At 33.5% G+C, this 144,179-nt stretch overlaps 3 protein-coding genes, 3 non-coding genes and 1 pseudogene across 10 annotated transcripts; 5 read left to right on the forward strand and 2 right to left on the reverse strand.

Annotated features, from left to right (window-relative positions):
• The first annotated feature begins 6,910 nt into the window (after nt 1–6,910).
• RABGGTB (Rab geranylgeranyltransferase subunit beta) lies at nt 6,911–14,726 on the forward strand. Of its 5 annotated transcripts, none has more exons than XM_039838609.1 (9): nt 6,911–6,992; nt 8,059–8,166; nt 9,324–9,521; nt 10,057–10,162; nt 10,983–11,035; nt 11,119–11,229; nt 11,734–11,859; nt 13,722–13,871; nt 14,195–14,473. In XM_039838609.1, exons 1-9 carry the CDS (start codon nt 6,990–6,992, stop codon nt 14,333–14,335), a joined length of 996 nt encoding a protein of 331 aa, XP_039694543.1. In that variant the 5' UTR covers nt 6,911–6,989; the 3' UTR covers nt 14,336–14,473. The 5 variants fall into 5 exon arrangements, with proteins under 5 accessions (XP_039694543.1, XP_039694546.1, XP_039694547.1 ...); XM_039838613.1 differs by lacking the exon at nt 6,911–6,992 and adding an exon at nt 7,021–7,045; XM_039838612.1 differs by lacking the exon at nt 9,324–9,521 and having other exon boundaries at nt 14,195–14,726.
• Nucleotides 7,793–7,871, forward strand: LOC120583576 (small nucleolar RNA SNORD45). The gene has a single exon (XR_005647815.1). It is a non-coding gene; the product is annotated as a small nucleolar RNA SNORD45 (small nucleolar RNA).
• On the forward strand, nt 8,483–8,564 carry LOC120583574 (small nucleolar RNA SNORD45). Its single transcript, XR_005647813.1, has one exon. It is a non-coding gene; the product is annotated as a small nucleolar RNA SNORD45 (small nucleolar RNA).
• On the forward strand, nt 9,659–9,729 carry LOC120583575 (small nucleolar RNA SNORD45). The gene has a single exon (XR_005647814.1). It is a non-coding gene; the product is annotated as a small nucleolar RNA SNORD45 (small nucleolar RNA).
• A 776-nt stretch (nt 14,727–15,502) lies between the features above and the next one.
• Nucleotides 15,503–85,942, forward strand: MSH4 (mutS homolog 4). The gene is made up of 20 exons (XM_039838614.1): nt 15,503–16,447; nt 22,586–22,768; nt 29,754–29,917; nt 31,195–31,305; nt 34,049–34,164; nt 35,026–35,199; nt 42,495–42,667; nt 45,393–45,460; nt 58,862–58,936; nt 61,373–61,437; nt 62,527–62,696; nt 64,432–64,568; nt 65,819–65,922; nt 67,020–67,144; nt 68,796–68,996; nt 71,989–72,107; nt 73,582–73,710; nt 77,097–77,271; nt 78,693–78,781; nt 83,173–85,942. The coding sequence occupies exons 1-20, from the start codon at nt 16,216–16,218 to the stop codon at nt 83,362–83,364; spliced, it is 2,802 nt and encodes a 933-aa protein (XP_039694548.1). The 5' UTR covers nt 15,503–16,215; the 3' UTR covers nt 83,365–85,942.
• LOC120583591 (uncharacterized) lies at nt 82,472–82,590 on the reverse strand (annotated as a pseudogene).
• Nucleotides 85,943–90,694: 4,752 nt separating the features above from the next.
• On the reverse strand, nt 90,695–102,669 carry ASB17 (ankyrin repeat and SOCS box containing 17). Its single transcript, XM_039838472.1, has 3 exons — nt 102,137–102,669; nt 93,097–93,376; nt 90,695–90,978 (listed from the first exon to the last, which is right to left on the reverse strand). The coding sequence occupies exons 1-3, from the start codon at nt 102,535–102,537 to the stop codon at nt 90,772–90,774; spliced, it is 888 nt and encodes a 295-aa protein (XP_039694406.1). The 5' UTR covers nt 102,538–102,669; the 3' UTR covers nt 90,695–90,771.
• Between the last annotated feature and the right edge of the window lie 41,510 nt (nt 102,670–144,179).

Below are 144,179 nucleotides of genomic sequence, written 5' to 3' on the forward strand. Positions count from 1 at the left end.
TCCTATAGTTCAGTCCTTTTCTGACACTAACGCAGAACAGTTAGCATCAGATTCCAGAGGTTTAACGGGCTCAGTCCCACAAGACTACCCTCACTTCAGACACCAGTCACAGGTCCTGGGTCCTCAGGCTACCAACATATTTGTCCAATTTTACTGCAAATTCAGGTATTCCCAAGACCCCACTGTCAGGTTTGATCATCTGAATGGCTCACAGAACTTGTGAAAAATACTAATATTTACTGGTTTATTATAAAGAATATAACTAAGAAACAGCCAAATGGAAGAGATGCATAGAGAAAGGTATGAGGGGTAGATACACAGCTTTCATACCTTCTCCCAATGCACCGTCCTCACAGCAAGTCATTGTATTCACAACCTGGAAGCCCCTGAATCTCATGATTCAAGAGTTTTTCTAGGGAATCTTCAGCCCCAGAGGTAAAGGGGGTGGGGCTAAAAGTTCTACCTGGGTTAGTCAGCTAGGGCTGCCAGACTGTGTGGCTTAAACTACAGAAATTTATTTTCTCACAGTTTTAGAGGCTAGAATTCCAAGATCAAGGTGCCATCTGGATTGGTTTCTGGAGAGGCCTTTCCTCCTGGCTTGTAGACTACCACCTTCTCACCATGTTTGCACATGGCCTCTTGTCTGTGCACATGCACGGAAAGAGAGAGCTCTGGTGTCTGTTTTCTCATAAGGATATCAGTCCTGTTAGATTAGGGTCCTACTTTTATGACCTCTCTTTTCACCTTAATTACTTCTCTCAGGGCCTTATATCTCCAAATATAGTCACACAGGGAAAGGTTAGGGCTTCAACATACAAATTTGGGGTGGGACACAATGCAGTCATAACATTACCCTCTAATTACTTAGTCTTTCTAGTGACTAGGTCCTTCTGAGGAACCCCACCCTAAGTCACCTCATTAGCATAAACCCAAGTGTGATTTTTTTTTTGAAAGGAGCTCATTATGAATAACTCCTATCATGAAATTCCAAGGGTTTTAGGAACTCAGAGCCAGGGATTTGGGGACAAAGACCAAATACATATTCTATACCACACTACATTATGAAAATAAAAATAATGTTTTACAAAAATATTTAAATGACTTCATGTTCAATTATGAGACTGTATATTAATGACACAGCCAGAGATTGGTAAGAAGATTTAGAGATTACCTAATTAAACTGAGTATTAAATAGAAATTACAAATTAAATAGAAAATATTTGTTCCAAATGCAGATTTGAAGTTATATAATAAGTGCAAAAATTTACCTACCAATTCTAAATAAACAGCTTCTAGAAAAATATGTATTCCAGAGCCATATGAGCATATTTATTAAAGTACCTTGATAATAACTATTGAACAGTTATATAAATGCACCAATTAAGACTTTAGTCACAAGTAACACAAATGAACTTAAGCTACTTTAAAAATGTGAACACCCCTCCACCCCCATGCAGTCAAAAGTCACATATAATTTTGACTCCCCCAAAACTTTACTAACAGCCTACTGTTGATTGGAAGGAAGCCTTACTGAGAACATACACAGTTGATTAACACCTATTTTGTAAATCATATGGATTATATACTGTATTCTTAAAGTAAGCTATGGAAAAGAAAATGTTATTAAAATCATAAGGAAGAAAATGTGCATTTGTAGTACTGTATTATTGAAAAAAATCCACGTGTAAGTGGATCTGTGCTGTTCAAACCCGGGTCGTTCACATGTCATCTGTATATTGAAGTGCTTCATGGATTTGAAGGGCAGGCATGGAGTTAGTTTTAGGAAGGGACTGGAACCCAAATAGTCTTTAGCAATCCATGAAATAGTATTTTCTGCCTCTCTACTTCTCCCTGTCATGTTTCATTCTCTTGTTCTGCAGTCTAGCTTTCTCTGCTGCTTTGATTCTATGATAGAATAAGAGCTAATATTTATATATTAGATTTTCCACCACTTATATAAGCTGGCTGTGTAAGGCTATTACAGCCCAGAAAGTAGGTAGTCATAGACTACGAACATGATTTAGTTGCATGCATCTGTGAATTGATGGTTCCTAGAAAAGACATTGTTTTATAAAAGATTTGATGTTTGGCAATTCTAATGAATGTTTAGAGTCTATCAGAGTCATCAATTTGCATGAAGGGAGAAGAGATTATTCCAAGACTATCCCGATTTTTTTTAAATGGCTGTTTATCTGGCTTCCAGAATGACATCTATTAATTTGAATACATTACTTATGATCAATTAAGACAAAAGGTCTTTGGAGATAAAAGACTGAATTCTGCAGAGAACAGTGTTGTTTTTGTTGTTTTAAACATGTTAAACATTGCATTTAACTCACTGAATAAGGGAACTATTAAGATATTAAAGCTGATATAATGGAGAATTTAAGAACAGATATATAGTCAGAAATGCTGAAAAGAATTTGCTAATGGATATAATACTAGTTAATAACCTAAAGGGCAATAAAATCTAAAGGGGTCATCTTTTCTACAGAGCAGAAATCAGTTGTAGTTTACGGTTCATTTTTATTACTCTCTATTTTTTACAATTTAACTTCTAACTTTGTAAAACAGCCTAGCTAATAGAAAGATAATAACAGGTACATACCACTTTAGAAAATACCCGAGGATCCATTAGATAATACCTAGCATTCCACTATAGGGATACACGGTAACTTCTTTTATCTATTTCCAAGTATTTGACAATGTTTCTTGGCAGTCTCTTCCTTGTGATCATAAATAATCTGCCAGGGTTATTCTTAAGTACAAAAAGGCAGGCTGTTTCAGGTTTAGTGTATTTAGTAATTAACCATGTAGGCTTTGAATTTACTTTGCAAGTACATGAACAGGATTAACTTCTGTCTGAAAGTTTTCATAAAGACACTCAAATTGGATTTTTAAAAGCCTCCATAATTTGCTATCTAAAGGCTAGGGAATGAAGCCCAAGAAATTCTCTGCCAGAATTCTCCAGCAGGATGAAGAATTTGGGTAAATTTTTCTCCTCAGCTTTTCCAAAATTTACTAAGGTTTCTGGATGTCCAAAAAGAGCCCTGAAAAACTAGAACCCTATAAACCAGGTACCATTCCTGGGCCCCCAAGAAGGCTCTGCACAACTGGAAACCTATAAACCAGGACAGCTTTGTAGGCTTTGATGACATATAAAGTCAAATTGTTTATTAATAGTGGGCTTGTCATACTTGATTAAATGAAAATTATTCTCAAATATGACATGCCAGGTATGGCCTTAGTTATACAATCAATTCATTCAATTACATCGTGGTAAACGAGTACAGATTTCTTTTGAATGTTGCCATGAACTATAAGGAGATCGAGTAAATGTTTCTGAATTTTGGAGACTCGGTAAGAATCAGATGCCATTTTAAAATTCCGGTTTACAAAAATAGACTCCACTAAATTGAAGGCTAGAGATAGCCTAAGAATTAAAAAGTGTTTCCTCGTATATCCATTAAAATAGAACATTACAACTGTGTAAACAATATTCCAAACAACTGTAGTTAAATTTTCCTCATCAGTTCATACAGTTCTTTTTAACTGTTATGCTGGATCTTGGGTCAGTGAACCGCTTTCAAGAAGCTATTCTGCTTCCAGATCAAAGAGTCTTAGAAATCATGATTCAGTCCACTGGTATAGTGTGAAATTTGTCTAAGCTATGTCAGCCTGGAAGTCTCTACCTAAGAGACCTGATTGAAGTATCAGTAGTTTAAAACATCTGATTCTTTCTGAGTCTCTGAGACTCTCTTCCTGAATGCACTAATTTTGGCCTGTAGCTTACAGCAGAGCCTTTTAGCTAGGACCAGAGTAAAAGAGACTGTCTGTAGATAAATGCCTTAGTTCAGGCTGCTGTAACAACACCACAGATTGGCTTGAACAACAAACATTTCTCACAGTTGTGGAGGCTAGGAAGTGCAAGATCAATGTACTTGCCCTCTTCTGTGTGGCAGACTGCTAACTTCCCTTTGTATCCTCATATGGCAGAAATAAGGTAAGAGCTCTCTGGGGTCACTTTAATAAGGGCACTAATCTCATTAATGAGGACTTCACCCTCATGACTTCATTATCTCTCAAAGGCCCCTCTTCCTAATACCACTACACTGGGGTATTAGGATATCAACATACAGATTTCGGGGGGACATAAACATTCAATCTATTGCAATGATCAACACTAAAGGTTGTAGTTAATCACTATATCCAATAATATCAGAATGGAATTGAGTAAAAATCTCTTTGCAGCATGGTGCATAATGACTTCACAAGAATTTAACCATTATTTGCCATAAGGGAAATAAGAACATTGACAAATCTCCAGGGTCTTCTAACAAAGTACATAATTTTAGACATATTTATATTAATAACATTTTACCTATACAAATTTAAAGAAGGCTGAGTTGATCTGATTTATTTACCAACTTTTCCTATGAAGCTCCCACAATAGTGTTGATAATTAAAAAATATGGAGGACCACATGAAATAAACTTCATTATTTCTATTATCTTTCTTTTTATAAAGTGAAAGAATAGTTTTTCTGATTTTTCAGGGGCCCCCAGGAGATTTCAAAATACATTTATTTAAATGTAGAATATATCCTGAAATTTTATTTTTCTAAATTCAAGATTTGACCTTGGGATGGCAAAATCAAAAGATATATCAAAGATCTGATATCTTGATTAAGTAGGATTATAGGTACCTAAGAAAGTAATTTGGTTACTTATTTTATTAAAGAGACAAACACAGAAGAATGTAACATGATTATAAGAAATTTTAGACGTTTCTCAAATGAGGAAACTGTCCCTTTTTAAAAAAAATGATACCAAATTGTCAACATTGAGAGCTCAGAAAATTTATTCTGGTAAACCAAAATTTCTGTTACCTAGGCAGAAGGTAAAGATTAACCTTTTACATTGTTGGTGGAAGGGGTTAATCTGTAAACCAAAGAAGTAAGCCCCTTGAAACAGTAAGCATTGCCAAAATTGTAGCACATTCCAGTGTCTCTTCAGATTCAGGTATCAGACACCCAGGCAAACAAAATTCACTCTCTTAAAGTTTTGGATTTCACTATACTTTTTCATTTTCTAGAAGAAAATGATATTTGAAAACAAAACTCTTAAAAAATAAAAACCCGTACATACCTGTATTTCTGTCACTATTGCTCCTATTAATAGTTATACTTAAAACACATCTCAATCCAGATTGGCCATATTTCGAGTGCCCCATGTGGCTATTGGTCAGCACAGGTCTAGAGGCAGAGATGAACCTGTTTTTAAATCAATATTGTTTTCTTTTGTAGCTACTTTTCTTTAGAGGAGGAGATTTTTATTTTTTGAAGGGGCAAAATATATCAGATTTCAAAAGTACCAGAGTATTTTGTGAAAAGTAAGCCTTTCTTAAATCCTGTCCTGAGCCACCCATTTCTTTTCCTGCAGGCAACTACTTATAGTAAATCTGTGCATTCTCAAGCATATCCATATATTTTTTTCCTTTGTTTCCCAAATAGTAGCATACTATACATAGTTTGTTTTTACTTAATATATTTTGGAGGTCTTTGCATAGCAATGTATGCAGAGCTTTCTCATTCTTTTTAATGGCCACATAAATAATATACCACAGTTTATTTAACCCTTTGCTGGCTAATTAAAGTATTTGTAATCTTTTGCTATTACAAAGACTGCAGCTATGAACATTCTTGCACATAAGTCATTTCATACCCAAAGGAGTATATTCGTAGAAGAAATATCTAGAAATAGATTTGCTGAATTTAATTACAAGAATTGCTAGAACATGTGCTCCCTATACATATTTCCATTTTGCTCACCACTGTAACCCCAGAACCTAGATTAATATTCAGCACATTCTAGGCATTTATTCAATACATATTTGTTGAATACCTTTATAAAGTAGGAAGTGAGGCTTATTTTTCATTCCTTCAGCAGTTATAGACTCAATGTTACTTTTTGGATCTGATGCTTGTATTATTCTTATTTTGAGCACTGCCCCACCTGTCTATTGGTTTCCCTCACTGTACCACACACTCCTCCCCCATCTGATTTAGAGGCAAAAGAAAGCTGGGGAAATTACGGTAATATTTAACAAGGCAGACTTTTTCAGATAAAAAGTATGAGGGTTAGAGGTGGTCATTACTGAATGATAAAAGGCTCAGCTCACCAGAAATGGATAACTCCAAACTTACATGTATTTAACAATGAAGCCTCAAACTAGAAATGGGAATATCAACAAAATTACAGGAAAAGATAATGAAATCTATCATCATTCTCAATTATTGATAATCCACGTGTCACTGTCAAGAACGCTTCTCCAAATGGTTATTGAATACATTGTAAGGGAATAGGTTCCTAATTTTTTCTAATAGACTCCCCAAAATGCTTAAGTATTAAAGACGTAAGAAAGCACAAATGCAAATAGCTGTAATAATACACCTAGCAAATATGAATCCTGTAGAAAGGTCGTAAAAGGCACATGGTATTTCTTGTTCGAAAGTTAATTTCCAAATACTTCAGCTATGAGCACTTCCTGAAGTGGGGAGCCAGACCCAGAAAGGACAATGCAACTGGAGAATGCAAACATTTCATTAACATTCGCTTTAAAAAGAATTTATTGAACACTTACTACGTGCAAGAACTTTACTAATTACCAGCCATTTCAGATCTTCTGAGTTCAAAGAGCCTCAAGAACAAAGTATTTCTTAAAATTAATTGAGATATTTAAATATTACTTAAAACTGTTTCATACAAATTAATGTGCTTAAGAGACGAGAAAATGGTCGCCAGAGACTTTGGGTACAGGCAGCGACGACAGCTATAAGCCGTCGGTGGGGTCCTAGGGCAGCCATGGAGCAGGCAGGAATTTGGTCAACTATGTCGGGCCGCAAAGGGGACCTGAGAGGCGCTTCTGCGCAGGCGCGTGCCGCCTAACTATACCCAGGAACGAGCGCAGTTTCCTTTTCGTCTTTAGACATGGTGAGTGTTGCTGTGTTTCTCGCTGCAGTCCAGCTGGGTCGAGAGGTGGCCGGGTATGGTAACATTGAGCAGCTCAGTGACTATAGATAGGATTGTTGACTAAATATTGGAGAATGGTTGGGTTAAAACACAAGCCTTGTAAAATTTCTGACGGGCTCAGTGGACGAAGTATTACTCAGCGTTTTCTGCAGACCTCGAGGGCGCGATTGCCGCTTGTAATTTTGTCCAGGATTCCTTTTGTCGGGCAGGCCTCAGGATTCAAAGGCCTGATTTTTTAATCCATCAAAACCAGGCGGGTCAGCGGTACTTATTTTCATCCATATATACATGTATATTATCTATGGCTCAAGACGTAGTAAATTTTAAATGGGACCTAAATGAAATTTATTAATTTTTTGGTAACCTTGACCTACTTATAATAAATACAATGTGATCTCAGGAAGATAAAAAATGGGGAGAACTAAAGTAGCGTCCTTATAACCGGGAGGCTTGTTTGCAATTAACGAATCTAAGAATAAAACTCGTGGAGAAGGAGCTAAAGGGACTTATTGAGAAATGGAATAATTTTGGGGGTGCGTAGAAAGTGCTTTGAAACTTGAATTTCTGGGATTAATAAGATTTTATTAACGAACAACTGCAAATTATGGGCAGGCTAGATTTTTATTTTAATGCTTCAGCTTGCTTTCTGCTACGTGCAAATCTTTTAAGCTGTCCTGATAAGCTTTTAATATTCTGTGGTGGTTATTTTACTCAACTCTTTAAGGGAAAGATAAGCAACAACAGATGAAGGCAGTTTTTTGGGTCTATGATGAGCTGGCATGTATTCTGAATCTAAAATTGATTACGACTACTTTAGCTCTAGAATTACTCTGAGACCTGAAAAATACCTGAATGTTTATCAGGGTTTTAGTACTTAATTTTTTTTGGTCAGATAACTTGGCACTTTTCATCTTGCCAAAAACTTTTAGTTTAAAATTAGAGGGAAAGGTTAAGCTTTATAACGAATATGCTCTGGGATCAAACATCAAAAAATAAACATGTGAAATCATTACTTTTACTTTGAAAGGGCACACCACAGAAGGATGTTATCATCAAGTCAGATGCACCCGACACCCTATTATTGGAGAAGCATGCAGATTATATCGCATCCTATGGCTCAAAGAAAGATGATTATGTATGTATGGTTTTATGTTAAAAGCTTATTTTAAAGAAGTCAGACCATTCGGCATCATCAGTAGGTCAGTATTTATGGCCCGTGTTTTTTAATAATATCCAACTCAGTGCATGCCAAGGACTGATGATAGGTCCTTGAAATGCTGTGAAGTACACCTTTGGATATGTGAGGTTGCAGGAACATAAATATTTTAACACCGGTTCTTCCCAGTACTCTCTTAGAGGCCTTGGCAGACAGATTCCTTTCCTGTCTAGATTTGTAAGAGGTTTAAGGTGCAGAATAAGTTTCTCCTTTTGGAGTTGAGGTAAACTTTCAAGGTCAATGATGTGTTGGCATGTATTACCTGAATTAATAGCTGATGTGTAATAACACGAGCTCTAGAATTACGCTGAGACCTTGAAAAACTTACTTGGTTTCCTTTCTGGGACAATCTTAGAAAATTAGTGAATGAGTCAACTGAAAAGTATTTTTCCCTGGAGTATCCAAACAACTGGATTATATATACCATCTTGGAAAACATCGTTGATAAGTTCTTAAGTGTTTGGTTCCCATAACTTTGTAGTTACGGAGTTGTTAGGGCAATGTTTATTTTTTATCTACTGCTCACTTGATTTCTTTAAAACTGGGTTTTGGGTTCACAGCAAACCACTAAGACCACTCACTGATTCAAAACCTTAAAATATAAAGCATTGGTGACCATAGCAAAAATTTGTTTCTGGAATCTTCGTGCCAGTTTTTTTTTTGATTTGTTTTAATGGCTCCATTATTAGCCACTCTTACTCATTTTATCTTTTGTATGTATTGGCCATTTTGGTTTGCAAGTAGTTAAATCATTTACTGATAAAAAGGTTTCATAAAGAGTATATGTTAAAAGAATGTCTAATAAGTACATTTCTTAAATGTTTTCCTCGAACTTGTGAAAGGTCTTTTTCTGACTTACGTTTGGCTTTTGGAAGAGATTAAAGCTGTATTTGTATTGTCAGTAAATTGAGTTTATCATGCTTTTCAAGATAGTCCCCTCATGCCCCAAATTTGAAAGCCACAAGTTTAAACTTATTGGTGATGGATTAAGTGAAGTAAAAAGTAACTGGCTAGCTTTCTGTGTTCAATCTCTACCCCTGCATCAATTCAAACGGCACATTAATTGTGTATTTTAGGAATACTGTATGTCTGAGTATTTGAGAATGAGTGGCATCTATTGGGGTCTGACTGTAATGGATCTTATGGGACAACTGCATCGCATGAATAGAGAAGAAATTCTCACATTTATTAAGTCATGTCAACATGAGTGTGGTGGAATAAGTGCTAGTATTGGACATGATCCTCATCTTCTGTACACTCTGAGTGCTGTCCAGGTAAATACTAATTAAAATTCAAGTCTTGGTAGTATATACTCTTACCTGAGTGGGGAAATTGAAATGAGGTTGAGGAAGGTAACCATAAGTATGTCAAAAAGTTACTCTCATCTTTGCAAATGAAGTCTATTCTACAAGGTCAGTGATGTGATGGCATGTATTAGCTGAATCCAAAGTAGATGTAATTCTAAAATTACACTGAGACCTTGGATGGTACAATGTTTAGTGTATGAATATTTGAAAATCACTAGGTGGAGTTAAATGTTTTAATTTTGATATTAGTGAAAATTCACAAATACAGGTTTTAAAGTCTAAATTAGATTAAGTCTTGAAATGCTGTTACAATTTGTACATAGAACACATGCATTTAAAAGTTTTGGATTTGTTGGTAATACTTAAAATTTTATTGCATATAAGAAAGCATGTTTGAAAAAAGTTTATGCATAGACAAGGATACTTGATTGACAACTTAAAAGGTAGTTGAACATTAGAACAGTTACTGAAGATTATTTGACATGGTTTGTTTTTATTACAGATTCTTACTCTGTATGATAGTATTAATGTTATCGACGTAAATAAAGTTGTAGAATATGTTCAGAGTCTACAGAAAGAAGATGGTTCTTTTGCTGGAGATATTTGGGGTAATGTCAGTTTCATCCATGTTACCAAAAATATCAATATTGAAATGTTTGGGTGTTTATTACAGTAATAAGCTTTGTTGCAAAAACTTTAAGTACAGTGAATTGGCTTTGCTAATAATTTATAAAGGAGATTTTCAAGTTTTTAATCTTTTCAGGTCCCACTAAGCAGCTGGTCTAACAGGAATTAATGGTTTGCTGGGAGTTCCAGCATGCACTGTGCTAGTTATGTCAGCATACAGGAGCACTGGAACAGAGGGGGCCAGTCTAAAAAAGATAAGGTAGGTGAACTTTTTCCCCAATATTTGGTGGCTTTGTAAAGTTTTTTGAAAACTACTTATTGGCAAGGGGAAAATGTTCAAGAAACTTTACAACTTTACTGAATATTTGAGTGGAGGGAGGGAATAGTATTTTACTTGATAAATGTAGATAATCTCTACTGTAGGGCTGAATACAGTGCATGCCGGAGAGACCAGCTGCTTCATGGGATGTGAAAATCTACTTTTATATAATAGGGTAAGTTGTAATTAGAAATTTTCTAGTCCTTTCAGCTTTGTTATCTTCCTTTTATGGGCTCTATGAGCAACTTATAATTTGCTATATTTTCAACAAAGCAGTTTTCTAGTTCTTAGTTTCCTTAGAAGTAAAGTGATTTCACTTCAGGTTTATTTAGCTTTCCTTCTGGTGACCTAAAAGTAAATTTTAAGCTTGAACTGTTGGATATTTAACCAGGTAGTTCAGTTTTTAAGTTAAATTAGACTATATATTATAATCAGAAACCTCTAGAACATTTATGTTTCATTTTGATCCCTTTTGTTTTTAGGAGAAATTGATACAAGATTCTCTTTTTGTGCGGTGGCAACTTTGGCTCTATTGGTAAGTTTTGACTATTGTATTAGAATGAAATATCATCCATGATTCCTCTGGAATTTAATAGGCATTTTTTTTTCTGTTTATAGGGAAAGCTGGATGCTATTAATGTGGAAAAGGCAATTGAATTTGTTTTATCATGTATGAACTTTGATGGAGGATTTGGTTGTAGGCCAGGTTCTGAATCTCATGCTGGGCAGGTAATTTATTAATACAGATTAAAATATATTAATAGCAATTTTAGTGTCTTGAATATGGATGAAGTTATTGACTAAATGTAATATATGAGGTGTTACGTAAAGGTTGTTTAATTGCTGATTAAGGAAAGCATTTTTACAGTGGTTTGCTTTATAGATAATTCCCTTGCTGGTGAAACCCTCTGACACAGGCAAATGAACTAAGCAATTGGAAATATTCTGTTTTGATCTGTCCTGAACACACCTGTTTGCCAGAGAACATTGTATATGTCGGTGATTGTCAAAATATGCTTTTAGCTATGAAGAAATTTTGACAATGGTATTTCATTGCAGAATCGGATCTTAGTAATAGCATGCTTGGATTTGTTTAAATTACGTTTGTAATTCGAACTATTTGATTGTCAGGAAATTTTAGAAATAAAGTGGAGTTTGAATAATTTGAGAAGTTTTTAGCACTGTATTACTATTAAAAAATTATACACATGTACTTTATGTCTGTAATTTTAGATCTATTGTTGCACAGGATTCCTGGCTATTACTAATCAGTTGCATCAAGTAAATTCTGATCTACTTGGTTGGTGGCTTTGTGAACGACAGTTACCTTCAGGTGGACTCAATGGAAGGCCAGAGAAGGTATTGTTTCTTAAGATAAACTGTTCTATTAGCTTTATAACCTTGAGTGAGTACCACTTTATCTTTTTTCAATATTGGTTTTCTAAATTAGTGATGAGCTTTTTATCTTCCTTGTATTTTTTAGCTGTGCCTCTGAAACAAAAAATGCCCTTTGAAAAACAGCTAGGGTTGAAGTGCTTAATTAACCCTGGTGTCTATTTAAAAGACACTTAAAGAAAAGATGTGCATGATGCCTTCTGTTGCCCTTTTTACAAATCTTTTTTTGGTCTCCCTTACCCTGAAATAGATTCTCGAGTTATCTAAAGGAAAATGCCAAAGGGGCAAATAAACTTAGCTTTAAAATGTATTTCTATGCACACATCGTGTGAATTCTTAAGGGTCCAGGGTCTCCTCTTCTCCCTCCTCCACCCCCCTTCTGAAGGCCTTGTAGTCAGGCATTGAAATGAAGTTCTTCAAACCTTTTAGTTCTGGACCTGCCTGTACCAAGGGGAATCAGCCATACATTAAAAGGTTTATGTTTGGGAGCCAGACTACTGTTAACACATAAATCTTGTATAAAAATCTCCATGTTGACTTACTGGTATTAAAGAAAAATGGAGTTGTCAAAGATTTTTTTAAAAGTTAGAAAATTTTCATTAAAATCATTAATTAAAAAAAAAACTAATTTTTGACTTGAATTTGAAAGACAATAATTAAATTTTCTTTGACAAGTCCAGTTTTCATTAATCTCTCACACATTATGTTCTAAATTGGGTCTGTAAGGACCAGACAGTATTTTCAGCTTTGTAGGACATAGGGTTTTGTTGCCCTAAGGGGCAAATGTTGCTATAGACAATAAGAAATGAATGGGCATGGCTGTGTTTCAATAAAATTACGGACACACTGATATTTTATATGATTTTCCTGTCAAAAGAAACTTTAAAAATTACACAAACTTTTTTCTTGTAGTCAAGATTTGACTCAATCTGTAGCTTGCTTGAGCCCTGACCTAAAAAATACGATAGGGAGTGGTGGTTTTCATTTTTGTTTAGTTTTGCTTGCTTGATATTTATATAAGTTAAAGGGTAGGGAAATAACCACAGGTAGGTTCTAGTTAAGGTTTGATGGAAAACCTGGGCAACTTTCAACAATTAGAAAATGAGTAGGGATTTCCAGGAACCTGCACTTAACATCTAGGACAGCTTTTAATGCGCTTATGAATCAACTGAGGACTGTTTTGAATTGAAGATTCTTAATTCTAAGATAGGATCATTTGCATTTCTTAAATTCAAGTTGACCGTGTTTAAAAAAATCCAGGCTATAGGTGATTTTTAATCAAGAATACTGCCTACCTGGATAGTATTTGTTGGAAATGCTCTACCTGGGGAAATGGAATATACATCACCATGAATTTCATGGGCCTTAACTCCAGCTTCTTGGGTAAGGGGCTAAGTTAGGCATTCATTGCAGGTAGAAATACAGGTAGATGGATGTTTGTCATAAAGTACTGAAACAAGCATAAAGCATGTGTTTCTGCAGATTGGAGTGTTTGGTCTTTTCTAGTGATTATCTTTTCATTCTAAGCAGTTGTATTTATGGGTTTCAGCATTTCAAACACTGCAAGTCAGTATATCCTTTGATTCTTCGCCACCTGCTGTGTGCACTAGAGCAGGGATCCCCAGCCCCTGGGCCCACAGCAGGAGGTGAGCAAAGCTTCATTTGTATTTGCTGCCACTCCCCAGTGCTAGCATTACTGCCTCAGCTCTCCCTCAGATCATCAGGCATTAGATTCTCATGAGAGCACCAGTCCCCGGTGCCAAAAAGGTTGGAGACCGCTGGACTAGAGAATAAAATTATCAACTTTGCCTTTTTTCCCCCCTTAGTTACCAGATGTCTGCTATTCATGGTGGGTGTTGGCTTCCCTAAAGATAATTGGAAGGCTTCATTGGATTGATAGAGAGAAACTACGTAGTTTCATCTTAGCGTGTCAAGATGAAGAAACAGGAGGATTTGCAGACAGGCCAGGAGATATGGCAAGTATTTCTGACACTCACATAATAGTTTCAGTGTTGCTTTGCATTACTTCTATGGTTCAAAGCTATTCCAGACATAGAAATGGATGATATTTCCAAGTGTTGCTTTGAAATAGGATGCTTTTTTGTTAATCACTGTTGCCAAAAAGTTAAGTGTATGGTAGAGATCCTGTGTTTAAAAACCATAATTTGAAGCCATTTTTATTCAGAAAATTTGAAACATACATTCAAGTAAAGGAGATAATGGGCTCCAATATAATTATTCAGAAGCAGGGATTTAGAAGTTTTGGTTTTGTAACAGTAAATTCTTATTTTCTTAATAGGTTGATCCTTTTCATACTTTATTTGGAATTGCTGGATTGTCACTTTTGGGAGAAGAACAGATTAAACCCGTTAGTCCTGTTTTTTGCATGCCTGAGGAAGTACTTCGGAGAGTGAATGTTCAGCCTGAACTAGTGAGCTAGGTTCACTGATGCATAAGTTGCTCAATATAGTTTTGCCATCTTAACATTTCTGTATTTGAAGTGCTTACCAAACAATATGTTAATATTTTGTATATGTATTGATTTTTAATAAATTGTATAATTATACATATTGTAAAATAAAGGCCTAGTGTGTCTTCAGCTTTTCTGAGTACAATATTTGGTTTATACTTTAATGTATTTATATTCTTTGTAGCAGTAATCTTTAAGAACTATTTAGTTGAAGTCAAGTGTTATACTTGATTTTATCCTGTGCTTCCTTCATATTTTTATGTATGATAGTTCATGTAAATTGGTCTGTGTCAGTGATAATGTTAACTGATAAAAAAATTGATAAGCCTCATTCTAAATATGAATTAAAAGATTTACAAAACCAAATGGCTGTTGAAATTTGGGAGTATTTCATAGGTTTATGGTTAACTCTGAGTTGGTCACAGTGATTTAGGTAAATGACAGTTCGTCTTAGAATATGATTACAATCGGGACTACACTTTATTCTCATTTTTAACATGTCAAAATGCCAGCTTCTTAAGCGATGGTTGGTCTTTTCCCCTTAATAAGGAGACAAGTAATAGTTGCCACAATATTTTGTGTACCCGTGTTTTCAGAAAGACTAAAATGAGCACAACTATTCTCTAAAAGTTTTTACATTCTTGGTGAAATAAAGTATTTTAATGAACATTTTTTGCGAGGTGAAAGTTGAAATTTTTCTCAAGTGTGTTTGCAATAACCTGTGTCATTTTAAGAGTAGTGTTACACAAGTAGTGGTTCACTCAACATTGTTGACCAATAATACATGGTTAAACACCTTGAATGTAGGTGCTTGCATGAAATTCACTAGAGTTTTGACTAAATTGCAGTTTATGAATTTGGAAGTCTTTGGATGAAACTTAAAATGGTGTCAGAAGTATTTGAAGTTTTGCAAAATGCAGTCATTGCTTGTGGGTGAACTATGTTGTTAAATACCTGCTTTATTGTGATAAATGCATAAATTCAATAATGTTTTAAATGAGTGTCTTCTAATAGTGTCCAGAGTGCTTTATTCTGTTTCTAAATCCTATCTATGAAGTTAGTGCTAATTCCATATTTAAGAAGAGTAAACAGGTAAATATTTCCCAAAGGTCATTTGTTGTGAAGCTAGAGTTTGAATTTGTGTAGTTTGCTCCTAAGTACCTGTGTGAAACCACAGTCCAAGACAGTGAGAGACTGGAAACTTGTTAAAGCTGTCCCCCCGCAAAACCCATTCTTTCCCTTGTTCCACTATGTATACAGCCAACCATATCTTTACTGGCTGAAAGGCAATTCTGCAGTAATGAAAGCCTCGTGGGTGTTTATGCTGTAAGAGTTAATGGCATATTTAGCCTCACGACCAAAGTTTGAAGAGTTGTAGAGAAGTGTGTTAAATTTGTTTCTGCTCATAAGCTCTAGGTGCACAGTGATAGACAAGTTTCTATGTTTAAAAAGAAGCTAGTGTATTTGGGGCTGTGTGGGGAATGATATGCACCAGACGCCTTGGGGTAAGGGAAAACGTTATACGAAAAATGGGGCTACCAAATTGGTCATTGATTGGCCATGAGGAGTTCCGTTCAGATGGTAGCCGCGGTTGAGGAGGGCCGAACCTCATTAATCTCATAACCAAATCATGTGGGAGGTATTGGCATTGAGAACTAAGTGTGGACGGGGAAGGATGTACTGGTGCGGCAAGTTGGGTCCCTGTGCGCCTGCGTGCTGCAGCTCTGCGCCTGCGCACTGCAGCTCCGTGCGTCACGTCCTGCCTCTTTTTCCCCCGCGTCTAGTCTGTCTCTGGGCTCCGTGAGGGTGCTCTCAGAAATTTCATTCCTGTGTCTGAAGAGACTGCGAAGATGCTGAGGCCTGAGATAGCTGCACCTTCAGTTCCCGGGGGTGCCCCCTCATCGGTAGAGGCTCGGTCACAAGGTCCCCGCTACAATATCGGACTCAAGGAGACTCCTCAGAGCCACCCTTCAGCTAAGGCCTCGGCCTTCACTCCTACGGGCACGTCTGGAGCCGCCGGCGACCGGAGCAGCAGCAGCAGCAGTCTCCCATGCCATATGCCAAGCTCCCAGCCAGCTCAAGGCAAGGACTTAATGTGAGAATTTTTCATGGGGTAGGGTCCTGCAGCTTGTGGAAGTTCAGGTAGTGTTGGTTGGTTGGCACAGAGAACTTTCAGTTGGAGTTTGTTTGGAGGACGAGAACGGAGTGCTCTGGGAATTCCATGGCCAGAGTTATTAAAAGACTGGACTATCGAAATGGGTTTTATTACAAAGCTACGATGGTGGATGGCTCAGTTTTGAGGAAGGCTGAACTGCCTGGTATGATGTCCTTTCTTACCCTAACCGCCTCCATCCCCCCCCCCCCCCAAATACAGTTGACTCTTGAACAATGGGGTGGGGAGTGTTAGGGTCACCAACCCTACCCAATGGAAAATCCCTGTATAACTTTTGACTTTCCCAAAACTTAATAGCCTTACCGATAAGAGAGTCTATTAACACGTAGTTTGTATGATACATGCATTATATACTGTATTACAATCAAGCTAGAGAAAAGGAAATGTCATTAAGAAGGAAGTCATCATAAGGAAGAGAAAATACAGTCTATGGCCATGCTACCCTGAACAAGCTGGATCCCTTGTGATCTCGGAAGCTAAGCAGAGTCGGCCTGGTTAGTACTTGAATGAGAGACCACCTAGGAAGACCAGGTGGTGTAGGCGTAAAAAATAAAAAAATAAGGGCTTGTAAGCTGACAAGGTCCTTGCAATCTGTGAGGTCAACTAAGGGTTGCCTCGCCTAAAAAAAATAAAAATAAAGAGAAAATACATTTATAGTATTTGGAAAAAATCTGCATGTAAGTGGATCCTCATAGTCCATTTTCAAGGGTCAACTGCGTATGACAGATGACGGAATTTGTCTACAAGTTTGGTGATGAGTGGCGGACCTCTTGGCTGCTAGACTTAAGTCTTCAAGCCTTCTAGGATGTGATGAAAATAGATTAAATTTAACCTTTTTTTCGAGTTAATAGCATGTTTAATATTTAAAAACGTATGCCCTTCAAAATTTGTTCAACTCGTTTATATTTGGTCACTCCACTTGTGAGAAAACCAATGCCATTTTTTTCACATGCCGTTGCAATTTAATGGTAGGGTAACATGTTATATACAATGGTCATCTCATGTGACCTTTCCGCTGTATTTAATATTCTTGACCAGTCTTATCTTGAATTCTCTTAATTTGGTTTCCTTGATTTCACTCTTCCAATTTTCTCCTACGTTCCAGAGAACTGCTGTGCTCACCTTGTTAATTTTCAAATCATTGCTTTGTCCCTAGAGTTTTTTTTCTAGGCCACTTCATCCTGGATGTGATAATCACCACAGCTCCGATTCATCTATGGTCTAGATTCCTATTTCAGACTGTCTTGTGAAGTTTCTAGTGAGAGACCAATGGATACCTGAGACTCACTATATGATTAATTTAATTCATCTCTCTGCAGCTCTTCAACCTGTTTCTCATACTTATCTCAATCATTGGGCTGCCTAAATCTTAAACTTAGAAGACTTCAACAATTCAAGTATTCCCTCACTCGCAACATCTAAATATAGTCTTATGTATCTTTACTTTTTAAATAATTCTGTCCCTTTCTATCTCTGTGCCATTACAGGCCCTCATTTTTTCTGAATTATTGTCTCAAACTCCTAAATATTCCTTCCAAGCTTAGTGTTACCAGAGTCATAGGGAAAATGAAAATCTTATATCCCTTACCACTTATATCAGTGGGTTTGTATTTGCAGGTAAAAGAACTCTAGCAGGCTATTCAAGGCTATTTGGGATCTGTTTCAATTTTTATGCCCTTATTTCCATCACTTCTTAATATCTATCCTACTTTCTAATGTAACCGGGCTACTTCGAGTTTTCCAAGGCAAAATATATGTTCACATTGTCAATATAATCCCCTTCACGAAATCCTTTTTCACCCGCTATTTTCAGCAGTAATAAGAACATCCCCTAATTAAGGAGCACCTATTCTGTTCTGTCTTCTTACTAGTCATGTGGTATCTCTGATCCCCACAGTAATTCTGCAAATTAATTTTTTTGTTCCCATTTTACGGAGGAATAGTGAAATAGTTATTTTAAGAGCTAAGGGTGATAATCTGTGCTCTCAAGGAACTTATTGTTCAGTTGGGAAGATAGACTTAAACATCAATAAATACACTTTTAAAAGATAACTATATTTGAGCTATTGGCAGATTTTTGAGGTCTTTACTACTAAATTAGGGATACAAAAATGAGAAAATATACAGAGGAAATGCAATTTGAGCTAGTATTGAAGCATAAATAGGACAGAATGTCAGCTAAAGGGAAGGAAAAGAAGAGAAACTGAACATTCTTTAAAGTAAACCACATGTAAAGGCACAGAAGTGTGACATGTCATGCTGGTAGAACTGCAAATAATTTTGTTTGGTTAGAGCAGGAGGGTCTTCTGATAACAGATAAACTTGAATTACTTGTAGGAATTTGGTCTGGGAGGCAAGTAGCTTTTGTCTGCCATGCCAACAACTGAGTCTCTGGCTTTGGTGACTGGAGAAATGGTAGTACTGCTTCCTGAAAAAAAAGGAATTTTGTTGGAGAAGCAACTTTTAGAGAGAAAATTGAGTTCTGTATGGACATGTTGAATGTGAAGCATCTCTGGGACATCTGTATTAAGGCAATTGAATATATGGATCTAGGATTAAGAAGAGAAACTTAGGAGAGATACAGATTTGAAAATTACTGGTATATTTGAGACCAGAGGGGAGAAGATTAAGAAGGTACAAGCAAAATAGGGGGCAAGGAAATTGGAGAACCAAGACAAGGAAGTTTCAAGAATGGGCTTGGAGTACAAAAGTAACTTGAGAATAAGACACAGCCTTTTCTGTTTCTAGTTTCTGATAACCACTCCTTTCCTTAGCCCCTTTAAGCCTAGGAATGGTAATGGAGCATACTTTGTCCTGGTTCTAGACACTTCCTTTTGGTGATATCCTTATATCCTGTCCATACTTTTGTAAATATTCCCTTTATCAAGCTCACCTCAAATTATTCTAGTGACAGTATGGATTGACCTAGGTATTATGCTAAGTGAAATAAGTCAGGCAGAAAGACAAATACCATATGATCTCACTTACGTGGAATCTAAAGAACAAAATAAATGAACAAACAAAACAAATAGACTCATAGATACAGAGAACATTTTGTTATAAATGGGAGGAGGCGTGGGGAGCTGGGTGAAAAAGGTGAAAGGATTAAGAAGTATAAATTGGTAGTTATGAAATAGTCATGGGCATGTAAAGTACAGCAGAGGGAATATAGCTGATAATATTGTAGTAACTATAGTGCCAGGTGGATACTAGATGAATCTGGGGGATCACCTTGTAAATTATACAAATGTCTAACCACTATGCTGTACACTTGAAACTAATATATTATTGAATGTCAACTGTAATTAAAAAATAAAAATAATAACAAAGTGAGATTTGGTGTGAAAGGTGTTTTAAAGAAACTTGATGTTATTAAAACAGTAATTTTCTATGTTGTATAAAACCAGGAATGAGCAGCCATTTCAACCACCACTTACTGAAATAATTCAAGAAATACTTATATTCCAAAGGTCTCGTTTTGCACTAGGTAGAATATTAACAGGCCCTAGCCTCTTTACAGCACCACTTCTTTCTTCTCAGAACCAGTCACAGTTCTAAAATCTACACATTTCTTCAGCCTCACCAAGATCCATCCCCCATTGATTTACTACCTTTTTAACTGCCTGTTACCACTGCCTGCCTGTGCTCACTTCCCTCGTTAGGAAGCCTAAATTTCATGGTCCATCATCATAATTGCATTTTTCCATATACCTTTGAATCCCTTATGCCTCTTTTCCTATATCATTCCCACCTAGGAGAACCCAACACTGGTTAAATCCCACCCCTCTGCTAATGTGCATCTGTATCCACATGGCTGAGCAAGGCTAGAGAAAACCTCATAATGTTGATAACTGGTGTTATTTTAAGTCCGTGACCACTAACCTCAGGTGGGCCAGTGGAGTTTTCTTGCAGTCCTACCATATTTTCTTAGTTCTCCTTCCTGAAATTCCTTGAGTTGAGATCATCACATTGCCAAATCAATTGATATGTTCTCATGTCTCATCTTAATTGACTTAGTTGACTTAATTAGCAGTTTATCACTCTTTCTTCCTTGAAATACTTTTCTTCGCTTGCCTTCCAGGCCTCTTCTCTATGTTGGTTCTCTCCCTACCACACTGGCTATTCCTTCTCTGATACCTGCTCTTGTTATCTTAACATTGAAGTGCCTCAGTGCTCAGTTCTAGGATGTCTTCTCTCCTCTTTATCTATATCCGCTCCCTTGGTTATTTCTTTCATCTCGTTTTGTAGGTTTATATACATACTAGTAATGGCAGAGATGGTTCTCGGGAAAAAAAAAAAAAATCTAAGATCTCATTTGAATATATCATCTGATTCTTTCTGGGACCCATGTAAAGGAGTTAGATTTTATCATGGTGGGTATGGGGAGACACTGAGGTGTTGTAAGAAAGGGAGACAGTGAAATTTCTTTTTCAGAAAGATCACTGGTTATATGAATACTGTATTAGACATGATACTGGAGGCAAGGAGAACAATTTCGAGACTTTTGCAAAAGATCTGAGAAGATATAGGTTTAAATGGGCTAATAGGAATGGAGGTAGAGAGAAACTTTAGTAATATTTAAGAAAAAAGAATTCCAAGACTTGATCACAAATTGGTTGTTAGGATTGTTGAAAGAGGAGTTAAGAATGACTCCTAAGTTTATGACTTGAGTGAAAGGGTACAAGATAGTACAGTTGACTACAATTGGTAATAAAGAATAAATTTTGAGGGAAAGATAATGAGTTCACTTTTGGACATTAAAAAATTTATGGACGATATCTAAAGGTTTACTTCTAAAAGGTAGTTAGATATGGGGACCTAGAGCTACACTGATAGAACTTTCTGTGATAGAAATATTCCATACCTATGCTGTCTAATATGGTAGCTACTAGTCAAATGTGGCTTTTGAGCATTTGAAATGTGGCTAGTGTGACTAAGGAACTGATTTTTTAATTTTATTTCTGATTTAATGTAAATAGGCACATGTGGCTTGTAGCTACTATATCGAATAATGCAGGTATAGACCTAAGGTAAGGATTTTTTTTTTTTTTTGCTTTTTTAAAGGGCTGAAAAGGTAAAAGAGGAATATTTTGTGACATGTGAAAATTACATGAAATTCAGATTTCAGTATCTATAAAGTTTTATTGAAATAGAGCCATGCTCATTGATTTATGTATGGTCTATGGCTGCTTTCCCGTTAAAGTGTCAGAGTTGAGTAATTGTGACAAACCCTATATCCCACAAAGCCTAAAATATTTACCATCTGGCCCTTTATTAAAAAGTTCGCCAACCTTTGGTTTACAGTGCAAGAGAGGAGTTAGGACTGTATATGAAGGCTTGAGAATTGCCAGGAAATAAAAATTAATAGGAACCAAGATAGTAGACAAAATGCCTATAAAACTGTATAATGTTGATTTGTAAGCAATGGTGAAAAAGTATGGAACCCTGGGAAGCCAATAGTTAAGAGACAAACAGAAGAAAAAATATCTGGCAAAAGAAACTAAAAGCCAGTGGTTTGAAAATCAAAATAGAAAGTTGCATGGAAATCAAGGGGAATCAGAGAAAAGAGCCCCATTATTTTTTTTAAAGAACTTGTATGTGCCAAGATGCTATGCTAAGCTGTTTTTGTACATTCTTTCAAGTTTTATGACAACCTGTTAAAATAGGTAATATATCAATAGGTAAGTACATAAATAAGGAACTGAATTCAGGTGAGTTTAAAACTATTTGTACCATTTACTTGAGGAGAGAATTTCAATGAAGTCAATAAAGGAAAAGTGGGCTTATAATTACAAAGTAATTGTATCTGGTATATTTTAAGATTAGGAGGTCTTAGTGAATTTGTAAAAGCAAAAGCCATATTTGCAAGCACTTTTCCTTATATTTTAGTACAAGATTATCAATAATGTAATTTGTCATGATTTGTTATATTTAAAAATCAGCAGATGAAATTTTATAGCAAATGAAGATGGTATAAATTGTAGAGATTAATATGTTGTTATATAATTCTTAATTTTAATAACTGATATTTAATTTTTCTAATTTAGGTTCATGCTTTAGCAACAACAGATCTTATGCAGAAAAAACATTTGCATCAAAATTTACTTTTAGTACAAGCTCATCTTCTGCACGAGGTAGTAATTATCTTCAGACACTAAAAACTCCATTGTCTGCTGGAAATCCCCAGAGATCAGGTCATAAAAGTTGGACACCGCAAATGGGATATTCAGGTAAAATGATTAGAATATTGACGTAGATGACTTTTTGAAACTTTAAATGTTTTGTAAATTCTAAATTAGGGTGGTTAGGTTCATTTGAAGTGATTTGTAACTGATATGAATGACTGAAAGATAAATACATTAATTTATCTATATCCATAATTTGAGACATGGTTAATAAGGCTTCATAGTTTCTGATAGTTTGTTAATAAATGCAGGTCTACATTATCTTAACCGTTCTGTCAAAAAAGCTCAAAAAGTTGTCTCCCTTTATATGTGATGTTTATTTAAATCTAGAAGCTTATCCTGATAATACTATTGAGTGGTTTTTTAAAAAATACTTAAATTTTGATTTTATCTAAATCTACTAGTTTTTCTCAAAGGAAAAATGAATGAAATAAGTCTTCATGGGTAAGCATTATCCAAAGTACATCTAGTTGAATTTCTTGGTTATAGGGTATGTCAGTGTATTTACAAGATAATGATAAATTGTTTTTCTGAGTGGGTCTGTCAGCTACATTCTTACTAGCAATGTATGAGATATTTTGTTGATATACATAAGGTTTACAACATTATGATTAAACATTTATATAAGTTACAAAGTGATCACCCTGATAAATTTAGTACCCATTTGATATCATTCATAGTTATTACAAAATTATTGACCACATTCTTTGTTATACTTCACATTCCTATGACTATTTTGTAACTATCAATTTGTACCTCTTAATCTTTTCCCCTTTTTCACTCACCACCCTGCTCCCTCAACTCTCATCCCATCTGGAACCATCAAAATGTTTTCTGTATTTATAAGTTTGTTTCTGTTTTATTTATTTTGTTCTTTAGATTCCACATATAAGTGAAATCATATGGTATTTTTCTTTCTCTGTCTGACTCACTTCACTCAGCACAATACCTTCTAGGTCCATCCATGTTGCAGAAGGCAAGATTTCATTCTTTTTTTTTTTATGGCTGAGTAATATTCCATTGTATACATGTACCACCTCTTCTGGCTGGCACATGGATATACAATGAAAGTAGACTCATATGGACAGGAGGCCTGTAGCACTCAGTCTACCTGTTGGGAAGGCAGTAGCATCAAGAGGACTATGGGAGACAAACTTGAGGAGAGGGTGAAGAAACAGGAAGAGTGGGCTACAGGAAGAGTGTAGTTGTCTGTATCAAGAGGGCTATAGGAAGGTTATTATATTAACATGCCAGGATTGTGAGATTGCCAAGGGACAGCACATTCTGGGTATGTGAGTTGAGTATATGTTTTCATACCTACACGCTGGCCCACTGTGCTGCAGTGAAAACTGCAGGAGAGCCCTTCATCCTACAGAGTCCCTCTAGTATCCTGTACTGAAAATGCTTAATATTATGCATACTTTAAAAGAGAAGTACTCATAGGAATTCTGTTCATTATTGCAGAGCTTATATTGAAGGCTGAATTGGGAGCTGAGTGATAATAAATTGATAACTGGCATATCTCTTTTGACCACTTGACTTCCATGTGTATCCTACTACACACATTTGGACTCCTTTAGAACAGAATGACTCTGTATCTCTACCTAATAAGATACATCTATTCTTAACAAGTGAGAACGTTCTCACTTCCCCAAAATGAGAAGACTCATGGTACCAACAGCCATTGTGTATTAATTATCCCAAATTCGGTCATGGTCCCACTGAATATTCAGTTACCTAAACACTAAATTGTAAAGTTAACCTGTAGTAACTTGTGTACCAAATTTTTTAAAATTGAAGAGAAGAAAATGATTATACAAATTAGCACATGCATGTAACAAAGTATAGAGAATATATTCATAACTACTAAAGTTCTTGTTTCTGTAATCGTTCATGAGTTGTAGTTGATATCTATGGCTTCTTTCTTATACTGCTCGTTTCATAATTCCCTTACCTCCAGCAATAAGGGTGGAATGATCTAAAAACATTCATTCCTGAAAGGTCTGAATCTTTAGTCATCCTAACTTTTTTTGGTTGCTGCAGTTTTCCATTAATCTTTGTTATTGGAAATACTAAGTGGTGCCTCAGAGAATCTCCTGGGTTCCATACATAGTCCACTTTGCCTCCATTGTATATAGCAATGTGATTTCCCCTTGGTAATCAGAGTCAACCGCCACCCTCCTTTTTTTTTAACCTGTTGGTTTGGTAGCATAAATAAAGAGCTCAAAATGGCCAGGTGGTAGTTTTGTCTTCCATATTAGTAGAACCATTGTTGTATCACCTGGTGGAACCAATAACCTTGTGGAGACTATCATCTCCAGCAGAGCTCAAAGTTGCCAAGATGCGAAACAAAAATTCTTAAGGTGGGTTAGTAGGTATGCTAGTGAGACTAGCCACTCCCACTTCCACCCATTGATTCCTGGACCTGTGTATTCTCGCTATGAGGAATACGGCATCATATAATGGTCTCTGATTCAAAATATACGCTGCATTCTCTAAGGCAGAACCCATTCTTTCAGGATGTTGTTTCCCAGTTGGTACTATAACTGAGTCTTCAATAAGCCATTCTGCCTTTCTGTTAAGCCAGACAATTCTGGATGATGGTGTATACAGTAAGACCAGTTGATTTAATGGGCATGAGCCCATTGATGTATTTCCTTTGCTGTGAAATGAGTTCTTTGATCAGAGACAGTACTATGTGGAGTGTCATGATGGTGGATAAGTCATTCTGTGAGTTCACAGAATGTGATGATGGTGGAAGCATTGTGGGCAAAGAAGGCAAATCCATATTTAGAATATTGTTTGTTCCAATGAGGGCAAATATCTTCTCCCTCCATGACGGAAGAAATCCAGTGTAATGAACCTAAGGTGGTGGGCTGTCTCCCTGGGGAGTATTGCTTTTGGGGGCATTTAATGTTGATCTCTGCTATTGGCAGATTAGGCACTAAGCTGTGTCGTTAACCAGATCATCTTTGGTAAGAGGAAGTTTGTATTTTTGAGCCCATGCATAGGCTCCATCCTTGTAACCATGGCCACTTTGTTCATGGGTCTTTTGTGGAAGCAATGGGATGGCTAGGAAAAGAGGCTACTTGACAGAGCATATCATTTTGTCCACATGATTATTAAGCGTCTCCTCTACAGTGAATGTCCTTTGATGGGTATTCACATGAAATACAAACATTTTAAAAGTTTATGCCCATTCTAAGAGAGTCACCATCTTCCAATTCTGTTCTTTTCAAGTCCCTGACCATCCAGCTAGACCATTAAAAACTGTTTATGAATGAGTCTAAATCTGTACTTCTGATCATCACTCATTTCATACATGTGGACGACAAATGTACTGCTCAGAATTCTGCCCAGGTTAAAAATCAAAGTGAACAAAACAACTCAAAAAATTAGAAGAGGGGAGGAAAAAAAATGGCGTAGATGATAGAAGCTCTGTTCATCCCTCTACAACGGCAAAAGGTAGAACAACGGGGCAAGGACGCGGGGCTGCCAGGTCTTGAGCCGCTGAGTGACACAAAGGCTGCAGCAGAGGCAGTTGCCTCTTAAAGGGGCCACGTCTGCGAGTGGATTTTCACGGTGACAGACCTGCTCGCTCTGAGCACCAGTGCCGATTCGGCTGCGCAGGGGTCACCAGGGACTTACAAGGAGACATTTTCCGAGTGAGGGCTGAGGTGAGACTCGCTCTGTACAGAAGTGCTGACAGTATCCATTGTTCCCTTTTGAGCCCTCCCTCCTCCCAATGCGTAGACACAGCGCTGCCATAGCTGTGATGTCATCAAACTGGATAACAGAGGTCGCTCCGCCCAAAGGATTCCCTGAAACCTCACCTCCCCCAACTCGCCGTCCCACCCAGGTTTAGCCTCATCCAGGTATAGCCTCAGTCAGTCAGATGTTCCTTGCTGAGCAGCATCTAGACTCACACTGGAGCCAGGTGGCCTCGGTTTCTGGTGTGGCCTTTTGAGGCAGCTCTAAGCATGACATCTGTGGTTCGCTTGCTGAATTTTAATAGGTGGCCCTGAAGGGGCAGAGTCTTGGGCTAAGTTTGGCCTGCAGCTGAACCCCTCTCAGGACTGTGCCACTAGACCCCTACTTCACAAATCCACACTAATAAGACCGGGAGACTTAGGAGCTTTGCTTTGTACATAGAAACAGACATGGAAGGGCAGCCAAAATGGGAAGACAAAGAAACAGAAACCATATGACAGAACAGAACAGAGATCCAGATATAATGGAGTCAAGTAATCTAACAGATGCAGAGTTCAAAACACTGGCTATAAAGATGCTCAATGGACTTTTGGGAAGTGTAGATAAATTCAGTGAGAACTTCAACAAAGAGATAAAAAACATAAAAATGGAAATGGAAATTATAAAAGGGAACCAGTCTGAAATGAAGAACACATTATCTGAGATGAGAAGTATATTAAATGGAATAAGCAAAGGAATAAACAAAGTGAATAAAGAAAAAGATCAAATGTCCTACCTAGAGGACAGGAAAGCCAAGGACATGCAATCAGAATGGCAAGAGATAAGATGTCAAAACTATAAAAATAATTTAAGGAACATATGGGACACTATTAAGGGTCCAAATATCAGGCTGATCAGTATAACTGAAGAAAATCAAGATGTTGAACAGCTGTTTGAAGAAATAATGATGGAAAACTTCCCTAACCTGGTGAAGGAAATAGACATAAAACCCCAGGAAGCTCAAAGAATTCCAAAAACCAGGGATCCAGAGAGGCCCACACCAAGATACATCATATTTAAAATGCCAAAGATTAAATAGAAAGAATATTAAAAGCAGCAAGAGAAAAACAAATAATTACATATTAGAGAACACCCATAAGACTGGCAGCTGATTTCTCAAAAGAAACTATGCAGGGCTTGGCAAAAAAATATTAGACCCAGGACCTACAGCCAAGAATAATTTATCTAGCAAAGCTATCATTTAGAGTTGAAGGACAGATAAAGAGCTTCCCAGGCAAAAATTAGCTAAAGGAATTTATCACCATCAAGCCAATATTACAGGAAATGTTGGAGGGACTTCTTTAAGAAGAAAAAACATGTATCAAAAACAGGAATAAAGAATGGTAACAACTAGATTCCTATCAATAAGTACCTTTAATGGAAAAGAATTAAGTGCGCCAACTAAAAGATAGAGTGGATGAATGGAAAGAAAAGACCCTTACATGTTTCCTATAAGAGACTCACTTCAGATTAAAAGACACACACAGACTAAAAGGATGGGAAAAGATATTGCTTTGACAGACCTAAAAGTTATTTAAGTCAGATAGAGAAAGATAAACACTATATGATTTCACTTATATGCGAATCTAAGGAACAAAAAGAACAAACTAATCAAAAACAGACTCACAAATATAATGGACAATTTGGCGTCAGTGGAGGGGGCTTTGGGGACCTGGGAGAATGGGATGAAGGGCTAAAGAAGTACAAATTAGAACCTGATGGATGGTCACAGGGATGGGGAACACAGCATAAAGAAAGCAGTTATCATTAATATGTTGGCTAGATGGAGGGTCAGGGGAGGGAGTGTGCAATTGAGGGGATCGTTTTATGAACTATATAGATGTCTAACCAATGTACTGTATACTTGAAACTAAAAAAAATAAGAAAGAAGTAGTAATGCATACCAAATATTTCAGTGGAGGAGTTTCTTAGAAAAGCAATAAAGGAAGATATAAAGGAAGATATTATCTATACAAAGGAGACATCTTTGAGATATAAAAAAAGGGTAGTAACTATTAATTTTTGTTATTGACTTACAAAGTTCTCATAAAAACATTGAAATCATTAAGACTTAGTAAAAATTGTATTAGAAAGGTATAAACATCTCAAAAGAAAATACAGAAAACAGATGTTAAAATTATGTTCCATTTTTATAGTAATTTTTAAAAATGTAAATTTAAGCACCTGTCTAATAGCCGATTATACTAATACATTTCAGAAGTCAGTTTTGGTAAGAATACTGTAACATTGTTTTTTCTCATATATTGCTGATGGAATTAAAAATTATTACAATTCTGAAAAGAAATTTGGCAATATATATGAGATCTTTTAAAATTGGTGGTTTTTCTTTATTTGACTTTAAGGGTCCACTTTAAGAAAATAATAATAGACCCAGAAAAAAGCTTTATGTATAAGGATACTCATTATAGTATTAATTTATAACAGAGATAACTAAATTTTCTTTTAGAAGTTTAAAGGAAATGTCTTTTGAGTATACTGAATTTCCACTGGAATTTGGTATTTATTTTACAATTAAAAATAGGAAGTTCATATTCTTTTGCAGAACTTAAGCCGACTTCTGTAGATCTAATATAAACTCAGTCTCTATGTATAACATTTGTAGTGGGTAAGAGCACTGGCTCAGGAGCGAGGCTGCCTGGGTACAAATTCTGACTCTACCAGTTCCATCTATGCCTCAGTGTCCTTATAAGTAAATGGAGAAAATATTGATGTCTATTTGATAGAATTGTTATGATAATTAAATGAGTAAATCTGAGTTAATAACTTAGAACATTCTTGGCACATTAATAAAATATCCATTACACAGATGTCTCATCATTGGAGTTTATAGTTGTATAGTGTTTTATACTTTATAAAATGCGTTTGTATATATAATCCTATTTGATCCTTTCAGCCAGCTCTTGAGTTAGGCAGGGCAGTTATTACATTTTATTTTGTGATAATTTATTATGAAATGATTTGCTCAAATCATACAGCTTTTATGACAGAGTAAGATAATCTAGGTTTCTAATCCCAAATTCAGTGTTTCTTTAATGATTTCATTTCAATAAAATTCAAAGTAGGACAATGTATAAATTTATTGATTCTTAAGTAAAGTTAAGTTTTAGCAAAATGCTTTAAGAATTAACATTTTTATTTGGTCTGGATTATTTTCTTGGACATTAATAGCCATGTCCTAGTCTTGATGCCGTGAAATCTTCAGGGAAAAACAAGAAATTATTATTAATGTTTCTACATTTCTTTAAAAAAATTTTTTTAGCGGCTACATCCTCATCTGCAGTTTCTGTACACTCCTCATCAGTTATTGTAGCTGTCGTAGAAGGGAGAGGGCTTGCCAGAGGTGAAATAGGAATGGCAAGTATTGATTTAAAAAGCCCACAAATTGTATTATCTCAGTTTGCAGACAACACAACATATGCAAAGGTAAGAATTTATAATCCTAGATAATGGTTGATCTAGTGGGCACTATGCAGATTTTCAAGTCAGTACTTCACTAATTAGTTTACTTTTTGGTAGAATACAGGTTATTCAGTATGTTACTATGTTAATCTGAATTAAGATAAAATTATTTTACAAATGATATTAATTTTTTTAGTATATATAGTTGTAAAAATTGTGCTTTGCTGTTACTTAAACATTCCAAATTACTGTTAATATTATTTTCTATAATTAATATCTTTAATAATTATTGGACTCATCCAAAGATAATATATGTAATAATGCTATCTTCAAAATGTTATTTCTACCAAACCGTATTTGAATTTGATTTTTGAGAGTTAAAGGAAACTGATCTCTTAGATCAGTCAGAAATTTAGTCTCTTCTTGCCTTTACTTCCTATTACTCAATAATTTGGGCCACTGGTCTCATGTCATGGGAATTTGTGTGACTTAACAAGTAGAGGTAGTCTACTCCTACTTTCTATATTCTAAAAAGTTATTTGACCCAATTATTATTATTAAAAAAAGATAGTATCTTATTTTATTTCTAGTGTTTTTTTATTCCTTTCTCTAAATCTCCTTTATAGTTCCCCAGTACATAGGCTTCCTTTTTCTACCTAATAATTAAAATTTTAATATACCTAACCACCTAAATGCACCTAAATACCTTTATCTCTTGAGTACTTTACATTTTTATGCAATTTAAAAAGAATAAGAAAAAATTTTTATGAAACAGAAATGTTAGTCAAACTGACTAAGAATTTTTGTGTCTAGAGTAGTTCCAAGAAATACATTGTGAAAAGCATTGTCATAAAGCAGATGTTTTTCATCTTTAATTTTTTTACTTTTGAACTAAGCTGTACCGGTATGGTCATATCGATTGTATCACCATAGTTAGACTATTGAATGTGTTTCATGGAGATGGAAAAAATACTGAATAGAAGAATTTATTTAAAAAAATATTTCAAGAATACATATTTGATAAATTCAAATTAATTTTTGTGGCTTAGAGATGTTACAAACTATTATGAGTAAAATATAGCCTATGTTTATGATAATATTTTATACTTACATATGCTATATGTTTAATATACAATCATTAGAAATACATTTTCATTGAAATATATGATTAGGACAGTTGTATTTTGCATCTCTATTAATTAATTTTAAATACTTCCCTCTCAGAAAAAATATGAAACATTTTTTTGTTTTAGAGAATCCTAAGCTTACATTTGAGCAATTGATTATTCAAATGATTTTAGGTGATCACTAAACTCCAAATTTTATCACCTTTGGAAATAATAATGTCAAATACTGCTTGTGTTGTGGGGAATTCAACCAAGTTGTTTACTCTGATCACAGAAAATTTCAAGGTAAGTGATTTTATTCTCATTAGTAACATTTGAGATCTTTTTAATTTATTTAAAATCCATTTTGTAATATTATTCTAAAGAACAATATTTTGAGTAACTTCATATTTAGTACTCTGTAGTACACACTAAATACAAGTTCTTATCTAAAGGACTATTAATATTTATACTGAAAATGACAGGGAATCCACTTATTTGATTTGGCACCCTTTATCTACTTTAAGAGGAAAAATGTTTTAGGTAATAAGGTTTCTTAAGTATATAGGAGGCACACCCTTAAGAGAAAGCATGGATTTCCTTAAGTATAGTTTCCTGGAAACTATACTTATTGTGCTGGCAGACTAATTGAAATTGAAGTTCTTGTTCTTCTAGAGGATAGCAGCTATCAGCAAGTACTTTTCCTTTAGAAATTTGATGTATATTACAGAATTGTTTCAGCCTCCCCTAGTATGTACTACCTCACTTTACCTTACTACTTTAGCCTCCATCTGTGGGACTGTGACACATAAGTGCTCTGGAACATTATGCAACCAGTGCACTTCCCCTCAGAAAGGGCCTTTCCACCATGTAGTTTATCTCTTACCTCTAGCAAATCTCCCTGCATTGTGAGATGGGGGCTGTTGTTTCTGAAAGAAGTAGGCAGCATCACAGTTGGAATAATTCCTGATAAGTTCAAATTATTTTCACAATATACCATATTTTGTGTGTTTTTAGACTTTAACACTTTTGGAACCAAACTAGATTTCGGGTCCGATGAGTTCTTTTTTGTTCTTAATATACAGTATCTGCATTCATGTAAGATTTGTAGTGGTGCTCTTAGAGATCTTATGTAGCTCAGCTCTCTTTGACTCATTGCCAGAAATGGTCCCTCTTGTAAATCTGTTGTCTATTAGACAAGATTCTTGATCTGTTGTTTCTTTCATTCATTATTTCTAACTTGTTTTCGTCACCCTTATTAATGTATAGTTCTCCAACTTCTGTTATTTTGTTCTGATTAAGCATTCTAAGTTTTTGGTTGTAAATAATAGAAATTCATCTTAAACTAGCTTAAGTAAAAAAGGAAATTTATTGGCTTATGTAAATGGAAAGTCAAATGGTTGGATAGATGCTATTCCTTCTCTCATCTCCACCTTCATCTTCGTTTCTACTGCCAGTGGATTATCTCGATGAGGCTTAAAGAAGGCAATTGCTGATTGTTCCAGGCTAAAGTCATGTCAGCTAACCCAACTCTGAGAAAAAAGAACTTCTTTCTTCTAATGTCCATATATAAATTCCAGGGAAGGATCCTAACTGGTTCTTTTTTGTTCATGTTCCCAGATGTTAGGCTAATCACTCTTTCTAGGGATAGAGACACTATAATTGATTAACTCCAGGACATGTGCTTTTCACTGTGGGTCACAGAATACTATAAATGACAGTCCTACCAGAACCATGTAGAATGTGGGATAGATGAATCCTCCAGAGGTAAAAACAATATATATTTACTACACTTGAGATGTAAGGCAATATAGGATAGGGCTTAAGAATAGAAGAGTTGGACTGTTTTTTTTGCAAATTCTGATTTTCAGTGACCTTATGCAAGTTAACTTCTTTGAGCTTCAATTTTTTTCATCAGTACAATAGGGACAATAATAGTATTTATCTCTTAGAGGACTGATATTTATAGAGGGCAATCATAAATAACCTCACCAATAAGGTTACATTTGGCCAAGCTCCTGAATAGAGTGAGATAGCAAGCCATGGAAGTATTTGGGGTAAAAGTATGACAAGCAGAAGGAAAAATCAATATTGCTGTTATTATTACCATACAATAAAATGACCTTCATTAAATTAGAAGCAGCATGAAATGGCAGGAACATGGAATTTGTAAGTCAAAACTTCTAAATTCAAGTTTCAACTTTGTCACATACTAACCGTGTGATATCAAAAGTGACTTGACTTTTCAGAATTATGCCATAGGATTATTGTGAAGATTAAATGACATAACGGTTAAAACAGTCTTAGCATATGACAAATTATGTTTATGATTTTTCTCAGTCTTACAGCTTTTTCAGTTTAGTGTTATTATATTACCTTACCTATTTTATTCAAAGTAGTTATACCTTTTACTCTACAACTTCATGTTTTTTTCTCTTTTTAAAAAATTTCATTATTTTTTCTTTATTTTAAGTCACCTCAGGTTTATATCACTTCATAGATTCGATAGGTGGAATTGATGTTTTCATCTTCCTCAGCTAGCACATTGTAAGGATCTACTCATTCTCAATTATGATACAGTATATCAGGCTGATTATAAAACCTGTGTGATATTGTTGGCTGTAGAATAAAATTACTAGAAGGCAGAGACTCTTATGTTTATTTTTTATTATCATTCCTAATATAGTCAGTTAAATTTCATGTGAGCATGTTCTAATAAGAGCTCCAGACTGTACTATATAGTTCACTTAACAAGACAGATAATTATTCTTTTTCTTGTAAATAACTTAGAAATGTTTTTATTAAATTCTGGAGAACATTAAAAAGTAAACTTTGTATAATATTTAAGGCACATGCTCATGTTCAGTTATGTGTTTAAGAAAGCAGTTTTGGTCCCTCTCACTCTCTGCCTCCGAGAGGAGATCACACTGTCTGTTGAGTGTTATTCCTTTTCTAATAAACTTCCTTTTTAACTCAAAAAAAAAAAAAAAAAGTTTTGGGCAAGTGCATTAAACTTAAAATTTATTTGGAAATTAAAATTTCTTTTCAGTATGTTAATTTCACTACTGTCCAAAGGAAATACTTCAATGAAACAAAAGGATTAGAATACATTGAACAGTTATGCGTAGCAGAATTCAGCACTGTCCTAATGGAGATTCAGTCCAAGTAAGTTATAACTTAAGGGAAGTAATATTTAGTGTGAGTTCCACAAGGACAAGATCTTTTGTCTGTTTTGTTCTCTGCTATATTCCTACCACCTAGAAAAGTGCCTGGCTCATAATACAAGTGAATAATTATTGAAATAGTAAAATAGTTAAAACTTATACACAGGGCATATCTAGCTAACTTAATTTATATAGAATTTCTCCAAATTAATCATAAATTATTTCTCTAATGATTGTTGCTTACTTTGGAGTGAAAAGCTCAAGTAGCTACAGTAAACTAGGAGTGTGAGGGCACAGAAGTGAAACAGTTAAAGCTTGTGTTCCTATTGCTTCATACCATTATTTCTAAAAGATTCAACATGAGACAGGGAATGATATTTTTGAAACAGATATCTCTTAGAATGTGCTAAATAGGTCACTTTCTTTGAGCCAAGTTGGCTCACTTGTTTACTCAGTTAATCACAATGACTACCCTCACCAAGATCATAATGTACTTTCCTGTTCTTCAGGACCTCCTGACTCCACTGTTAAACCTCAGACTCTTTAAGCATTATTTGAATACTTAGACTGGTACATCAAAAATTGACACAAATTACTATTGAATGTTGACTTTTAACACTTGATTTATTGGAAATCTAGTATCCTTTAAATGTCAGACTTCAGAAAATTTATGTTTTTAGAGGTACTTTATGTAGTATTTAAAAATTAGGAATAGTTGGTGTTCTTTTTCTCTTTGAACTTAAGCAGTGCTATGCTGCAAATATTTATAATTTTCCTAATATTAAGATAAAAATACATCTTTTATAGCAATAATTTTTTTATTCTAAAGATTTATAGTGATGTACCATTGGTCACCTTACAGGTATTACTGCCTTGCAGCTGTTGCAGCTTTATTAAAATACGTTGAATTTATTCAAAATTCAGTTTATGCACCAAAATCTCTGAAGATTTCATTCCAAGGTAGTGAAAAGACAGCCATGATAGATTCATCATCAGCCCAAAACCTTGAATTACTAATTAATAATCAAGACTGTAGGTAAGATCACCCATTTTTTTCTTACAAAATTTTATTGTCATATTTTTTATGAACAATTACTTTACATTTCTGTAAATGTTTAATGGAAAATGATTGAATAAATATTTTTAATCATCATATCATTGTTACTGAATTGCTCAGATATTTTATCAAAATCAGGTTATAAAAAGATATTTGTGGATATGACAGAAGCATCATGCCAGAGTGAGAGAACTCCTTTGTTTCTCCCCTTAAACTTGCAACAAATGGGACAACTACAGCTCAACAAAGGATCCCTTGCTGAACAAACATGCCTGAACAATCCATGCATTAGGACATCTGAAGGTGGGCATATTGGAACACATAGGGAGGCAGGAAGTGAGGAAAGATAGGGACAGCAGCTTCTGATGCAGTTTGGAGCTTACTGCAACTCTAGTGATAGCAGAAGCAGAGGAGAAATCAGGCTTCACACTATGTAGGGCCTGGTGCATAAGAGGGGCAGAAGCCATTTCTCTTTGAGAAAAGCATCTCCCTTACCCTTCCCCATTTTGATAGAGTCAGGTGGATATGGCTGGGAAGCTTAAAATAATACAGTGGTGCCAACTGCCATTACTGGAAGGGGGGTGAAGTCACAAGATTGAGACCTTGCCTCCCTGAGTCCAATTCCTAACAAAGCCTGGTAAAGAAAGCTGGGAAGCTTTAAACAACACAATAGGATGATAGCCGTTACTGGAAGGGAGTGGAGTCACAGGTTGGCGAGCTTACCTCCCCCTCCCACACTACCTGGCAGAACCTGGTAAAGAAACCTTAGACTCTCAAGCACCATAGCAAAAAGAAAGTACTCTACCTGTCAACTTGCTGAATTGTTGAGAGCAAAATAGATTCTAAATAAGAAAAGGTTTTTTACCGCAAATGCACAGGCAGAGAAACAATCCATCAAATACCATGAACAACCAAGGTAATTTGGGAACACAGAAAGAAAGTGAAATGTCTCTAGGAACGAAACTCATTCATGGAATACGATTATTTAAATTATAGAGAATTCAAGATTGCAGTTATGAAGAAACTCAGCGATGTATAAGAGAACACAGGCCATTTAATGAGCTCAGTAATAAAGTCAGTTAACAAAAGGAATACTTAACCAAAGAGATTAAAATTATTAAAAAAAAAAAAAAGAGCCAAACAAATTTTGGAGCTGAAGAACTCAATAAAGGAAATACACTAGAGAGCACTGAAAAAGGAGCAGACCAGATGGAAGAGAGAGAAATCTAGAAATCACCCAGGAGGAAGAAGAGAGAGAACTAAGAGTTAAAAAAAAAATTGAAATAACTTTATGAACTATCTGACTCCTTTAGAGAGAGGAACATAAGGATAAATAAGTATGCCAGAAGGTGAAGATAGAAAGGAACAGAAATAATTAATGAGAATTTCCCATGCCTATAGAAAAAACTGGACTGTACAATAGAGGAAGCTAACAATACCTACTTATGTCAATGCAAAAAGACCCCCAAGACACATTTTATTTAGACTCTCAAAAATTAATGACGGAGAAAGAATTATCAGAGCATTTGAGATCTTGCTTGCTGATATATGTCATCAGTTTGACTCAAATAAACTCATAAAAATTTAAGAAAAAAATTCTCAAAGTAGCCAGGGGAAAAAAAGACTGTAATCTACAAAGGAAACTCCATTAGATTATTATCAGATTTCTCAATAGAAACATAACACAGGAGAGGGTGAAAGGAAGTTTTCAGAATATTGGAAGAGGAACCATCAGCCAAGGATAATATATCCAGCAAAGTTATCCTTTAGATATGAAGGAGAAATAAAGTCTTTCCCAGACAGACAAAAGCCGAGAGAATTTACCACTGCAGGGCCTACATTACAAGAATTGTTGAAAGGAGCTCTTTTACTGGAAACAAAAGAATATAAAAGTTTGCGTAAGATGACTAATAGCAGAAAACTGCAAAACTACTTCAAAATAGGCTATTAAGCATTTAATTATAAAGGTTAAAGGGGGCAAGGGGAGCATTAAAAATAACTTTACTGCAATTTGGTAACAAATGCACAACATAAAAAGGGATAATTTGTGACAAAATCAAAAGGAGAGGAGGAAATTACTGAACAGGTACAGGTGAATGAAGATAAGAGGAAATCAGAAGAAAGACTATTGTATGTACAAAAGATTTTACACAAACCTAATGGTAACCACAAAACAAAAATTCAGAGTTGAGACATGAAACATAAAAACAGAGGAAATGGAGAAAATAATAGAAAATGACCAAACTAAAATAGAACTGCAAGGGAAAGGAAACAATGGAAATACAGAACAACCAGAAAACAAAAGATAAAATAGCTAGAGTAAGTCCTTATCTATCAATAATTACCTTAAATGTAAATGGATTGAATTCACCAGTCAAAAGACACAGAGTAATGGGATGGTTTAAAAACAAGACCTACAGAAGATTCATCTCAGCTCCAAAGATAAACATAGGTTCAAAAGAAGACGGTGGAAGATGATATTTCAAGCAAATGGCATCCAGAGAAAAGCAGGGGTAACAATACTTATATCAGACAAAATAGATTCAAGACAAAAAGTAATGAGACCAAGATGGACATTTTATGATAAAGGTGACAACTCATCAAGAAGACATAACACTTATCAATGCACCCAACTTGGGACCCACCAAAATATATGCACCCACCTTTGGACCACCAAAAATATATACGAAGCAATTACTAATAGATCTATAGGGAAAAACTTAACAAAAATACAATTGTAGTATGGAATCTGTATACCCCATTAACAGCAATAGATAGATCATCCAAACAGAAAGTCAGTAAGGAAATATCGGCCTTAAGTGACACATTAGAGTAAATGGATTTAATCAATATTTTTAGAACTTTCCATCCCAAAATGATGGAATATATATTCTTCTAAAGTGCACATGGAACATTCTCAAAGATAGACTGTATGTTGTGGCACAAAACTGGTCTCAATAAATTTAAGAAGATTGAAATTATATCATGCATATTTTCCAACCACAATGCTTTGAAATTGGGAATAACTGGCAAAAAGAAACAGGAAAAATGTTTAATCTACAAATATGTGTAGATTAAACAACATGATACTAAACAATAACTGGCTCAAAGAAATAAAAGAAGTGATCAAAAGATATATAGACACAATGAGAATGATAATACGACATCAAAATTTTGGGGATATAGCAAATCAATCGATGTGATATACCACATTAACAAGATACAAGATAAAATCAAATAATAGATGCAGAAAAAGTATTTGACAAGATACAACATCCACTTATGATTAAAAAAACACTCAATAAAATAAGTCTAAAAGGAGACTACCTCAACATAATAAAAGCCATATATGACAAACTCAGCTAATATACTCAGTGTTGAAAAATTGCAAGCTTTTCCTCTAAGATCAGGAACAAAACAAGGACAGTCACTCTCACTACTATTATTCAATGTAGTACTGGAAGTCCTAGTTAGAGCGTTTAGACAAAAATAAAAGGTATCCAAATTGGTAATGGAGTAAAACTGTCACTTTGCAGGTGATAATTTTCTAAAGACTCCACCAAAATAACTATTAAAGACAATAAATACATTAAAGGTGCATTTTTATATACTAACAATGAAACATCAGAAGGAGAAATGAAGAAAACAATCCCATTTACAGTTGCAACAAAAAGAATAAAATATCCAAAGTAAACTTTACAAAGGAGGTAAAGGAACTGTAAACAGAAAACTACTAGACATTGTTGAAAAGTGAAATTTTGATTTGTCACGAGATATATGAACCTTGAAAACATGCTAAGTGGAATAAGCCAGATGAAAGGAAAAATATGATTTCACTTATATAAGGTACCTAGAATAGATAAATTCATAGAAACAGAAAGTAGATTGGCGGTTACCAGATGCCAGGGGAATTGGGACATGATGAGTTAATATTTAATGGATTTAGAGTTTCTGGGATGATAGAAAGATTCTGGAAATGGAGAGTTGTGATAGTTACACAACATTTCAAGTGTACCTAATGACACTGAATTGTGCACTTAAAGTGGTTGAAATGGTAAATTTTATGTTTTACGTCAAAAAAAAAAAAAAAAAAAAAGAAGATACTGTTTGTACTCTTTTACCAACCTCTCCCTAAAGTTGGGAAAGGGTACAAACTTTGCACCTATAAGATGAATAAGATTTGAGGATCAAATGTATAACATGGTGACTATAGCCGATAACACTGTATTGTGTAATTGAAATTTACAGAGGAAGTAGAACTTAAATGTTCTATCATGCACACACAAATAAATATGTGAGGTGATGAATGTGTTAACTAGATGGGAGGAATGCTTTCACTTTTGTTTGTAAATGTCTGCATCAAAATGATGGGATCGTGGTGGTGGGTAGGGAGAGACAGAAGGGGACTGAGAGAGAGGGAGAGAGAGTTAATTGGATTTGGTTAAGGAATAAAAGGGGAGTAATTAAGAAGGGCTTTCTGAGGTGAGTTTTGAAATATAAGCCGAAGAAGCAGAAAAGCTGTTAAAATAGTGAAAAACATGAAGTTGTGAAAGCATGATTTTCAATATAACAATAAGGTATGTGCAAGGAAACTATAAGCTATTTAATATTACTGGTTGGTAAAGTGGAAGGTGGGAGTAAGTATACTTAGAGTAGTTAAGTCTCAGCTTTTAGTAATTAAATATAACTTCAGACATCAATGAAAAGGATAAACTTTAAATGATTATGAATTTTAGTATTAAGAGTACTGAAGGGAATGAAGAGTACTTTAGACAACTGAAACCTTAAAGCTCTCAGTGCTAGTTTAGTCATAGCTGTTTAAATATCTCTGTCACTTCATGTGCATTCTTACCTTGGCTTCACATTCTATTATGTGAAATCTCCAGACATTATTTGCTATTGGAAATTGAGAAATCTAGACTATCTAATTTTGTTTATTATTCACTTTAATCATTACGGACAGTTTAGATCTATCTTGGTACTGTTGTTACTGCTTTTAATAAAGGCAAAAGTACTGTATATACTAACTTTTAGTTACCCATCAATATAGTGGCCTTGACACCTTCTTTGCAGTTCCACTGTATAATAGTGGTTTAAAATTATAGCCTTTTTAGGAATTTATAGTTAATTATTGCTATTATTCCTTTTCAGCTAAGCAAAGTAATATTTTGTTTCTATTGCTAGGTATAAAGGGTTAAAATAACCTTATCTGGAAAAATTATTCCGTCATTGACTTTCTATGTTATAATAACAGAGCAACATAGAAGTTAATGGCCAAGCCTGATAATTATTACAAAATATTTTATACTCAGTTTTACTTTGTCACATTTTATAGTTCATCATTATTTATCATTATCATTGTCAAACATTGCTTGAGTTTCCGCTATAAATTAAGTGATAGGATATCTGACCTTTAGGAGGTCGTATTATAGTTGAAAAGGAGAAACTGAGAAGTTTTCACAGATTTAATATCAGATTAAAAGATGAATATTCTACCCACTGAACTGAGTAGCTCTAATGCTTCTATAGACTTGTTACCTGTCAGTTCTTTTTTTCACCCATTGATTTCTACAGCAAATGGCAGGTTTGGGTGTACTCTTCACTTCCATTGTTCCTGCAGAAGCCAAGTTCTCAAAAAATTTAATTTTTTTTTTTTTTTTTTTTTTTTTGCCTATGATAAGTGACAAGCCCTAGCCAGGACTTAATTTGAGTAGTTCTCTAAAAATTTATTTCAATTGATATACCAACACTCTGGAACTCTGATAACTAAAATTTAAGAGTCATTCTTATTTCCTCTCTCTTCTCAATCTAGATTCAATTATCAGAAAATTCTCTTGACTCAACCTACAGAGTACACACCAATTCTGGATTACTTTTTACCATTTCTAAGGCTATAACCCTAATGCATACCTTCATTATTTTAGCCTGGACTACTATAGTAGCCCCTAATTTATCTCTCTGCCTTCTTCTTACTCCTACAATTAGTCTATTTTGGACCTAATGGCTAAAGTGTGATCCTTTTAAACCAGAAATCAGATCTTGCAACTCTCGTTTAAAACCTTCCAGTGGCTCCCGTTACATTTAGAATAGAATCCAGACTTTTTACCACAGCGTATAGGGACTTCTGTGTCCTGACCTCTACTTCTTCATTCATCTCCCTCCATTCATACCCTTACTTGCAAAGTTCTACCAATCTTGATCTTTGTTTCTGGAGCCAGAGTTCCTGGGCTTAAATTGCTGTTCTGCTACCTTTGGAAACCTTGGGTGAATTACTGTGTTCAATATATATTAGCTATTCTCACCATCAACATCTTTGCATGGGTCTTAACTGATCGTTCTTCCTCAACCAAGCTAAATGAAGCAACCCACTTGGTCATTCTTTGTACATCCCTGTTTGTCTGTCTGTTTTTTTAAATAGTTTCGTACCTAAAATTATTTTCTTTCTTTCACTTGTAATTCTCTAACTTCTTAAATTAGAACAAAGCGATTATATTAAATATTCATTTTTATCAACGTAAAAGTTCTTCTCTCAAGGATAAATTGTTATTTATTATTTTACTTTCATATATATATATATATTTCTTTTTCTTCCCCTCTTTAATTCCCCTGCCCCCAACTTCCACCCATGACTTATGGATATTGCCATTTCCCCTTAAGAACTGGATCTCTGAAAGTGGGGCATCTTCTCCCACATGCTTGCAGCGTGCACCTGGGGCCTGGTGCCCCGGGCGCACTTGGGGAGCCTGGCATACCTGGGGCCTGGTGCACCCAGGAACAGTCCGTGGCTCCACCTGGGGCATGAACCCAAGACCTTCTGCATGTAAAGCAGACGTGCTAACCACTACACTATGGAGCCAACCTGCTTTCATATTTTTCTAACACAGGAAAAATTTTTATATCTGTATTATATCAATTATTATTGATCTCTTGCTATTACTGATGGAATGCCATGGACTAGAACATTTTATATTAGTCTGAATCTTGTACATGACCTATGAAAAAAATTGTTAAATATAAGAAAATACTGTTGATACTTGTTAATCAAAGTGTCGTTCTTTGACTGACAGCATACTTGGATGCTTACTCAAAATGTAGATTCTCAGGCCTTGTCCTAGGCTTACTGAATCAGAATACTCCCATTATTTGTGTGCACATTAAAGTTTGAGAATCACTACTGTAGATTATAGTATTATTTAACTATGAAGTAAATGGCAATTTCCTTGAATTTTTCCTTTGTATATTTGGTGAAATTGTTTTGACTTGTGTTTTTTAAGGAATAATCACACTCTCTTTGGTATTCTAAATTATACTAAGACTCCTGGAGGGAGCAGAAGACTTCGTTCTAATATATTAGAACCTCTAGTTGATATTGAAACTATTAACATGAGATTAGATTGTGTTCAAGAACTACTTCAAGATGAGGAACTCTTTTTTGGACTTCAGTCAGGTAAATGAGTATCATCTAATTTAATAAATATAGACTATTAGAAAAAAATGCATCGTCGTCTTATAAGTCAGATTAAGGCCCACCCTAATGACTTTATCTTAACTTGATTATATCTGCAAAGATCCAGTTTCCAAATAAGGTCACATTTACAGGCCCTGGGGTTTAGGACTTCAAAATACCTTACTGGAGGATGCAATCCAACCCATAACATGAGGTAAGAGAATTGCCCTTGGCACCTGGCTATTTGTTCACTGGCATGGCAGTGCAATTTTCTTCTTAAGCCTATAGGTGGAAAGACAATTTATATGCATTGTTCCTAGTCCAGCTACTGGTTTCTAGCAGGTTCGTTTGCTTTCCATACCCCCATTCTCCTTCCACCTCTCCTGGTGTTCCAGTAGTGGAGACTGAAGTAGCATATGAAAATCGAGAAGGCATTTACAGCCTGAACAGTTTTTCCTGAGTCCAATTCCAAATACCTTTTAATTAGTATAATTCCTTCAAAATTCTGACATTATATTAACTGTGACTTTGCATTTTCAGTGTTGAATACAGGCACTTTTTTTTGTATATTCCAGTATATTTTGTGAGACTTTGTAAAAGGTAAAAGGGGGCCATTTTTAACTGGTAACCCTTTTCTTGTTGTTCACAGCAACATTTTGTTGGCCTACCTTTACCTGGCATTCTGTATAATACATAAATGCCAGGAATAGAAAAAGTCATTTAATCATGTAATGTTAATCAAGCCCAACCATTTCTATGTTTTCTGTATTTTGACAGTTTATAATTTATCTTAGCATTAAAAAGTAGAGGAGCAGAAATACAACAGTTTTTATAGTTTATTAAAATGAGAATCCAAACCTCATTTAAAAAAAAACTCAGTACCTACTTTATTGTAGGCAATTTGTAGGTATTAGGGATAAAAAGATGAGAAAGATTAAGCTATACGTTTATGTCCTCAATGAACTTACATTTATGTTAGAGAAACATAACTCAGTATGCCATAGTGTGGTAAATGTGTCAGTAATTGAGTATTTATGGGAACACAGAGGAGGGAAGTGGGATAAGGATAGAATTCAGGTAGAAGTCACAGATAATATTTCAGTTCTGTCTTAAGGGAATGAGTAGGATTTTGACAACAGGAGAATCCTAGAAATGATATTCAAGAAAAAGGGAATATACCTATGCAAAGTATGTTGATGCACATAGGGAAAATATTTTTTAGATGTGGTAGGGATAAAGATCAGGTATAAGTGCCATCAGCTATGATGTTGAAGAGTCATTCCTTTTTAGGGTACACTTGTTTTTCTGGGAACTTGGGAAACCTAGAGTTACCATAAACTTCTGCAGTTACACTTATGTTGATATAAAAGAGCTTGCTGCATTTAAGGCATGAACAATGGTTATTTATGACTTAAAACTTTAGAGAATGGCAGGAAATGAGCATTGGGGCTAGCTTATGAAGAGCTTTTATATAATGCTAAGAAATTTGAATTTTATCCTGCAAGAAATAGGGAGATGACAGTTCTAAACCATGAGAGTAATATGATCAAATCCTTATTTTTGAAACATTCTGGTTGTTAGATTTGAGGAAGGAAGAAGGAAGAGACTGAAAAAGAGAAAGACTGAAGTGAAGACTTTAAGAGAGTCTGACATTATAATCACATGTAAAATGTCATAATAGTATTATGTCATATGGAACAGTATAACAGTAGTATACTCAGCCTCCTTACTCTAATTGTTAAAACAGTTTTAAGAAAATTTACTGTAGTAGCTGCAGATTAGAAAAGGACACAATTTTAGAAGTAGGCAAACTGAAAGCTATCAGAAGATACTTAGCAGTTTCAATAGGAAGCAAGTGACATGAAAAATTTTTGAGGGTAATAGGTCAGACCACTTTATGTAGAGTATCATTAAGTCTACATAAAAACTTTCGAGGTCATGTGTTACAGTAATAATAACCATGAGTCATTAAGAAATAGTTACTGTAGTTTACTGTATTTTAAGAATGGGGAAAAGAGTGCACTCTTAAAAAGACCTGCATGTTAAATGGTTAAAGTTAAAAAACAAACAAACAAAACAAAAACAAAAAACAAAACCTGGGAATATTTAAAAGGGATAGGTTATAATTATTTATAAATTTACTTTAATAGAATACCTTAAACTGGAAATGAGTTAGGAAGAGTAAAATAACAGCTCTGCTATGTGCAAGGTACTTTACACATATTATCTCACCTAATCCTCAACAATCCTAGGAGGTAGATGTCATTGTCCACATTTAAAAGATGAGGACATCTAAAGTTCAGAGAACTTACATAACTTCTAAGAGGTTACATGGTAGTGGTTGAACTATACTTTTAACCTAATTTTTTAAGCATCAGGAATGAAAGTCAGAGATCAAAAATGTGGGAAGAAAATTATGACAAGCAACATCTAAAAGCCAGAGAAGTAGTTTCAAGAAGGAAGGAGTAATCAACAGTGTCAAATTTTGAAGACAGATTGTGAATAATCAAAAGTAAAAAAAAAAAAAAATTAGGATTTATTGCTTTATTCCTGGCACATGTTAGATAGATAAAGAATTAAAGCAAGTAATATTTACAGGTAGAAGTGTTCTATTTTATTATTTGAGGATATTTTACATAATCTGTGTTTTTAAACTGTAACAGAGTTTTATTTATTTTATTTTTTATTGTAACAAATTTTTAAATATTCATATTTTTTGTTTCAGTTCTATCAAGATTTCTTGATACAGAGCAGCTTCTTTCTGTTTTAATCCAAATTCCAAAGCAAGACACGGTATGTTTATATATAGATTATATGTTATATTATTATACATTGTGATATAACTTGTCTTAATGTGATGTAACAATTGAAAAATATAAAAATGTTTTGGTAAACCACTTCATTATTATTTAATATCTAGATTTTTAGTGCCATCTTAAAGCAAAATTTTCCCCCAGTGTATTATCTTTTATGTTATAGTAAAATTAAAATTTTCTTTCTTGAGGAATTGGTGTATTTTTATTAACCAAATATTTACTTAAAGAGTTTATATATAATTTTCAAAAAAACTTAGATTATAATTTACTTAATAAATAACTAGATAAAAATTATGTTAGATCCAAAGATTATAGGTGCTTCTTAAAAGTGATCTTTATGTGAAGTTTGATTAGTCTTCAAATATGCTTAACCTTTAAGAATGAAACATCATCTTTGGGTATTTTTTTATTTAAATATTTAGTGCTTGTAGGCACATCTTTCAAAGAAAGTAATAGATGCTTTTCATTCTCCTGTTTAGGATGAATTGAAAAATATTTAATGAAATCATATATAATTTTGCTCATATGCTTAGAAAGGAAAGAAGTCCTTGTACATCAGTAAATTTGATTTAAGATTGGATTACTTTGGAAATCCATTGCAGGCTAATCTATGTTTGGGAAGTCTTTCCATATTGTAGTAATAACACTCTTAAGGTTCATTTAAAATATAAACATCATTAGATAGAAAAGTTTTGTCTGTTGGAAGTTTTTTTTTTAATTATTGAAACACCTTATAATTCAATATGTACAAATGGGAGGTAACCTAAAACAACTGATGTCTGGAACAAAATTAGTTGGTTTCATAAAATGAATTTGGAAGTATTTCCTCATCTTCAGTTTTCTGGTAGAGATTATAAAGATCTGGTACTATTTCTTATATAATGAAGAGAATTCACAAATAAAGTCATATGACCTGGAATTTTCTTTGTGGGAAGGTTTTTGACTATAAGTTCCACTTCTTAAATTGTTATGATGCCATTCTTCTGAATGAGCTTTGACAGATTGCGCCTTTCAAAAAATTTGCCATTTCACCTAACCTGTCAAATTTATTGGCATGACATTATTCATAATAATTTCCTTATTATCCTTTTTATATCCGTAAAGTTTGCAGTGATGTACTTCTCTCATTCTTAATGTTGGTAACTTGAATATTCTCTTTTTTTTTTCTTAGTCTAGCTAGTGGTTATCAATTTTATTGGTCTTCTCAAGAAACCAGCTTTTGCTTTCACTGATTTCCCTCTTTTTTCCTATTCTCCATTTAATTGTCAGTTTTATTTCCTTCTGCTTATTCTGTGCTTAGTTTGCTTTTTTTTTTTTTTTTTAGAGTTACTGCGGTAGAAGCTGAGGTAATTAATTTGACTTTTTTCTTTTCTAATATAGACATTTAGTACTATAAATTTCCCTCCAAGTAATGCTTTTGCTATATTTCACAATATTTGATGTTGCATTTTTTTAATTCAAAAAAGTTAAAGATACTTGCTAATTTCCTTTTTGATTTCTTTAACATATTAGTTATTTAGAATTGTGTTATTAGTTTCCAGTATTTGAGAACTTTCAAGGTATCTTTCTATTATTAATTTCTAATTTAATTCCATAGTGGTCAGAGAAATATATTGTATAATATGGATCCTTTTAACTTTATTGACACTTGTTTTTATGGTCCAGAATATGATCTGTCTCGGTAAATGTTCCATATGTACTTGAAAACAATGTGTATTTTGCTGTTGTTAGATATAGTATTTTATAAATGTCAGTTCAAGTTGATCAATAGTGTTCTTTGAGTCTTCTGTATCCTTATTGGTTTTTTGGTCTATTTGTTCTATCAGTTACTGAGAGAGGTGTGTTGATATCTTCAGCTATAATTGTAGATTTATCCATTTTTCCTCGAAGTCCTATCAGTTTTTGTCAAAGTTTCGTTATTGGGTATATAAACATATAAGATTGCTATGTGCTCTTGATGAATCGACCCCTTTATTTTTATAAAACGACTCTCTTTTTCCCTAGTAATATTTTTTCTCCGAAATCTATTGTGTGATAATATTAATATAGCCACTCCAGCTTTCTTTTGATATGTGTTAGCATGGTCTGTCTTTACCATTCTTATGCTTTTAATTTATTTGAGTCTTTTATATTTAATGTGGATTTCTACAGTCAACACATATTTGGGTCTTGCTGTTTTGTGTATAATCGGAGAATATCTTACCTTTAATTGGGATATTTATTCCAGTTACACTTAATATTATTGATACTTTTCCATTGAAATTTGCCATTATGGTCCTTTTTTTTCATTTATCTCATCTATTTGCTCCTTTTCTTTTTTTCTGCCTTCTTTTGTATTAATTATTTTGTTTATGATTTCATTTTATGTCCATTGATTTATTAGATAGGATTCATTGTTTTGTTATTTTAATGGTTGCTTTAGGGTTTATAGAATACATCTTTAGCCAAATTCAGTCCACCTTCAAATGATATATCACTTCACATAATAGTATAAGAACCTTACAATAATGGCAACAAAAGAAAAAATAAACTAGTGGGACTACACCAAACTAAAAAGCTTCTGCACAGAAAAAGAAATAATCAACAAAAAGAAAAGTCAACTACAGAATTGGAGGAAATATTTGCAAATCATATATCTGATATGGAGTTAATATTCAAAATATATGAAGGATCATACAACTCAACAGCAAAAATCAATCAGATTAACAAATTGTCAGAGAAACTGAATAGATATTTTTCCAAAGAAGACATACAGGTACTTGTAAAGACATTCAGCATCAGTAATCATCAGGGACATGCAAATCAAAACCACAGTGAGATAGCACCTCACACCTGTTAGTATGGTTCTTCTCTACCAAAAAGGCAAACGATGGCAAGTGTTGGCAAGAATGAGAGAAAAGGGAACCCTTGTGAATTGTTGGTAGAAATGTAAATTGGTGCAGTCACTGTAGAAAACAGTGTGGAGATGCCTCCAAAAATTAAAAATAGAACTACTGTATGATCCAACAATCCCACTTATGGGTATATATCCAATTTAATGTAAACAGAATTGCGAAGAGAGATCTGTATTCCTATGTTCATTGCAGCATTATTTACAATAGCCAAGATATGGAAACAACTGAAGTGTTTGAAAGTGGATGAATAGATAAAGATGTGGAAAAATATATACATGAATATTTTGCAGCCATGAGAAAGACGGAAATCTGCCATTTACAATAATGTGGATTGACCTTGAGGGTATTATACCAAATGAAATAAGCCAGAAGAAGAAGACAAATACTGCATGGTATCATTTATATGTGAAATCTAAAAAAAAAAAACAAAAAACAAAAAAACAAAAAACAACAACAACAAAAAAAACCAGTACAAACTCATAGAAACAGAGTGGAAAAGTGGTTGCTAAGGGATGAGTGGATGGGGGAAATAGGGAGAGGTTGGTGAAAGGTAAACTTTCAACTATAACATGAATAAGATCTGAAGATCCAATATAAAACATGGTGACTATAGTTAATAACACTGTATTGTAAAATTAAAATTTACTAAGAGAACTTAATTAAGTATTCTTACCAAAAATGTAAATATTTGTACTTTAAATATATTACAATTTTATATGTCAATTATACCTCAATAAAATGAAAAATAAATTCTGAAGGAAAATTATTTCATGACCTTGACATTTGAAAATATCAGGTCTGTTATTTTCTTACAATTTGTGTTTGATGTTTCCTTGTCATTAGATTCAGGTAACTTTTGCAGGAATATCACAGAAGTGAGGCTGTGTTCTTTTCATTGCATCTGATCAGATGACACATGGTTTTAAATATCTCATTATGATGATATTAACTTTGTCCCCTTGATTGAGGTGGTATCCACCAGGCCTCTCCACTGTAGAATTACTATTTTCTCTATGTAACTAATAATTATTCTATGTGGAGGTACTTTTAAACCATGTAAATATCCTGTTCCTTAGCAAACTTTCAATTTACTTAGTCTCTGTAGACTCATGTTTTCATATTTTATTCAATTGCTTATAATCTTTTACTATCAATATTGATTTTTATTCTCAAATTGTCTTAGATTTGACCAATGCAAGCCTCATTTAATTTGGTCTCTATTTCCTTTGGAAAGACACCCATCTTTCTTTGAGCACTTCATTATCTTCTGGCTCAAGAAAATGAACAGTCTTTTCTTGTACATTCCCTGCTCCAACCTTAGAAACAGCTATTTCTCCCAGGAGTCCTAGTTCATTTTGGTGGGGTATGGTGTTTAGAAATGAAGATTTGTTTACTACATATACTCTTTGATACTGGGGTATCACTGCTCTCAAGGCTAGAAAATAAGTATGGAAATGAATACATGCGTAAATATATGTGCATTTACTTCTATATTTTTGAATCCATCTATACAATTGGAAACAATGAGTTCACTTGAATACCTCCAATTTCAATCCAATATCCCAGGGTTTGTATTAATTTTTTCCCTTTCTGTGATTGTAACTCCTTTCTCTGACAATGACAAACCTCACTCCCATTATCCTTATATATGAACATATTTGACCCATCCTTCTGTATGTGACCAACCTCTGACTACTACCACTCTCTTCTTATGCAGTTGCCATCCTCACTCGTCCAGGGCTCCAGTACTCCTTGCCAAACCACCCTCCTATGCAGAAATCTTTCTCACCTTTCTCGATCTCTGACACCCTGCATTAAGCTGCCCTCCTATAGAGACTTTCCTTAGCCTATTTGAATACCGAAACCTATGCCAAGCTGCCCCCTCTCCCCTTGCTTGGATACCTTCCTGACCTTGTTCAGGCTGATGTACTCTGTGCTGGGCAGTCCTCCAGTATGGTGCCCTCCTTATCCTCTTGTGCTGTGCCACCTCTTTATCCTCACCCTGTTCTGGCTTTGCTTCCCCTGTACCAGGGGTGCTCTGATTTTCCTACTTGGACCCTGACAACTAAAATTGCAATGTTCATACTAAAATAAAGTTATTTTTTAATACATATGAAGGGTTCTTCAATTTGCTTTTGGATGTGTTCTTGCTAGCATGTGTTGCTAACCTTTTTTACTTTGTATTTGTTTAGCAGTGTTTTTGGAGGCATGAACTATTTTAGGATTTTCAGAGACTTAAAAATGAATGATCAATAAGGAATGTAAACACACAAAGCACTATAGCTAGTCTTTATGACCTTTTGCCAAATGCCAATGCTTTGGATATTTTCAAATGAGAAATAAATAACTTAAGGAACAGTTTAACTTATGAGTGATATGTTTTACACAGAAAAATGCAATGTAGGAACAGGAAATGGCTACTCTATACTGATAGTTAGTATGTGTATTAATTCCCTAGGGCTGCTGAAACAAAATACTGCATACTGTGTGACTTAAAACAACAGGTATTATCATTCTGGAGGCTAGAACTCTAAAATCAAGATATTGGCAAGAATATGCTCTAAGACCTATAGGGGAATCCTTTCTCTCTCTCTCTCTCTCTCTCTCTCTCTTTTAAATTAACTTTATTGGTGTGACATTGGTTAATAAAATTATATAGGTTTCAAGTGTACAATTCAATAATACATCATATTGTGGGGAATCCTTTCTTGCTTCTTCCCAGCTTTTGGTATTTTTTTTGCAATCTTTGGTGTTCCTTGGCTTGCTGCTGCATAACTTCAATCTTTCCCTTCCTTGTCACTTAGTGGCCTCCCTGTATGTCTGTGTCTTCACATGACTTTTTTTATATAACACCAGCCATATTGAATTAGGACCCCACCCTACTACAATATGACATCATCTTAATTAATTACCTGTTTCCCAATATGATCATATTTTGAGGTACTAAGTGTTTAGACTTCAACATAGCTTTTTGAGGGGACACATATCAAAAGATTTTCTTTCAATTTTATTATAAGAAAGAATTAATCATCAGATTACACCTAAGAGCAATCTCTTTGTTTTCAGTTTATATAATCTGTAGTGTTATACGGTCACACAGCTTAATATCTTAGTGTATTAGCTACAGGAATTAGTAACATATATATGTTTGCATTACACCATTTCTGGTTATATTAGAGGAATATCTGTTTGGCCAACTAGCTTTTTGAGAAATATATGTGATTAAACAGTCAGCTTCTGTAATCAATTTGACTATGAGATTTTAGGAGAGTCCTCTGGGCGAGTTTTAAGGTAATTCCATAAATTGAGAATCTGGAATCTTTTTCCTGTCTGGAAAAGGCAATCTGTAACAAGCTCCATAAGGTTTTTAAGGGTAAGTGTTACGTTTCATCCTTTTTAGTTTGTGGAGGATTAGTCATAGTTGTAAATCTTTTCCTAATCACATTTGTTCTTTGTGGAGGCTTTTTAAAAATACTTTTCAGATGAGATTTACTAACTTTTAAGGAAACTAAGCAGTATATTGACTTCCTACATGATACATGAATTTCAATATTCCTTATAGTACTTCTCAGTTGATGTTTTCTTAAACATGTGGAGATATATTCTAAATGAGGCTCTTTTCTTCATTTAATATAAGTACATATCTTTTAATTAAACACAGTATTTACTTAATTAGTTCAGACCTGTGCTGATTAAATTGCATGATTTGCAAAAACTTGTGAATGAACTAAATATTCTGTGGGCTGAATTATATGCTTTATCTTAAACTTCTGAATGAATTAAATGTTCTCTGAAAATTTTCAGTGTGGATTTGGTTGCCTAAGATAAGTTCTAATTTTTTTTCTCCTTAAGACTATTGATTTTAGAAAATGCAGTTTTCTGATTACAAATATTTACTGAGAATAATGCTTAAATTTCTTATTTGAATTATTAGCCTAAATATCTTCTTTCTATAGAATATTTATGACCTTACTATTTAATGTGTTGTATTAAGAATGTTTGTGTTTTTCATTATAAAAGTCCAAAATTCTTTCTCCAACATTTGAAAATGTCGATGTTAAACAAAAGTTTTCAAGTTTTTACTCAACTTTCTTTGCTTTACTTTGAATAACTTTTCATTTTTTTCAATTGATTTCAGACTGCCATATAGAATATTTGTAATACGTGGGCTCCTTTTTTCATTCATTCGACAAATGATTTATTTTACCAAGCAGCAAACATGCTAGAGATATTATAAAAAGTAAGTTTCTAAGCCAAAGGAATTTATAAACCAATGTTAGATTAGGTTTAAAAACAAGTAGTTATGGCATAGTATTATCAAGGACTATAAGAGATCTGATATCCTACCCTACCTGTAAGCCAACAGGTTAGCCTGACACAGTTTCCTATATGCTGAGATCTGAGACTCCTAGATCAAAGAGAAAGGACTTTAGTACTCATAGCAATAGCAGTAACCAGAGTATCAGCATTTTTTTTCAGTGTTCTCCCAAAGTTCCATTTCCTCTAGGGTGATGTGAAAAGGGCCAGGTGATTGACACTTAACCATGCATAATGTTGCAAAAGAGAATGCTGAGCTTAGGGAATTTGAATTTTGTCTAATGGGAAGTAAGCGTACCTCCTGCTGTTCTGAAAGAAAACACTATTTTTATCTTCCAGGACTATAAGCAAAACTGTCCCTTGCTCTAGAAAGATGCATGATATCTTTCAAGGTTATTCACTGTACAAAGATCCTTGAAAAGACTGTGCAGAACAAAGACAGCCAGGGCCTTTGCTCACAAGATATGCAGAAATGTATAAGGCCAGTAGAGAAATGTCATCCAATTCTTCATGGAGATACCCTCTCTTTTGCTGGCTTTGAAGAAGCAAACTGTAAAGAGACTCTGTATTTTTTTATTGCTGTATAACAAATTACCACAATAAAAATTACCATAGCAACTTAAAACTACACATATTTATTAGCTTATAGTTTCTATGAGTCAGAAATGTATGCACATCTTAGCTTGGTCCTGTGCTTAGAGTCTCACAAGCTACAGTTAAGGTGTTATCCAGGGCTGGATTCTCATCTGGAGTGTTCAGCTATGGAAGGATTTTCCTCTCTGCTTATTTAGTTCCTTGCAACTGTAGGATTCATAGCAGTTTACTTCTTCAAAGCTAGCAAGGTAGGGAAAGGTTGGAGACGGTAAGAAAAATTGAGAGACAATTACCAGGGATATAAGAGGTTAAGAGTGTGCTCGTATGCTTGTAATAAGACAGGTTCTCTACAGCAGGATTTCTCAACCTTGGCACTACTGACATTTGGGTCTGGATAATTCTTTTGCTGCCCTGTGCATTGTAGGATGCTTAGTAACATTCTTGGTGTCTACCCACAAGACTCCAGTAGGGTCTCCCAAATTTAATTTTAACAACGAAAAATTTCTTCAGGCATTCCAAATGTCCCCTGATGCGCCAAAATTTTCTCCCAGTCTGTTGTACAGACTAATGGATAGGAGTTAAGTGATCGTTCACATGTCTTCAGAGTAAGACAATTTCTTTATAAAATTCCATATCTCTATCAGAGTCATCTGGAGTCTTGGAATTTTTCCTGCTTCTGTCAAGACCATCCTCCTACCAACTTTTACTTAAAATGGTTTGTGTGAACCAATGTTTGTATGAATCACTATTTGCTTTTGAACCATCAGAAATAATCTCTTCTTGACCCTATACCTATTCATGTAAATCACCACAAGAAGCCTAGTAGTACTCCTAAATTATTCCTCATATGTCTCTGTACATCAGTTTTCTGTCTTTATTTCTACCCTTATCCATCCCATGATACCCTTTCATGCTCCCCACTTGCACTCAAGGTTGGTTATGGGCAAAATCTCTTTTATTCTTTACCTTGTTCCTCAAACTGAAACTTGTATCTTCTGGTATGACTTCTGTTTTGCAGACTTCTTAAGTGGTAGCTCTCTTTACATTCCTCCTCCTGTAGAGTTTAAAGGTGTGTACTCAGATCATTCTCCCTAAAAATCACCAGTTCGACTCTAATATTGTCAGAGGGCCCTTAAGACTGTCCAGCAGTCATTCGATGTTGTCCTTGCCCATTTGCTTTTTCATGCTCTGAAAAACTATTTCAGTTCATTTTCTCTCCCCTTCAACTTTCAGCTCCTCTCTGGGAGTGATTATGAGATCTGTTTCCTCTATCTTTTGGGTATACAGCTAGACTATGTTTCTCAGGCTCCCTCCCAGAAGAAGTGACTGAGTTTTGTCTAGTGGAACATGAGTAGAAGTGAAAAATGCTACCTTAGGCCTTATCCATAGAGAATTTGCCGCTTCTGCCTCTTCTAGATAGATGCATAGGATCCAGCAGAGGAATGGTGAGGCCACGAGATAGAAGGAACCTGGGTCTTTAAATGACACTTGTCGAAGATTGCCCATCTACATAATCAGAGCCACACTGGACTTTGTGTGAACAAAAAAATAAGATATTGTTATTAAATCTTTGAGATTAGAGGAGGGAGGATTATGTTATAGGAATTTGTGTTATTTACCTTAATACTAGTTCCTTCCCCTGCACTATTCTTAGCTGATGATTACCTCGCTTCCTTCTTCACTGAGAAGAGTGAAGAGATCAGAAGAGAACTTCTATAAGCTCCTTTGACTGCATTTATTAACACTTAGCATATATTGTGTCTTCTTTCATTACTATGGATAAACTGCCTGTGTGTCCTCCTGCCTAAAGCTAACCCTTTTACTTGTGTTTTAGATTCCATGACTTATTACCTCTTCATGGAACAGTATTTTAGAATTTTTCCTGTCTTATGTCTTTCATTTTCCCCCATTTTTACTTGTTTGTTTTTTCTCATCAGCATACAAACATGCTCTTATGACTCATTAAAATAAAAAAAAAAATTTGCTTTATTTTACTTCCTCTTCTACTTCTTTCCTATTTCTCTTTCTCTTTACAGCAACATTCCTTGAATTACCTGTAATTGATACCTCTAATTACTCTCCTTTTCTCTCCTAAACCCATTGCAATCTGGACTTGACCCTCATTTCTCTTATATAAAAATTACTCTTGTCAAAGGCCACTGATGAGCTCCACATTGCTAAGGCTTGTAGTTAATGGCAGTACTCATCATATTTTATTGAGCAGCAAAATTTGACACTGTTGAACACATTCTTTTCCATGAAATAATTTCTTAATTTATCTTTCAGTAGAATAACCTTTTCTTCCTACCTTTCTCTATATTACCATTTTTAGACCTATTTAAAAAGTAGTGAGAGACATACATACAGAAAACACCACAAAACAGAAATGAAGTGCTCATTGATTTATCAGAGTGAACCTCCATGTAATCACCACCAAGGTAAAGAAATAGATATTGCCATTGCTTCCCAAACTCCCGTTCTGCTCCTTCCTGTCATTATTGTCTACCTCCCTCCAAAAAAAACCCCCACTTTGTAGTAATAACTTTCTTGTTTTCCTTCATAATTTAATTTCACTTGTTCTTTTAAAAACGTTACACATAAATAATTATTTAGTTTGTATTTTTTTACATCTGAATTCTTTTAGTTAATATTATGTTTGTGGAATTTAATCATATTTTTGCATGTAGCTGTAGCTCAGTTATTTCCATCGCATTATAATATTCCATTGTATTAATATGCCATTATTCATTTCACTGTTTGACTTCTGAGTTGTTGACAGTTTTTGGCAATTATAAATAATGCAGATGAGCAATCTTATACCTGTTTCTTAATTCAGTTGAGTATACATTTTTATTGGGTGCATGTGAAATTTCTGAGTCATGGAGTATGCATATTTTTAACTTCAGTAGGTAATGACAAAATATTTGCCAAAATGTTTTTCGCAGTCATTGTATCAATTTATATTCTCATCGGCAGTCTATGAAAATTTTCATTGTTCTTTCCCCAAACCTGATATTGTCAGGTTAAAACTTTCAGCCATAATGGTTGATAAATAATGACATTTCATTATGGTTTTAATTTGCATTTTCCTGTTAATGTGAATAAACATCCTTTCATATAGAGAGAGACTATTTGAATACCTTCTTTTGTGAAAGTCTTGTTCAAGTCTCCTGCCCATTTTTCTTCTGGGTCATTTGTCTTCTTTTGTGATTTGTAGAGCTTTTTATATTTTAGATTTGAGCCCTTTATTGGTTCTGTGTGTTGCAGATATCTTTTCCCACTTTGTAGTTTGCTTTTTCACTTAATATTGTGGAGTAGATGCTGTTGGTGTGCCATCCACATCCCCTTGGCATTCACTTTTGTATAAGGAAGACTTCTTATTACAAGCAGCTGAAAAGCTCACTGCCCGAAGACTTTCTCTGGCCATAAGAGAGACTACAATTGTTGCTCTGGCAAAAGGTCTTAACAAATACTGAATAGGAGTAGATGAATAAATATCCTACTTTTTCTTACCTGCAGAAATAGCTTCTGAAGCTTAGTCTATGCCATCTCTGATGGGTCTCCAGCAGAATTGAGCCATAGCATTATACAGCAGTAACCAGACCATCAGTGCATCCTGTATTGCTATCCTTCCCTTTCTTTATTTCTTCCCCACTCTCTTGCCTGTACTTACTAGAATTACTTTTGAAATAAATTATTTGCCTTCAAATTCTAGTTTCTCAAAGTTGGCTTTTGGAGAACCAGTCCTGAGTAAGTGGTTTTTTGATGAATGGAAGTTCTTAATTTAAATGTAGTCTAGTTTATGTTTTTTCCTTTGTAGTTAGTGTTTGTTGTGACCTGCTTAAGAAGTCTTTACCTACCTCAATATCTTGATTAAACCCATGGGATTTTAATTTATGGAGGTGACTGAGTGACAGCATGAAGAGGCTAATGCCATTAAAAGAAGATTTTTATTACTTGCAGTTCCCAAGAGGAGGGAACATGCCACACAGGGTCACATGGGAAAGTACTAGGGTTGGTCAGGAATCAAAAGGAGTGAATGGAGAACATTGCAAAAGCTTGTATTATTACAGTAGTGGTAAGTTGTTAGGTGGAAATGTCCCTTTTGGGGAGGAAGCAAAACAGAGATGTTGGGGTTTGTGGTTGGAGGGCTTGTAATATTATTTTTGTGTGCTCACAAAAGCCTGACCATGGGGGAGATGTGAACAACTTTGGCCATTAGTTTGTCTCTGTGATTAATGGATGTCAAGTCATTAATTATGAAATTTATAAAAACTGGTTAGAACACCCAAGGTAACGAAGATATTTTTCTTTTATTCCAGATGTTTTATTGTTTTAGTATGATGTTTAGATATACAATCCACCTGGAATTGATTTTTGTGTGTGGTGTGAGGAACGGACCATGTTTCATTTTTTTTCTCATATAGATTCATAATTATATTGGCACCATATATGGAAGAGACTGTTTTTCCCCACTGTTGGGCAATTAACCTTTGTCATAAATCAAGTACTCATATATAATTGGATCTATTTTTAGATTCAATTCTGTTCCATCAGTCTCTCTGTCCTTGTTCCATTACCACAGTTTTTTAGTTATTCTAACTTTATTACAAATTGATATTTGTGAGAATTAATCTTTCCACCTTCTTATACAAGGGTATCTTGGCTATTTTTGGAAGTTGTTCTCCTTTGATAATAATGATGATAGCTCTATTCTGTTTGGTGAATTTTATTTATTTTAATCTTCCAGTTTCAGAGATTTATTATAAAAGAGCATAAGATAATTTGTTATAGGACTAAAAACTTTCATTTTGGTACTTCTTCTTAATTGACCCATATGGTCATAGAACAGTTCAAGTATTGTGCAAGCAATGGGGATAAAAGTTAAGAGACTTAAAAAAGAAACAGTGCCATATCAATTACTATTATGTCTTAATAGTAATATCCTAAAACTTTTTACCGGTATTAGTATATTAGTCCATCCACAGAACATCTTCATTTCCCCAGTTTTAGTACTATTGCTTAGCTTTAGACATAGTACTACAATTTAATTTATAAGAAGTTTATTTATAAAATTTAGTGGTGATGTTGCTTTATTTTGAAAAACCGTAATTAATTTGGACCACTGGAATTATGAAAATTGTTTTGCTTGCACAAACAGGAACCAATAAGGGACATTGGTATTGTTCTATAATTATCTGGTAGGTTTGGATTTTGCTTTTCAAATATTGTCTATCCACAAATACTCTTTGTGCCTTTTTCAATTAATTCTAGTCTCTTTAGTGCTTAGGATTGAATTGTATCTCTTATTGCTACTATGGTTTAAAGTATACCTAAGTGGCTGAAATAGAAGTGAAAGTTGGATACAATGAAGTAAACTCTTTTCATTGTCAGGAGATTAGTGCACTAGTGTTACGGTGGGTCACTAATTTATAAACAATGTTCAGGCTGGTATCCTGGCTAGGTATATATATAAACTTACATGGAACATGATAAGTGTAAAATGTTTAAGAGGAAAACCAACTTTTGTATTAAATATTTATGGTGTCTACATTGGATTTTTATGTTAATAGGTTAATGTGGCTGAGTCAAAGATAACAAATTTAATATACCTAAAACATACCTTGGAACTTGTGGATCCTCTGAAGGTAATTTATATGTGTGTGTATTATACAAAATATGTCTAGCATCAGTTTTTTAAAACTTTTTGTTTTGAAAAAATTTCAAACTTAGAGTTGCAAGAATAGTATAATTAATTCTCATATTCTCTCTACATGCACAGCTTTCACACACATATTATTATCCTTACTATTATTCTTACTGAACCATATGAGAATAAGTTGTAGTACCTAAATACTAAAGCGTATATCTTCTAAGAACAAGGATATTCTCTTATGTAACCACAATATAATTAATAAAATTTAGGGTATTTAGTATATTTCTTACTGTTATATAATGTATAGCCCATATTCAATTTTTAAAATTATTCTAATAATGTTTTTTATGGATTTGTTTTTTCTTGATACAGGGTCTAGTCCAGGACTATGCATTATATTCAATGTCATGTTTCTTTTTACTCCTTTAGACTGAAAAGTTTCTCAGCTTTTCTTTGTTTCTCATGGTGTTGACATTTTGAAGAGTAAGGTTCAGTTATTATATACGATATTCTTCAGTTTGTGTGATTGTTTCCTCATGGTCAAATTCAATTAATGCATATTTGGCCATAATACTGTATGAGCAGTGTTGTATCTTATGATGTCATTTCCTTGTGCTTGGTGATAATAACTTTGATCAGTTTCTTTTCTTTAAAAATATAAGTAATCTATGGAAAGATGCTTTGAGACTGTGTAAATATCCTGTTTCTCATTAAATTTTCATTGATTTAGTGTTCATTGGCAAGTATTACCTGGAGTAATTGTTACTCTGATGGTCACAAAATGGCAATTTCCTTATTAACTTTTAAGTACTATCCTGTACAAATTTTTAAAATTAAAGTGACAAGAAACTGCTTTTTGTTAAAAGAAAAAATAATGAAAAATGCGGAAGAATTTTTATAGCATTTATTCAAATATATATATATATACACACACATATATATAATAAAAGCAATTTGGCAAAGATTTCAAAAGTATTGTCATCTTTCTTAGAATAAAAGAATTGTAGTAATAAATCTCCTCCCTAAATTAATAGATTTGATGAAACACAAATTTCAAACTTTGGTATATCAAAGGCAGTGTAAAAGCCAAAGAAATTTAGGAAAAATTTATGGCAAATAACAGACAAAATATTGATTTTTGTCATCATGACTCATATAATTTCCTAAGAAAATACTGGAATGCCAGTGGAAATAAGGAAATGACCCCCAAATGGAAATCAAAGTGGTTAATAAATAGTACAAAAAATGCTTAACCTCACTATCAGTCAAAGAAGTAAAAATTAACACCATAGTTTTTATCTACCAAAGATGCAAAGATTTTCTTTTCCTTGATGGATGTAATACTGCTAATGAGAGAACAGTGAGACAGGCAACTTCATAGACAGCTGGTAGGAGTACAAGTTGTACATACTTTACAGAATGTTTCAAAACATATATCTTTTGACCCTGTAATACCACTTCTAGAAATTTGTCTGAAAGAACTATCAAGAAATGTCAACCAAGATTTATGCCCAATGATGATCATTGCAACATTATTTATATCAGTGAGAAATTATAAGTAGCATAGAACTCTTATAATTAGGGAAAGAGACTATTTGCTTCCCACATAGTGGACTACATGAGAGGAATTATTTAAAATATTTGCTATAAAAAGTTTCTAATGCTCATGATATAGTAAGTTATCAAGTGAGGTGAGGGAGAAAAGGAGCATGTGATGATATAAAATTTTTATTTAAATAAGCGACAGGAAATATCCCATAATATTTAGAGTGTTTATCTTTGGAAGGGTGATAGAATTATGAGTGATTTAAATATTGTTTATGCTTTCATGAATTTTCTAGTTTTTATCAATGTGTAAATTTTTTTTATTCAGAAGCAAAGAATATTATTGCCATTGCCTCATAGCAAACTAAAAATTCAGTTTAACTGTTTCTTCTCTTTTCTGTTTCTTCAAATAGTGACCACTTGAAGTTTCCATTAAGCAAAATAAAACCCCTACTTTTACCATGTAAGAATAAAGAAATTGCTCTATTTTTTAATACACAAAGCACTTTTTAGCTTAATGTAAATATAACTCAAATTTTGGAATTATATGTAGAGTACTGCTAATGTACAATAAAAGTTGTTTAAGTACCTACTTCTAATAAGTAGTTATGTTAACAATTAGTTGGAAGACAAGAAAAATAAGAGTCATAATAGTGAAGCATTGGAGGCCACTACTAGCCTTGTGCTTTTTATCTGGTAAATGGGAAAGAGATCATCTGTCCTCACCTATATAAAATATGTTATTTGTATGTAAATGGAGAAGATGAAGCAAAAAAAAAAAAGCACTTGGTAAGCTGTAAAGTATTAAACAATTGTAAAATGCTATGTTTGAATAATGTCATGATTTATTATCCTTAACTATCTTTATTTTATTCTTTAATAGATTGCTTTGAAGAACTGTAACACACCTTTATTAAGAGCTTACTATGGATCCTTGGAAGATAATAGGTCTTTGTCACTCACCTGTTAATAAAATATCCGATTATTCCTTTCTTCTTGATTGTAACTGATTTTAAGGATACTAATTATATACTGTAAAGCAATTGCTTGAGCTTTGGTTAATAGAACCTTTAAAATATTCATAAAATTCTAACTATACATTTAATCTTCTAAATAATAATAAATAGTATAACAGCACATTGAGTGTTTGTGTTAATGGACAGTTAGAATAGCATTAAAAATTGAAATCATACACAATTAAAAATTTTCTCTTTAGCTATTGTCCATGGAAAGACTTGCAAATATAAAAACTATTTTTTTCTTTTTTTAATCATGAAGGGGCTAATATAATACAAAAAAGATAGCAGACATGAATACTCAATAAGATCTACATACAGTTTAAGTTTAATGTTTTTTTTAGAAGTAGCACCTTGGTTCTTGACCAAAAAGACTTGCGGTACTTAACAACTGTTATTTCATTGATTCAAGATTCACATCTTGTGTGAGGCCACAAATTGAGGTTAATAATAAAGCCAAATTAATCACACATAAAATACAGAACAGAATAAAACAAAAGATTAGGAAAACAAGTATTACCAGACTTATGGCTTGCATGATCACTGCACTTAATTACTGTTACACTGTCTCACAATATCTCTTTAGTCTCTCTTGCTCAGTTGAATGCAAGGACTATATATTAATCCTTTTTTGAATCCCTGCATCTAATACAGTGATTGATAAATCATATAAATAAATGTTTATTGAGTCAATGAGCATGAAGCCAGAAATTTTATAACGGTTGTTTAGGGGTGTATTTTATAGTCATGGGCACAGTCAGCATGTATAACTTGGGAGATCTTTTTATTAGCAGTTGTAGAATTATTTTAGGAGTCTAGTCCTGACCAACAAAATAGTTTAAAATTGACATAGTCACAGTTCTAACTTATGTAAATTTAAACATATATATTGCTTGTTAATTTTCAAAATAAGTTTTAATAATAATTTTAAAAATATTATTTGCTATCATTAACTGGGACTCAAATTATTAATTAAAATAACTATTTGACTTAATTGCCTATAATGTTTTTTATTTTTTAGGTTTAGAATCATACTCGAAAAGATTAAAACAGTAATTAATGATGATGTAAGATACATGAAAGGATGCCTGAACATGAGGACTCAGAAGTGCTATGCAGTGAGGTCTAACATAAATGAATTTCTTGACATAGCTAGAAGAACATATACAGAGATTGTAGATGACATAGCAGGTGACTTAATTTAATTGAGCATATTTTTCTGTTTTTTTAGAAATAAAATGAACTTTTTAAGGATATACTGTACTCTTTTGCTAGTGATAAATCACCATACATAATTTTAATTTATTTCTCATTATCAAACGTATAAGTTTAACACATACTATCATTTAAGGAATCTTTTTTTAAAGATCTCAAAGTATTATAGTATCCCTATTTTTTCTTCAGTTACATATAGAGTTACCTTTATACAGCATTGTGTATAAACTACATAAAAATGTTGGTTATCAGTACTAAATGATTTCAGTGGAGGGAGAGATGTCATGTTTGTATAGAAGAGGTAGCATTTGAGTGAGGACAGTAATTCATTTAATAAATATTTATTGAGCTCCTAGTAAACATAGATACTATACTGAGTATAGAGAATACATACCAATAAGACAAAGTCCTCGTCCTCATGGAGCTTATGTTATAACAGAGGAAACAGACGATAAAGAAAAAGATACACACATGCACATATACACAGATATGTGTGTATATATTTATTAATATTGATATACATCAATTACATATATAATTTTACATGGATATAAGACTTGAAAAAAAATATAGTAGATTAGAGGGGTAAGATAGTGACTGGGTGTTGAGGCATAGAGGATGGTAGTGTTTTTATTAGATAGAATAGCCTAAAAAGGAATTCCACCCTCTGGCAGTGGTACAGGCTGAAGCACAAAGGCATCAGGAAACCTCAAGAGATAGTGAAAAAATTTGTTAGGATTGAAAAGGGTATTCTCTTACAGAAATATTAAGAAATAAGATTAGAATTGTAGCCTAGGGACCAGAATTTAGTCTTTGAAGGCCAGGAGTTTGGATTTTTCCCCCAAGGAAAATGAAGAGACACTGAGATGTTTTTGCTTAGTGGAGTCAAATACATCAAGAAGATATGTTAAATGACTTTGAGTGGAGCAGTGGAGACAGGGAGACAATTTTAAACTATTACAAGTTAACATTATTTACAGTGAGAGCTATGTGTATGAGAGGAAAGCAATGCAAAGGAAAAATTGGTAAGAGTTAATAATCGAGTAGATATGGCCATGGCAAAAGGAAATGTAGTCATTGGTCCTAATTGAGATTTCTCACCTGAGAATGATGGTACCAGTAAGAAAAGCAGAAAAATTGTAGAAGGGACCTGTTTTAAGAATAAAGATGTTAGTTTTCTCAAGTAATGTTCAAAACATTAACTGTCATCATGTTAAAATATATATTTATAACTCTATAGTGAGTTTGAAGTTCATAGGGAGATTTGGGTTTTTTAGGAATTTTATTTGTTGACTTACCAATTCCCCTTTTGGAATACTTTGTAAAGTATGTTTTGTAGAGGGAATTTCTTGTCATGAATTAATGATTGCAATAATTTGTGTTTGCTCTCTTCCTTTTCAAAAAAGTAGAATGAAAAAAAAAATCAAAATGAGAGTATAAAATAGTCTTAGTTTTATTTTTTATTTACATTTTTACAGTTTCTTTTACTTCCAAAATATCTATAAAAATGGCTATCTTTGCACTATAATTTTTTTCTTAAAAGAATACTTATCGACATTATTTTCGACATTAAAAAATCTTTAGAGTTTAAAAGTATAAACCTTCCTATTTGCATATAAAGAAAATCACATGATATTTTAAAATAGAAAATTTAATTTTCTCATTAAAATTTCTTTGTTTTGTTTTTATTTTTCTTGTTTCTGATCACTAGGAATGATAGCACAGCTTGCAGAAAAATATAGTCTTCCTTTAAGGACAAGTTTTAGCTCTGCTCGAGGATTTTTCATCCAGATGACTATAGATTGTACAGCCCTACCCAATGATCAACTGCCTTCAGAGTTTGTCAAGGTACACTCTAGAGTTACATTAGGAAATTATTGTTTCTGATTTTACAGGATTATATTTACATATTTTCAGGTACTTCTTGAGTTTTACATAACAAATTTCTGAATGTTCTGTGTATTGCTTCTTCTAATTATCTACCCACCTAATAGCTATATTAATCTTTGAGTGATTCAGAAACTTTTTTTAAAGGCATGCTAAACATAGTGCTTCCTACAGTTCTGAGAACTTGGTATGGGTGAAAAACGAAAATTAACCATATAATTTTACTCATAGGTGGGATATAAAAATAAAGCAACAAACAAAAACTCATAGACACAGACATCAGTTTAGTAGTTACCAGAGGGAAGAGTGGGGGAATAGATAAGGTTAAAAGGAGTCAAATATAATAGTGATGGAATATTTATCTTTGAGTAATGAACACAATGCAACATATAGATGATGTATTGTCGAATTGTACACTTGAAACCTATATAATTTTATTAACCAATGTCACCCCAATAAATTTAATTTAAAAAAAAGAAAAATGAAGAAAGTCCAAAAGGTACTTTTGATCACAAAAATTCGGAAAGTACTGTACCATCTCATTTTATGTGGTTCTCCAATGCACATTTGCCTGTTAAAGGTTTAAAAGTCCTGAAGTAGATAAGTCTACTTCATTTTTTTAAATCTAATATTGCCAAACTTTTGGACCAGGGAAATATTACATATTACCTCCTCCACAATATACCAGTTTAGTAAAGTCTTACCCTCTCTAATCTTGGTTTCTCTGCTCCCAGTGGGTCCCTTATAACAAAAACAAATCATTTAAATTTCAGGGTTTTAAAATATATACTTTATTACCAAGTAATGTGGAATGGATGAAGTAAAGAATGGATTGAGACTTAGTAATGGGATTAAAGATTGAGTGAGGTTTAGATACGGGACAAGGGCTAAAACGGGTCAGAGATGGAGTGAGGATTACTAATATGTATCCCACATATTATTTAGTCATAAGATTTCTGCATGGCTCTTTTAAGACCTGTAAAAATACTCACACCAAATGGACTAAGTTAAAAAATCCTGCTTTAACTTTAGAAAAAGATCAATCTTCCTTTTCTCATTCACAAACATTATTTGGAATTTCTCTGTGAACTATAGCTGAAAAATTAAAGTGATTAACCTAAATGCCTATATTTTTATTGTTTAAAATCTGTATGTTTTATTTAATATGAGTATACATTTATCTTGACATTTGTTCTTTAATTTCCTAGCAGATTTCTAAAGTGAAAAATTCTTACAGCTTTACATCAGCAGATTTAATTAAAATGAATGAAAGATGCCAAGAGTCTTTGAGAGAAATCTATCAAATGACTTATATGTAAGAGCATTTGATATTTTTTAATATTGAGTTAAATTGGTTTAATTTGAGGCACTACAATAAATTACATTAATTACATTAATCAGACTTTTTGTCTGATTGCAAAAAATTGTAATATTGTGAACGTTAGCAAAGAAAGAACATTTCCTGGATAAACAGTTAAAACTTTTAAAGTCTGTCATTATGGTTAGGATTAGTAACCTGCACAGAAGATTTATGGCAAATCTAGTTGCAAAATAACCCCATTACTACTGGTACTGCTGTGGTATGCATGCCACGTAATATAGAGCTTGGCACATCATGGGCTTATTTTAGACTTCATTCAGTTTACTCTTTTCCTGTGGTATGTAAGCCCTGAACTTCTCATGCCTTAATATTTATGCAGCAACATCACAATGGTGCCAGTCTGTTGCTGTACATGAAACAGTAGCAATACAGCTAGAAATAAGAAATAGAACATTCAGAATTGGCAAGCTGAGATGATAAAGAGAAATTTTGGACTTTCAAAATAATTTCAAGGACTAGACCACAGAGATTATGATAAAGTACATTTTGGGAACATATTTTTCCTTGTAAGGGAAAAATTTTTATATTTATGTTACAATTATGATAACTCTGCCACATAAAAGCTTAAGTAATTGTTAGAGTATGTGTGTGTCAGAGGGAGAAGGAGAAAGAGAAGGAGAAGGAGACAGAATATGGGTGAGAGAAAACACATGATAGCTTTTATGTTGAATTTAACATGCAAAAACACAAAATTATTAGCAGATGAGGGTCTGTAGAAGTATAGTGAGGGCTTTATTTAACCTATATAAAATATTTTCTTTAATAAAAATTTATTTCGTTAATATTTAATAAAAGCAGTTATTTTAGAAATACACCAGAAGATGGATTCTTTATTAAGTAGTTCTGATCTTGAGTATGAGCTTCGATTTCCTCATCTCTACAATGAGACAATAGACCAATAAATTTTATCTTTAATGTACAACTCAAATAGGAATGTTACTTTGCCTCGGGCAATGAATTTAATATTGTTTTACAATTATGTTGTATGTCCCTCTTTAAAAAGTATTGTTTTACCAAACATGTACTTTCAGGATAGTATGCAAACTGCTTAGTGAGATTTATGAACATATTCATTGTTTATATAAACTGTCTGACACTGTGTCAATGCTGGATATGCTACTGTCATTTGCTCACGCCTGCACTCTTTCAGACTATGGTAAGTTACTTTCTTTGGAATAAAGATATTGCATACTAAAATTTTTATTCCAGTCAAGCAATTTTATATAACAATTATGAATGTTTTATATTTTTTACATGAAATATAGTCCCTTATGTATGGTCCTAGACCGAGACTCAAAATAGAGACAGTGAAATTGCCCTTAAAATTTCTTTTAAGAGTTAGAAAATTATTTACTGAGAAATTGACAAATCAGAAAGAAAAAAAACTAAGAAATGTTAAAGGTTTCTAAAACAAGGCTGAGCTGTCTCTTTGGTGAAAATGACCATGATCCAAATTTATGAAGTTCCAATCTGAAGACACACTAGGAGCAGTGTGACTAATACTAATAAGCATAAGAGAAATCAATCTCCAAAGTGAACACTTTCTAAAGTAGCTCTTTAGATGTGAGCATCACCAAATCAGGAATTACATTATTTATTTTTGTATCCCAAGTATACAGACAGGCCTTGAATATAAATGTTAATAATTTTCTAATGTTAAATGAATACTTTGTTTGCCCTTTGAAATTTCTTATTTATCTTATCAGTCATAACCTTACTCCAGTATGCAAATTTACTGAACTAATATGTGATAATTAAGGTTGAATAATTGTGGACTTAATAAAATTAATAACATTAAAAATTTCTAGTTAAAATTAGCAGTAATAGTTCAAAAATATTGTGTTAATGTTTTATAATGGGAAATATAAATAATTTTTCATATTCCATATTTCCTAATTTCTTATGGAAATGTTAACTTTTTCAATTGGCATTTTATAGACTCAGACTTTTCAATCTTTTATATCTCCTCTGAGGTCACATATTTACATTAGGGATCAGCTAATTTTAATAGTAGTTTTCTTAACTATGAAGATATTTGATGTTGGTTTCATTTTAATTTGAGAAGGACCATCCTGAAACTCCAAACTTATAAATAATGACTTTTTAAAAAAGATTTTAAAATAATTAAAAATTTTTAACCAACCTCACTTTTATAGTAGTGCTTTCAAATTTATCAATTTGTTTCATCTAGAGGAATGTAACATTTTAGTTTGTACCTGTCCTCCCACCTTCCTCCTCCCTTCACTTCAAAAAATATCTGAGGAGTCTGATCATTATTTGTTTCTATAAATTGACGCTATCTTTTTTTGTCTATTTTTTCCCTGAGATTTCATTTTAGACAAATTTCTATAAGGGTTCGAACATAAATTATTTTTATATTTTGTTTTATTCTGTATTCATACCTCATTTCAAAAGCTAAATATGCCACATTTGAAATAATACTTAAGGTAGGGATTAAGTAATGTGCAATTTTGTAGTAATTGTTATTTTAAAACTATTATCAGTGGTTATTTTATTCTTCTTAATCTCTATAGAAATTTAAAAATGTTGTGAACTGTTTTAGAGCCTAGGGTAACAGGGAACTAAATCCTAGAGTTCACTGGAAGTGAATAAAAGTGATGGTGTTTAGAGTGTGTCAATTGTAATTTAAAAGGATTTAGAGATTTGGGATAAAATAATACCTAAATGTTATTGTTCCTAGTAAATTGATCTTAGTAAAAATCACTAAGGTATACATAGTAGGTATACACTACAAAATATTTAAATATAAATATATTAATCTTTCAAAATCATTATTTTTTTTTTAGTCCGGCCAGAGTTTACTGATACTTTGGCAATCAAACAGGGATGGCATCCCATTCTTGAAAAAATATCTGTGGAAAAACCTGTTGCCAACAATACCTATATTACAGAAGGGAGTAATTTTTTGATCATAACAGGACCAAATATGAGTGGGAAATCCACATATTTAAAACAGATTGCACTTTGTCAGATTATGGCCCAGATTGGTAAGTTATGGCTTACTTTATGGTTACCAATTCAGCTCCACATTTAAAATGTTTTATGCCTGATATTTTAGATCCAGGTGTTTAATTAACCCAAGAATAGTTTGGAGTAGATTTTCTTACCTAGAAGTATAGTAATGCCTAGTATGTAGACCATAATTTTTATGATTTGATATTTATTAAGCTCTGTCTAATTTTGGATTTCATTATACTAAATATTTTATGGAATATAACAGAATTAGAGACTTCCTTACTATAACTACTAATGTATCAATTATTACTAAACTGAATCATAATTATCAAAAACAAACTTTGTTCTGAGAAAATGTGAAATAAGTAGGATAAGCTGCTGCCTTTAATAACCCATATATGGCTTTTCTAAAATTATAACATTGGGTGGATAAACATTTCCTCTACTTAATTTAAGAGGTACCAATAACTTTTATATGGCAATTGATACATTACACACATATGCATATAAATGGCTGTCACTGGTCCAACACTGTCATGTATATCTTGATATAGAGGTACAGCTTATCTCTTGTCCCTGAAAACTGAGTTTCCTTGAGGACTATATGAATCAGAGATCAGATGATTGTTTTTAATGCACTGTTTCTCAACCAGGGATGATTTTGGTTCCCCCCACCCCTGGAATTTGGCAATATCTGGAGACATTTTTGGCTGTCACACTGAAGGGAATGTAGAGTCCAGGGATGCTCTAAACATCCTACAATGCACAAGACATATCTTCTCCCCTTTTACCCCCACACCAACACTATAAAGATTTATGCAGCCCAAGATGTAAGTGCTGTGGTTGAGAAACCCTGTTCTAATGTAATTATTAGGGGACTACAGCAATAACAATATCGGCGATAACTGCAAATTTACCCTTACTATTGAGAAAGAAAATCAGAGATGAATGAATGATAAATATTTTATTGAGTTTATAGTTTTATAGTTTTATTGGAATTAAAAGAACTTAGCCAACTTCCCTCCCCTTATAAGAATACAGATTCATATGTGATATAATCCTACTTCTGTTTGAATAGTTATGAGGGGTTCTGTCCTTTAAAAAACATGCTGTCCAGCATGTTTGTGTTGGACAGCACTAATTGTTACAGCATTCATTATACTGAATTGAAATTTGACTTTCTATAACTTCAACTAATCAGTCTAATTTTTACCTTGTATACATCACAGAATAATCTAGTTTTTCCTAATAATAGCCCTTTAGATATTTGAAGAAAATTATTTTACTTTTCTTGTTACTGTCTATCTCAAACCTCTGCAATACTTAAAAGTATATATGATTATCTCATATGATCTAATCATAAAGGAAACAGAAGGAAGGACTTGAAAGGCATGAAAATTAAGAACACAGGCTTTGGAACTAGACTTCGTTTGTCTACCTACTTGCTATGTGATCTTAGGCAAATTATTTAACCTCCTTAGTTTTCCTATCTGTAAATGAAAATTATAATAGTGCCTACTTCTAAGAATAGTTGCAAAGACCAAGTGAGATAATGTATATAAAATGATGTGGACTTAGGGGAAGGGTGTGAGAAAGACTTTTCAGGAGAAGTGAGAACGTGTTCTAAAGCATAGAAGAAGAAAATAAAAGGCATGGGATTCCCAGGGAACTATAGGGAGTACAGAGGCTTTGTAGTTTCTTTGCTTTATAGAGAAAAGAGTGGCTATGAGAAATGGAAGGGTATAAAAATGGAGAGACAGGCAGGAGTCAGATCATGAAGGGCCTTAGGAACTTAACTGAAGAGATCTAACTTTATCCAGATATCTATAGGGAGCTATAGAAATTTAAGCAAGAGAATAGCACAATTGGATTTGACTTTTAGATAGATCACTTTGGTTGATGTATGTTTAAATGAGAGCCAGACTAGAAGCAAAATACCAGCCGGGAGGCTTTTGTAATAATCTAGAAAAAAAATGTTGAGAGCCTTTTTGGTGGGGGTAAAAGAAAGGAGAAAATATAAACATACATCATATATGCTATATTCTATTCTTGGTTCTTTCACATTTATTTTCCCATTTAATCTTTCTGGAGTATAAATTATATTTAAGAAATTTCTCTGAAGTGCAATCATTATAATTACTATTGTTATTATTATCATTATTATTTTTTATTAGTATTATCCTGAATTTTGTATTCTTTTCCTGCTACTTCTTATTCCTTGAAGGTCGATCCTATTTTTCATCCTTTCTTTTGTTTTAAATCCTGGAATAATCTGGCTTTGTTTTTTTATTCCCATTATTTCACCATTTTGTCTGTGTAGAGTTCTGTATACTTGATATTTTTCCCATTCAACTATTTATTTTTATCTTGTTTTGATTTCAGAGTGCCTTTTATATGCTATTCCATTTAGAGGTAGTTATATTAATCAGATAGATTTGTTTTCAAAAGATGGCTGTTTTAGATTAGTTAGCTTGATAACTTACTTCTCAGGCAGAAACAGTCTTGTGGATGAAAATTCACCTTTTAAAAAAATTTAAATGTTTTGCCTTCATTCTGATTGTATGTTATTTCTATAAATTGCTATTAACAGATATTTCCTAATATATTTTTCTATAACGATTTTATCAACTTTAACTTCATAAGCATTTCCCTCAAATTTTCATACTTTGAATATTCTTTATTATCTAACTATATTATTTAAAATTTTTATCAAGTTTATGACAAATCTTTCCAATGAACTTGAGTATATACTATCTTATTTGAAATTCCAAATAACTTTATATAATAAATAGGGCAAGTATTCCATTTCATATATGAAGGATATGACAGAATTTAAGTGTGGTCCAAGGTTATTCAATAAATAACATAACTGAGCCCATGTCTTCTAACTCCATATCCATTGATCTTTCCACCACATAGTCCCTGGATAGGTTAGTAAATAATCCGAGTTGATTGAAAGTGCAAAATATTAGTACCTATATTTTATAAAAGCATTTCAGTTTACTTCTGTCTTATAATTTATAGGATCATATATTCCAGCAGAATATTCTTCCTTTAGAATTGCTGAACAGATTTTTACAAGAATCAGTACTGATGATGATATCGAAACAAATTCATCAACATTTATGAAGGAAATGAAAGAGGTACCCAAACTAAACTTTTCTTATGTTAAAAACATATTACAAGTGGTTAAAGGGGATCAAATATATGGTAGCTGAAGGAAACTGGACTCTGGGTGGTAATCACACAATAGAATATATAGATTTCAAATTATAATGTATACCTGAAAATTATATAATTGTATTAACCAATGTTACCCCAATAAACTTTTAAAAAAAAACATATTACTTTCCCCACTATTTGTTAATCATCATAAGAAAGTATTTTTAAACTAAATCATGCGTATGTGCTTATACTACTCTACAGAGCCAGAGGGCAGTCAAAGACAGCTTCCTAATTTCTGTCTTATGTGGAAATAGGAGTGACTGTTTTATTGAAAACTACAGTTTTAAGGAAAAAGTTAGTGTTATCGAATGATAAAAACATGCTTTCATTATTTTGTATGGGGTATATGAAAGACTTCTCAGAAAATGACGTGTTCAGGACCATTTTGCATAGTATTTATTATTCCTGTATGTTTCTAAAATAAAAGATCACTGTTAGAAGGCTTTTTTAAAGCCTTCTGTTCTGTGCTCTTATAGAATTCTCACTTACTGTAACAAAGTGTGTATCATCACCTATTTCTGATCTGAGCAAATGTCAAGTAGGCTTGAAGGAATTCAGTGTAGCTCTTGGCCTATCTTTAGTAGGTAGGAATTATTAGAGCACTGTACAGTTGGCTAATTTTCTGTAGATAGAGGGAGAATAAGCTTATTTGCCCATAGTATATGACAAATATATATATATTATTTAGTATGTATTGAATATCTATGGGAGAATATAGCACTATACTAGATGTTTGAGTTATATTTTTAAATAGACCTAGCTCTCAAAAAGCTTAGTCCCATAGGAAGGTAAAATGGCCATGAAAGTTATTATTGTGTCATGACATAATAAAGGTAGAATTCCATTTTTTGAGAAAGAGGTTAATAATCTTCAGCGGAAGAGGAGCATATTTGTTAATTAAAGTCTTGGTCTTTTGGGGGCATGGATTTAAATTTGTTTCACCGGGAATCAATGGACTTGTATGCTATTTTCAAAATTTTTCTTTCTATCTTTACTGGATATAGAGAAATTAAAATAAATTTGAGGAATAGATTTGAATATTCTATGACAACAATTGATTAGTCATTTTTGGAGAAGAAAATGAGCATGTTTATGCTTTATTTAAACATTTAATTCATTGCTTTATTTCACTATCTAAAATTTCAGTATTTTAAGTAATGGTTATTTACTCTTTTGTCACATACACGTATGCTTATGTCATTTTATGTACACGACAACTATTCTGTTGAAATTATTAGTCATGAAGTCTTTAGAAATGTGTTAGTTTCTGCTCAGCTGGATTTCTCTATAAAATATATTTCAGATGAACCAATAGACTGGATTTTTCCTCATTTTTTTCTATGATAGTGACAGCTACTTGATTATAATGAATATTAAAATAATGTTTTTCAGATAGCATATATTCTGCATAATGCTAATGACAAATCACTCATATTAATTGATGAACTTGGCAGAGGTACTAATACAGAAGAAGGTATTGGCATTTGTTATGCTGTTTGTGAATATCTACTGAGCTTAAAGGTATTCTATATTTAAAGTTTATTGATTTTGAGTCTTTTTTTTATGTATCCTTTATATATTTATCATGATTAGATTTTACAGACACTTACAAGAAGCTCTTTAAACAAATTTAAGTAATGAAGACATACCGTGCATTAATATTTACTTCATTTTTGATGGAAGTAGGAATGGTTAGTTATGGTAGTCATGACGTAGATAAGGAAAAGAGGAAATCAAGAAATACAGATAATGTTAAAACTAGTCACTTGGCTTTAATTTAATCAAATCAAGGAGCGAAACATGAAATCATTTTAATAATTGTCTCCATGTGTAATAACAGTCACTATGATGTCACAACATGAAGTAAAACTAGGCATCTGAGGTCACTTTATTGGAAATCTATTTAATTTACCTAAGATTTCATTCCTTTAAAGAAAATGTTTGTTCACAAATCAAATATGTAAAACAATGATTTTTGCTCTATTATTAACTAATTTGTAAAATATATTTTAGATCATCACTCAAAATGTATATAAGATATGAAAAAACTTAAAAATATTTTTCCATATTTAAAGTACCTTAAAATATCCCTAAGATGAGGTTATATACCTTAAATGAGAGTCCATAATGATTCCTTTTGTAGACTGAGAACAATCTTATTTTATATTTAAAGTATATGATGAATAAAAAGTAACATTAATGGATAGCATTAGTCTTTGTAATTCTGAATCTTTGTCAGTTGATCACAATTTTTCATATAAATAAGATGCATGTATTACTTGTTAGGATTAAAAGCTAATTGGTGTCTGTGATGGTTAATTTTATGTCAACTTGACTGGGTTACAGAGTATCCAGACGTTTGGTCAAACAATATTCTGGGTCTATCTGTGAGGGTGTTTCTGGATGAGATTAATATTTGAATTGGTAGAAAGAGTAAAGCAGATTGTCCTAATGTGGATGGGCTCCATTCAATCAATTTTGAATGGGGCCCAGTTGAAGGCCTGAATAGGACAAGGCTGACTGACCTTCCTGGGAATAAGAAGAAATTACTCCTGCCTGTCTTCCTTTGAACTGGGTGTCTTTCTGGTCTTCAGACTTGAACTAAAACATCTGCTCTTTCTGGGTCTTGAGCCTTTAGACAGGGACTGCCTCATTAGCTCTCCTGAGTCTCTAGCTTGCTGACTGGAATTTGTGAGCCTACATAACTGCATGAGCCAAGTCCTTGAAATCAATCTGTCTATCTATCTATCTATCTACCTATCTATCTATCTATCTATCTATCTTTACATATACACACATATAAGATATCTATATATCTATATATCTATATATCTATATATCTATATATCTATATATCTATATATCTTCTGTTTCTTGGGAGAATCCTATGTGAGGTATTCTGTAACAGCTGAGAATAATGCTTTTATTAGTACTTTTGAATAGCTGTCTTAATTCGGGTTGCCACAACATAATATCATAGACTGGGTGGCTTATAAACAACAGAAATTTATTTCTCACAATTCTGGAAGCTGGAAGTCCGAGATGAGGTTTTCAGTGTGGTTGAGTTCTGGTGAGGACACTCCTCCATATTGCAGTCTGCAAATTTCTCATTGTATCCTCACACAGCAGAGAGGGTAAGAGAGCTCTCTGGGGTCTTTTTTATAAGAGCACTAATCCCATTCATGACGGGGCTCCATCCTCATGACCTAATCACCTCCTAAAACCATCACTGGGCGTTATAATTTCAACATTTGAATTTGGGGTAGGGACACAAACATTCAAACCATAATATTATCCTTTTCTACTATAAATAATTTAGTTAAAATATAATTATTGCTACTTACTTTTAAAGACCTTAAAGTTAACTACTATTTTTCTAAGCTAGTATCTTTAGTGCCTAGCACAATCCTTGCAATATATAAGCTCTTGAATAATTATTTGTTATATTGAATTAAATATAGAGGACAATCCAGTGATGGTTAGAGGGAAGGGATGGATTGGCGGGCTGGGAGAAAGGGGTGAAAGGTTAAAGAAGTACAAATTAGTAGTTGATAGATGGTCATAGGGATGGGAAGCATGGCATAGGGAATGTAGTCAGCATTAATGTAATGGCGAGGTGTAGAACCAGAGCAGAGAAAGAACAATCAGGGGGATCGTTTTGTAAACTATATAAATGTCTAACCAATGTACTGTATACTTGAAACTAATAATAATTTTTTTTTAAAGAGAAAAAAATAGAGTTTACAAAATACCATAATAGGTTAGTTTAATATATAAATTTTGAGGACATGCTTTTATTATGAACATGGTCCCTAACTTCTAAATAGTTTATTGGGTTTCTAAATATTTTCTGTTGCTTTATAAATTTGGTTTGTTTTATACTCTTTTAATTTGTTGAGTAAATAGTTGAGATTTTTCATTTTTCTGTCATATACAAAACTATTCCTTCCCTTGCCACCTCCTTCCACAGTTTGCCAGTCAAATATTTTCTTTTTAATGTCTTAATACTTTAATTTTCCACTAATTATCTATTTAGTTTCTTACTGGTAATATCTTAAAACATGATCAATTATTCAAATTTCTATCTGCTCTGGTAACTCTGGGCTGGAAACCGTGTGCTGGTCATAAGTCACTTGAACTACCTTCATTAAAATTACCTAAAGTACTTAGGGAAATACAGTTTCCTGGGGCCCACGTTATAGCTACTGACAGAATTTGGAGCAGGGGGATAAGCGCCAAGAATTTGCACCTTTAAGAAGTTCCCCAGCAGATGACTAAAGTTTGAGAATCATTGTCCTAAGCAATTTTCAGTCTTTTTTTCCATGTAAATATCTAACCCAAATACAATGTAAATATACAAACTTAAAATCTTTGCAGTTTCACATATCTAAGACAATCCATTGATTCTGTTTTTCAAAAACCACTTATATGGAGGGAAGTTACTTTTAAAATCGTTTTTAAAAGTTGATAGAAATGTGATTTTGTTTGTGGATTACTTCTCTAAGAAATTATATACTGAAACACTACATATTTTCCTAAGAGAAACCGTTTTCTTCACTTTAAATCTGTGAAGAAAAGATTACCTCAGTTAATAGATTTATTTCTGATAAACTTCACCTTTTTCAATGTCTTCATACTTTTTATAGAAGTTCATTTTTGGATTTATTTACTTTCTTACAATATTTCATAAATGTGTATGTATAAACATAATAAACATGTCCTTCATTGAATATAAATTTTTTAAACATTTTAAAATGAATCAACCATGTTAACTTCAAAGTTACTAGTTTCATTTCTACATTTCTGCCAAGCTACTTGGAAAACTAAACTAAATTTTGTTTAAATAGTTAAAATAGAAAATTTTAGTTCATTTAAAAAGTATTGAAATTTATTATTATTTATTTCAGGCATTTACACTGTTTGCTACACATTTTCTGGAACTATGCAATATAGATGTCCTGTATCCTAATGTAGAAAACATGCATTTTGAAGTTCAGCATGTAAAGAACACCTCAAGAAATAAAGAAGCAATCTTGTACACCTACAAACTTTCTAAGGGACTCACAGAAGAAAAAAATTACGGTATTATGTAAAGAAAGTATATACTGAAACACTACATATTCTCATAAGAGAAATTGTCTTCTCCCCTTTACTTGATTGTCAACCTGTTACTTTTCTTCATTCTTTTGAGTGCTTATATGCTCTAAGACCTTATTTTCTATGTCAAACTTTTATTTTATATGTAGTAAGCCTATTTTTAAACTTATATTAGCCAATAACTATGTAGAATTAAACTACATTAAGGCCCTAGAAGTATTAGAAAAATGTAATTTAGTTTATATTTGTAAGTTATTTAAAATTAAAAACTAATTCTGATACACTTTCATTAACAGGGTTCTTTCTCTGTGTTCTTCAGAGTCTGGGAACTTGATAATTAAATATAAAGTCTTAAAATGGAGTGTATTACACCATATGATATTCATAAACTTGATTAGGTATTTTCTATCTAAATCATTATGTGACATGTGAAATCTCATGGTTTCAGAGAACTTTCAATTTTTAGCAATGAATGTGACCCTTGTGAGATGTGCTTTTTTTTTTTTTGCTATTTGAAATAGGAAATCAAATGAATAGCTTAATTTGTATCAGATGTTTAGTCTTTATTTACCTCAATTTCATCTGTTAAATAATTTTCCAAATATGTGGGCTCGTGAACATTAAATGAATCATCAAATACGAACTGCCTAGTGTAGTGCCTAGCAATTACTAAGCAGTTAGTGGGCTTCTGTTGCCTCTAAAGCAATAAATACAATAAACTATTACACAGTAGGAAGCCTGTATGGCATTTATACAATAAAATTAAGCTCTGAGAAAATAAGAATACTAGTTGGTACTTGAATTTGCATGTATATCTCAGAAGATATACCATCATATCTTCTGCATATCTTCTGCATGTATATCTCAGAAGATATACCATCATATCTTTTGCATATCTTCTGCATGTATATCTCAGAAGATATACCATCATATCTTTTGCATGTATATCTGAGAAGATATACCATCATATCTTCTGAGAAATTCCTCCCTCATTGACCTGCTGGATAGAGGAACATTCAGTTGTAGGATTATCTCAGTGACTAAATATTTTCCTCCCCAGCAAAACCCATATATTTTTCTATTAACTAACTGCATTTGTAGTTGGAATTTCAATGTTAACTACTATTATTCAGTTTTCTAATTACCTCTTTTCCTTTTGCTAACCTGTTGTCCTTTTATCTCAGTGGTATCTTGAAAGGTAATTTATCTAATTTATCTAACAGGTAATTAAATCTAATAATTGGTAAGTTGAACTTTGGAAAACTTAATTTTGAGAATTATTCTTATAAGTAGTTTAGGAATTCCTAAGGAAACTTTAAATCTGCGAAGAAAAGATTAATACTGGTTAAAAGAAACATAACAATACCAGCAATAACAATATTGAAGCCCATTGTTTATAATTTCAGGATTAAAAGCTGCAGAGGTCTCATCACTTCCGCCATCAATTGTCTTGGATGCCAAAGAAATTACAACTCAAATTACCAGACAAATTTTGGTAAGAAACTTTCTAATAAGAAGAACTATTTTTTAAATTCAAGAAAATACTTTTAGTACACATATTTATTATATGGCCTTGAATTTAAATATAAAATAATTAAAATTAAACAACCCAATTCCTAAATTAAAAAATTCCTCTTCTCAAAACTTTTTTGGTTTGGTCTATTATAACCTTTCCCAGTAAGTCAACTAATAAGATAGGAGACAAAAGTTGAACAATTCAGTTCCTATAGTACTTGTTGCTACACTGACTTTATGATGAGAAAATAAATCTATACAACCATTAAAAATAAAAATCACTATGCCAACATTTTCATATCTTTTTTATAGTTTTCAAAGCTCTTCTATCTATTATCATATACAAGCCTCATAACTCTTCACGAAGCAGTTAGTCTGTCTTATAAAAGATAAAAAATAAAGGTATTTTTACTCACAATTTTACAGCTGAGGTTCACCGAGGTTAAGCAGTTTGCCAGATAGCAGTAGCTCCAATAATAAATTCACATCTGTTGACTCAAAATTTAGAATTTTTTTTTTACATCAGATTACTTTATATTGTTTTAAGAATCCAGTGTGTTCAGTAAACTAAGCTAGGAGCAGTATGAAATTTTCTTCAGTAGTAATGGTTTCCTTTGTCTTGCACCTTTTCTTAACCTTTCTTCAATTTTTATTGCATTCCTTCAGCCTTTTGAGCTCTAGACTGTCTTTATGACTTTACTTGCCTAATTACCTAATGTGAATCCCTTCATCAGTAATGTTCCAGTTCTCTGCTTCTGAAGAACCTCTTGTTGCCTCATTCTTTAGACTTCATGTTCTCAGTCATGGGCAACCTCTTCGGTAGCCTTCTAAGCTTTGGCTTTCCCAGTGATGCTCAAAATATACTCATAACAGGCTAATTTCATCCACTGCAAATTCATATATTCTAACTTCAGTGGAATATTTTACTGGATAGTTTTTTTCCTTCCCTTTTTATTGATCTGTATGGTTTCTTTATAGTAACTCTTTCAAAACATTTCTACTCTTCCTAAGCCTTTCAGTCTCACTCTCTACAGAGAATTCACCTGTACTTTTTGAGAGACTTGAGGTCATCTTGATGAGTTCTTGAACCTTTCCCCCTTCAAAACTCTGTTTTGGAATTTCTACTTTTCACCCATATCTCTTCTCCCCTATCTCAGAAGAAGAGAGTACATTTCAACCTATTTGAAGTTAACTTTTTTACCTTCTTTCCAACACCATTAAGGTATTACTACATCAGTTTTCTTCTCTTTGGATCCTTAGTGGAACTCCGCCCCTCCCCCCCCCCCACACACACATACACACCCCACTGCCTTTTCTTTTTCTATGAATATGCTTAGATTTTTAACTTTACTTCTCAAACTATATTTCTCGTTACTACTAACTTCTCAAGAGTAGTCTATACTTGTTCTTCCGTTTCCCACTTGCAAACTGGATCTTATTGTCATTACTCAACTGAAAGTTTCCTCTTAAATACCAAGTAATCATAAATTTGTATAGCCTTTTTTACTTCTTCCCTGTTCTCTCTGTGGCATTTGACACTACATTTTTTCCCTTTTCAAAATTCTTCCCTGTCTTGACTTCTGTGGAATTGTCCTCTCCTGGATATTTCATTCTTCTACCTCTTTGATTACTCCTTTCCTTTCTTCACCAGTGGTTTTTTGTTTGTTTGTTTTGTTTTGTTTTTATCATTCTACTTATTAAATAGCACTGTTCCTAAGTTTTGCCCTTGTTTAAAACTATATTCTTGGTGATCTCATCCTTTCCTTAGCTTCCAGTTTTTTTTTTTTGAAAAGTTGAACAATTCAGTTCCTACAATACTTCTTTTAGACTCTGAATCTGTATGTTCTCTCCATATTTCTTGAAACCTTAATGTTTTTACTCATTAATAGCTCCAAAATTAAATTTATCATCTTCCAAAAAATCTTCTCACCTTTTCATTTCAAATCTCCCAGTGATCCATCTGAGTCATCTATGAATTCTTATTAATCACCTCTCATTAAGACCGTGCAGTGAGTTCTCTCTTTTCTAATCCATCCAGCTACTTCTACCAGATTGTCTCCTAATGTAAAGCTCTATGTCATTTCCCTGCTCAGAAACTTTTAGTTGTTTCTTACCAAATAAAAGTCAAACTCCTTAACCTAGTGTTAAAAGTCTCCTATGATAATTTCTCAGAGTACTGTTTTAAGATCACTTGCATTAGAATCACCTAGAATACTGGGTACCATCTTAGATTTTCAAGGTTCTCCTTGAAAATCAAGGTTCTCAGGAATTTACATTTTTAACCAGTCTTCAGATGATTTTTTTTAAGTTAAATTTATTGGGTGACATTGTATATATTGGTTAATGACATTGTATGTTTCAAGTGTATAATTCACTAGTATATCATCTGTACATTGCATTGTGTGCTCACCACAAAAAGTCTAGTCTCCCTCCCTGTATATTTGACCCCCTTTACCCTTACCTACCTCCCCCCTCTCCCCTCCTCTCTGATAACCACCATTCTATTGTCTGTATCTTTGAGTTTGTTCATTTTATTTGCTCATTTGTTGCTTTCAGATGATTCTTACACACTAAAGTTTGCTTTATAATCTCCCTGTTTACTACCCCAACCTTACAGAATATTACTAATTTTTAACTATGTAACCCACATTCCTGCCACATTGAATTACGTGTCATTTCATCATTTTGACCCCATTATGTACCATGCTTTTTAAAATTTATTTATATTTCTTATTTATTTGTATTTTCTTAAGTTAAATTTATTGGGGTGACATTGGTTAATAAGATTGCATAAGTGTACCAAGCTTTTAATGTGTCTGCTCTAGCCAATTCCTTCGTCCAAAATGCCCTCCCTTCTTGGCTCTTCTATCAAGATGCATTCCAAATACTCCATTCTATTTAGGCTTTTCTTGACTCGAGCTGGAATTGACTTCTTTTTTTGAGCATTTTGTATCTCTCTTATGGGACTTATCATTATTACCTTAATCTGTAGCTTATAAACATGTTTGTTTAATTGTAAGACTGATCTTGAGTTCCATTATCAAGTCAAGTAGACAGTTTTGTATCTCCCCCATGTCTAAACAGAAGGTATGGAGCCCAGAATATAGATGTTAGTAGATATTCAGTAACTGTTAGTTAAATAATAAACTGATAGTTGATTAATGTATTAGATAGATGAGTGAATATATGATAATCTTATTCTACCTCATGGAATTGTATTCATTTTTTCTATAGGGAAAGTAGAAAAATATCTGGAATTGCTTGTTACTGAGGAAGAGTTGAAGAGGTTGTATTTCTGTTAGTGAAGGGAAACTAAGAATTTCCATAAACAGTTAACATTGAAAATGCTGATTCCCCTATCTAGCTCAGGCAAAGAAGTGAATGAAGAATTTTCCATCTGTACTCCCAACCCCAAGTTACTATTCAAGGACTGAATATCTAGAGGCCTTCAAAAGTATTAGAAGATTTCTGTTTTAAACATTATGTCTTGGATATCCTTAAGAGTATAGTTTAAGAATCTAGGCATAATTTCAAGTAGCTATTTATGTTGTTTATTTTTATTTTTATTTTTAAAATTTTTTTTAGGCGAGGCAACCCTTGGTTGACCTCACAGATTGCAAGGACCTTGTCATTTTACAATCCCTTATTATTTTTATTTATTTATTTTTTACGCCTACAGCACCTGGTCTTCCTAAGTGGTCTCCCGTCCAAGTACTAACCAGGCCCGACCCTGCTTAGCTTCCGAGATCAGATGGGATCAAGCTCGTTCAGGGTAGCATGGTCATAGACTTACATTGCTTATTTTTAAATAGCAATTTACTCCTCAAGCAGTACTTTCACTTAGTTTCCAGCAGTTCCTATATAAGAAACTCTCTTAAGGGAAAAGCAGTTTATCGATGACCCATTCTTTCCACCAGTTTATCTGTTGGGGAATTAAAACAGGAGATAATAAAGTGGTACTCTTGGGTGACATTTAAAATTATGAATACCTCATAGCAATGAGCACTGCTGTTTTCCCATACCTTTTTAATGATAAAGTATTTGTATGACATAACTAGTGGATTTTCTATTACTTTTTGATATTGTATGGAGATATCTGACCCATTTAGCAGATTTTTTCAGTGAAAGGTATATTTCAAAGATATAAGGATCTGTCATAAATACTCATAAGAACTTTTATTTTCCAAAATAATATTTCCTTTATTTTTTCTGATATATTCTTTGCTAGTTGGATGGAACTGACTTATCCAAAGGGATTAGTTAATCCTTGAGTTCTATATTTCTATTAAAAGAGATAGAAAATTACCAAAATTTGTATAAAAATTATAGCAAACATATTTTAACTTTTATCTATATATTTTTTAATAACAGCAAAACCAAAGGAGTACCCCTGAGATGGAAAGACAGAGAGCTGTGTACCATCTAGCTACGAGGCTTGTTCAAACTGCTCGAAACTCTCAATTGGATCCAGATACTTTACGAACATATTTAAGTAATCTCAAAAAGAAATACGAAGCAGATTTTTCCAGGGCTGAACAAGTTTCAGGAAAGACTGAAGAATAATAACAATTTATATCTTGTACTAATGAAATAACATATCTTAATATGAGGAACCTAGAATTCATTTTTTCCAAGAGCAGAAGAAAATATTTGCTAAAATTTATATTTTAGTTGACAATTACATTATAGTAACCTCAGAATTAGGATCTATGTATTCTATATAAGAAAATATTTGTAATAGAACTTAACAATGAGAACTATTTAAAGGACTGAATTTTAGAAATAAGTTGATATAATGTGACACTTCATTTATGAAAATTTATGTTATTAAGTCTTAAGTTTATACTTATAAGTTACAGTTTAAAATGTTATTATAAATCCCTTCGTTAAGAAAAAAACAACTTTCTTTTTAAGTCTGGAAACTTAACGTGAGTTTTTTACACTTTATTCTGAAGCAATAATATTCTACGACTTAATAATTTTTAATTTAATATCCCCAGATTCTAACACTGGATGCTTCCAAAGTTAGTTAGAATGGTATTGGGAATTTTAAAGTATTCTTTTTTGACATTTTGTATAGTTCTAAAGGGTGAAAATAAACAAAATAGATATTTTGTAATGAGAGTCACCATCAGTTTTCCAAATAGCCAGATGTTCCATTTTCTACTCACCAACCTCTTCTCTTTTCCAAGTCTTCATTTTTGGTCATCTTTTTTTAGATGAGTAACCAAGGTAGCAGAAAGGTAATATTTATTTATTTCAGTTCTTGGTTCACAGGGAACATTTTATAGAACTTTTTGCCATAGGCATGTGGCTCACATCACCATTTCACATTTTACCCAAAGGTCATTCTTGTTTCATAAATGGACAAAAGAAAATGGAAGACCATCAGTTCTTCAGTAACTGTAAAGAGCCGTTGTCTTCTCAAACATCTTATTGCTATAATTCCATTACAGTAGGTAACATTTATATAATCTCAGCCCAAGACCTAAGATAGAGAAGTTTTTCTTTTCTTGGACAACTAAATATCTGGAACTCTGGGTATACATTCAGTAATCTTCAGAATTCTTAGAAATTTAGCCCAAAAAAATATTATTCATAGACTGGTTAGGGCCCTATTTTTCTTAATATATTTTATCATACACATTTATTAATATATTTGACTATTAAACTCTAAGCTTCCTAAGTATATATTAGTAGCTAAATATTTTTTAAAAACTATAATTTGAATGTCATACTCTTTTAGAAAATTATATTTAATTTAGTATTTACATTCGATATATATTAAATGTCCTTCCTATTAGACTATGTTCCCCAATGTTCTGCTTTAGGAAGAGAGTACCACCATATTTGAATTTGACCATTAGCCACATTTTAATTCAAGCATTTGAAATGAATTATATTTTACGTGATTATTCCTGAAAGCAGTTAGATAATTTAAGCTTGTGGCACTAAGAGGGGAAGAGTGCATGGCAGGATTGCTTGGGAGGGCAGGGAAGAAAAGGGAGAAAGCAGTAAAAGGCAGAAGGAGAGCAGGCAGTGGAAGAAAAGCAGGCAAGCAGAGACAGGTGCAAAGTATTAAATATGCTGAATATCATTTCCTCAATTGCATTAACTTTTATTTATTTTTATTTTATTTTATTTATTTTATTTTATTTTAAAGTTGCATTAACTTCCTTTTAGATTTAACCCCACTATTAGATTCCACCAGACTTTTAAGAAATTTTTCATCATTTAGAGCTTTTGATGCAAAAACTGCAGCCAACTGATTAATTTCTTTTATTTTAGACTTGGAATACTGAAATAAAAATAGGTATATATCTTAAAATTAAATTACTTCAGTCGTTTTTGTGTAGCAGAAACATGAAAAAGCAAAGCAAATGAAGATATAATTATTATGTCATAGTACTATAGAAAGAGGTGAATACTAGGAGGACAGTCCATTTTTTAATTTTAAGGTCTATTTGCTCTATTCTTTAGTACCTCTTTGCCTTTCTCTAAAATTATAGATCATTATCTCATAATCTAGCCTTTTAAGATAACCGTCCATAATGTTGTAGCAAATTCCTTTAATTTCCAACTTAAAGCCTTTATTTCAGTCTGGTCTATTTATCTCCTCATAGTGGTCTTTTTTCAAGTCTAGGAGAAAGGTATTTGGGAGTAGAAGAAAAGGGCAGTTTATCCTCATGCTTAGAAAGAAATGCATTTGTTTATTTTAAAATTTACATATAGTGAAATTAATATTTTTGGCATACAGTTTTGGTTAAATGTACCCATTTATGGATTCATGGAACCACTACCACAATCAGGACATAGAACTGTTCCATCACCCCCAAATGATTCCTTTAGTATTGTCCTTTTGTAATCAAATCTTTCTGTGACTCCTAACTTTAATCCAACAATCACTGAGAATGGTTAAGCATTCCTGTATTATTTTTTTTTTCCAGAATGTCCAACAAATGGAATGATATAGCATGTAACCTTTGGAGACTGGCTTCTTTTACTCAGCATAAAGTATTTTAGAGTTCATCCATATCGTTATGCTTTTTATTGCTGACTAGTATTCCACTGTTTGTATGTACCATGTTTAACCATTCATTCATTGAAGGACATTTGGGTTTCCAGTTTTTGGTGATTATGAATAAAGCTGTTATAAACATTCATGTACAGGTTTTTTGTGTGAGTGTTAAATTTTAATTTATCTTGGTTAAATAGAAGTGGGTTAGCTCCATCATATTATAAATGTTATGTTTAACTTCATAAGAAGCTGCTAAACTGTTTTCCAGAGTGGCTACATCATTTTCTATTACCATCAGCCATGTATGAGTGTTACAGTTGTCCCACATGTTCTCTTGTACTTGATATTGTCAGATTTTCTTTTTAAATTTTAACCATTCTAATAGGTATGTAGTGAGTAATGCATTAAAAAAAAATTTGAAGCTATTCTGATCATTCTTTAGTATGCAGTGATTTTTTTCTCTTTCTTAAATTATTTTTAGTTACTTCTTGGCTTAAACCTTCCAGTAGCAAATTTTTAAATCTTCCCTTCTAGCAAAAGTTTTAGAATAGATCTAACTCTTAAAAACTGCAAAAAAAAAAAAAAATTCATAATATTTACTATGGAACAGGTCACATACTAGGTGCTTAGGAGCACAGAAGATATCTTGAGGAAGACTTTTCAGGTGTAGTAAACAGAAAAACATATATTGGAGTTGGAATACCATGTGATAAGTACAACAATAGAGGAACATACTAAGAAGAGTAGTGGCACAAAAAAAGTGTACAATTATTTGTGGGTAAAGGGAGTTTAAAGAATAGTAAAATATATCGAGTATTCTGGAAGGGAAGAGCATTTTATTTATTTATTTATTTATTTATTTATTTATTTATTTATTTATTTATTTAAGGTAAAGTGATAGGATTTATTGAAGCACATAGTTGTAGCTCTCTTGCGAGAGGGCGTACCAGAAAGTGAGATGCCCCGGGAAGAGCATTTTAGATAGAAGGATCAGAATATGTCAAAGCAAAGAGATAAGAAACAGTAAGCAGTTTGGTTTGGCTGGGTTATAGACTGTATATGAAGTAGTGACAAAAAGATGGATCTAGGTGCTTTATATCAATTTCTCCTGTGAGACCACTGTAGAGTTTTAAGGTCTGTTCTTAGAGAGTAGGAAAGGGTGATGGTGATAGTAATAGAGGGATAACATGACTAGATTTCCATTCTAGAAAGATCATCTAGTTGATAGCATAAATGGTTTGGGGAAGGGTGTTTGAAACCATAGTAAATGAGATCAGATTGTTTGAGACTGTTTCAGCAGTCCAGTAGAGAGTTGATGATTAAAAGTAGGAGCAGTGAGAATAGAACAGATGTGGGGAGATGGAGGAATGAGGGAAGGAGAATAGAGAGGATAGAGTAGCTGGTGGGAGAGAGGAGATACTGATTTGCAACATATTAAAGAAATGTAGTGACTGATTAAACAGATTATTGACATCCAATGTTTTACTGAAGGGAAGATGTTAAGGGTTGAATTGTTACCCCCCCTCCAAAAAAATATACCTAAAGCCCTAACCCCTTGCACCTCAGAATGTGACCTTATTTGGAAATAGGATCATTTCAAATGTAATTAGTTAAGATGAGGTCATACTAGTCAGGTGGGCCCCTAATCCAATATGACTGGTGTCCTTATAAAAAGATAGCTTTGTGAAGACTGGACTATATACCTATAAGCTAAGGAAAGGCGATGATTCTTGGAAAACTACCAGAAGATAGAAAAAAAAAAAAAAATGAAGGATTTCTCTGCAGATTTCAGAGGGAGAGGAGCTCTGCTAACACATTGATTTTAGACTTCTAGTTTCCAGAACTGTAAGACAATGTATTTCTGTTGTTTTAAGCCATCCAGTTTGTGTTACTTTGTTATGTCAGCTCTAGCAAACTAGTATAGAAGGGATGAGTTAAATATGATTCTGAGTGGTGATGCCGTCAACCATGTTGAAAAGTAGGGGAGTAGTATGAATTCCAAGAGGAAGAAGTTCTGGAAATTTAGGTATTGCTTCTTGCCCACTCTCCTGCATAGTATGAACCATAGTATGAGTAAAAGTGATGACTAGACCAAATTTATTAAACTCTCAGTATTGAAGATGTTAAGAAGCGGATGGAAAAAACAGATGGAAATTAGAGAATAAATGTAAAAAGATTTGCTGAAATATTTTCCCAAATTACTTCATCTAGATCAGCAGTCTGTTGTTTCTTTATAAGCTAGACTAAGAGTATTTTTAAAATATTTTCTTCATATTAACACATTTTCAATTAAAATATATAACTATGTTTATGCTACTATTAAAAATACATTTAAATATTAATACACTGTATAGTATGAACAATATACTTATTGATGAGGTTAAAATATGCTCAATTATAATTAAATGTAGCTTAATTAAATGTATAAATTTAATCCGGTAATGCATTTGTATCTCACAGGAAAGAAAATGGAAGGAAAAGAAAAGCAAGTGATCTAATTATATTGATATTTCCATTTTGTTCTTTAGAAGATTAAATCATTTATCTTGTTATAAGACCAGAATGAATACCCTTTTCCTATGAATTGTCAAAATTTTGATAGTCCTTCGATTGCAAATAGTGAAAATGGCTACTGTCTTATATAATCTACTAAAATGGATCCTCAAATACACAGTGATGAGGTGAGGAACAGATTCTCATGGTTAAGAACTATGATAGCATAACTATATATTGTGACAGATGTTAACTAGATTTATTGTGATTATTTTGCAATACATACAAATACTGAATCATTATGTTATATACCTAAAACTAATATATGGTGATTCTTCCTTATCTGTGGAGGATATGTTTTAAAGACCCCCAATGGATGTCTGAAACTGATAGTACCAAACCCTATATATACTATGATTTTTCCTATACATACATACCTTTTCACTTAAAAGAAGCAGTTTGAAGCTTCTCTTTGGCATATCCGAATTGCTAGCATCACTAATCTAGCATTTTGGGGTCATTATTAAGTGAAATAAGTGTTAACTTGAACACAAGCACTGTGATACCATGACCATAGATCTTTTAACTGAGATGGCTACCACGTGACTAACAGGTGGGTAGCATGTACAGCATGGATATGCTGGACAAAGGGATGATTCACATCCCAGATGGGAGCAAGAGAGCACAAACTTTCATGCTACTCAGAGTGCCATGCAATTCTTAAACTTACACATTGTTTATTTCTGAGATATTCCATTTAGTATTTTTGATCCACAGTTGACTATAGGTAACTGAAACCATGGAAGGCAAAACTGCAGATAAGGGGAGACTACTGTAATGCTGTATGTCAGTTTTACCTCAATTAAAAGAAAAAGAACTATAGAGAGTCTGAGATTTTTACCTTAATTGCAGACTAGTAGTTTAGTTTTGGTTCCATGTACCCCCATCCTCCAAGACATGGAGTGGTTTAGTAGATGTGTATACAGTGGATTTGTGTTACAGGTGAGGAACCCCAAGCTTGGGAAACTCCAGTCTTTTATAATGAGTTTTGAGCAAACCTGCTCAACTTTTTCCCCAGAGGAAAACGTTACCTTTATTAAGCTAGACATTGACCAAACGTGCCCTCTGCTCAGAAGTTGATATTGTCTTCATCTTTCAAAGCTGCTCACTATAAAAACATCCTTAAAAAGTTTGTCAAAAATAAGGCTGTCGGTTCTGCTCATAGGGCAGGTAGAAACATGAAAGATCTATGGAGAATAGTCTCTGAATCCTCATGTTTGTTTGTTGCTGGAACAGTTTGACCACATAGTTACATAGAGAAAAGTCTAGTACCCAAGATATTCAAGAAGAAAAGAGCTAAAAAATTGTAGTAGAATAAATTCTATTTTTTTTAGTTTATTTTTGTATTATGATGACATTGGTTAATGAAATCCAGTAAGTTTCAGGTATACAATTTAGTATACCTGAATTGCATTGTGTTAAATTCTATTTTTTTTAAAGTTAAGTTTCTTCGCAACCAAAGAATATACAGATTTAACTGATAATATTTTCATTTTGATATAATAAATCAAAATTATTTCCTTCATTTGCATCAAAATGCATATAATTCGGGGGTGGAATGAGTGATAGTGTTCAAAAGATACAAAATTCCAATTTTAAAAAAAGCCCTGGGGATGTAATGTATAGCATGGTGACTATAGTCAATAATACCGTATTGTATACTTGAAAGTTGCTAAGAGAGTAGATCTTAAAAGTTTCATGACAAGAAAAAAATGTAACTGTGTTGATGGTTGAATGTTGACTAGATGATTTGTGATCATTTTGTAATATATACATAACATCAAATCATTACATACCTGAAACTAATATAATGTTTATATGTCAGTTATATCTCAATTAAAAAAATACTACTGCGCTAATATTTAGAGATATCACATACCAAAGCACCAAAGCTCCATTATAGCTTAAAGTTAGTTATTTTTAAATATAATCCATTTCTGTCATCCTATTCCTAACCTCTACCCTTTAGTTGACTAATTATTCACCTTGTATGATTTGTGACTATGGCTACTACAGAATTATAAATTCTTCAATATGACTACATAATATAAAATATTTAGCTTACAACATAGTAATAATAAGAGTTTCAGAATTCAGAACATTAATATGACCAAAATTTCCACAAGGAACAAGAAACTAAAGCAAAAACAACTTTTAAGAGTGCACTAAAAGGGTAAATATAAAATAAAAAAGTGAAATGCATATAATTTTTTCCACTGTATAAAAAGGTAATAGAGCCATATATTTATTTATAATTGATTCATTTAGGGTGTCATGTGAAAATATATTTTCTAATGAAATATTTACTGTAACAAAAATTTGCATGAAGTTAATAGTTTATTAACTTCTAAGCCATACAATGTTGAGCATTCTTAAATAACTCAGGAAAAACACATGTATTAACTTTCCAAATTCAGGTAGTTCTGTAGGCGAACAGGAATTAGAAGTGAAAATATTCCGTTTGGGAGCATATTGTTGGTCAGTAGTTGAGCCCTGATGGTTATTCTGCAAAGATGTAATAGTTCACATGGTTCTTTGTATCTTGTTGAAGGAATGTAGTCTAACCAATTTGAAATAATTGGACGTCTTCCTAAACTTAGCTGCGTCTGAAAAAAAGAGAAATATTTTAATTTTATGATGTCAATCATTAGATTATTTCAAGTTATTAACATTTTAATTTTTTATTTAAATACATAAAATAGGTCTTAAATTTATATAACCCTTATAATATTTTTCCAAAGAATTTTTACCTGAGACAAGTATTTTTATTCCCATTTTATTCTTAATATGTTTAAGGACACAAAACATTTCTTAACTATGAATCTGTAGATATTTTTCATTTGAAGCAGATCATGCACGTTTTATCAGCTTATCATTCTAGAGTACTGTTGTCAATTTGGATATACTCTGGAGTTACCTATGGCAACTTTAAAACATATCAACTTTAAAACATGCTGAGGTTCTACTTCAGAAATTCTGTTTCAGTTGGTCTCAGGTTAGGCACAGATAACATAAAGCCTAAAAGTTCCCTCAGGTGATTCCAATCATTCTAGAGTACAACTTTAGACTGTTAAGCCATGAGAAGATCTGACAGGAGGCCCAACCATATGAGAAGATAACTTTTAAAGTTCCAGTTGAGGTACCTTTTTAATGATTTAATTCTAGAAGCCAAATATTATTAGGTTGAGTTAGGAGTAAAAGGCATTGCCGCATTACAGAGACGTTTCGCTACTAGAACCTGTACTTTGCAGACTATATAACACTTTCACTTAAATGATATATAATTTTTTCTTATTTATTTAATAACCAACTATTTAAAGACTACCTAGTACGTGATCAGACTGAGCTTGGTGCTTGGAATAATTGCTAGGATACACAAAATAGACACACAGTCTGTGATGACAGAACTGTGGTATAGAGGTAAAGATATAAAAATATATGTTTTACATTAAAATAATTCTGCAATAGAGGAAACAAGTGAGAAGTTGGAAATGCAAAGTAGGGGCATTTAAAGTATTCTTTTTAAAAAATAGTGTTCTTTAAGTCAGTTTTTATGCCATCCTTTGCTATCTTGCTCAATTCTACTTTACTTTAGCTTATTAAACTGCAATTGATTGGAATTCAGCTATCATCTTTTTGCTCCTCAGGCAGGTGATTTTGATTAACTCATTCTATCCTAGTCCTTTTCTACTGTGAATTGTACCTCAGGAAAAGCATTCATGGAACTGATCAAGAATTGACATATTCTACAATAATTGTGCAGGACTAACACTGGATGAAGACAAGCAAATTACTGAAGATGTAGACATTTTTAATATTTTTTTGTTTTAAAAGTTTGTTGCCAAAATAATTTGAGCAATTTACTTTCCTTACACTTGTTCCAGACATGGCTGATTGATATGAACTGTTGAGACTTAAAACAAAAAAAAAGACTCCAGCAGATTTATATCTCTGAGGAATTTGTTTCTGAAGTCACACATTTAAAGTTAAAGGGAATTGTTAGAATCCCTGGTAATTTGGTTTTAAATTTATAGGACTAGCTTTTTTTTTTTTCCTTAAGCAGACTTATTTCTTGCTACTAGTAAACATAATACAATTTTATGCTAAAATTTGCAGTTCATTCTTACAGGGTAAACATGCTATCCATATGGTTGATTTTTTTCTCTAAACTTAGTTTATTTCAAAAACTTTTTCAAGGAGAAGCCCTCTTCATTTCTGAGGGATAGATATTTTCAACTAAACGAGTATTTTAAGCCTTTATAATTTTATGCTTAAAATTATTTTGAGATTTTGAAAAGAAAAATCTGTTTCTTGGTATGTGATTGCATTTATAGGGAGAAACATAACTCTCATTTAAAAATATTCTATTGGGAAAGAAGTCTGTTAAAATTTTAATTTATTGTGTTTTTAGGAGACATAGAAATTCTAATAATCACCGGTTATAATGTAATAATAACATGCATTTACTTAATAACTACTAAAATAAACTATAAATTTAGCTTTTGAAATTCTTTCATGTTTAGAAAACATAAAAATTTGAAATAAAGGACTAATTAAAAGAATTTGGATTTTGCCTATTTTTAATTTATAAGCATATATTCAATGATTAATTTTTAAGTGGGTGTAATCCATAGATTAAAAATTAACTTTATTCTTGCCTCACAATTTTATCTTAAAATTGACCGATATCTGAGCCCAAACCCAAAGAACAATATTTTGCTTACCTCTATTTCCCTGATTGAAATGATCGAAAGCACTCTGGAACATAATACTAAACATGTTTTGGCATCTTCCTGGATGTCTACCAATTCATGATCAACCATTATTCTCACTCTTGAAGGGTAGAGTAGTATTGTTAACACAATGTTGATAGGGTTTTTTTCTCTTTCTAAGATTCCATATTGCAGGAGTATTTTTAAGATACTGGATTGTCTTGTCTGAGCTACATAAAGTAGAGGCGTGATGCCACTTAGTGGGCTTGGGCAGTACACTGGTGTGAAAGTTCTGTGAATCAAACAAACACTCATTGAATATAGGATTAAGAAATGTAAACACTGTCTTACGTGTAATGGGAAAATAATAGTATTATCTTATATATTAAATGTCTTAACTTTTAATGTAACTTTACTTTTATATATAATATATCTTAAAAGAGTTTTCCACTCTGAATCTAGACCAAAATGAAAGTTTAAAAAATAAGAAAACTTCCACATATTTAAACCACCTTTACACTTATAAGAACAAAGATTTTCAATGTGTGTAAAATGTTTACTTTTAGTAACAGCACTTCTGTTTCTCTTTCTCATTCGAGAAGTCCATTGTGATTAGAACAAGTATTAGAAAACTGACATAGCTCTGGAAAACCTAAAATGGAAGAGGAGGAAAGATTTTTTATTTTATTTTATTAATAGAACAGAATTATGTGACCATTTTGATATCTTTTTTTAATTTCTATTTTTTAATTAGAGTTGACATTTAATGTTTTATATTAATTTCAGGTGTACAGCATAGTGATAAGGCATTTATATAACTTACAAAGTGGTCCCCCAGATTAGTCTTCACCTGGCACTATTCATAGTTATTACAATATTATCGACTATATTCTTTATGCTGTCCATCACATCTGCACGACTATATTGTAACTACCAATTTGTACTTTTTAATCCCTTCACATTTTTCACTTAGCCCCCAACCCCACTTCCATATGGCAACCATCAGTGTATTCTTTGTATCTGAGTCTGTTTCTGTTTTGTTTGTTCCTTACTTTGTTCTTTAGATTCCACATATAAGTGAGATCATATGGTATTTGTCTTTCTCTGACTTATTTCACTTAGTATAAGACACTCTAGTTTCATCCATTTTGTTACAAATGGTAAGAATTTATTATTTTATGGCTGAGTAATATTCCATTATATATATGTACCACTTCTTTATCCAATTGTCTGTTGATGGGCTCTTAGGTTGCTTCCATATCTTGGCTATTACACATAGTGCTGCAGTGAACATAGGGGTTCATATATCTTTTCAAATTAGTGTTTTGGATTTCTTCAGATAAATACCCAGAAGTGGAGTTGCTGGGTCATAAGGTCGTTCTAGTTTTAATTTTCAAGGAACCTCCAAACTGTTTTCCACAGTGGCTGTACCAATTTGTAATCCCACTAACAGGCACAAGGCTTCCCTTTTCTCCACATCCTTGCCAACATTTGTTGTTTTTTGCTTTATTGATGATAGCCATTCTCACAAGAGTGAGGCGATATCTCATTACGGATTTAATTTTCATTTCTCTGATGATAAGTGATGTTGAGCATCTTTTCATATGTCTATCAGCCATCTGCATGTCCTCTTTGGAAAAATGTCTATTTCTCCATTTTTTAATTGGATATTTTTTTTGGGGTGTCGAATTGTATAAGTTTTTTTAAAATAAAATTTGGATATTAACCCCTTATCAGATGTACATTTTGATACTTTTTTGTTTGTTTTTGTTGTTCTTGATCATATATCAGATGTGAGCTTGAACCGAGTGTGAATATTGGACAGAAATGAATAAGTGCAACTACCTTAATTTTATTTTTATCACTTTAATAAAATTAGAATAGTATCTGTAGGTTTAAGAAATGTAAGTTATAATGAGGGCAATATCAGGTCCCTCAAGGGCAGAATTTTATTTTCTTTCTTCAGTAAAGTTTGGAGTCCTTTGAAATCTTGATTTTCCTGGAGTGTTACGTGATGGCTAGACTTGAAAATTTCTCTTCCCTTATGACAGAAATGAAAGATTTTTTTCTAATTTTATATAGTTCTTGCAATTGTTTTATTTAATAGATATCTATACTTGCTGTTGAATTGCTCTTTATATGTAGACAGGACGTGGTAGAACCAACCATTGGTGATTTTATATTATCGAGCCTTGATTTGGCCAAGTAAATATGGCTTTTAGGACTAAAGAAAGGGAAATATATTCATGATTCTTACCTCTGGAATTCTCTTGACTAGTCTTAATAAAAATACTAATATATTCTGCAGAAGAGCATACAAACTATAAATACCGGTTTTGGACAATTATGCAGAGCAAGGAAAGCATTATTCAAAAAGAAGAACTTTAAGATTCTATGTATATTTAATCAAGATGGTAGGCAGTATGGTATAATGAACTCTAAAATAACTAAATATTGTGATTAAACAAACAAACAAAGAAAACAAACAAGGTGGTGTAGTACAGAGCAACATTTAGGAAGAAGTGGATTTTTGTCATAACTCTGCCTGTGGCGTCACATATATATCCTTGTAAATTCTATATGTAAATATATACACTGTCTCCTAGAATCATCTCCAGATCAATATTTTACTGGACATCTCATTTTTTTCACAAATACTTCCAACATATCCAAAACAACCCCTAAACTTCTGCATTCCCTATCCTGCTTATTTGTATTTACTTTCTCAAACCGCCGCTACATCCAACTCTTTCACATTTGTTTTATTTGTATATGTTATTCTCCTCGTTTTTAATTCTGGGACAAGTATTGCTCATTGTATAAGAGTGAAGTCTTCTTTGATTATCTGACCTTCCTCTTACTCCTCATGGTACTTTGTGCGTACCTCCACTAAGCCCTTATCATTTTGGACAACTTACTTAACATTTCTAATCTTTCATTTTCTCACGTGCAAAATAAATGGGTGAGCAAGATAAAAATTTAAGTTTCACAAGACCAATAATTTTTGTCTGTTTAGTCCACTGTTATATTCCTAAATGCCCAGAACAATTCTTGGCCCATAGTAGACACTTAAATATGTGTTAATTTACATATTTTTTACTATTATCCTGATTGTATATATATAATTTCCTTAAATTTATTCTGTAGCTTTCAGGCCTAACAAGATTTTTAGCGAAGTGTAATCACTTATAGTTTTCAGAAGCAATCTAATTTATTCATCTTGATAACTCTTAAGAAGATATTTGACTTAAGAATCTTATAAGTATGGGAATTCAGGGGACTTAAGGGACAAAAAAAAACACCATAAAGTGGCCCTTGTTAAGATTTAGAGATTTTAGTTGATTTAAGATGTTAAGATTGACATACTTTTAGAAGACATTTTGGACTAAAAATATTGAAAACATATCTAAAACTCAAATAGGTTTAAAATGAGATTTAAAAGTCTAATCTGTACCCAAATGATGTATGATTAATCCTCATGTTTAAAGAGCATGTTACTGTAAACCAAAATTTGCTTAATCTGTACTGACAGTTAATTATAACAGTACTTACATGGATGGAATGAGGCAAGCAAAATAGGAATCAGTTTCTAAATGTGAGGTTAATGAACTGAACCCTATGTATCTTAAAACCTGTCATATATAGTTATAAAGTGGGACATAATATTTCCATGTAGACATGCAGAGAATGATTTAGTTTTGTAGCTATAATAATTACTTCTAAATTTTCCTACTATCTCTCCCCTGGTTTCTAGCTGCTAAATTCAATAGATGTTACTCCATAGTAAGTTTGTCTCTGATATTTAATGCAGTTGATTTTTCTTGAAACTATGTTTTCTCTTGACTTAGTGAGACCATTCTCTCCATGTTATGCATCTACCTAATTTTTTATTCCTTCTCAATGCTCTTTCATTGATTCTTCTTCTTCTGACCTTAACATCTAATAAAGTACATATGGCCTTTTGACTAATTTTCATTTGACTAATTGTTCTCAGGCAATTTCACTTATGATCATAACTTCAACTGCTACCTATTCAACAAATATTTATTGAATCTATACTGTATGCCAGCACTGTTTTGAGTGCTTTTCTTGATAGTCATGTAGGCAGGGGTAACAGACAATACAGAATGAACATAGCAAACAAGGAAATTTTATAATGTGTTAGAAGGTTTGATAAATGCTGTGGGAAAAAAAAAGTAGAGCAGGCTAAGAAATATGGAAGAACTGGAGGGTTCAGTGAGGGCATTTTCTAATTTCAAATAGGATAATAAGAGAGAGTATAACTGAAAGGTGACATTTGGGAAAAGAAAGAGGAGATGAAGAAGTTAGCCATTCGGATATTTAAGGACCCTAAAGTAGGCGAGTGTACCTGGAGGGAGAGTAAAGGAGCCAGTGTGGCTGAAGGAGTGCAAAGGGTGGCAATAGTAGGAAATGAAGACAGAGGTAATAATGGGTTGCCGCATAATCTAGAGCCTCGTAGATCATTGTAAGAACTTCTTTTACTCTAAATTGAGTGGAAGAGCCAGTGGAGATTTTTGAGTAGAAAAGCAACATGATCTTACCTTTGTTGAGAATTCATTATGGGGTAGAAGGAGAGAAATCCTTTAGCTTGGTACAAAATGACAACAATGGGGATGGTCATATTCTGTAAATTATTTAAAGGTAGAACCAACAAATGACAGATAAGTTGTGGAATGTAAGAGAAAGAGAGATATCAAGAATGACACTATATATCTAGCCACCTCTACTGCACATCTCTACCTGGATGTCCATTAGGCAATGCAAACTCACATGTCTAAAACTGACTTAGTAGATCTCTTATAATAATCTTGATAGGTCTGTGGCATAACCATTGTGGTAGGCTGGATAAAGGCCTCTCGGTGTGGCCAAAGGAATTTTGCAGATGTGATTAAGGTAAGGATCTTGAGATGAGAGATAATTCAGGTGGGTCCAATATAATCACAAGAGTACTTATAAGAAGTGTCAGTGAATGACAGAAGCATAGCCAGTGAAGAAGATATGACTCTACAGTGTTGGCTTTGAAGCTGGAAGAGGCCATGAACTAAGGAATTTAGATAGCCTTTAGAAGCTGACAAAGGCAAGGAAACAGATTATCCCCTTCCAGAAGAAACCAGCCCCACTGACATCTTGGTTTTAGTCTTATAGCCTCAATTAGGACTTCTGACCTTCAGAACTGTAACAAAATAAATTTGTATTGTTTTAAGCCACTAAGTTTGTGGCAATTTGTTACAGCAGCAACAAGAAACTAATACAACTATCAGTCAGTCTCAAAATTTAGAAATCTGAAGATTAACTCTCTTCTCTCTCTGATTTTCCACTTCTAATCACTGTAGTAGTATCTCTCCTTTCCTCTACTGCTATTGTTTTAAAGTCCTTCTTGTAATTTACCTGGACAGTTGTATCAAAGAGTGGCTAGACGTTTAGCTCAGGGGGCGAATAATGATGAAGTAAACTTAGTTCTTCCCCCAAAACTACTATAAATACACATATAATTTAAGTTAGCACATTGTGCCTGTTGTGCAGACTTGGCTTCAGAAAACTCCTCTAACCACTTCCCCTTTTTCAATGAGAGTGCTTCTCCCAACACTTCCTATTTAGAAATTCAGGACCTGCCATTGTACCTGGAATGTTTGAGCATTCTACCTCTTGCGCTAGCCTCTTACCTCTTGCCCTAGCCTCCCTTCGGACAATCCAGTCTTCAAAGGGGAGCTGATAAATCTTTTCATACTGCAAGTCTGACCTTCACTGGTTGGGCATCACTGATGGTGGAAATTTAAAATTTCTTAATATGGATTACAAAGTCCCTCAAGGTTTTACTTCTAGGCTTCATCTCTCACTACTGCCTTATTCCCATCTCACTCTAGCAACTGCTGGGTTGCCCATAGTCACTAGGTATCACATGTTTGTGTCTCCCTTGGCTTTAGTCCTCTTCCTTCTGCCCAAATTACATGTTTTTAAAGTCAAGACAGAGAAAACTCCCTTTCGTCTTTTAAAAATCAATTTAAGACATCACCTCTTCTAGAGAGCCTTCTCAGATTCCTGCTCCTCCCCAGTAGTGTTAACAATGGCCTCTGTTTCTACCTGTACTTGCTTCTATTTTTGCACTTATAGTGTAATTATAATTTTTTTGTGGCTCACTTACTAGTCTGTAAGCTTCTCAGAATGAAGAAATATGTCTACTTTGTTTTTGTATCCCCAAAAAGTAACACAGTGCCTGGCACTTAGAAAATGCTTAATAAATGATTATTATTTTAATTGAATGATATCATCTCTAACCACTTAAAGTCTATCATATAGCATAATTTAGATGTTTATTTCAGGTTTGTTGTAAAAATAAACTTAAAGTTCCTTTCCCTCATTAATTCTGTCTTCTCTCCTTCAGGAACATATTGAGACACTTCATTGTTGAAACAGAGAAATTATCAAACTGGAGTGTATATAGGGGAGGGTGAGCAAAGAATAATGCTGCTATTGAAATAACGAACAACAGATAATAGGAAACAAAGTATTCATAATGGTGACATAATAGCTGTGTTCAAATATTTGAGAGGTTTTTATGTAGGAGAGAGAATAAGTAGACTTTGTTTACTATAGCCCTGGGGGCAGAGTTGGAGAAATGGATACAGAATCCAGTACACAATGAGGAAGGAGAATATAATAAAACTGAATAAAAATTCACTTTTTCATTCAACACAACCTTAACTGAACAGTTGCTATGAATATGCATAGTTTTGGGCGCTGAAGATTCAATGTTGAAGAAGTAAAGGTTCCTCCTCACATGGAGCTTACTTTTAGCAAAAGTAGATAGTGAACAAACAATGGAGAAAAAAAAAACCCAGCAGCAAATAAACATTATTCACTGCTGTGCAGATTTAAAATAGAGTGCTATGGTAGTGACTGAGTGACTTCTTTAGATGATGTGACCAGGGATGACATTTGTACTGTAATTCCACTGATAAAAAGCAGCTAGTTCTAGGAACTGAGTGAAAAGATTTTCAGGCAAAGAGAAGGCCATCAGGCTGGAATTAACTTGATGTTCAAGAAACAGAAAGGTCTGTGTGGTTGGAATATACTGTCCGAGGGGAAGAATGACATGATTGGATTTGGTGAAAATAGTAAGGGTCCAGATCATGTAGGACATTTTAAAAATGGGTATTGAGTTAGAATTTTATCCTACTCATAGTCAGAAAATGTTGGAGGATTTTAAGCCTGGGCGATATGGCCTATTTTACATTTTTATGTCATTCAGCCTTCTGAGTCAGGAATAGATTATAGAGATTGAGAAGGAAGAGTAGAAGCTAGGAGACTCTTAAGGAGTATCTTGCACTTGTCTAGGTAAGTTGTCTGTTTCTGTTAAGTTCGAGATGCATTATGGAGATGTCAAGCAGACAGGCTAATAAAGGAGTCTGGAGCTTGGGAGAGGTTAGGACTGGAGATAAAGATTTGGAAGTCTTTGGTATATGCATAATATTTAAAAACATGGAACTGAGCGAAATCTTGAGGGAAAGTGTATAGTCAGGAAAGAGAAGGGTCCTTGGGCAAAGAAATGGTTTGTTTCAGGAAATAGTTGACTCATTTCCACTAGAGTTGTTCAAGCAGAGGCCAGAAGAGCAGCAACCAGGGAAAGTTTACAGCAGGTTGCTGCCTGAAAGAAGGTTTGCTAATGAATTCTTAGGTTCCATCAGAATCTAAAATTTTGTGATTCTGAAAGATCCAAATGATGCTGTAGTATATAGAATAGGTCTGAAATGTGTTTTACCATGTGGATACATCTAAATCAAAATTTATTAATTTTAAAACTGTCACTTAAGACAGTCATTAATGGCACTCTATCATGTCCCACAGTGTGTTTCTTTCATTTTTCTCCCTTTCGGTTTTCCGCTCTTGCCCTCTATTTAATTTTTTTATTCTCTTTTCCTCTGTTTTATTCCATTTTTCTTTTAAGTAAATCTGCCAGGGATGTACATACTACACTACTTAACCCAGCTAGTGACGCTGAGTGTTAGAAGCTGTTGATCTCTGCTATAGTTACCAATATAATGGTCCTTAAAACAACCAAAAATTTTATTTATTGATATTCCGGACCACAGCTATCAGTTCTTGTTCTTGGGTGATCATTAAGGAAAACAATCCCGTAGTTCTCTAATACCACACAATCAAGAAGATAACTCTGCTTCAGGCAGAATCTAAATTGGTTCAGTCTTTAACTGATCTTATCTGTCTTGTTTTTCATTGCACATATGCTTCCATTACTGTGCCTCGTATAGTGCATCATACGTAGTAAGATAATGGATAAATACTTTGTTGAATGAACAAATGCACATCTAAGCAAACTAATACCAAAAACTAAAGAGTAAATTGGAGTTAGTACAAACTAAATAATTTTAGAATCTGTGTTATGGACTCTACAAAAAGGTCACATTGGACATTTTATTTTTACAAGATCCTCAATAGTATTCATTTGCTAGACTAACATGTTCAGATTGTGTGAAAATTCGGTTCTATAACAGACCGAAGCAGGTATTTGACTTTCATTATGCTCAGTTCTGTGGAATTTGGAGTCGAATTAATGATTGTTTAACATATAAAAAGGGAATTATTGTGTTTAATAAATATTACTAAGTAACTTTGTATGTATATTCTGAATTATACTTTGAAAGTCAATTTATATACATGCTATATATATATACATTCTCAAGAAGAGATCACAGTATTACACAAAACAATTTATCTATTTAGAGAAATAAAAGTTGTTTAACACTGCATTATCTTAAGCACTAACGTAAGCTTTTTAGAGCAGAACCACTAGTAATTTATTGGTACATAATAATGTACGTATATATTCATGAATAAATAATGAAGGAATGAAGGAATGAACAAATGAGTGCACATTAAAAAAATAACGAATGAGCATTAAACTCAGGATTCCTTATCCATATTTAGCCACTATGCATATTCATTTTAGAAAAAAGAAGTAGTATAATCTAAAGAGGTGTTTTCTCCTTTTATGGTGAAAACATGAGATTGTTACCTCCATATCAATGCCAGGTTGCAACTTCTGTCTTGAACGTAGTCTTTGGTCTTCTTGAGAAGCAATTCCACAAAGTCAGGATTACCTTTTCTGGCAAAAACCCAGTATAGAATTGTATTCACACATATTTCGGTAAATTCAAGATTAAAATTTAGTTCAAAACGGTATCCTGATTTTTCCACAAATGCAATGTAATCTGTGAGTAGTATGTCAAACCCATCCAAGTCGACATACCTCAGAATTTTTGCCAGTGTTCGGTAAATCCTAGGTTCATAACAATGATATCCCCACTGACCCAAAAACTGCAAGGATGGTCTTTTAACAATTTTGTCAACAAGATTGCAGAATATGTTGCTTCTTAGACAAGGAGTCTTATGACATAATTTAGAAGATTTACTCATTGCTACTTAAGGCGACGCTATTGAAACAAATCATAGGAAGTCATACTGTAATCCTTCAGTTACATATTTTGATAATGTGGTAGGCTTAACTCCACAAACAGGAGGCGCCCCTGAAACTGTGGCCAGAAAAAACATCATATGAAATATTACCATACAGTACTGGGTGACATCACAATACAAGGAGATCTGTCATCAGCATAGGTCAGAAATTTGGGATATTATATGTAACTGGTGACATTTGAGAGAGATACTGGATAGAAATGGCATGTATGAGAGCTAAGATATAATATCCCTAACTTTCCAAGATCTCAGCTCAAGCCAGTATGTATATTGTATCAAGTGGTATAAGCACAGTCTATACATTAGATAAAATAATAATAATCAGATTCATTATTCGTTTAGGCTATCGCAGAAACAAAGAGATAATGATAGCTCCAGTGAGAAAGTCTAAGTACTGCTATTTTTATGTTTTCCATGTTCTCACTGAATACTCATATTTTCCCAGTATTATAATTGAAGAAACTGAGTCTTAGATAGGTAAAGCAACCTGGCAATTGGCACTCTTTACTTCTCAGAAAAGATATACAATATGAAACAAAATTAGGAAACCATGTTTTAGAATTTTAAATTGTATAGAGATTATTCTTCTATAAATTAGGAAAATATATATACAGTTTGGACATGAAAAGTACTTCAAGCTTGATATGGTATTCTTGCCACAGTAAACAAAAGCGGGGGGAGGGGGAATATGTTATGGATGTTTTATCCTCAATTTAGTATGCTTTAGCTGCCTTTCTGCTAAATTTAACACCTTGTGTGTAAATTTATTAGCAATTATAGAGATATTTAAATGTTTCCTTTTTCTTTTTTGCATATTTGTTCTTTAAATCACGTAAATGATGTCTCTTTAGTAAAGAGTAATTATAACTTTGAGTTTGCTATAATATACTTCCACTAATATTGCATTTAATTCTGTGGACCCTAAACTCTCTTTTCCCAAGATAGCATGAAAACAAATTAACAACCGTCATCTTTCTGAAAACCAAGAGTTTGTTGTTTTCCTCTACTTTCTTTCTCTTTTTATTTTCTTCACCTCAAAAAATATGTTTTTAAATTTAACTCTTTTTATCGATTTCTCAGTAAAACTATACATAAAGGTTGTAAAAAATTGAAACATTATAAATCCAGTGAAAATCCTTCCCTGAGATAATCACATTAGCAGTTTTATATATAGCCTTTCAAATATTTTTATGCTTATTTATATAGATATATATGATATATTTTGTTTTTTATATAAATGGAATATTATACAAAACTAGTTTATGAGCTTTTTATTTATATAAGAATTTATTATAGATACCTTTGTATCACCTATGTACTAACAAATTTTTATGTGCTACTTACTATGTACCAGGCACTGTTTAAGTGCTTTTACATATTAACTTTTCTAATCCTACAACAACTCTGCTTCACAGATATGGAAGCTGAGATGCCGAGCCTGAGTGACTTGACCAAGGTGATGTGTCTAGTAAGTGGTTAAGCTGGGATTTGAACCCAGGCAGGATGGTGCCAAAGGCTTCACCTCTGCTCTCTCTTTGCTTCTCCAAAAAGAGGGTGCACCTTACCATTTTTATGGCTAGTTTATAAAGAGCTCTACAATTATATTTCAAAACCAGAAATAAGCAAATGGAAGGCTAATCCTGTTTTTGTAAAAAGTGTTATTTTAAACTAATAATGTATATCTCTGCATGTTTAAATTTGAGTGATTGTTTTCCTTTTTCCTTTATAATTTTCTTAATGATATGAATGTCAGTGTGTATATTTTTGTAATCAGAATAAACAATCAAGTCATTTTCACTTCGAATGTAATAACCAGAACATATTAAGTCAAAACTGGTCCTGCTTTAGTTTTTTTAACAAAATTAATTATCGTCACTAATGTTAAACATCAAAGACATATTCAGTAGACAATCTACTGATTAATAATAATAGCTAAGATATATTCAGTTCTTATGTACTTAGATGATATTAGACAAGTGCTTTATATGCATTTTCTCATTTCATTCGCATAATTCTCCATGTTATCTCCATTTTATGGTTGAGGGACCCGAGATTTAGACTGGTCACAACACTTGCCAGAGTTCATACATCTAGTGAGTAGCAGTGATTTGGACTAGGGCTGAGTTCACAGTCCAGGTCTCTGTGCTTTGGTAAAACTATAACATCTGCTCCAGAGTATAGCTTATACATCTTATGCTCATAGAAAGCCCTTAGTAAAATCATCTGAAGTCTAATGACACTGGAAATATGTTCAACAGATTTAATAAATATCCTGATTTAAAGAAAAATGTTCCATATATTATATACAAATAATTGAAAAATTCTGAGTTTAAATACATGTCTTAATGTGTTTTTTAGTACTTAAGATTGAATAACATAGGCATAGATTGCGTGTTGACCTCTATTTGTTTTAAGTAGGTCAAAAGCTTATAGGTCCCAAACTGTCTGAAATTTCTGCTCAGTTCTTTTTGGTTAGGGCATTTTCAGGCCTAGATGTTATCTGGAAGGCTTATACACGAAACCATTATAACTCGTGAATCTTTTAAGTAAATTCATTTTCATTAGATGCCTAAACCTGTAATCTAGCTGGGTTTAGCACAGCTACATTTTGTTAAGGGAGAAGCATTTCAGGAAAATCCTAAAGCAATGGCTTAAGTATCAGGAATGTACAAAAGATGTATCACAACAGTACTAGGCAACTGAGAGTGACTGAAGACAACTGAGGCATCAAGGACAAACTTGGCCTGCTAAGCAGTTTCACCAGAGATGAGTTCTGTATGTAAGTCATAGGTGAGGGACGTGTTTTTATAATCTCAGCAAACTGAAGAAAAATGTCAGTAGATAAGAATGGCCTTTTGATGGATTCAAAAGTATAGTTTCTACATAATTATATAAAATTATTGTTTGTAAAAGTTTTATTCTGTGAAGTTTATATTAGCTCTTTTGTCAGGCTTTATCATTCTCCATACCTTTCATCTCTAATATTGATTTACATATTTAAAAGATAAAAGGAAAATCAGAATCGAGAGAAGAGAGAATTCTTCTTTTTGCAGTATGAGTAGGAACAGTGTTTATTGCCAAAGGTAGAATGAAAAGAACATATATATTATATGGTGCCTTAAATGTATATTTAATAGCTCTGTGTCAGTTTAAAAGGATAGCTTAAAAATCAAGGCAAACTTAATTTTTACTCACTATTCATGTATTGAGGCAACCCTCCAGAAACACTTAGACTCATTATTCTGACTCCCTCAGAACTTTGGTTTGTATAGAATTACAGTTGATCAGACTTATCTCTACCTCGTGGCATTTACTCAAATTTCTTTGTTTTTAGCTTTTTATTATTATCTTATTTTATATTAGTTTCAGATATGTAGTACAGTGGCTAGACGTATATGTAATTTATAAAGTGATTCCTCCCAGTTCCTGTAGCACCCATCTGGCACTACTCACAGCCATTACAATAATATTGATTATATTCCCTATGCTGTACTCTACATTCCTGTGACTGTTTTGTGACAACTTATTTATACTTTTTCATCCTTTCACCTTTTTCACCCTGCCCTCCAATACCACTCCCCTCTGGCAATCGCCAGTTTTTTCTCTGTATCCATGAGTCTGTTTTCATTTAGTTTGTTCTTTTGTTCCTTAGAGTCCACATATAAGTGAAATCATATGGTATTTATCTTTGTATTTATCTTTCTCTGTCTGAGTTATTTCACTCAGCATAATACCCTCTAGGCATATACTCAAATTTCTAACTCAATTTTTAACCACAATTTTTAACTCAAAATTTTAAGTTAGGCTACTTTATGTATGTATGTATGTATGTATGTATATATGTATATATGTATTTTTATTAAGTTTATTGGGGTAACATTAGTTAACAATTATATAATTTTCAGCTGTACATTATAATTTGACATCTGTATTTACTATTGTGTGTTTACCACCCAAAGTCCAGTTTCCTTCAGCTATCATATATTTGATCCCCTTTACCCACTTCACCCTCCCTAAACCCTATATTGAACCCCATTTAAATGTCTACCTACCCCCTCCTCCCCCACCCTCTACCTTCCGGTAACCACTAGTCTATAGTTCATGTCCATGAGTCTCTGTTTGTTTGTCCTGTTCATTTGTTGCTTTTAGGTTTATATCCCACATATAAGTGATATCATGTGATTTTCAACTTTTTCTGTCTGGCTTATTTTGATTAGCATGATTATCTCGAGGTCCATCAATGTTGTTGTTAATGGCAGTATTTCATCTCTTCCAATGGTTGAGTAATATTCCATTGTATATATGTACCATAGCTTCTTTAGCCAATCATCTATCATAGGACACTTCGGTTGCTTCCATGTCCTGGCCACTCTGAATAAAGCTAGGCTATTTTAAGTCATAGATACTTGGCCAACTTTTATATGAGTTGTCCTTGGGACTATGTCTACCACTCAGGCTAGTCAGCTGTGGCTAGAGGAGACGGACACCACAAAATATTTAGTACAGTCATGCATCGCTTAACAATGGGGATATATTCTGAAAACTGCATCATTAAGTGATTTCATGGTGTGAACATTACAGAGTGCACTTACACAAACCTAGATGGTACAGCCTACTACACACCCTGGGTATATGGCATAGCCTGTTGCTCCTAGGCTATCAACCTGTACAGAGTGTTACTGTACTGAATACTGTAGTCAGTTGTAACACAATGATGAATATTTGTATATCTAAACATATCTAAACATAGAAAAGGTACAGTAAAAATGTGGTATAAATGATAAAAAATGACACATCTGTATAGGGCACTTACCATGAATGGAGCGTATAGGACTGGAAATTACTTTGGGTGAGTCAGTGAGTGAGTCAGGAATGAATTCTTAGGACATTACTGTACACTACTGTAGACTTTATAAACATTGTACATTTAAGCTATACTAAATTTATAAAAAATTATCTTTTCTTTAATAATAAATTACCCTTAGCTTTCTGTAGCTTTTTTACTTTGTAAACTTTTAAAACTTTTCAACTCTTGTAATAACACTTAGCTTAAAACACAAACACATTGTATAGCTGTACAAAAATATTTTTTCATTATATCCTTATTCTATAAGCATTTTTCTATTTTTAAAATTTTGTATTTAATTTTTTACTTTTTAAATATTTTTGTTAAAAACTAAGACACAGACACATACATTAGCCTAGGCCTACACAGGGCAAGGATTATCAATATCACTGTCTTCCACCTCTATATTCTTCAGGAACAGTAACACACATGGATGTGTCATCTCGTGATAACAATGCCTTCTTCTAGAATACCTCCTGAACGACCTGCCTGTGGCTTTTCTTGAGGAGGTGTCACTTTTTCAGATATATGTCCATATGTCCATGGTTTGCTTCTTTGTTTCTGTTTATTTTTTTTATTATCAATTTGCTTGTAAGCAGATAATGCACCAGGAATATACCTCTCTATTAATTAAAACCTTCCAATGTTGGGATCCATTTTTTCAAACTTTTTAAGAAACTTTTTGAGGTCTGCAGAAGCTTCTGTTAAACTCTTTGCTGTAAATGTTCTTGAGGGTTTTTTTTCCTTCTCTTGCAGTTTCCTGTTTTCTTGTCTCTTCTTCAGTTACATGTTCCTTTTCCAGTTCCAACAACTCCTCATTAGTCAATCTCCCAGGAACCACCTCTAGGACTTCCTCATTGTCATCATCATCCACACCCAGGTTAAAGCTCTTTACCATCCCAACTACAGCCTTGAAATTTTTAACCTTTGTGCTATGACCTTATGATGGCTACAACCATCACTAGGTAATAGGAATTTTTTTGCTCCATTATAATCTTATAGAACCACAATCATAAGAGTGGTCTGTTGTTGACCAAAACATCATTATGAAGCTCATGACTGTATTACAATTAAAAATTTTAAATAAACATTACAGATGGTTTATTTAAGCGTATTAGAAACACAATTACTTATAGAAGAATAATAAGCACGGTTATGACATTTTTAGCCCTTCAAAACCAAAGTCTGATGTCTAATCCCTCTATACATAAAAATTCATTTCTGGGCTCTCTATTCTGTTCCATTGATCTGTGTGTGTATTTTTATGCCAGTACAATACTGTTTTGATTACTATAGCTTTGTAGTATAGTTTGAAATCAGGGAGCACGATGTCTTTAGATTTATTCTTCTTTCTCAAGATTACTTTGGATATCAGGGCCTTTTATAGTTCCATACATATTTTTTCTATCTGTTTCTGTGAAAAATGCCATTGGAATTTTGATAGGAATTACACTGAATCTGTATATTGTCTTGGGTAATACGGACACTTTAACAATACTAATTCTTCCAATTCGTGAGCACAGGATATCTTTTCATTTATTTGTATCTTCTACCACAATTTCTTTATCTAATCCTCTACCAATGGACAATTAGATTATATAAGGATTATATAAGGATATAATTTCACCTCTTGGTTATTGTAGATAATACAACAATGAATATCAGAGTATAAATATCTCTTCAAGATCCTGTATTGTAGATAATACAACAATGAATATCAGAGTATAAATATCTCTTCAAGATCCTGTTTTCAATTCTTTTGGATACCAAGAAGTGGGATTACTAGGTCACATGATACGTCTATTTTTAATTTTTTGAGGAATCTCTCTAACTGTTTTCAATTATGGTCACTCCACTTAACATTCTAACATCTCACAAGAGTTCCAATAATGGCCATTCTAACAGGCATGAGATGATAACTCATTGTGTTGTTTGTTGTGTATGTGTGTTCATTTAAAATTTTTATTGTAATTATTTGTATAAGTACCACATTACCAATAAAACAGACTCCTTTCTACATATTTTCTAGTGACTGCTTAAGAAGAAAATGATATCTGTATGAAAAAAAACAAGCATTGTGCTTTATACATTTTTCTCTAGGTCTTGCTTTTTTACATATTAATTATTCTTCTAATGTTGACTCATATTTTAGGATTATTTTAAATTTAAAGCAAATAAAGCTTACCTTATTTTGTATTGTTAACAGTCAACTTGTCACAGAATTTTATTTCATTATTCTATCTTTTTATTTAATGAAATTCTGTACTCCAAATAGGTGTTTCACGAAAGCAGTAATTGTACAAAAGGAATTTTATATGATTACATTGTTACGCCCTTCTTTTTTTTTTTTCCAAACAGCCATATCATTCTTTTGTTTGTTTGTTTTCACATCTGCTGCATTTTGTTCTTTTTTTTTCTGGCTTTATTGAGATATAATAGACAATTAGTTGCTCATATTTACATTGTACAATTTAATAAGTTTTTTTAGTTATAGTTGGCATACAATATATTAGTTTCAATTGTACAGCAGTGATTAGAGATCTATATAATTCACAAAGTGATCACCCCACTAAATCTAGTACCTCTCAGTTCTCCTTACATATTTATCATAACATTGTTAACTATTTTCCTTATGCTACACTTTATAACTCCATGTCTATTTTGTAACTATCTATTTGTACTTCTTAATCCCTTTGCCCTTTTTCACTGCCCTCCCAACCCCCTTCTCATCTAATAGTCTTCAAAATATTCTCTTTATCTAAGAATTTATTTCTGTTTTTGTTGTTGTTGCTGTTTATTTTGTTCTTGTATTCCACATGTACGTGAAATCATGTGATATTTGTCTTTCCCTGACTTATTTCATTCAGCACAATACCCTCTAGGTCCTCAAGGCAATATCTTTTTTCATCCTCTTCCTTTTAGAATTGTGTGTGTCTTTTAATCTAAAGTGAGTCTCTTGTAGGCAGCATATATAGGGGTCTTGTTTTCTTATTCATTCAGCCATCCTATCTTTTGGTTGGAGCATTTAATTTTTTCCATTTGAGGTACTTGTTGATAGGAATGTAGTTACCATCCTTCTTTATTCATGTTTTTTATACATGTTTTTTTCTTTTTAAAGAAGTCCCCTCAACATTTCCTGTAATACTGGCTTGGTGGTGATAAATTCCTTTATCTTATTTTTGTCTGGGAAGCTCTTTATCTGTCCTTTGACTCTGAATAATAGCTTTGCTGGATAAAGTATTCTTGGTTGTAGATCCTAGATTTTCATCACATTGAATATTTTGTGCTAAGTCTTTCTGTCCTGCATAGTTTCTTTTGAGAAATCAGCAGCCAGTCTTATGGCACTGCCATGTAGGTAACTAACTGCTTTTCTCTTGCTACTTTTAAAATTCTCTCTTTGTATTTAACCTTTGGCATTTTGATTATAATGTGTCTTAGTGTGGCCCTCTCTAGGTTATCTTTTTTGAGAATCTCTGAGCCTCCTGGGATTGTATGTCTATTTCCTTCACCAGGCAAGAGAAGTTTTCCATCATTATTTCTTCAAATAGCTCTTCGACTTCTTGTTTTCTTTCAGGTACCCCTATGACACAGATATTTTTAAATTTAATTGCATCCCATAGGCTCCTTAAATTATTATTATAGTCTTGGCTTCTTTTTTCTTGCTATTCTGATTGAATGTCCTTGGCTTCCCCATCCTCTATATCAGTGGTTTGATCCTCCTCTTTATCCACTGTTGATTCCCTCTAATATCTTCTTCATCTCAGATAATGTGTTCTTCATTTCTGACCTGTTCCTTTTTATAATTTCCATTTCCATGTTTTTTTTTTTTTAAATCTCTTTGTTAAAGTTCTCACTGAATTCATCTACTCTTCCTGTAAGTTCATTAAGCATCTTTATACCCAGTGTTTTGAACTCTGCATATGTTAGATTGCTTGACACCATTATTCCTGGATCTCTGTTCTGTTTTCTCATATGGTTTCTGCTTGTTTGTCTTCCCTTTTTTGGCTGCCTTTGTGTGTCTCTTTCTATATACTAAGCAAAGCTCTTAAGTCTCCCGCCCAGTCTTATTAGCCTGGCTTTGTGTAATAGGTGTCCAGTGGCACAGTCCTGAGAGGGGTTCAGCGGTAGGCCAAGTTTAGCCCCAGCTTGTGCCCCTCTAGGGCCACCTGTTAAGATTCAGCAAGCAATCCACAGATGCTGTGCTTATAATTGTCTCAAGAGACTCACACCAGCTCCACCAGTGTGAGTCTTGTAGTTGGCTCAGCAAGGAGCACAGGACTGGCTAAGGACATAAGTGGATGTGTCTTGGGTGGGATGGCGAGTTGCGGGAGGCAGAGTTTCAGGGAATCCTTTGGGCAGAGAAACCTCTCTTATCTAGTCTGATGACATCTCAGCTATGGTGACACCTGCTTCTGCATACTGGGAGGTGGGGAGGACTCAACAAAGGAGCAGTGGGTACCACCAGCACTTCTACCTGGGAAAGAGCCTTGCCTCCGGCCCTCACTCAGACAACTCAGTGTTCCCTGTAAGTTGCTGATGCCCCTGACCTCCACAGCAGCCAACCTGGTGCTGGTGTTCCAAGGGAGCAGGTCCGTCACTGTGAAAGTCCGCTTGTGGACATGGCCGTTTTAAGAGGCATCTGCAGTTGTGGCTGCAGCTGCTGCAATCTCTGTCCCACTCAGCCGCTGGGGACCCAGCAGTCTCACATCTTAGCCCTCTCCTATCTTCTACTGTTGCAGGGTGATTTCTTATTTCTCCTTCTAGTTGTAGTGCTTCTGTTCATCCAGATCCCAGGAGACTTTGTTTGCTATTTGTTCCGTGTTTCTTTCACAACTTTGATTTGGTCGCAAGAGGGATGAACAAATCCTCTATCATCTATGCCATTTTTTCCTCTCTGTCCTTCATTGTGTTTTTACTTTCTTGCATTTCCCTTAAAATTGGTGATGCTGAACATCTTTTCATATACCTGTTGTCCATTTGTATGTCTTCTTTAGATAAATGTCTATTCAAGTCTTTTGCCCCATTTTAAAATCAGATGTTTATTTTTTTGTAATTGTGTTGTAGGGGTACCTTATATATTTTGGATATTAATTTCTTATCAGATATATAGTTTGCAGATATTTTCTCCATCCTGTAGTGGGCCTTTTTACTCTGTCGATTGCTTCCTTTGCTGTGCAGAAGCTTTCATTTTGATGTAGTCCCACTTCTTACTTTTGCTTTTGTTGCCTTTGCTTTTAGTGTCATATCCAAGAAATCATCATCAAGAACAATGTTTTGAAGATTTTCCCCTACATTTTTCTTCTAGGAGTTTTATAGCGTCAGGTCTTCCATTTAAATCTTTGATCTATTATGAGATGATTTTTGTGTATGGTGTAAGATAAGGATCCATTTTCTTTTTTTGCATGTGCATATCCAGTTTTCTTAACACCATTTGTTGAAGAAACTTAACTTTTATCCATTGTGTAGTCATAGAACATTTGTTGAATATCATTGAACCATATATGTGTGGATTTATTTCTGGGCTCTCTATTTTGTTTCATTGGTCTATATATCTGTGTTTATGCCAGTACTATACTGTTTTGATTGCTGTAGCATTGTAATATATTTTGAAGTCAGGGTGTGTTAGGTCTCCAGGTCTATTTTTTTTTCTTAAGATTTTTTTGGTTCCACATAAATTTTAGGATTGATTTTTTATATTTCTATAAAAAATGGTATTGGTATTTTGATAGGGATTGCACTGAATCTACATATTGCTTCTGTTAATATGGAAATTTTAACAATATTAGGTCTTCTAATCCATGAACATGGAATTTCTTTCAATTTATTTGTATTATTTTAAATTTCTTTCAGCAATGTTTTATAGTTTCCAATGTACAAATCTTTCACCTCCTTGGTTAAGTTTATTTCTAAGTATTTTATTCTTTTTAATGCTATTTTGAATGAGTTTTTCTTAATTCCTTCTTGGATTATTCATTATTAATATGCAAAAACACAACTGATTTTTGTATGTTGATTTTGTATCCTGCAACTTTACTGAATTTGTTTATTCTAACTTTTTTGTGCAATCTTTAGGATTTTCTGTGTATAAAATCATGTCATCTACAAGCAGAGATAATTTTACTTCTTCCTTTATAATTTTGATGCCTTTTGTTATTTCTTTTTCTCTTCTAATATCTCCAGCTAGGACCACAATATTATTTATGTTGAATAGGTGGCAAGAGCAGGCTTTCTTGCCTTGTTCTTGATCTTAGAAGAAAAGCTTTTAGCTTTTTTACCATTGAGTATGATGCTAACTGTGGACTTGTCATATATGGTCTTTATTATTATGTTGAGATAATTTCCTTCTTTTCCTAGTTTGTTTAGTGGTTTTTTTGTTTTTTTTTAATCATGAGAGGGTATTGAATTTTGTCATATACTTCATCTATTGAGATGATCATGTGATTTTTCCTTCTTTGTTCTGTTAATGTGGTGAATCACATTGATTGATTTTTATATTTTGTTCCATCTTTGCATCCCAGTGATAAATCCCACTTGATCATGGTGTTTAATTCTTTTAATGTGCTATTATTAGATTTAGTTTGCTAGTATTTTGCTGAGAATCTATATTCATCAGGGATATTGCTCTGTATTTTTATTTTCTTGTCTTTGTTTCGCTTTGGTATCAGAGTAATGCTGGCTTCATAAATAAGATTGGAAGTGCGTCCTCTGAGACAAACCGGACAGAAACCAGTCCTTCAGGCAGCCCCCTGAAAAGCCAGAATGTTGGATACATGCTCTAACTTTTCCCTCCACCAAGAGAAAAAGGGAGTTGGGAGTTTCTTCCTGATCATGCTAGGCCAGGGGGAGAGGCTCTGGAGAATAAGTGTCATGAATTTTCCTGTTGGCTTTAATATAGCTGATTTCATACTTGCCTGTGGTGCAGGGGCCTCTTACCTGGTTTCTGGATTTCTCACTAAGGGCATTGTTGTGTGTATTGTTGTTAATTTGGTTTCTAAGTATGAAAGGGAGAGTCTGGTGCTTCCTAGTATGCCATCTTGCTGACAGTCCTGCTTTTTTGTCTTATATCAAGCATTTACTATAATAAATCAGCATTTTTGAAAACTCAAACATGAAATTATTGGGATCTACCTAGCTCTTAACCAATGGTTGAGTGAGAGCTGCTATTTAGAAGAGAAAAATCTAAGGGACAAATTAATGATATATTTCTCTGACATTATTTTTGCATTCTTAGATTATCAGGGATTAAAGTTTTCAGATCTTTTTTTAAACCACTGCCATGTGACTCCTTTTGATAATGGATATAAACAGTATAATGAGTAATTTTTTTATTGAGATATAATTTATGTGCCATAATATTCCCTCTTTTAAAATGTAATGAATAATATTTTTGGCTTGAGTTTTATAAAAATTAACAAATTTTTAATGGATATTTCTCCTATTGTTCTATTCCTTGCCATCCTCTAAAAGAAAAGGGTATAATATTTATTAATAATTTAATAAAGGCATTTCTGTAAAAAGTTTAGACAACATCCAAGTTCATTTTTTTTTTTTTGCAGTGAAACTTAATAATAGAAATATTATCATTTGCCAAGAATTACTTTGGGACTCAAAATATTTTTCATAACCTTTATGCTCCTGTGTCTGTAACACAATCGATTTTGTGTTAAAATGTCTTTAAAAGCATTATCCCTTTATTTGAATTATCATTTTACCACTCTGTTCTATTTATGAATCTTCAGTTTGAGCATTACATCATTTAGAGAGGGATTTGGAATCCAGTAAGTCAAAGGAAGTGTGTGGTTTAAATTTTCATTCTTTAATTCATCATCATTCTCCTTTTGGTTTTAAGTTCATTTTTTACTTATATAGATATACAGATGACCCTTGAACCATGGAGTTTAGGGGCCCTGACAACTTCCTTTGCCCCCACTGATCTTGCATGGTTAAAAATCCACATATAACTTTTGGATCCCTAAAGATTTAACTACTAATAGCCTACCGTTGACTGGAAGCCTTATCGATAAGATAAAAGTTGATTAACAAATAAATAGTTTATATGTTATATGTATTATATACTGTATTCTTATAATAAAGTAAGAAAAGAAAATATTAAGAAAATTATACAAAAGATAAAATTCATTTTTAATATTTATTGAAAAAAGTCTACATATAAGTAAGTGGACCCATGCAATTTAAACCCAAGTTGTTCAAGGGTTAACTGTATTTCTCATTTAACTGATGATAGTCCTAGCTATCCACATCACAAACAAGAAGTGAAAAAAGATCTCTGAGTATCAAAGGAAAAAGAAAGAACCAGTTACAAAGCTGATATACTTTAAAATAGTAGAAGGGCAGATAACTTATTATACATAATTTTAAGACTAATGACTTAACAAACTTGGTCATTTGCTGTTTCAGGTAACTTTCATGATTAATTTCCAGGGTTTTTTTGTGGGGCGGGGGCGGAAACATGTTAATCATGAAAGGGGTAGTAGGTGGAACCAGGTAAGTGCTTATACAGATGGAGCAGATCTAAGCAAGTCTCCAGTTATTAGAAAGGTTGGGATTGTTTATCACAAAGAAAAACACAATGATCTTATACCTTGAGACTATTTTATACTGTATAATAATTGACATTGAGATTTATGAATATAATTATATTGCCTGGGCTCTTTGGGCAAGTACGTTTGTATATAATTATTTCTTTTATACCATATAATTCTTGCTGTTTATAAAATTAGCCGCTATCAAAGTAGAAAGGAAAATCACCTGTAATTCCACCATCCAGATATAACTATAAATGTTTTGAATATAATCATATATATCTCTTTGAAAATTGATATTATACTGTATATATATAGTGTAAGTGTCTGACAGTAAACTTTTTTATTGTAATGTAAGCACCTGGCATTAAGCTTTTGTTGACTGAGGAATCCATTTCAAAGATGACCATCTCAAATAACCTTATTGTCAGCTTTATGACAGAGCTACTGGCCAAATATCTAAATAAGAAACCAAGCTGCCTCTACCTATGAAGTTTCACTTTTAGAAAGCCCCAGTTGACCTAGATAACTGACCACTTGAGGACCTTTCTCTTTTCCCTTCCCTCACCATAATTTCTGCTCTTATGTTTTAAATTCGTCCATAAAGAGTAAACCCTTGAAACCCTAGGCACCACATCCTTGACCCAGTAAAGGCAGAACCCCAGTTCAGCACGTTCTCCCTCTCTACCCTCGTGTCACACACCCTCCAAGACCTAATGGTTCCCTAATGGTTCTTCCTGAGGTTCATCTTGCAATCATAATAAGAACTGCAACAGTAGGTTCAGTCACACAGCATTCACTCCCATTGGGGGAATGTTTGTGGGGACTCAAACAATAGTACAGGCCCAGGTGAGTGCTCCAAGGCATTCCTAGCCAATAGCATTACTATTTATATGCTGAGACCAATGCCAAACAATGTAGTTTTGCAAACTATCTTCAAAAATACTTATGACAGTTTTGCCACTTATCTAGATGTTTTTCCAGAAGCTGATTTGTGACTGTTGTGTTGACTTTTTATTGAGGATATACACAATCAATAATTTATTTAATACATTCCCTGTTCTTAGGTAGCTTCCAATTATTAACTATTATAAACAGTGTTACAGTGAACATATTTTTAGTTAGCTATTTATACTCTCTGATAACTTCTTCAGGATCAATTCCTAGAAGTAGAATTGCTATCCTAGAATAGGTGTAATTTTAAAGTTATCCAATTAACTCTTGTATGAGCTTCCTATTGCTGCTGTACAGATTACCATACACTTGGTTTAAAACAACAGAAATGTGTTATTTTATGGTTCTGGAGGTCAGAAGTCCTAGATTCAAGGTGTCAGCAGTAATGCATTTCTGTGGAGGCTTATGGAAGAATCTGTTTCTCTGACTTTTCTAGGCTCTAGTAGCCACCTCTGTTCTTTAATTTGTGGCCCCTTCCTCCATCTTCAAAGCCAGCTCTGTAGCATCTTCAAATCTTTCTTTTTCTCCTTGATTTTTTTCTCCTCTGTCATTCTATCTCCTCTAACTCACAGATTTTTTCATTTGCATTGCAAATCATTTGAAAGGAATGAAGCAATTGACTAAAAAATATTGAAGAAAGACTAGAGTAAAACATTATTAATGTGATCTTTCTTATTTTTTAACATATGATAAGTGTTATGGAGGCATATGTGAGAAGAGGTTAACCCATACGGGTGTCAAGAAAACCTCTTTGAAGAAACAATAATTAAACTGAGATCTCTAAAGAATTAGTGTTACTTAGGTGAAAAGAAGAGGTAGATATTCCAGATTGAAGAAACATCTTATAAAAATGCCCTGAAGCAGAAAAGAAAACTAAAAGAGACTAGTATGGCTGGAGCATAAAAAAGTCCTGCTGTTCTCTTTCACTAATATTTTGATTTCTCTTTTAATAATAGTATTCCTTTTTCCTATTTTCCTTATTTTTTAATAGCTTCCTAACTGCTAATTTTTCTTTCCTTTGTTAGTACCTCTTTAGTTCAGTTTACTAAAAATATTTAAGGTTATACATTATTCTTTGAGAGCATCACTTAGATTGCAATCATAATTTTTAATTTGATAAATTCTCGATATTTTCTAACTTGTCTCTATTTGTTGTCGTGGTTTCCTTTTTGGATTAAGAAATATTTAGCAAATAAGTTAAGGTACTATATGTATTTTAAAGAATTTATGGTGAGAAGATATTACTGGCCTAACATGGGAATGTTTTGTTGACTTTTAGCTGGATTTACCTAAAATAGGAGAGATCTTCTTTTTAAAACTATTTTGTCTGAGATGGCTTTACTTGTTTTCACAGATTTATATTTCTAGACCTCAAAAAGCTTTTGTCTTGTCATCCTTAGATAATCATTTGTTTTGCCAAACAAAATAGTTACTGAACTAATTTTTTATCTCTATTTTATTACATTGATTTATACATATACTGATATTATACAAAATTATATGATTATTAGATACCTTAATAACTTTTTAGATTTTTTCAAAGCAAAACTGTCATTATACAAAGGTAAACCTAGTGGATATTATGTACATTAATCATTTTTTCTACGTTAAGTAATACTAAAATTTATTTCCCTTTTCTACTGTAGATGAAAAGAAATGACTTTTGTGACTTTATTATAATTCAATGTGAAGCTAGCTTTAAGCTATGTTTAAATACAACTAAATGTGATGTGCCTGCCTGAAGCAACTGACATTTCAAATTGTGGTTCTTTTCACCTCAAAAGCAACAAGGTCTGCTCTTTCCTGTAGTTGGAGCTATTTAAATGAAGTTAATTTAAGAGGTCAGAATCCAACTTGTGACTTCTCGGATTCTTTCATTTGCATTACAAATCATTTGAAGGGAATAAAGCAATTGACTAAAAAATATTGAAGAAAGACTAGCGTAAAACATTATTAATGTGAACTTTCTTATTTTTTAACATATGATCATCTAGGCAGAGGGAATGAAAGACATCAGACAAAATAATTTATAATGGCAATCAATAAGATTTTAGAGGAGAGTTTAAACTATTCACTAGAACAAACTTTTTCATTACCATCACTGTTACACAATGCCCAAATCACATTATGAATGAAAATTCTTTCTTGTTTTAGCCTTCTAGTAAAAGAAGGCTAGTGAGTCTTGGCCATTTGGTCTCAAGCAATCACTCTATAGGTCAGCAGCACTGGTTGAATAGAGACCTGAAATAGTGCATGTTATCCAACCTCAACCAAATATAAACATTCTTTAGCTAAACTTAATTCCAAACCCAAATGTTATATTTTGCTAAAATAATTTCCATATTCACATGGCTTTCTTCCCTCAGGGTCTGTGTGTACATGTCAATATTTTCATTTTATAAGGAACTCAGTCATTGGATTAGGGTTCCTACCCCCTAATCCAGTGTGACCTAATTTTAACTTGATATATTTGTAAAGACCCTAAGGTCACAATCACAAGTATTGATGTTTAGAATTTGAACACACACACACACACACACACACACATATTTTTTTAACTTTTTAAAACAATTTATTTTATTGTTAGTTTCAAGAATACAGTACATTGGTTAGACATTTATATAGTTTATAAAACGATCCCCCTAATTGTTCTTTCTGGCTCTACCCTTAGCTATTACATTAATGCTAACTACATTCCCTATGCTGTGCTCTCCATCCTCGTAACCATCTATCAACTAATAATTTGTAGTTCTTTAACCCTTCACCCCATTCTCCCAGCCTCCAAACACCCTTTCCGTCTGGCCATCACCAGATTGTCCTCTATATTTGTGAGTTTGTTTTTGATTATTTTGTTCATTTTGTTCCTTAAGTTCTACATATAAGAGAAATCATATGGCATTTATCTTTCTCTGTCTGACTTATTTCATTCAGCATAATAACCTCTAGGTTCATCCACGTCATTGCAGATGGTAAGATTTCATTTTTTTTTTAATGGCTGATAATATTCCATTGTATATATGTACCACTTTTTTATACAATTGTCTGTTAATGGGCACTTAGGTTGCTTCCATATCTTGACTATTGTAAATAGTGCTACAGTGAACATGGGGTGGATATATCTTTTTGAATTAGTGTTTTGGATTTTTTTCAGATAAATATGCAGAGGTGGAATTACTGTGTCATAAAGTAATTCAATTTTTAATTTTTTCACAAACCTCCAAACTGTTTTCCACAGTGGCTTCCAATCTGCAGTTCTACCAACAGTGCATCCTCACCAACACTTCTTGTTCTTTGATTTATTGATGATAGACATTCTGACAGGTGTGAGGTAATATCTCATTGTGGTTTTAATTTGCGTTTCTTTGATGATTAGTGACCTTGAACATCCTATCATATGTCTATTGGCCATCTGTATTTCCTCTTTGGAGAAGTATCTGTTCAGGTCTTCTGCCTATTTTTTAATTGGATTGTTTGTTTTTCTGTTGTTGAGTTGTAATGAGTTCATATATTTTTGGATATTAACCTCTTATCCTATGTATCATAAGCAAGCCTCTTCTCCCATTCAGTTGGTTGTCTTTTTGTTTTGTTGATGGTTTCCTTTGCCATACGAAAACTTTTTAGTTTGATGTAGTCCCATTTGTTCATTTTTTCTTTTGTTTCCCTTGCCCGAGGAGATATATAAAAAAGAAATTATTGTTAACATCATCAGAGAGTTTACTGCCTATGTTTTCTTCTAGAAGTTTTATGGTTTTCAGGTCTACATTTAAGACTTTAATCCATTTTGAGTCTATTATATACAGTGTAAGAAGGAAGTCCAGTTTCTTTCTTTTCTTTCTTTCTTTTTTTTGCATGTATCCGTCCAATTTTCCCAGTACCATTTATTGAAGAGACTTTCTTAACTCAATCGTACATTCTTGCCTCCTTTGTCATATATTAAGTGAGTATATAGGCGTGGATTTATTTCTGGGCTCTTTATCCTGTTCCATTGATCAACGTATCTGTTTTTATGCCAGTACCATACTGTTTCGATTACTGTAGCCTTATAGTATAGTTTGATATCAGGTAGTGTGATATCTCCAACTTTGTTCATCTTTCTCAAGATTGCCGTGGCTATTTGAGTATAAACATATATGTTTTTAGGGACAAAGTTCGACCCATAATAACACTTACCCTTACCTTTTATTTTTTTAACCTCCCCGCAAACCTGTCTAAGGATATTCCTCTCAAATTTGTCGTCTTCTTTCTTCTTAGTGACCTTGTCTCAAGTATCATTTTCCTCTCATGTGTCTTCAAACTTTATCTTTTCTGGCTCTTTTTCAACACATAAAGATATTCAAGTCTCCTTCATCTTGAAAGCAACAACAAATCCTACCTATTTCAACCTTGTATTTATTTTTATCTCCTACCTCTTATTTCCACATCTCTAAAAGTAAGTCTTATATTCATATTACACTGTTCCTCTTCAATGCACTCTTTATCAACTGTGATTTGGCTTCTGCCCCACCACTGAGACTGTTCTTGTCAAGATAATGCTCCCTTTGTTGTTAAATCAAAGGACAATTCTTAATTCTTTTGTTATAAAACTTAATGCCTCACTGGATTTTTTTTTATTATTCCCATCTTCTTCAGATTACCTTCTTCAAATCAAATCTCTTGATTTCCATGGTATTTTGCTTTCCACATATTTCCTATCTCTGAATGCTTAGGCTTCTTGGAAGGCTTTTTTTCCTCTACTCACTCTATAAGTGTTGATGTCCCCTCTGATGAGTTTATCTTTCTCTTCTCACTCTGTATAGGCTTTTCTTCATTAGTCTTATTTCCTTGCATGTCTTCTGTATCACCTATATGGTAGTGACCTCCCAGAATGTCTCCAACCCACATTTCTTCTCTGAACTCCAATCATACATATGCAGCTGGCTGTTTTACGTCATCTCTTGTATGTCTCACAAGCACTTCAGATGCAACGAGTTAAAATTATATTCATTAGCTCTTACTCCTGAACTTATTCCTTGTTCTGTAATATTTTTGTTCTTAGCGAGTGGCCTTACCCCTAGTCAGTTATCCTAGTGGGAAAACTTAGAGTCTTCTATAACTTCTCTGGTTTTCTAATCCCTTATCTAGTTTTTCTATATATTAAGTCTCTTTGTAATGTTTTCCAAGTCAGCCTTCTTTTTTTCCAACATCACTTGGACTGATTTAGATTAACTCCCCATACTTTCTTCTTGGATTCTTCAATTATTACATCTTATCCTATCCAAACCATTTTTTTCCACATTGTTGCTGGTTTGATTTTCCAAAATGCAATCTGAGGATGTTATTCTACTGAAACTCTTTTTGAGCCTCGATCATATTTTTCAAGATAAATTCTCAAACTCCTATATTCGCTTGTTTAGTCACATCTCTCCTGTTTCATTCCTGTAAACTTTATTCATGCTGAAATATTTTCACCTGCTTGAATGTGCCATGCCACTTCCTCTACATGGAAAATCTTCTCTCTTACTCTTCACCCACTAATGCTTTTTCTTTTCTTACATCTCTTAAGGCAGAAAGTCTTCCCTGTTCCTCAACTCCTTCATATGATTTGGATTTGGTGCCTCTTGATGAATCTTTTATATACTTACATAGAATCCTGTGTTTACTTCTGTGCAGCAGCATAGATGGTCTTATATTTTTTTTAGTATCTCCAGAAATTAGCACAGTGTTCATCACATATTATTCACTCAAAAATTTTTTGAATGAAAGAAGTCATGAATAAGGATAAGATTGACCTGGATATAGGGTAATAAGAGAAAGTGACAATTATTGGATCCTTGAGAGAAGACAAACATTTAAGAGGTCGGCAGAGGAAGAGACTAGATAATAGAGATCAAAAGGTGGTCATAGTTTCTCCAACGAGAAGAGAATCAGGAGAGGGTGATGAACTTGGTCATACATGCCAGTTTATCTAGGACAGTGCTGAATTATGCCTGCTATCTGACTCCTGTCCAGTTTAGTGCTGTTTCAGGTTTTTCACTTTTAACAATGTGTTGTTATGAGTAGCTGCATTAAGATAAGCTGAGATGTATTGGGAGAAATAGTAGGTGTCAAGGTATGCTGCCCTGATTCCTCCAAAGACTGAAGCACTCACTTCTTCAGTTACTTGGGTGGTCAGAAGCTTACAACTCTCAACTGAACTCTTTTCTACATGTTCAAATATAAAATCTGTTAACTTAATCCTAAAACTTGTCCTCAGATAGAGCCACCTTGTCTTATCCTATGACTGATGTGATCCCATATTGGATTACCACATCCAATGATTCATAATTGCAGGGGTATAAAGTCCTGTCCTCTCCCAATTTTGGACAATCATAAGAGTCATCCCAGCTCCACAGTTCCCCTATAGGGTCAGCCAGGGCCTTTGTTGTGACTATATTGCTGCTTAGTTCTCCCTCTGTCTAATTCTACCTCTTTCTTTCTTTTCTTTCTTTTCCTTTTCTTTCTTTTCCTTTTCTTTTCTTTCTTTCTTTCTTTCTTTTCTTTCTTTCTTTCTTTCTTTCTTTCTTTCTTTCTTTCCTTCTTTCTTTCTTTCCTTCTTTCTTTCTTTCATTTAACAACAACAACAACAACAACAACAACAACAACAACAATAACAAGCAACAACAACATATATATATATATATATATATCTCTCTCTCTCTCTCTCTCTCTCTCTCTCTCCTCCACCTCCTCCTCCGTCCTCAGGTCCTCAAGTCTCTTCCTTCTCTTCCTTCCTTCTTTCATGTCTTCTTCTCTTCTCTTCTCTTCTCTTCCATCTCTTTATATCTTCCTTCTCTTCTCTTCTATATTCTCTTCTCTTCTCTTCTCTTCTCTTCTCTTCTCTTCTCTTCTCTTCTTTCCTTTCCTCTACCACATGCTTTGATCCCAAGAACACACTCCTATAAACTTTCTTTGTGACAGTCTTGATCTCTGAGTCTGCCTAATGGGAAACCTGACCTGTTATAGTAGGTCTCACTTGTAGCTACTGCCATGGTCTCACGTAGTAGCATATAAGAGGTATGTGAAGTTAACAGATTTCTCACTTTGATACTTGGTGAAATCTGAAAGATGACCAGAGATAACCGGAATCTGTGTCTTTACCCTTCTCAGGTGCAAAAACCAATACCTGCCTCTCAAAGATAGCATAATAGTGCTCATTGATAAAATTAAGCATTTCAACATGTAAGTTAAATCTATTTACCTGTAGCCTAGAAATAAGTAATTCTTTCTTGCCACAGATAATGATAGAAGTATTATTTAACAATGATGTCCCTGACAATATCTGATATTGCCATTTGTGATGTGGCTTTTGCTACAACATGTGAGATACTCAAGGCTATCAAACTATTAGTAGGCAGAGTCAGTGGGAAATACAGAAAATTGTTAGTTAGGCATGCATGAAATATGTGTAGGAAATAGAGCTGGTCTTTTCCTAGAGCTCATAGGCTATAGTGAAAGCTCTTTTTACAATTATTTTGTCATTTATTATATAATAAAATTACTTTATAATTTGATTAACAGTATTGTGTTTCCTAGTACACTTTTTTAGTGATAACTATCCAAATAAAGGGCATACTTTATTTAATAAAAAAATAAGTACAGACTTTCCATTTCTAAAGTAAATGGATAATGAACAGACTGTATGTTGCACAAAATGTCTGTCAATATTACAGCTGACATGGGGTCCATGTCTGGTCACTTGAAAACTAAGAGACACAAATCTGCTGAAGAAGCAGTACCATTTATTTCAAAAGTTATTAGTTCAAAAATTAGAACACAAAAGACTGTGTTTAAATTTGATGATTTTATAAATGTTCTTTTAGAATGTGCATTTATACATCACCCTGGAAAGCATGATTTTTTTAATCTAGTTAAAATTAATTTTTCTAAAATAATTTCATTTTTTTCAAACTTTTTATGTGTAGATATGAAAAGTAAAGTGATAATTCACTTTATTGGTGAATAAATAGTATTAGAGACAGATAAGTAAGAAAATATTAAAGAATGTGAACATGTTGGTTTCATTAGCAGATCTTCACAAATAGTCAAAAGTTTACAATGTTATATTAATGTCATTAAATGATTAAAATCAGTTGATTTCAATGATAGTTCAATTTTTCATCCAATTCACAGAATCAGAGTAAAGTTTTGGGGAATTTATTATATCAACAGTGAAACAGCTAATATTTTTAATGTTATTATACATTTAATAATAAAGTTTCTCACTAAAAATAAAATTATTGAGTTTAAGAATACTAATACAAAACAGATTTTATTAAACACACCTTGTGGTAAAAATAATGCTATTAAGAAATTAAGAAACCTGTAAAATAGACATGTACTAGGAATTGGTTGTGGAACACACGTGATATGCAATTGCATCCAGACAAAGCTCTGATATTCTATCAATCTAAATGGAACCTTTGGTTGTCAAATGTAAACATACGTATATACACAGGACAAATAACTTACAAAGTTGTGATGAAACCTATGTTGAATTATAAAACATACTTCAGAAAATATGTACTTTTTCTCTTTATCCATCACCAGTCAGACTTTAGAAACACTTGAGCCTTTGAAGAACTAATTTGTAAATCAACCTAAGCTACCATAGTAGTATTGGACTATTTTTGGAGACAGGTCCTCCAAATTTTTGTTACATCTATTTAAAATCAGTTGGAGACCTTTAATGAAAGTATTTAATGAACATAGCACCCAACACCTCCAGTTTTTGAAGCTTTTAGAAAGTTTCAATTATTAAATCAAAACTTACACCATGGAAAATGTTGAACTTTATCCTCACGAACAAGAGAAGTACTGAGTAAATTAAACAAGGGCAAATTATAGCATGAGCTTTGGTTTCCAAATTCTCTAATTCCACTTTATAAAATTCAACTTGTAGGAACTTTAGCTGGGCAAATTGATGTTATTTCCATAGGGAATAAAATTTGGAATGCAGTTTTGCAGCATCTAAATTTGGTGAAACATTGAAAGAATCATAGGCAACTTATCTGACAATTATAGTAGAAGGTACTCTGAATGGTGGCAAAATGATAGTGCTTGTGGAAATATTTGAGCTCAAATATTTATACATGAGCTATTTGTTGATGAACAGAGTTCTATCCAAACACTTTTTTCAAAATTTAAATTCTTTCTAAAAATATAGAAATCACATATATTTGTGTATATGAAAACAAAATTGTATTGTAAATGGCCTTTATATGGAGTTTTTAGCTTTATTGAGGTATCATGTATATACACAAAAGTTCACATTTTAATGTATACAACCTGATGAATTCATACTTATGCATACACCTGTGATACCATCACCACAGCCAAAGTACTAAACATAACTATCACTTCTAAAAATATCCTTATGTTATTTTTTTTGTAAGAACACTTTACATAATATATATTCTCTTAATATACTTTAAAGTGCACAGTACCATATTGTTAACTACAGGTACTATACTGTACAACAGATTTCTAAAACTTCCTCATGTTGCATAACAAAAACTTTATATTCATTAAAAAACAACTCCTCACTTTCTTCTTCCCCAAGCCTCGGGAACCACCATTCTATTCTCTGCGTCTATGAGTTTGATTATTTTAGATACCCTGTATAAGTGGAATTATATGGTATTTGTCTTTCTGTGTCTGCCTTATTTAATTTATAATAATGTCCTCTAGGTTCATCCATATTGTCACAAATGACAGGATTATTTGATTTTTTAAGGCTGAATAATATTTCATTTATGCATGTATAGATCGCATTTTCTTTATCCATTCATCATTGATGGTTATTTGACTGCTTTTGTATCTTGGGTACTGTGGATAATGTTGCAATGAATATGGGGATGCAGATACCTCTTCAAGATCCTGGTTTCAAGCATTTTGGACATATACTCAGAAATGGTATTACTGGATTAAAACCACAATAAGATGTCACCTCATACCTATTAAGATGGCTAAAACTATTTAAAAAATTTTTTTTTAAAGTGTTGCTGAGGATGTGGAGAAATTGGAACCCTTATACACTGTTGGTGGGGATGTAGAATGGTCTAGTCACTATGGAAAATAGTCTGGAGGTTCATCAAAAAAAATTAAAAATAGAACTACCTATAGTGATTTTTGAACACTGAAAAGTAAGAGAGGGACTTGAAACATATTCACATTCTGTAATAGTTTCTGAGACTTATCAGTTGCTGCTACCATGTCACTGATGTTGCTGTTACCATGTCACTGATAAGTATTTAGTCATAAATTTTTGTTCAATAACTGCTCCCCAGAACCCTGAGGGTCTGTAGTTAGTTGTGGTTCTAGAGCTATTGCATAGAGAGGCAGATGCCAACCAAGGTGTGTCTGGGGCCTGCTCCCTCAGGCTTAAACTGAAGCAGCCCACCTTCATGTGTTTTACATGTTGGTTTTATACAGACATTTCCTTTTGCAAAATAAATACTGCTTAAAATATTTAAAAACTCCTGGCCTAGTGTTCTCTTGAACTTTAAAGCAAACAAAACAAAACAAAATAAACAAAAACAATGTTGTCAAATATTCTATCATTTGTACTATATACTCTTTTAAAGTATACTGTTTTTTATTTCCCTCTTCCTCTCCTCATTCTGACTTATTTATTTATTTTTATTTATTTTTATTTCTTATTTTATTTTTTACATTCCTAAATGAGGCAGGGTAGAAGGCTTTGAAATTACTTTATTAGGGTGGAGACTTTTTTTAAAAAAAAATAGTAGTGTGTATTTTAAAATAGGAATGTAGTGATAATGAAAAGAAAATATGTACTCATGAAAATTAGTATACAGAGACATGTTTGTATTATACTCTATTTGAAGAAAATGGCAATACTGAAAAGAAAGAACACAAACCATTTATGTTTAAAATTGTGTCAAATTGACTGCCAAATAGTGTTTAAAATAAGAGATGACCTCTACATATAGAAATATTTAATCATGAGAGAAATATAATCAAAATTATATTAAATATTAAAGGGTGATAGGAACTAATGTGATATTACAATAGTTTGGATCATAACATTTGTAAAAGATCTCTGCTACATAAATTATACCATAGTTGTAACTGAAATCTCTATGTTAAAGGAAATTTGAAGCAACCAGTATATACTGTCCAATTTATATTTTAAAAAATATATGTATGCATATATATGAATAGAGATAACTGGTAAGATATATAAATCAAAATTTTAATACTGGCTCTTTCTAATCTGGTTATGGAATTATAATTTATCATTGTCTTTGTTTTCTAAATATTTGCCCAATGCATATGCATTTATTTTGTAATCAGGCATGCAAAACCAAATTAATTTTATTTTTGAAATCAGTACTGTAGGTTTTTGGTTACATTGTGGCATATAAACAAATAGAGTTGTGATCGAAATGATAAACAGTGGTGTCTAGGCCAAGTTTGAAAGGAAGAAAGGTCAGGAAAGGATTGGGCTGAGAAAAATTGGGACTAAATTTCTCCATAGACAAAGACTAGATGAAAGGGGTGAAGGTATGAGAGATCTGACAGGATAGGAAGTTGTGGTCAGAGAGGGCAATAGTTAAAGTTTAATAATGATTCTGAAAACTGCTCTTGAAGGCAAGATCCACATTAGAGCCTGGGAGTAGAATTAAGGTTATTGCAATTTAAGACTACAGCAATTTTATGATAGGGTCATTTTGTGAGTTGTCCATGTTGATGTTGGTATGAAGACTGTGAAATGAGGGCAAATAAAGAATGTGAATTCCAAAATCTTCATTAATAAGAGGGAGTGGCAAGGAGGTTTACAGATGATGTCATCAAGGAGGGCTAAAAAGCATTATAGTGGAATGGCTTAAGTTTTAGAAAAGAGTGATTTGTCATCATATGTATGTATACATATATATTTATATGTATGTTTACCAGTAAATCTCATTTTACTTATTTTATTTGTGTATCAATTCATAAAATACAAAGAGTTGATATGGAGTGTACTTGGGGCAAAGCCGTAAGGAAAATAAGGCTGACTTTTTGCAAGTTAAACTAATCAAACCAACACATTATGAGTAATACAAAATATCTCTTAGGTCCTTCGAGAAAAATTGCTTTACTTGATTGTTGCTTAATCAGTGATATTGACACATATTTCAAAACTTTTACCAAAATGATATAGTTCAGAAAGATAAAAACAGGCTTTACAGAAACACATGTTAGCAATATGCATTCATCATTTTCGAGTGTTGTTAAATCTGAATTACATGAACTTCAAGATCTCTAGAGTCTTTCTCTGCTCTGGGGGAGGAACTTTTTATCAGATTTCACCAGACTGCATCCTTGCATGAATTCTTTTTTTGCTCTAATTCCATGCTAAGCAATCGATCTTCAAACTACTAATTCTCCTTTCAAGTAGTGAATTCTGATGCAATGCCTGGTTTGAAAATGTGAACTTGGTCCAAGCACAAAGGTAGCTGGGGAAAAGACTGATATACACAGAATATGTGATTTTGTTAATCTGATTATTGAGAACCTTCTCTATAGTGTATGCTGTTTAGTATGCATTCATATAGGACACAAACACCTTTTCTGTTCCTATTACTAAGTTTCATTCATTTACTTCTTTCCCAGATTTCCTTATGATTAATCTTTCAATCCTGCTCTTTCCAAGTTCCTGACAATAAAACCAAACAATTCGCCATTGCCTCTGAATCACTATAGATCTATATGTATGGCAATGTCTTCATCTGGAGCAAGTAGATAATAAACATTCTACTCAAAGTTTTTCCTCACTGGGTGAATTTCCGTTCATCACTGTTATTCCAGAACATTCTTAGTTGGGCTTGCACTGCTGCAAAAGTTTACCTTTTGTTGGTGCCAACATATAATGTAGAATTATCTGAAAATCAGACTTGAGTTTTTTCTTCTTCAATTAAGTGGTCATAAGGAACATACCATGAGGACATAGATGTTGTCGAAGGATGGTGAGAGCATTGTTCAATATGCGGAATAAAAAGGCAAAGCTGAATTGATGGCTTACTTTACTAAGAGAGGGCTTTGCAGGTCAGACACAGTCGCTATGAGTAGAGCTGACTGCAGATCTTATGCAGGGTTTTTTGAAGCATAGAGTTCAGGGATTGGTGAACTTTTACAGGTATAAATGTACTGACATCATTCGTAGAAGCCTGCTAGCTTTGGTAATGTTGTTGACTGGCACTCAAAGGTGAATTTATTGGAGTGAATCTATTCCTCACTGGCTAAATTTCAAAAGCAAAGGGCTGTCCTGATTGGCTACATGCCGTCATGGCTACAGAACAATCAGTCTTTTCCTAAGAGCATGGGAACATTTTTATTCTCAGTCCCCCTTTTTGGTTCTCATTCAACCAAAGCTGCAGGAGAGACCAATAGACCAACAAGGATTGTCCTGAGCTTTTCCATTATTGTTGATTCTCCAGATAATTCTTTGTTGTGTGCCACTGTCCTGTACATTGTAGAATGTTTAACAGCATCCTTGGTCTTGACCTGTAAGGTTCTCAGTTGTGACACTCAAAATGTCTCCAGACATTGCTAGATATTCTCTGGATGGGGGGACTCACCCCAGGTGAACTACTGACACAGACAAATCCATTACAAACTAGAAAGAAAGGTACTATCATTGGTTAAATTGTATGTACTTTTGAATATTGTCTCTAATTCCTCAACCAAACAGAGAAAGGGGCTGAGCTATTGACAACTCAACTATCATTGATCCCAGAATATGGACTTAACAAAGTAATCTTCTTTCATAGATGAACAAGACAAGTTTTGAAGGGAATCCAATGAACATATTGACTGTTCATCTTTCCACAAATTGATTGCCAATCTACAGACCTCTACAAGACTAGCTTTGTGGGTGTGTGATCTGGGCAGCCCCACAGGACCCCATGCTTAGAGAGACTTGACACTTGTTTTAATTTTCTGCTGTGGCTATTTTGAAATTTTTAATAATTTTTAAACATTTTTTCTAGGCTAACAAATTATTTAATTGGTTAGTAAATAATTTATGCATTAGTAGTCAGGACTAGCTTGGATTGTATTAGAGACTTATCAGGCCTATATCCCTTCTTTATGTAGTTAACAGAAGCAAGACAATCTAGGACAAAACAAAAACATGAAACAAGATCACTGTATATATAGACAAACAAATGCAAAAAGAAAACCTCCAAACAAACAAAAACAAACAAACAAATGAAAAAACAAGCAGTGGAAAAATAAGCTGGTGGAACGACTAAAGTATTTATCAAATGACATATCTTTACAACAAAAAGTTAACTACCTTTTTCAAAGACGTAGTCCTAATTCCTTTATTCAAATCTGGTTACAGATACTAAAATGAGCAAATTCAGCAATAAGAGCTTAATGAAATTAGAGTTCAAATCATTGTTGATTTACCTGGCATCAAATGGCAAAATAGTTTGGACACAAGGGGACCAGTGAGCATTATTCTTGGCCCAAGGGTTCCCTGGGATGCTGCCAAGTGAGGGTCTTCCAGATGATCCTGAGGTAACTTTCAGTAATGTTAAATGGTAAGGAAGCCATGAATAAAATCTGAATTTCTTGCTTACTGTGTGACAGCTATGCTGCTCAGACTCAGTCACTCTGAGTAGAGCCACTGCTGATTTTATATAGAGCTTTATGAGAAGCTTGGAATTCGGGGGTTAATGGACTGACATAATCTGTAGAAGCATAGTTACTAGGGTGAGATTATTAATTGCTTGGCACTTGAAGATTTATTGGACTCTGTTCCTGACTAGCTGACTTTCAGAAACCTAGTGATGGCTCCAAGTGATTGGTCGGTTTGCAAAAAATGCTTTCACTGAGGCATATTACCATTGATCTACTGAATAGGTGTAAAGTGGTTCTGGTGGCTACTTGTTCCTTTCTGCCTGACATTCCCTGACAATATACTTGGCCATTGCCCCTAGGGCTAAGTCTATTTCCTACAAATTCTGAGTTTTTCCAATTTTACTGTTAAGATTTATCGTCTCTAATTTGCCTCAAAGCTTTTACCACTTTACGCAAATAGGCAGCCATTCTTGCAACAAATCCTAATCTACAATCTACTATAACACAGAAGATAAGATTGTCAAATCAGACTCACGTGAATCAGATCTTGCCCATTGTCAAGCTCTATTAATAATTTCAAGTACAGGCAATCAAGAAGCAGGTCTGGGACATGGAGAGTGACTCCTGCTGTGCAAAATAACTTCACATGATCTCATGGCTGACTTCTTCTGGGTCAGAGAGTTGTGTGTCTCTTACGGAAGAAAGCATCTAAGAGTCATCCTAAACTATATGGTTTTTCTTTGTTGACTTATTAGTATGGAAAATATTTGAATAAATTCCTAATGATTGAACTATTTTAGCTTTGTGGTGATATTTACTATTTCTAAGTGTTTTGGATTTTTAAATTTAAAAAATATGTCTGGATTTATAGTATACTTGTCTGAGAATGTGACTCATTCAGTTTTTGCTTTTTGAAATGTCTTTAGGTTCTTTTATTGGCCAGTATACGCAATAGTCTCTTGACCTACTTCCTGACTTTGGTGATATAGCATACTCTTTTAGATTTATATTATTATTATTTCTATTCTGTATTATCAATGTTACACAATAATTTTATTTTTATATGTGTTCTCTAAATCATTATTTTGATTTTTTTTATGCTTTACATAATATTTTCTACAGCTCTTTAGGAAATATATGTTTAATTGGTTCCAATGCTCTCCACAAGTCTTCTTATATTTTCTCAATCTTGATTTATTATAATTTTCCTTAAGTAAACTTTCAAGTAAATATTTTTGGAAAGGTAACTTTAGTGGTATGTATTCTGAATCTTTGTGTAACTTAAAATTCTTTTCCTTCATATACAAACAATTTGGCTATGTAGTGAATAATCTTTCACTCAAAGTTAGTGAATGCTGCCCAGTTGTCTTGTGACATTACTTTTGTGGAAATATTTTAGATCACATATTTGTTTGTTTTGTATTTTAGTTTTCTAAATATTTATAGAATTTGTAATTTATCCTCGAAATTTTAAAATGTCATCGTATCATGGCTAGATGGTGATCTTTTTTCAATAAATTTACCAGGTACCTGGTAAGCTTGTTAGATCTTCAGAAAAGTGTTAATTCAAAAAAAAAAAACAAACTATTATTTCTCTGTGAATTTATTTCTGGTCTCTTAATGAAGTCTCTATCATGTGTTTCACTTTTGTCTACAATTTTATTTTGTTCTAGACTTTAAGAATCTTCTTAAGTGTGCCATTCACTTCATTTTTTGTTCATCCAATATGTATTGAGTGCCAACTATTTGTCACTGTACTAGGATTTGGGAATAAAATGTGTTAAACAGATATAGTCTTTCTCTCTTGGATTTTCACTTTGGGGAGGTGATGTGTAGAGATGCACAGAAAGAATCCTTCCTTTACATCATCAAAGATATCGTTTTATGCAGGGACACAAAGTTGAATTGTGTCTATTGGGTCTAATTATTTTACAGTATTCTTACTTATTTAATTATGCTTCAGGACTTCATCTGCATTTTGTTTTATGAAAATTCTTTTTGGGAGATCGTAAAGTATCACTATCTTTTCATTACTACTTCATAAAAAATTGGTTATAGGCAAATCAGTTACCTCCAGCTAGCTTTAAGCTTTATACCTAAGCTTTCTCTTTCTCCAAAATAATGAGACTTTCTTGTATTTTAGTTCAATCACCCAGTGTTCCTGTATGGCTGTTTGGTAATTGATATTTTTCATCTCAATGATAAAGCTGAGAACAACTATGATTCGATTTGATAATTCAGTCAGTCTATGCTTGTGACTCAATCACAATATGAGAGGCTAGAGAAAAGGATAGCTTTCTGAGATAAGTGGGAACTTTAAATATTTGTAGATCTATGACTAAGCCTTCTGAGAGTTGATTATAAAGCCTGTATATTATTTAGGCTTCTTGTTTTTTCTTTTCTATTTCTCCAGGTCATATTTTAGAAATACCATATTTATTGATTGTCTTGGCAGTATCTAGTAAAAAACAAACTAAAATCAATATCTTTGGATATTTTCTTAAAGCTAACTTTGTTTTAAAGATAAAATATTTGGTCAAAAACTATAATGAAATGAAAAGCTTCTTTTGTTGTGGAATACCACTGATGCATTTTGTCAATTCTTGTCATTTCATTGTATGGTCAATGAGAATTGATCATGTGTGTGTATTTCTAACAATTGTCTTGTAAATAAATGGAGGAACAAAACCTTTCTCTTCCTTTCAAAACAAGCAGAAAAGTAAACAAATATACAAGCCAGTAACTAATAAGCATATCTACAGCTCTAGTTAGCTCTATAATAAAATGAAAAAAATGTTAGAACTTTGTTAAATGTATTAAATTGTTTTAGGTGGGTTTTTTGTTTGTTTGTTTGCTTGTTTGTTTGTGGTCTACCTATGTGTGAGTAAGTCTGTTGTACTATGAGTATCTATTGAGATACAAATGACCATTCTTTCAGTATTAAAAAGAATTAAACATAAGCTGTGGAGGAAGACAGACAATAATGGACCCAAACCACAAATGTTTTAGGCTGTGGTTATTTTACCTCTTTGTTCTTGTTCCAGCATTTTATTAAATTTAACTTCTCTGGGAGGCAGCATATAATTTTATAATTAAGAGGGACAAGATGGACTCCTTGTGCTTTCTGCTGTGGTTTCTTAGTTGTGGTTTTAATTGTTGGATCTATAGGGAAAAAATCTTTTAATTCTAAAGGATGAAAAGGCAGTGAGCAATACATGGATGCAAAATGATTGGGGCAGTTGATGCTTCTCACTGAGGGGAGAACTAGTAAGCTCTTATACACCCATCCAGCAAAATAAGAAAACCCCATTGGTAAAAAGATATCTAAGAAGCAGTATTTCTTTCCTTATTATGGTTAGTTATTTTTGTTGTTTCATACAATAGCCATGATTTATATAAATAGTGTCTGCCTATATTAGTGGAAAGAGCATTGTATGTGGAAAGAGAAAACTTAGGGTTAAACTTGACCTGTGGTTAATTAAATATATTATTTTGGTTGTCACTTGTAAGCTCTCTGGGCCTTAGTTTCCTCTTCTTTAAGGTGAATGTTATACCACATAATTTCTAAACTCTTCTCCAGTTCTTGAAATCATCTGATAACTAGACCACATGCAGATTTTTACTCGTCCTAAAATATGTTTTTGGAGCCATTTAACAATTATGAATCCAATAGAGATTTATACATTACATTTAATTTTTGGTTTCTTCGAACTTTGGAACAGCTCTCCAACTTCTTCTTTCATGCTGTTTTCATGACAATTATAAAATATCCCACATTATGGATTTGTCTAATTGTTTGCTTATGCTGAGACTTAAACTTCTTTATTTTCTTAAATTTTCTGTAATTTAACTTCATTAGGTTCAGTATAAATATTTTTGACAAGATTTCTTGATAGGTGATGCTGAAATATGTTTCACATCATACCAGAAGGTACATCATATCAGATTGTCCTCCTATTAGTGAGGCAAAGTTTGATCCTTGATTAAGAGGGCAACTACCACACCACTCTATTTTATTCCTCCAGCTCTTAAATTTTATATTTCTTTGACTTTCAATGTCTTATCAGGACTTTTTATTATTATGCTCTTGAATTTCCTAAATGTACATTCATCTAATCGATAATGGCCAGAAAAGTCTTCTAATCATTTTAATTATTCTCATTGGATCGAGTACTCCCAGTTGCTTAATGGTGTCAAAACTCCTTAACCTGGCAGTGCCAAAACACCTTTTATTTTACAGTCTCCCAGCAAGCCCCTTTCTGCTCCAACTAAATTGATTTGATTTTTATCTTCTACATATGATCTTGTCATTCCCCCTCTTTACCTTTAATATTCTACTGCCTTCCTTCAGAATACCTCTTTTGATTCCTACTGGCTTATATTGATCACCTTTTATGATTTATCTAACACCACACAAATTATTCTCTTATTCAGTTTTTCTTGCTGATCACATACTTGATTTAAGGCATATACTTTTGTAATTTTCAATGCAATATTTTTTTCTTACTGGAAGTAATAGATTTTCAATACAGGGATTATGTTGACTCAAAGTTATAGTCATTGAAAAGTTGAAAAAAGTTTTAAATGTGCGATAAACTTGTTTAATGACTTACTTTTTTTCTCTTTATGTCCACAGGCAACATCTATTAGATGAGACAAATGAGTCAGCATAGTAATGATGAATGAAAGTATGGCTTTTTATAAAGTCAAGTAAGATACCCTGTGAGACAAAGCTATCATTCAGCAGTATTGTGAATTTTGTCTTCTAATTTCAGGTAAGGTATGATTTTTATGTGGCCTATATTTCTGGAATTGGGCAATTCGTTCCATATGGAGCTTTTATGACTATGATTTGCTAGGAAATACTGCTGTGCTTGCAGATCATTCATTCACTGATAAACTGAATTGACTTTCCCATGTATTTAACTCAGTTTTCATTATGACATAATGAGAAAATACTGGTTTTGGAGTCAAAAAACCAGGATTTAAGTATTGGCTTTGCCGCTTACCTTATATGTGACTTTGAACAGTTTCTTTAACTTCTCTGAACTTCAATTACCTTATCTGCAAATAATAATAATAACAATTTAAAAATCCTACTGTGCCTACTTCATAGGGTTATTGCAAAAGATAAATTAGATAACGTGAAAAATCCTATGTGATTTACAAAGCACCATCCAAATGTAAGGGATTATTATTTATATTTTTCAACTTATTAAGGAAATAAATAGCCTCTTTCAGGGAAAATTTCTATCTTCTAACTCAAAATTATGTAATAATTTTTCTTTTCTTTTAAACCAGGAAAGACAGATGTGATTGGGTTTTTTAAAAAAGCAATAAGATAGGAATTAAAGAGAAAAAAAGAATTAATTTTTCTTTGAATTTCTTTCTAACCATATATTTCACTTATTTTCTCTTATTCCTTCTACATTATGGAATTGTGTCTTTTTGGAAATAATATTTTGCTAATTTTTTTTATATCGATCCAGCTCCTGGATTTAGGGCTCTCTTTATCCAGATGAACAAACATCTGTATTCTTATATTCTTTTTTCTTTTAAATATTTTTTTCCATTGATCATACAACCAATATTTATGGCATATATGCTATGTAAAAGTAATTCTTGTGTTATTTATTTAAAATTTAAAAATGTGTGATATCTGTCCTGGATTTTATTTTTCTTGGATAATAAACAATTTTAATCACCTACTATATGCAAAGTACAGTGGTCATATAGAAATTGCTCAAGAAGTCTTCATATTAGTCTGGGTGGCAGACATAGAAACAATCTGAACACTAAAATTGTGGGTATGGAGAGAAGAAATAAAGAATTTACAGAAAGGGGATCATTTTGTCTCAAATGAAGGGAGAGATTATTCAAAATGTACTTTTAATTATATTAGACTGATTTTTATTCAGAGGGTATTTAGGAATAGTATTAGGACACTACTCGGGAAATGGGTTTATTATCTATTGCTGTATAACAAATTACCCCAGTATGTCGTGGGAGTCACACACTATTTCTCTTGCCGTATTCGTTGATAAGTGAGTCACTAAGTCTAGCCCTCATATATGGTAAGGGGAGTCTCTATGTTTTGAAGAGAGTAGTATTAAAGAATCTGCATACATGTTTTAAAACTGTCACAGTCTGCTCTCTAGTCAAAAATTATTTACATTCTTCCCACATGCAACATATGCTCAGTCACTACCAAGATCTTTTTCACAAAGTTCATTCTTTACAGCATCAGCTTAAAGTCTAGGATCATCTATATTAGATCCAGATGTGAAAGAGGCTCCTCTGGTGTTCTTTAAGTACAGTTACTCAAATATTAACCTGAAGACCTATGAACCAAAGAGACCTAAGAACCAGAGGCAAGTCCTCTGCTCCACAAATACTCAGCACGGATAAGTGCTGTTGATACTTCTAATCAAGGGTGAACACAGGACCTTACAAAAGACACAGGTCCATAGAAATTCCATAATATAGCAGAGCACTGGTTGGCAGTTCCTTGAATGGGAATCAAGGCCTGGGAACAATTCTCCATACCTCTTGGCTCTGCACCCTCGTTTCTTGGTTTTACCCTATGAGTCATCCTTCCTTTCTCATGAAGCGCAGCCAATGCTTGTAGTTGAGTAGTCTTAGAAGCCTGCGATTTTCCTGTAGAAATTTAGGAACCCAAAAATCTCTTTTCATTTTGTACTACAGTGTTCCTTTCAGTCCAAGCTAGTGGTATTTCTGCCATACAATTGTCTTTAAAACTTGTGGGTCTCCTATGACTCTTAACTGAGGACTCATGCCATTTGACAAATCCACACTTATAAATATTTTTGAGATATGCCCTTCCCTAGTTAGGCTTCTGCTGAGACTGCTGAGAAAAGAGACCCGAAGCTTCTTAGAAGCCTTATTTTTTAACTAAAATTTTCTGAGGCACTCACCCCCTATATTTTTCTGAGGTCTAATCAAAGGATTTCACAGCTACTCCCTCAGCTTCATCTTTACAATTTTTTTTTCTGATAAGAGTTCTGAATTTGCTCTCTACCTAGGGACATGTCTTAATTTTAGTTTGCCATCTGGAAAAATTAGGAATTTTCAAAACCAGAAAGTCCTAGCTCCTTTATGTTTAACAATCTTTTTTTTAACTTATCTCTCTTTTCTCACATTAGATTATAATCAGTCCAAAAAAAGCCAAGTGGCACTATCAGCAGTATTCCTAGAAATCACCTTAGCTAGACAATCCAGTTCATTAGTACATTTCTACTTTTCATGTAACTTCAGGTAAGGGTGTCACTAAGATTTCTATCACTCCATAACAAGGATTCCCTGCCCTCTAGTTTCCAATAAAATTTTTCTTACTTTCCTGTAAGACCTCACCAGTAGCCTCCTCAAAAGGCATCAAGTTTCTTCTACACTTTTCTCAAAGTCCTATCAGCTTCCTCTCACTTCTTGGTTCCAAAACCTCTCCCACATTTTATGTTTTTATTATAGCATCATATCATTTTGAGTACTAAAATCACCATTAGTTATCTATTGCCTAATAACAAGTTGCCAAATATGTAGTAACTTAAAATAATAACAAACATTTATTATCTTCACAATTTCTTTGGGTCAGGAATTCAGGATTGGCTTGATGTTGGCCAAAGCTACAATCATGTGAAGTCTGACTGGGGCTGGAGAATTTGTTTCTAGGGTAGCTCACTCACAGGACTGGCAAGCTGGTGCTGGTTGCTCGTGGGAAGCTTCATTTTCTTCCAATGTGAGCCTGTCCATGGGCTGCTTGACCTCCTCTAGAGCAGGCAATCCAAGAAAGCAAGCTGGAAGTAACAATGCCTTTTATGACTTAGTATCAGAAGTCACAAACCATCACTTCTGCCACATTCTATTCATTAGAAGCATGTCACTATGTCCAATGCACAATCAAAGGGAGGGGAATCTAAGCTCCATCTTTTAAAGGAAGAGAGTCATATAATTTGCAGACATACTTTAAAACCATCACAATCTGAATCCTGCTCTTGACCAGTAACTCCAAAAAGATCATAAGGGAATGCACATGTGCACGCAAACACACACACACACACACACACACACACACACACACACACACACACACACACAAATGAAGAAGTAATGAAAAGCTGGAGTATGACCCCAAACTTCAGTACATAACCCCAGGTCTGGGGAGAAAATTTTAACCAAAGCTAGAGGGGTCTGAATAACATAATACAAAAGCAGGCCAAAAGGCTTTAGGTATGCTTTCACTCCAAAGCTAACCACTCTAGTAGGAGAAAAGTACAAAGAGCACCCGTGCAGAAGAGAGAAGAAAGCAGAAAGAGCTGACAGACAAAGCAGATTTTCTTTAATGCCTAGAACTGGCTTGCCACAGGTTTTTCCAAACAGGGTAGTAACACTAGGGCTGCTTTGGTGTTGGAGAAAAAAAATCTGGAAAAGGGGAAAGAGAGATGATGGAGGCTTTTTAGGGCAGCTCATATTCTTACCGCCCCAGGCCTGTGAAAGAAAAGAAGGAAGGAATGTTTCCAGGGATGTTTAATTAGCAATGTGACTCTCCCCAAGTAGTAAGTGGTCAATGTAATGTCCTTAAAACTGACCAGATCATAGTAACAGTCTCCCCTTTCAAGATGCAGCAATTTAGAGGAGTAGGATTGGCATTTCCTCACGTTTTGGTTTCTATCTATTAATCTAGTTGACTTAACAACCATACTCATGGTCATTCTAGAGTGTGATTATGGCTCTCATGAGAGAAAGAATAGCAGCATAGTAGATGTTCTGTTTATTCCTTTTGTGACACTCCTTTAGAAATCTTTGCTGCTATAACAATTGAGAACCTATATAATGTAAATCTAGGCCCGAGTTCCTTTATGAATGTCTCTCAAAATTGCCCCAAGTTTCTGAGATGGATTAAGCCTGGAGATGAAGTTTATCCCATGGCCAACATATGCACTAGGCTGAGATTTCCTTCCTCAATGAAATCCTTCATTCATTCCTGCCATATCAAAAATGCTCAACTGCATTGCCTAATAAAACAGGGTTATTAAAATGAGCACCATGTAAAAATGTAACCCCAAACACTTACACAATATAAAAATGCTCCACTACATTAAACTTATTGCCACTACATTAAATTTTAAAAATTCCTTTTCGTTATTCTCTTTCACGGGGCCTATTTCGAGGAGCATTTGTCCTGACTCACAGAAGAAATCCTATCCCCAAATCTCCACTAGCTGGTGGCAATGCTCAAAACAAGCTTCAGGTGGCACATTTGAGATCCTGGGATGCCATAGGCGACAGTTTAACCATCAGGTTTAATCGGCAGCTTTTCTTGTGCATTACAGGAAATGCCAAATTCCCAACTGGGGTCAAGAGGAAGCTCCGCTGCCCACAGATCCTCTGAGCCAATCTCACACTTTAGAGTCTGTCATTTACAACACCCCATTTCCAAGTACCTATTTCCATATTAATCATGACTCCTGGTTGCAATTCAGAAACCCAGCTCACTAGATGGGAGAAGAAAAGGGAAAGAAATTAACTTGTTAATTATATCGCAGCCCCAATCCAGTTATTGGGAGTCTAAGCTTGCTATTAAGATCTTAGTTTCATCTCAGGTAAGTTTTCTATCTCTGCCTTCTGAATAGGGTCAGTAAAGGACACAAAAAGGTGTGGCCTCCACTCTCCATCTTTTTCCTCACTCTCTCATGTGCATGTGCTTTTCATGGCATAAATGAGGGTGGGGTAGGGAGAGAGAGCAGTTCATTTCAGTGAGTGCCCATACCTTGAAGATAGGGAGGTGAACCCCTTTCTGTTGGCAAATTTTGCTTCTCTATCAGACTGGTGACATACAAAGATACTCATATCTTCAGATCATATTTCCACCTGGGTACAGTAGAAAATACGCTTCTATCATCTGATTGGTCATACGCTCTCAGCCATGCTTTCCTGACCCAGCTCCAGGCCAGGAGAACCCCCAGAAGAGGATACTCCTATCTCATTTTAGTCCCCTTTAGAGGGGTTTACCTACCACATGCCCTCTCAGGTGTGTGGTTTCTGGCTCGATGGGCAGCTGTCCCACGCAGTCTGATATCTTTCTTAAATCACCTCGAAATCCTCAGCACCAAGTAGCATGGAAACCTGCTGTTTCTCCTTGGAGCCACAGAAAACCTGCCACATGCTTTGTATCAGTTCTAAAATGAGCCAGCTCTCAGCAACTCCAGGTGAGAAACAGGCCCTTGCCCCATGTTGTAGTGATCCTCAAACCCCGACTGATGGTTCTCCTGGGACTTCCAGCTTTTTCCAGGGTGAGAGAGGTTGGCAGATGGAACTTTACCTTTCTCACACCCCTGTCTACCATCAAGAAAATGGTAAAATGGAGAAGAGACCACGTGTCACACTGTGATTCCTCCCCCAACTCTTTTTTCCTCTCCTCATTTCTAGGTCTCATTTTTCCAGATGATAAAGGAAGGACTATTATCAAATAGATTAGACTAGGAGACCACAGTACAGCAAACCATGTGGTGAGGAGTCTAGCACAAATAGACTACTGAACTTGAAAGGTGAAGGAAGTGTCTTTTGTTCTTAGCAATGAGGTATTATCAAAGTACTTTATACCACCTTGTTGGATTAATACAGACAATTTATGTGACCCATGTGAATTCTTGTGCACGACATTGAAGACCTTCCATAATCTGAGCATTATCTACCACTCTGTGCTCCTCCCCTCACTCTCCCCTATTTGAGTCATGAGGAGCTTCTGTCTGCTTCTTGTTTCTCTCCATTGCCATGACTGTGTTGTTCTCCACTCTACCCTTATCTTCCAACTTGAGGTGACCAACTTTTTCCTCATATCCTCTGAATTTTTCTTTGAATGGAATTTAGACTGTGATCTCCTTGAGGGCAGAGAGCACATATCACTCACCTTTATATGCCTAGTACCAGACATAATGCCCAGTACAAAATAAGTTTGAGATACGTAGTGAACTGAATTGAGGTTCTAAAGGAAATTTACCATGTCCAATTTGTTCATTGCTTTTTTGAGGGCCCCTATATCTTCTCTTTTATTTTTACTCAAGAGATTTATTTTAGGATGAGATCATTTAAAACAACTTACATCATGTTCTTTCTGTATGCTCTTTATGCATACCTTTCACAAGAATATTTTATAGACAGTAATTCTCCTGTCACTCTTATGATATAGGTTAGTATCACTATTGATTGAATAGCTTATTCATTGAACTACTATTTTTCTCAGACTCATTTCAGAAAAGTACAGCTTTAAAAGATGAAAGACTTAAATTATCTATATATGAGAAAAGTAAAAGAAAAGAAGAGGTACTTGGCCTCTAAATTCTTGACACTGTAATAAACCAACTTTGATAGCATTGATTTAATAACTAACCTAAGATAAATGTTAAAATCACCCAATCTATAGTTTCTTTAAAACAAATAATTCAACCAACAAAGGCACATGAAATGAATGATAAGCAAAATGATTAATGCTATCATATTCATTCTGTGTTTTGAGTTCAAGAGAACATCTTGGGATATTTTCACTTCATAAAAAGGCTAAAACATTTTATGTGTTATGACTATTATGAGAGAGGCAGTCGCATAGTAGGTAGTCTGTGCTACCATGTGTTAAGCACTGTAGTCAGTAAATACTTTATTTCATTGTCTCATTTAGATCTTACTACCTGATTGTATTAGTCAGGGTTCTCCAGAGAAATAGAATCAATTACGTGTGTGTGTGTGTGTGTGTGTGTGTGTGTGTAGAGAGAGAGAGAGAGAGACAGAGACATAGAAAGAAAGAGACAGACAAACAGAGAGACAGAGACAGGGAGACAAAGTTATTATGAGGAATTGCTTCACATGGTTATACGGGCTGACAAGTCCTATGCAGGGTGAATGGGAGGCTGGAGAGCTCATGTTTTAATTTGAGTCTTAAGGCAGGAGGAAAGCTGATGTTCCAGTTTGAAAGCAGCTCAGCAGAAGAAATTCTCTCCTCGTCAGGGAAAGGTCAGCCTTTTTGGTCTATTTAGGCCTTCAACTTGTTAGATGAGACCCACCCATATTAGGTAAGGCAATCTGCTTTACTCAGTCTATCAATTCAAATGTTAATTTTATCCAAAAACACCCTCACAGACACACCCAGAATATTTGACCAAATATCTATATATCTTGTAGCCCAGACAAATTGACACATAAAACTAACCATCACACCTATGTAGTAAGTTCTATGACTTATTCTGCTATTTAGATGTGGAAAAGAGAGGTGATTTAACTTCTCGTTACACACAACTCTAAATGGTAGAGACTCTGCTCAAACTAGTCTAACTGGCCATAGCATAGTGTTTAAAAGAGAGAACAAGGTTTAGAATTTGAACAGACCTCTGTTTTTCTTTGTGAGAATTAAGTTTTTTAAAAAATAAATATAAAAGAACATATTACCATGTTTGACACAGACCCATTATAGCTAATAATGTTTGTATTAGTAGTTGTATTATATTATTAAAAGGATTATTATTAGTTTAACATAAACCTCTATCCTTTTAGAAAAACTTGAGTGAGAATGCCAAAAGGACTTTATATGAAGATATATTTGACCAATATTATTCTCTATTCTT

The sequence above is a fragment of the Pteropus medius genome, unplaced genomic scaffold (genome assembly GCF_902729225.1).
Source record: "Pteropus medius unplaced genomic scaffold, Ma_sr-lr_union100, whole genome shotgun sequence".
Lineage (NCBI taxonomy): Eukaryota > Metazoa > Chordata > Mammalia > Chiroptera > Pteropodidae > Pteropus > Pteropus medius.

What these genes read in the sequence shown, in the direction of transcription:
- RABGGTB (XM_039838609.1), top strand. An exon ending in CTGAATCTCATGCTGGGCAG is followed by an intron (nt 11,230 to 11,733) that starts GTAATTTATTAA and finishes CTGTAATTTTAG; the next exon opens with ATCTATTGTTGCACAGGATT. An exon ending in CAGACAGGCCAGGAGATATG is followed by an intron (nt 13,872 to 14,194) that starts GCAAGTATTTCT and finishes TTTTCTTAATAG; the next exon opens with GTTGATCCTTTTCATACTTT.
- MSH4 (XM_039838614.1), top strand. Translation starts at nt 16,216, where the DNA reads ATGCTGAGGCCTGAGATAGCTGCACCTTCAGTTCCCGGGGGTGCCCCC. An exon ending in ACAACACAACATATGCAAAG is followed by an intron (nt 29,918 to 31,194) that starts GTAAGAATTTAT and finishes AAATGATTTTAG; the next exon opens with GTGATCACTAAACTCCAAAT. An exon ending in GGATCCTTGGAAGATAATAG is followed by an intron (nt 61,438 to 62,526) that starts GTCTTTGTCACT and finishes TTTATTTTTTAG; the next exon opens with GTTTAGAATCATACTCGAAA.
- ASB17 (XM_039838472.1), bottom strand. Translation starts at nt 102,537, where the DNA reads ATGAGTAAATCTTCTAAATTATGTCATAAGACTCCTTGTCTAAGAAGC. An exon ending in AACCTGGCATTGATATGGAG is followed by an intron (nt 93,377 to 102,136) that starts GTAACAATCTCA and finishes TTTGATTCACAG; the next exon opens with AACTTTCACACCAGTGTACT. An exon ending in TTTCAATCAGGGAAATAGAG is followed by an intron (nt 90,979 to 93,096) that starts GTAAGCAAAATA and finishes TCTTTTTTTCAG; the next exon opens with ACGCAGCTAAGTTTAGGAAG.